The sequence below is a fragment of the Scyliorhinus torazame genome, chromosome 8 (genome assembly GCF_047496885.1).
Source record: "Scyliorhinus torazame isolate Kashiwa2021f chromosome 8, sScyTor2.1, whole genome shotgun sequence".
Classification (NCBI taxonomy): domain Eukaryota; kingdom Metazoa; phylum Chordata; class Chondrichthyes; order Carcharhiniformes; family Scyliorhinidae; genus Scyliorhinus; species Scyliorhinus torazame.
Genome location: NC_092714.1, coordinates 67,529,374 through 67,673,552, shown reverse-complemented (window position 1 = coordinate 67,673,552; position 144,179 = coordinate 67,529,374). Strand labels below are relative to the sequence as shown.

The window sequence follows — 144,179 nt, the reverse complement described above, 5'->3', positions numbered from 1 at the left end:
ATATGATCCCAACTTTTGACTATGCTTGACCTATAACATGCCCTTGGACTTGACTGTTCAAATGCAATGTCATGGGCGGCACGGTAGCACAGTGGTTAGCACTGTTGCTTCTCAGCGCAAGGGTCCCAGGTTCGATTTCCGGCTTGGGTCACAGTCTGTGCGGAGTCTGCACATTCTCCCCGTGTCTGCGTGGGTTTCCTCCGGGTGCTCCGGTTTCCTCCCACAAGTCCAGAAAGATGTGCTGTTAGGTAATTTGGACATTCTGAATTCTCCCTCTGTGCACCCGAACATGCGCCTGAATGTGGCGACTAGGGGCTTTTCACAGTAACTTAATTGCAGTGTTAATGGAAGCCTACTGGTGACAATAAAGTTTAGAGAACCGGCCGCTTGAATTCAAAATCCTCAGAGTCATCTTCCATTTCTTGCAGTCCTCCCCAAACTACTTCTGTGATATCCTCCAGCTTTAATTCTGCCCCTGCAACTTTTGGCCCTCATGCTCTGACCCTCTACACTTCCCTTCATCCACCATTCATGGCAGGGCCTTTAGCTCCCTCAAACTAAACCTCCAGAGATTCCGATTTAATCACTTTCATCTCCCGGCTTCTCTCTCTACCTCTAAAGCATTTTTAAAAAACCTATCTTTTTGATTCAGCTTTTTGTTACTTTCCCTAGCTCTTAGTGCCTATTCCTTTTTCTTTCTGTTAAATAGCTTGGGATGTTTTACAACATTAAAGGTTCTCTTAAAAAGTCAAATCAAAGTTATTAACATCTAATAACTTGGTACTTGCACTGAAAATTTACTTTGGTCATTTACAAAGAGAAACTTTCTTTGTACTTTCAGTAACAGAGAAGCCAATCTTAAATCTACCTACGTGTTGGAATAATTGCTCAACTGTTAAAGTTACCCAGCTAACGTACCCATCCTGCAGTCAATGGAATCAACCTTCATTGATAATTTTCTCCAGAGAATTCCCAGAATGAGGAAAGCTATTTCTAAGTTGTTATATTTCTACATTATTGCTCTCACCGCAGTCTGTTCAACCACCCAAAGAAATCAGTACTTTGATTTAATACACAGGGAATATTAAAATGATTCTTAAATGTTCCACACATAGGGAAATAATTTGAGTAAACACATTAATAAATATAATTTATTATCAATTACATATTGATAATTGTGGATACAATTTACATAACTAATTTGCTGTTGTAATCATGAATAAATGTGATGTCTGAGTTTTCTTTTAATAAACATTTAATTGAGGTATTTTTGGTCTAGAAAAAATAGACAATATACATGAAACCATAAACATAGTGCAAAAACCGTTTACCTTTCGTACAGATCCCACCCTTATTACCCCCTACTCTAACCTAGACTACCCCCCCCCCCCACCCCCCCCGCATCTGCTGACGATTAGTTTTCCACAAAGAAATCGACGAATGGTTGCCACCTTCGGGCGAACCCTAACATTGACCCTCTCAAGCCGAACTTAATTTTCTCTAAACAAAGAAAGCTAGCCATGTCCGATAGCCAGGTGTCCGACTTTGGGGGCTTTGAGTCCCTCCATGCCAATAGTATCCGTCTCCGGGCTACCAGGGAAGCAAAGGCCAAAACATCTGCCTCTCTCTCCTCCTGAATTCCCGGATGTTCCGACACCCCAAAAATCGCCACCTCTGGACACAGGGCGACCCTTGTTTTTAAAACCTTGGACATGACGTACGCAAACCCCTGCCAAAATCCCCGAAGCTTTGGACATGTCCAAAACATGTGGATATGGTTCGCTGGTCCTCCAGCGCATTTTGTGCACCTGTCTTCCACCCCAAAGAATCTGCTCATCCGGGCCACTGTTATGTGAGCCCGGTGCACAATCTGAAGTTGTATCAGGCTGAGCCTGGCACATGTTGCGGACGTGTTGACTCTATTCAACGCGTCTGCCCATAAACCATCCTCTATCTCACCTCCGAGCTCCTCCTCCCACTTACGCTTCAGCTCCTCGGTCTGCATCATCTCCGACCCCATAAGCTCCTTATAAATGTCCGAGACACTCCCCTCCCCTACCCACCCTCTGGAAATTACCCTGTCCTCAATCTCCCTCAGCGGTAGGAGCGAGAAGGTTGCCACCTGTTTACGAACAATTGCACCTGCAGATATCTGAATATGTTTCCCCTCGCAAGCCCAAATGTTTCCGCCAACGCCCTCATACTCGAAAGGTCCCTTCTATGAACATATCCCCCATCCTATCAATCCCCGCTCTCCGCCATACCCAGAACCTCCCATCTATACTCCCCGGGGCAAACCAGTGGTTATCACAAATTGGGGCCCAGACCGATGCTCCCACTGCTCCCACATGCCGCCTCCACTGGCCCCAAACTCTCAGGGCCGCCACCACCACGGGGCTGGTGGAGTACCGTGGGGGCGGGAGCGGCAGAGGCACAGTTACCAACGCCCCCAGACTGGTGCCCTTACAAGAAGCCGCCTCCATACGCACACACGCCACCCCCTCCCCCACCACCCACTTCCTGATCATGGCTATGTTAGCCGCCCAGTAATAGTTGCTAAAATTTGGCAGCGCCAGCCTGCCCTCTCCCCGGCTCCACTCGAGCATTACCTTTCTTACCCGCGGGGTCTTGCCCGCCCAGACGAAGCCCGTGATCACCCTGTTGACCCGCTTAAAAAGGACCGCGGAATAAAAATGGGGAGACATTGAAATACAAATAGGAACGCCCAGCTTCTGTCGCAAAACAACGGACTTCTTACAGAAACTCAGCACCCATGGACCAGTTGAACCAGGAACATTCCTCGTCACAATGGACGTCTCGGCACTCTACACCAGTATCCCCCATGATGATGGCGTTGCTGCAACAGCCTCAGTACTCAACACCGACAACTGCCAATCTCCAAATGCAATTGTGCAACTCATCCAGTTCATTCTGGATCATTTTGTCTTCACCTTCGACAACTAGTTCTTCATCCAGATACACGGAACAGCCATGGGGACCAAATTCGCACCTTAATATGCCAACATCTTCATGCACAATTTTGAACAAGTCCTCCTCACCGCACAGGACCTTGAACCGACGTTATAGACATCGATGACATATTCTTTCTTTGGGCCCACGGCGAAGAATCACTGAAATGACTACACGATGACATCAATAAGTTCCATCCCAATATCAGACTCACCATGGACTACTCTCCAGAATCGGTTGCATTCTTGGACACACTCATCTCCATCAAGGACGGTCACCTCAGCATTTTGCTTTACCGCAAGTCCACGGATAACCTCACAATGCTCCACTTCTCCAGCTTCCACCCTAAACACATTAAAGAAGCCATCCCCTATGGACAAGCCCTCCGTAAACACAGGATCCGCGCAGACGAAGAGGAGCGTAACAGACATCGACAGACGCTGAAAGATGCCATCGTACGAACTGGATATGGCACTCGACTCATCGATTGACAGTTCCAACGCACCACAGCAGAAAACCGTACCGACCTCCTCAGAAGACAAACACGGGACACAACCGACAGAGTACCCTTCGTCGTCCAGTACTTCCCCGGAGCAGAGAAACTACGACATCTTCTTCGCAGCCTTCAACACATCATCGATGAAGACGAACATCTTGCCAAGGTCATCCCCACACCCCCACTACTTGCCTTCAAACAACCGGGCAACCTCAAACAAACCATTGTTTGCAGCAAACTACCCAGTCTTCAGAACAGCGACCACGACACCACACAACCCTGCCATGGCAATCTCTGCAAGACGTGCCAAATCATCGACATGGGTACCACCATTACACGTGAGAACAACACCCAGCAGGTACGCGGTACATACTCGTGCGACTCGGCCAAAGTTGTCTACCTCATACGCTGCAGGAAAGGATGCCCCGAAGCGTGGTACATTGGCGAGACCATGCAGACGCTGCGACAACGGATGAACGGACATCGCGCGACAATCGTCAGGCAGGAATGTTCCCTTCCATTCGGGGAACACTTCAGCAGTCAAGGGCATTCAGCCTCTGATCTTCGGGTAAGCGTTCTCCAAGGCAGCCTTCAGGACGCTCGACAACGCAGAATCGCCGAGCAGAAACTTATAGCCAAGTTCCGCACACATGAGTGCGGCCTCAACCGGGACCTTGGATTCATGTCACATTGCATTCACCCCCCACCATCTGGCCTGGGCTTGCGAAATCCTGCCAACTGTCCTGCCTTGAGATAATTCACACCTCTTTAACCTGGGGTTATTCCTCTCTCTGGAGCTGTAAAGACTTATTTATCTGCAAATGCTCACATTCAAAGCATCGTCTTGCATCTTTGACTTTGTCTATATATATATAGGTTTCTGGAATCTACCTCTTCATTCACCTGAGGAAGGAGCAGTGCTCCGAAAGCTAGTGATTTAAAACAAACCTGCTGTTGCAAGACTTCTTACTTGTCCTTCTAGATGGCAGTGGTCATGGGCTGCTCGGGAATAAGGGGTGAGTTCCTGCAGTGTACCTTGCTGATGGTACACACGGCTGTTACTTTGCGCTGGTAGTGGAGGGAGTTAAAATTTGAGGACGGGATGCAGATCAAGCAGACTACTTTGTCCTGATATTATACAGTTTCCTGAGATTTGTTGGCGCATCATTCATCCAGGCCGGTTTAGCTCAGTTGGCTTCGTAGCTGCTTTGTCATGCAGAACAAGGCCAACAATGTGAGTTCAATTCCTGTATTGGCTGGGGTTATCCATGAAGGCTCCATCTTTTCAACCTTGTCCCTTACCTGAGGTGTGCTGATCCTCAGGTTAAATCACCACCACTCAGTTTGTCCCTCAAAGGGTAAAGCAGCAAATGGTCACCTAGGACTATGGCGACTTTAATTTTTTACTCATCCAGACAATTGAAGAATATTTCATCACACTCGTGACTTGATAACACTATTTATTTATTTTTTAAAATATATTTATTAAAGTTTTTTAACAAAACAATTTTTTCCTCTTACAAACAATAACCCCCCCCCCGTAACAAAATAACACAAAGTCGCCCTGAGCAAGATATATACATGGTAAGATGATATATTTACATAGCTTTATACACTGGCTCTCTCCCGCACACGCCAGTTTCCCCCACCCTCCATGTTATCCCCCACTCATCCGTCCCCTCAAACAATCTCTCGTCCCCCCCCCCCCAGGGTTGCTGCTGCTGCTGACCGACCTTCCTCTAACGCTCCGCGAGGTAGTCTAGGAACGGTTGCCACCGCCTGTAGAACCCCTGCGCAGACACCCGATGCTCTTCTCCCCCGCGGACCACCCCCCTCCATTTATTAGACTCCCTCAGTGATATGGCCAAGGGTTCGATCGCCAATGCAAACAACAGGGGGGACAGAGGGCACCCCTGCCTCGTTCCTCGGTACAGCCGAAAGTACTCCGACCTCCGCCGGTTCGTCACCACACTTGCCACTGGGGCGCTGTAAAGGAGCTTAACCCAGCTAATAAACCCTCCCCCGAACCCAAACCTGCGCAACACCTCCCAGAGGTACTCCCACTCGACTCGGTCAAAGGCCTTTTCCGCGTCCATGGCTGCCACTATCTCCGCCTCTCCCTCCTCCGATGGCATCATTATCACGTTTAAGAGCCGCCGCACATTCGTATTTAATTGCCTGCCCTTTACAAATCCCGTCTGGTCCTCATGTATCACCCCCGGGACACAGTCCTCAATCCTCGTGGCCAGTCCTTTTGCCAATAGCTTAGCGTCCACATTAAGGAGCGAAATCAGCCTGTACAATCCACACTGCAGTGGGTCCTTGTCTCGCTTCAGAATCAAGGAAATTGTCGCCTCCGACATTGTCGGGGGCAGGGACCCCTCCTCTCTTGCCTCGTTAAAGGTCCTCACTAGTAACGGGGCCAACAGGTCTACATACATTCTGTAGAACTCCACCGGGAACCCGTCCGGCCCCCGGGGCCTTCCCCGCCTGCATGCTCCCCAAACCCGAACTCAGCTCCTCCAACCCGATTGGTGCCCCCAAACCAGCCACCTCTTGCTCCTCCACCCTTGGGAACCGCAGTTGGTCCAGGAATCTTCTCATCCCCTCTTCTCCCCCTGGGGGCTGGGATCTGTACAGCTCTTCATAGAAGGCCTTGAATACCTTGTTTATTTCCGTTGCACTCTGGGCCATGGCTCCCCCACCATCTTCGACTCCCCCTATTTCCCTCGCTGCCGCCCTCTTACGGAGCTGGTGTGCCAGCATCCGACTGGCCTTTTCACCATGCTCGTAGATCGCCCCCTGCGCTTTCTTCCACTGTGCCTCCGCCTTCCCCGTGGTCAACAGGTCAAACTCCGTCTGGAGCCGTCGCCTTTCCCCAAGTAATCTTTCCTCCGGGGCCTCTGCGTATCTCCTGTCCACTCGCAAAATCTCCCCCACTAACCTCTCCCTTTCCATGCCCTCTGTCTTCTCCCTATAAGCCCTGATGGAGATTAGCTCTCCCCTGATCACCGCCTTCAACGCCTCCCATACCACCCCACTCGCACCTCCCCATTGTCATTGGCCTCCAGGTACCTTTCAATACACCCCCTTACCATCCCACACACCACCTCATCTGCCAGCAGTCCCACATCCAACCGCCACAGCGGGCGTTGGTCCCTCTCCTCTCCCAGCCCCATTTCCACCAAGTGCGGGGCATGGTCCGAAACGGCTGTGGCCGAATACTCCGTCCCCTCCACCCTCGGGATGAGCGCCCTGCCCAGCACAAAGAAGTCTATCCGGGAGTATGCCTTGTGCACGTGGGAGAAGAAAGAAAATTCCCTGGCCTGCGGTCTTGCAAACCTCCATGGGTCCACTCCCCCCATCTGGTCCATAAAACCCCTGAGCACCCTGGCCGCCGCCGGCCTCTTTCCCGTCCTTGATCTGGAGCGGTCTAGTGCTGGGTCCAGCACTGTATTAAAGTCCCCTCCCATTATCAGTCCTCCTACCTCCAGGTCTGGGATGTGCCCCAACATGCGCTTCATGAGTCCAGCATCATCCCAGTTCGGGGCGTATACATTTACCAACACCACCCACGTCCCTTGCAACCTACCACTCACCATCACGTATCTCCCTCCATTGTCCGCTACGATAGTCTTGGCCTCAAATGACACATGTTTTCCCACCAGAATTGCTACCCCTCTATTTTTCAAGTCCAGTCCCGAGTGAAATACCTGTCCTACCCATCCCCTTCTTAACCTAACCTGGTCCGCCACCTTCAGGTGTGTCTCTTGGAGCATAGCCACGTCTGCCTTCAGTCCCTTCAAGTGCGCGAACACTCGAGCCCTCTTCACCGGTCCATTCAGGCCCCTCACATTCCACGTTATCAGGCGGATTGGAGGGGCTCTCAACGCCCCCCCCCCCCACCCCCCTCCCACGTTCCTACGTTCCCCCTCCCACCTTTCTTCCCGTGCTCGGGAGAAAAACCCCGTGCTTTCCAGAGCCTGTCCCGCCCCCCCTGACGCAGTTTCTGTTGCGGCCTTGCCTCTCATCCCCAGCCCATATAACATTCCCTGCGTGTGCTTGCCCCCTATATACAACCGCCATCGTACTTCAACCCTCAAATACCCCCCACCCTCACAAACCCTCAGTTAGAGTCCAACTTTTCTGTTAGCATAAAGGTCCACGCCTTTTCGGGCGTTTCGAAGTAGTGTTGTTGGCCGTTATATGTGACCCACAGTCGCTTGATAACACTATTGATTAGCCCCTCCTTCACTTCACTGATAATCATGAGTACACTGATTGGGTTGTGAAAAAGCTGGGTTGGAGTTTTCCTGTTTTTGTGTACATTCATAATACCTCCTCATTGCCTGCCATGGTGGAAGAGCATTATTGTGGGTCATATGGGTCCTTATGAGGCACGGGGGTGGGGCAGTTCAGTGCAGGACAGGTACAAAAGACACAAACTTGATAAATTATGTTTGCTCATACTAGACAATATTATAGTGACTATGTGCTGTACCCTCTCTGCTACCTGAATATCATACCATTAGGAGCTCAAAACCATGAACAGTAGTACCCTGTCACAAATATAATCTTTGCAATTTGTTGATGTTCTCAATGATCTAATCAATCAGGATTAACTGGAACGGGCAAGGTGGGTTTATTGAGTTGAAGATGGGGCATAACACACCAATTATCCAGCAAAATATATGACTAATACAGAAAATATCAGTCTTAGTTGAGCATGATAGATGTCATACATTTTTTTAAAAAGTTTTTTTATTGCACAAATTTTCAACATTTTTACAGTTTACAACAGCCCCACAAAACCCCCAACCCACTGGACCCCCCATACCCCCTCCCTCAACAGGCAATGGTAACCATCACCCCGAAATGCATGACAAACAAACCCCAACAGTTATAGAACCCATCACTCGCCCTCCCCCTCCCCCATCGAGCAAATGTCACCTTTTCCAGGGTCAAAAACTCCAGCAGGTCCCCCCCCACCACTCCGAGGCACAGGGTGGAAAAGCTGACCTTCACCCCAACAAGACCCGCCTACGAGCGATCAGTGAGGCGAAGGCTAATACATCCATCCCCGCACCCGCCTGCAACCCCGGCCAGTCCAACACTCCGAAAATGGCTTCTAGGGGACTGGGCTCCATGTCCACCTGTAAGACCCCGGGATGATGCGGAACACTGTCTTCAAAAACCTTTCCAGCTTCTGGCAGGACCAAATCTTTTTATTCTACACATTTTCATCAAACAAACAACAGAAGAAAAAGAAACAACCCCCAAAAAACAACAGCTCCCTCAATATACAGTCCGATACCTCCATTTGTGTATTTTGTGTATTCCAGGTAAATGTTAACAACAAAACAATGAAATAGTAAACCCAATATCGCAACACCCCCCGCCCAGTGCTCAACGGCAGCAAGTTCCTGAAAGTGCATAAGAAACAATCCCCATGAATTGTAGAGCCCCTACTTCAACCTCCTTAGCTCAAATTTCACCTTCTCAAGGGTCAAAAATTCAAGTAGGTCCCCCCTCCACGCCGAGGCAGAGCATGAAGAGACTGACCTCCACCACAACAGGACCTGCCTCCGGGCAATCAGTGAGGCGAAGGCTAAAACATCTGCCCCCGCACCCGCCTGTAACTCCAAAATGAGCTCTCAAGGACGCATTCCAAGTCCACATGTAGTACCCCCGAGATGATGCTAAAGATGCCTCCAATACCTGTCCAGCTTCAGACAGGACAAAAACATATGTACATGGTTTGTGGGGCCCCTCCAGCACCGTTCACAGACATCCTCCATTCCCTTGAAAAGCCAGGTCTTCCTCGCCCTCGTGAGGTACGCCCTATATATGACCTTCAGCTGTATCAGCTCCAACCTCGCACATGAGGTTGAGGCGTTCACCCTTTGTAGCACCTCACAACACAAGCCTGCTTCCATTACTTCCCCCAACTCTTCTTCCCACTTGGCCTTAATCCCTTCCATGGATACCCTGTCCTCCATCAGAATCTTCCCATAAATCACCGACACCACCCCTTTTCCAATCCTCCTGCGATCAATACCTCTCCCAACAACGACGAGGCCGGCACTATCAGAAAGCTCGGAACCTCCTTCCTTGCAAACTTTTGGTCCTGCAGATATCGAAAATCTTGCCCCCTGCCCCAGTCCATACTTCTCCCCCAACTCTTCCAACCTCACAAATCATCCCCCCAGGAACAGGTCTCTCAATACCCTGATTTTTCATTTTTCTTCCCCTTCTCCTTCCATCTCCGAAACCTCCCATCCAGCCTTCCCGACTCAAACCTGTGACTCCCTCTAATCAGCATCTCCCCTGACCTCGCCCCCAGCTTAAAGTGCCGCCTCATCTGCCTCCAAATCTTCAGTGTTGCAACCACCACCGGACTCCTGGAGTACTTGCCCAGGGCCATGGGAAGCGGTGCCGTTACCAGCGCCCTCAACCCCGATCCCCCACACAGACCCTCCTCCATCCTAACCCACGGGAACTCCCCCCCCCCCCCCCCCCCCCCCCACCCCCACCCCCACGACCCAAATCCTCATCTTTTCAGTGTTCACCGCCCAATTGTAATATAATAAATTTGGGAGACCCAGCCACCCCCCCCGTACCAGTCGGCCTCTCTGCAGGACCACCTTCGTAACCCTGGCTACCTTTCCCATCCCAGGTGAATGAGGTGACCAATTTGTCCACTTCCTGAAAAAATGTCTTCGGTGAAAAGACCGACCGGCAGGCACTTAAACAAAAACAAAGATCGCAGCAATACATTAATTTTAATCACATGCACCTGACCTGCCAATGACAGAAGGAGATTGCCCCACCTTGCTACAAAGCCCCCTCAGTCCTGCACCACCTGCACCCCCAAATACTGAAGTGGGTTGCCGCCCTGCAAAGTAGCAGTCCCTCCACTCCTGCCTCCACTCCTGGCTGGGATTCATGAAATAACCACTCTTCTCCAAATTTCGTTTATACCCTGAAAATGACCCAGATCTTTGGAGAAGTCCCATTATGTTCCCCACCGATGCACTTGGCTCTGAAATATACAACAATAAATCGTCCGCGTACAAAGATATTCTATGTTCCACACCCCTCCTTCCCCACCCCCCACCACTATCCCCGTCCACAGTCCTGAACTCCTTAGTGTGTAGCACAGTAGCATAGTGGTTATCACGATGGCTTCACAGCGCCAGGGTCCCAGGTTCGATTCCCGGTTTGGGTGACTGTCTGTGCGGAGTCTGCACGTTCTCTCTTCTCCGGGTGCTCTGGTTTCCTCCCACAAGTCCCGAAAGACGTGCTATTAGGTCATTTGGACATTCTGAATTCTCATTCTGTGTACCCGAACAAGCGCCGGATTGTGGCGACTAGGGGTTTCTCACAGTAACTTCATTGCAGTGTTAATGTAAGCCTACTTGTGACAATAATAAAGATTATTATAATTATTGTTAAAGCGATGGCCAGTGGCTCTATCAGCAATGCAAATAGCAGGGGGGACATAGGATACCCTGCCTGATACCCCGGTGCAGAGCAAAGTACCCCGCGCTCATATTATTTGTGTGGGCACTTGCCATCGGTTCCCTATACAATAGCCGTACCCATTCCGTAAACCTCGGCCCAATCCCAAATCTCTCTAAGACCGCCATCAAGTGCCCCATCTACCTGATTGAACGCCTTTTCTGCATCGAGCGCAACCATCACCTCCGTCTCCTTTCCCTTGGCCGGTGTCATAATCAAGTTTAATAACCTTAGACATTCGAGTATAACTGACTTTCTTTAACAGGCCCTCTTTGGTGTTCCCCTATCACCTTCGGGAGGTACCCCTCCAGCCTAGCCACCAGCACCTTCGCCAGTATCTTGGCATCTACATTCAGGAACGATATGGGGTTATAAGACTCACACTCCATCAGGTCCTTGTCCTTCTTTAACAACAGATCGAAGCCTGTCCCAAAGTTTGTGGCGGGACTCCCCTCCCGATAAAGTGGGCAGCACGATCAAGGCTCCTCCCATCCGCTTACTCACTTCCAACTTCTCCCATCGGGCAGGAGATACAAAAGTCTGAGAACACACACTAACAGATTCAAAAACAGCTTCTTCCCCGCTGTTACCAGACTCCTAAATGACCCTCTTATGGACTGATGGACTTATGGAATGATCTGTTCACACATCTTCTCTACTGAGTAGTACTACACGCCTGTATGCTTCACCTGATGCCTGTGTCTATGTATTTACATTGTGTATTTTATGTTTGCCCTATTATATATTTTCTTTTCATGTACGGAATGATCTGTCTGCAAAACAATACTTTTCACTGTACCTCGGTACACGTGACATGAAAGCAATCCAATCCAAACATCTCACCATCAGCGGTGCCAATTTGTCTTTGAACTTCTTATAATACTCCATTGGGAACCCTCCTCGCCCTGCCGCCTTCCCTGATTGCATCTTCCCAATTGCCTCCTTTACCTCTTGTTCCCCCACCAACCCCTCCAACCTGGCCCCATCCTCCACCCCCAGCCTCGGATACTCCAACTCTCGTTCCTCTCCCGGTGGCTCTGACCTATGCAACTTTTCATAAAACTCCTCAAACACCCTGGGTGGGATTCTCTGATAATGGGGCTAAGTGTTGAAGCTGTCGTAAACGCTGGAGCATTTTACGACGGCGTCATTTGGCCGCTAGGTGCAGCGATCCTGCGCTGCACAACGGGCCAGTACGGCACTGGAGTGCTTCATGCAGTTCCAGCTGCCGATACATGCCTCAACACGGCCGGTGCAGGTCCGCGCATGCGCGCCAAGGCCGACGCGGGTCCACACATGTGCGTGGGTGCCATCTCTGCGCTGGCCGCCGGGCAACATGGCGGAGTCCTACAGGGGCCCGATGCGGAGGAACATAGGCCCCCACGGAATTAGCCCCTGATCGTGGGCCTGGCAACCGTGTAGGCCCCCCCCCCCCCGGAGTTGGATCCCCCTCCCACCCCCACCAGGACGGCCCCCCGCAGCCAGAAGGCCGAGGTCCCGCCTGGCAGGAACACAGGCAAACGACACCGGCGGGCCACGGCCGAACTCGGCGGGCATTCGCGCCAGCGCCATTGGCGGCGATTCTTCGGCAACCGGAGAATTGACGGCCCGGTGTTGGAGCGGCATCGCGGGATTCACGCCCTCCTGCCGATTCTCCGACCTGGCACGGGATCGGAGAATCCCGCCCCCTATTAATCTGCTCCGGAGCAACAACCAATTTCCTGGTCCTATTCCACACCTGGACTATCTCCCGCGCTGCCGCCTCCCTCTGAAGTTAACCTGACAGCATGCGCCCCGCCTTCTCCCCGTATTCATAAACCACTCACCCCGTCCGCCTCAGTTGGTGCACCACCTTCCCCACAGACAATTGGTCAAAACTAGCCTGGAGCTCCTTCCTCCTGTCCAGAAGGGTCGGATCTGCATCCCCCACGTACCTCCTGTCCACCTCCAACATCTCCTCTACCAGCCTTTGACGCTTCTCCCTCTCCTCTTTATCCATCTTGGCCTTAAACAGTATCACCTCACCCCTCATTACCGCCTTCAGGGCCTCCTATACAACTGATTGCGCTCCTTCTCCTGTACAGTTAATCCTACATACTCCTCAATCACTTTCCGATGTTCCCCAGTAACCCTGCCTCCATTCTCCACCCCAGCCTCTGAGCTATCCCCTTTTTCAGGACCACATCCATCGAGTGGTCTGAAATCATTATCACCAAATACTCTGATCCTCTAATCCCAGCCAACAAGACATTCCCTACCACGAAAACGTCGATCCTCGAATATACTTTGTGAACTGGTGAGCGAACACCCGCTCACTCGGGTGCAAGAACCTCCGCTGGCCACCCCTCCCATCTCCTCAAAAGCCCGGCCAGTGCCTTTGCCCCCTCCGACTGGGCAAGCAAGAGCAGCAGCGACCTGTCCATCTTCGGCTCTTGCATCATATTCCAATCCCCTTCTACTATTAGTTTATGTGAGTCCAAGTCCGGAATGGCCCAGCACCTACCTCACAAAGGCTGCATTATCCCAGTTCGGGTCATATACACTTGCCAGTGCCACTCTCTAACACCTCTGTTACTATTACATATCTACCCTGCTGGTCAACCACCACCTTCATATGGAACCTCACTCTATTGTCCACTGACACTACTTCCCCCACTCTCACCCCACCCCCCCTCCCCCCCCTCTCCCCCCCGCCCCCGGGGCTCTACTGTCGAACCCTAGAATGAAATACTTTGATCACCCAGCTCTTCCTAAGCCTTACCTGGTCCTCCATCCTGAGGTGTGTCTCTTGTAACATGGCTACATCGGTCTTTAAGTTTTCTAGGTGCGCCAACACCCTTGATCTCTTCACTGCCCCCCCCCCCCCCCCAAAACCCCTCACGTTCTACGTCACTATTCTGACCTCCACCCGCCCCTCCTATCCGCCATCATCAAAACTCCGGCCCTGCCCACTCGGCCTGGCCGCCCAGCCCTTTGTTGCCATCAAACCCCTCCACCCCTCCCAGAATCCCCCCCATCCACTTCCTCTCGAAAACACCTCTCCCAGTATTGATCCCATCCCCCCACATTTCACACCTCCCAGACCCATGGAAACCTATTTGACCAGGCTCCAATGAACGCGTCCCCCCCTCCCACCACACTCCCAATCATTAGCCAACTTAAGCTGGCTGGTGTGGAGGCTCCTGCCGAGGCCCCCCCTCCTCCCAATCCCCTCCCCCAAGCTCAGTCCCTAAAACACACAGAAAAGCCCCAGCCTCACACACAAAGTCGAAGCATCACCTTCCGCAGCACCTCGCACCACAGCCCCTCCTCCAGCACCACCCCCAACTCTTCCTCCCACTTTGCCTTAACCCCCTCCATGGACACCCCATCCTCCTCCAGAATCCTCCTGTCAATCGCCGAGAGGACCCTCCTCTCCAATTCCCCTCTCCAATCCCCCTCTCCAACTCCCCTGCTGACAAACAGCACTATCTCCAGTAACCAGGAGGTAGGTACTATCGGAAGGTCGGAAGACCTTCCTCACAAGTACTGCACCTACACATACCTGAAACCTTTGCCCCTTGCCAGCCCAAACTTCTCACCCAGCTCCTCCAAACTTGCAAATCGCACCCCCCCCAGAAACAGATCCTTAATTTCCTTAATATCCCTCTCTTCCTATCCCAGGAACCTTGCGTCCATCCTCTCCAGCTCAAACCTATGATTCCCCCTAATTAGCATCCCTCCTGACCCAGCTCCCAACCTAAAATGCTGCCTAAACTGCCTCCAGATTTTCAACATGGCCACCACCACTGGACTCACCGAATACTTTCCTGGGCCTTCGGGAATAGCACCGTTGCCAGCGCCCGGAACCCTGATCCCCTGTAAGAGCCCATCTCCATCTTCATCCACAAAGCCCAGCACTCTCTGCTCCATCTCGGAATCCTCTCTGCATTTGCTGCCCAATAATATCAAATTTGGGAGGGGTAGCGATAGCTATCATACATGAGCAACTTTTTTCCCCAATCTCTCATCTTCTTGGTGCCTCACATCATCCCTGACACCATCCGTCTTGGGAGATGTTGTATTGCAGCTGGGATATATGTCGCTTCTGGGTTGACCTGGTCTATTTTAGCTGTGGAGGCTGATTCATGAATGGCAATGCCTTTTGCAGCTGGGATAGATGAATAACACTGGCCTCCAGGTCAATTGATGTCCTTTATCCCCCTGGGCTCTCTTTGGTTCAGCCTGGTCATTTATTTTTTCCTTTAATTTTAATGCACCCTTCACATCTTCATGATTTCCTAAACTACTGAAGAATAGCATGGATCTACTCTTCAAAAATTTTCTCCATTGCCTACTGCACAAATGAACTCAGAAATCGCTGTATTTATACCTTTTCCCAGGGATCAGAGACAATGTATTATTGACAGAGCCTGATTTTTTTCTTGGGATGTAAGTGTTGCTGGCCATCCCTAACTGTGTGCTAGACCACTTCAGACAGTATTTAAGAGTCAACTGTATCTGGACAGGGGCAGCACGGTATCACAGTGGTTAGCACAGTTGCTTCACAGCTCCAGGGTCCCAGGTTTGATTCCTGGCTGGGTCACTGACTGTGCAGAGTCTGCACGTCCTTCCCCGTGCCTGCATGGGTTTCCTCTGGGTGCTCCGGTTTCCTCCCACAGTCCAAAGATGTGCAGGTTAGGTGGATTGGTCATGCTAAATTGCCCTTAATGTCCAAAGAGGTTAGGTGGGGTTACTGGGTTACAGGGATAGGGTGCAGGTGTAGGATTAAGTGAGGTGCTATTTTCAAGGGACGGTGCAGACTCGATAGGCCGAATGGCCTCCTTCTGCACTGTAAATTCTATGATGATCTATGATTCAAATGTCGGCCAGACCAGAATGGCAGATTTCCTTCCCAAAAATAAATGAGTGAACCAGATGGCAGATGGTTTTTACAATAACTGACAACACTAAATGTTTAATTCCAGACTCTTATTGATTTTCACCATCTGCTATAGTGGGATTCAGATCCGGGTCCCCAGTGCAATACCCTACGTCTCTGGATTACTGCCCAGTGACAATAGCATTATACTATTACCTCTTCCTATTGCAACTTTTCGATTTATTTACATACAAAATGTCCAATATCTTTGTCTAAACCATTGGGTAATAATAGTGTGCCTTAATCTTAGCCTCCTCCCATTAGCTGCTTGAACTTCCAGAAATATCTTCTAGCCTTGATCAACCAGGCCTTTACATCATCTTTCCTCTGCCTGGAGGCCATCAATGTCAGATATTCAGCAATATAACCAATCAGGAATTCAGAAAAAAGATCATCAGACAAAAGTGCAAAGAGTTTGGAACCTGTTCCCACCAGGGAATGGTTGAAGCAAATAGGATTGATTCATTTAAGGGAAAACTAGACAATAGACGAGGGTGAAGTTAATAGATGGTTAGAATGGTGGGTATAGCTGTGTAAAGTTGCGAGGAAGCCCAAGTGGAGCATGAACACTGCCATGGACTGCTGGGGCGAATGACCTGTTTCTATATTGTATATTCCATGTAACTCAACATCAATAGGCTGTTTCCATTGACTGATTTTATAACTCCCTCACATCTCATTCCTGGCCTTCACTAATAGACACAATTTTATTGTGTGGGTTACCAGCTATTTATGTTGAAAGCTCTTCACTAAGGGCTGTTAATGAGCTGTTCAGAATATCTATCCTGTTGAAGTGGGCTCACTATTGGACAAAGCTAAAAACAATGACAGTGCTGTGCAGTGTGGTTATTTGCTTTCAGTGTCTATCCAGTGCTTGGACTATTATGAAGGAATTGTCCCCTTTTCCAACTAGCAATAGTTGACATCACCTAAGAATAATTATTTTGTTGGCTTGTTTCTAGAGAGATGAAACTTTAAGCTGTTTGTAATAAAACTAAACTTCCCCAAATTGATAAAACTCCAACTAGCTCATTCTTTTTACCCTCAGACATTTAACATTCAGAGATAAATCGAAGAATTTTGTCCAGTGCAATTTGGAAATCTGAACGTACCACCTTGTATCACTTTACATAATCTTCTTGACAAATGAATACCTCGAAAAAGGTTCAGGATACTGGTCAGTCAGGATATTCCTGTTGTTTATTACATTGCAACCAACACAAATCCTCCAGTTTGGTCCTTTGATAAAAACTCCATTATTTTACTTAATATTTCCCTTGATTGGAATGTGGCGGAAACTTGTGCGAATGAAATGGAAAATCTACCATATTCGAATCTTCAAATTTGCAAAACCTTGCTGTTGAATGTGTAATACTGGTTTCGCCACAGACTTTTGGCTTGAGGTCCCCTGGCATTGGCAGAGGGTGGGGTGTAGCTGACAGCTGAAATGTGCAGCCTGCACATTAACTATTCTCCTTTCATGGATATATAGAAGTCTTCTAATTTCAGCAGGAGCTCTGTATTGACAATGCTGCAGATTGGAAATGAAACAGCTGGCAATACTGCGCAGTTCAGGGCATTTCCAGTATTGTCGGTCCATTTTCAGTTTCGTTTCTTTTTCTGTAACTGCTCAGTTTTTAATTCGCCCACTTGGGTCACAATGTATGTAAAGTAAATAATTAATTCACATATGTATTTGATTTCTGGAGCTCTAAACTAATTGAGAAAACTGGACTCACTCAGCTATGTTTATATGTGCAGTAATTTATGTCATAAAACGAATCATAAATCCAACAATTAACCGTCCCGCCCCGTACTTAACTCTTCAAGTTATTGGGATTTCCAAGTGTCTATTTTGTTAGAAACGCACTAATAGTTGCCCATTTCCGCAGTGAAATGTTGTATCGGTTCTGGTTTACAGCCGGGTGGCCTGTCACTCATATTTAAGGGGAGGTCCAACAGATTTGCAACCTGTAAAATCTCCGTCTGCCTCGACACAAGTGACGAGCTCTAAAGCTGCTCTTCCATAGGTGTTTGCATTCAATTCTGGGCACTCAGCTCCACTTTTGTGTCGCTGTTTGAGCAGAGTTGGAGGTTTCATTGTTCCGCATTAATATCGAACAGGATTGAGCGGCAATGTATGTTTTTATTCAATGTTTCTTGTAGATGCGTATATTTATAACAAACTGAATATATATGTGATCCGTGTTTATCCATCAGTCAGACTATTTGATTGCGAGTTAATAGATGGTTAGAATGGTGGGTATAGCTGTGTAAAGTTGCGAGGAAGCCCAAGTGGAGCATGGACACTGCCACGGACTGCTGGGGCGAATGACCTGTTTCTATATTGTATATTCCATGTAACTCAACACCAATAGGCTGTTTCCATTGACTGATTTTATAACTCCCTCACATCTCATTCCTGGCCTTCACTAATAGACACAATTTTATTGTGTGGGTTACCAGCTATTTATGTTGAAAGCTCTTCACTAAGGGCTGTTAATGAGCTGTTCAGAATATCTATCCTGTTGAAGTGGGCTCACTATTGGACAAAGCTAAAAACAATGACAGTGCTGTGCAGTGTGGTTATTTGCTTTCAGTGTCTATCCAGTGCTTGGACTATTATGAAGGAATTGTCCCCTTTTCCAACTAGCAATAGTTGACATCACCTAAGAATAATTATTTTGTTGGCTTGTTTCTAGAGAGATGAAACTTTAAGCTGTTTGTAATAAAACTAAACTTCCCCAAATTGATAAAACTCCAACTAGCTCATTCTTTTTACCCTCAGACATTTAACCTTCAGAGATAAATAGAAGAATTTTGTCCAGTGCAATTTGGAAATCTGAACGTACCACCTTGTATTACTTTACATAATCTTCTTGACAAATGAATACCTCGAAAAAGGTTCAGGATACTGGTCAGTCAGGATATTCCTGTTGTTTATTACATTGCAACCAACACAAATCCTCCAGTTTGGTCCTTTGATAAAAACTCCATTATTTTACTTAATATTTCCCTTGATTGGAATGTGGCGGAAACTTGTGCGAATGAAATGGAAAATCTACCATATTCGAATCTTCAAATTTGCAAAACCTTGCTGTTGAATGTGTAATACTGGTTTCGCCACAGACTTTTGGCTTGAGGTCCCCTGGCATTGGCAGAGGGTGGGGTGTAGCTGACAGCTGAAATGTGCAGCCTGCACATTAACTATTCTCCTTTCATGGATATATAGAAGTCTTCTAATTTCAGCAGGAGCTCTGTATTGACAATGCTGCAGATTGGAAATGAAACAGCTAACAACAATACTGCGCAGTTCAGGGCATTTCCAGTATTGTCGGTCCATTTTCAGTTTCGTTTCTTTTTCTGTAACTGCTCAGTTTTTAATTCGCCCACTTGGGTCACAATGTATGTAAAGTAAATAATTAATTCACATATGTATTTGATTTCTGGAGCTCTAAACTAATTGAGAAAACTGGACTCACTCAGCTATGTTTATATGTGCAGTAATTTATGTCATAAAACGAATCATAAATCCAACAATTAACCGTCCCGCCCCATACTTAACTCTTCAAGTTATTGTGATTTCCAAGTGTCTATTTTGTTAGAAACGCACTAATAGTTGCCCATTTCCGCAGTGAAATGTATCGGTTCTGGTTTACAGCCGGGTGGCCTGTCACTCATATTTAAGGGGAGGTCCAACAGATTTGCAACCTGTAAAATCTCCGTCTGCCTCGACACAAGTGATGAGCTAGTCTAAAGCTGCTCTTCCATAGGTGTTTGCATTCAATTCTGGGCACTCAGCTCCATTTTTGTGTCGCTGTTTGAGCAGAGTTGGAGGTTTCATTGTTCCGCATTAATATCGAACAGGATTGAGCGGCAATGTATGTTTTTATTCAATGTTTCTTGTAGATGTATATATTTATAACAAACTGAATATATATGTGATCCGTGTTTATCCATCAGTCAGACTATTTGATTGCGAGTGGTAACGTTATATGTAGATGTGGAACAATCGATATAGAAAATGCTCCTGAATATATTTATTAAGAAAGTATTTAACTGTGAATGTAACAATCGCTTTATAATAACCCCCCCCGGAGAAAGTTTCACGGCAGTGGAAAGAACAATGATAGAGATTACAACATGGAAACAGGCCATTCGGCCCCACCTGTGGGTGTTGGAGGGAGGTTCGGGACGGGGTGGATGGGTGGCCTGTTTATGCTCCACAGGTGGTGGCCTTTGTAATAATAATCTTTATTATTGTCACAAGTAGGCTTATATTAACACTGCAATGAAGTTACTGTGAAAAGCCCCTAGCCACCACACGCCTGTTTGGGTACACAGGGAGAATTCAGAATGTCAAATTCACCTAACAAGCATGTCTTTCGGCACTTGTGGAAGAAACCGAAGCACCGGGGAAACCCAGGCAGACACAGGGACAACGTGCAGACTCCGCACAGACAGTGGCCCAAGCCAGGAATCGAACCCGGGTCCCTGGTGCTGTGAAGCAACAGTGCTAACCACCGTACTACCAAGCCACCTAATCTGTTTTCAGCGACCCTCAGTGAGATTAAGCAGCTGTATCAAACCCCAGTGTAATAAAAGCTTTTGTTTCTTGCATTATAATAGTGGCAACATTTAAATGGCTATGCGCCCTGGGAAGGCCTGTGGTTGTGAAAGGCACAATTTAAGTGCAAGTCATTCTTTATGAAGAGCTCTCTCAGGTCACCACCCCTCAATCTTCGTTCTATAGAAATGCATCCTATACAAAGGGGGCAGCATGCTAGCACAGTGGTTAGCACTGTTGCTTCACAGCGTCAGAGACCAGGGTTCGATTCCTGGCTTGGGGTCACTGTCTGTGCGGAGTCTGCACATTCGCCCCATGTCTGCATAGGTTTCCTCCACAGAAATGTACCAAAAGACATGCTTGGTGGGTGAATTGGACATTCTGAATTCTCCCTCATTGTACCCGAACAGGCATTGTAGTGTGGCGACTAGGGGATTTTCACAGGAACTTCATTGCAGTGTTAATATAAGCCTACTTGTGAGACTAATAAAGATTATTATTATAAAATCTGTATGTTAGCGGTGGGAATAGACAGCATGGTGAGAGTGGTATGTGGGGCCCTTATGTGGGGTCGGTCAGTGCAGGACAGAGTTAGAAGGACACAGGATTTGGTAATGGTGTTATGGAATTGGGGAAGCTGCGAAATTTTACCATTTCGTTTTAAAAAAAATATTTTTATTGACGTTTTCATTTCATACATTGCACAATGAACAAAGGTATGTGGATCAGATAGAATGTACAAGAGCTCAACCTTGGTATTGGCTCCCCGTAAACCCAACCACTTTACCAAACCCGCCTCCTTTTTGTTATTTTAAGATATTTTATTGTAATATTACCCCCTCCCATCTCTGTCCGATGTAATGTAGAGCGTGGTTGGAGATTACAATCGCGGAGTACTCCGCTCTGACTATCTCTGGAAGCACCGATTTCCCCACTACAAAGAAGTTGATGCAGGTGCAGATCCTGTGTACTGGCGAAAAAAATGTGAATTCCCTCTCACCTACTGCATGAACCTCCATGAGTCCACTGCCCCGATCTGTTCCATAGATGTCCTCAGTTCTCTAACCATGCCTGCCGTTTTTCCCATTTTCGGTTTCCATCCATCCGTCACTGGGTCCTGTACACTGTTAAAGTCTCCATACGTGATCAGTCAGTGCATACCTCAATTGGAGATTTCCGCTATGGTCTTTTTTACAAACTCTGTGTCATCCCAGTTGGGCGGCTACATGTTCACCTGGACACTGGTGCCATGTCTAGAATACCGCTGACCATGGCTTTCCCTTTGTTAGGGGGCCATCCAAAATGGCCATGGTCACCGATCTCACCATGAGGCTGGGCCCTTGCGCTCTGAGGTTTCCCTTTGTCCAGGGATCACCCAACATGGCCACCAACTGTATGTACGCATTTTCTAAATAATTCATAGAATTTACAGTGCAGAAGGAGGCCATTCGGCCCATCGAGTCTGCACCGGCTCTTGGAAAGAGCACCCTACCCAAGCCCACACCGCCACCCTATCCCCATAACCCAGTAACCCCATCTAACACTAAGGGCAATTTGGACACAAAGGGCAATTTAGCATGGCCAATCCACCTAACCTGCACATCTTTGGACTGTGGGAGGAAACCGGAGCACCCGGAGGAAACCCACGCACACACGGGGAGGATGTGCAGACTCCGCACAGTCAGTGACCCAAGCCGGGAATCAAACCTGGGACCCTGGAGCTGTGAAGCATTTGTGCTAACCACTATGCTACCGTGCTGCCCTCACATGTGGGTGAGCCTCGGGGTTTCCCTTTGTCCAGGGATCACCCAACATGGCCACCAACTGTATGTACGCATGTGGGTGAGCCCCGGGGTTTCCCTTGATCAGCGACTCTCCAAAGCGGCTGCTTGTGGTGCCATCTTGTTTCACGTTTCCAAGAGTGACCTGTTGAAGCCAGTCTAGAGCCCTTCCCCCACCTCCCTGCCATTTTGTTTCCCCTGCGGATTTGTTTTCCCCTCCTTGTGCTGCCCCCTCCAGTCCCCCCATTGCCCCCCATCTTTTCCCCCCTGTTTGCCCCTCTGCTTTTCGCCCCACTTGGTGGTGTGCCCCTCCCCTCTTGCCAGTTGCTGTCCTTATTGCCCCCCCCCCTCGTTCATACCTCCTGGCATTAGCTTTCCCGTTAGTGTGGTGGCCCCCCTCTAGTGGGTCCTAACCCCCTTCAGTGACCCGCTATGTCGGTTTCTCCTCTGTCTTCTTCTCACTCTCACCTGCGCTCTGCTGTAATTGCCCCCTCTCTGCGGGCTGGTTCCCTTGTTCATAACAAGGTGATACAGTCCCGTGCAAATGGTTCATTGGTTTTCTCTGCCTCCTCTGTGTCCACTGTCTCCCTTGTCATCCAGTCTGCTCTTTTGGTCAAGGTCTGCAGGGCAATGAAATAATTCTCTCTGTTCTGGTATGTTACCCAGAGCCTGGCTGGGTACAACGTCCCAAATTTGATATTGTTGCTGGACAGGGCGAACTTTGCCCTGTTAAATCCTGCCTGGTACTTTGCCAGATCTGCCCCAATGTCCTGATAGACTGATCTTCTGCCCCTCCCAGCTGCATGCCTTCATTTGTCTGGCCCAGTGAAGGATCTTTTGCCGACACTGGTACCTTTGCAACTTGGCGAAGACCACTCTCGGCTGCTCCCTTACCTTGGCTTTTCGCCGTGGTGACCTGTGGGCCCTTAAAGTCTCCGGCGGCTAGGGGGAGCTGTCTCTCCCCATGAGGTTTTTTAACATTTAGAGTACCCAATTATTTTTTTCCAATTAAGGAGCAATTTAACGTGGCCAATCCACCTAAGCTGCACATCTTTGGGTTGTGAGGGTGAAACCCACGCAGACATGGGGAGAATGTGCAAACTACACATTGGCAGTGACCCAGGGTCAGGATTCGAACCCGGGTCCTCAGTGCCACAGTCCCAGTGCTAACCACTATGCTGCATGCCTCCCCCTCTCCCAATTAGTTGACCCAACATCTGGGCCACGTAGTTGGTCAGGTCCCTGGCCTTGAGATTTTCATGTCCTCCACCTTCCTTTTGGCCTTAAACGGCATCACCTCCCCCCTCATTACTGCCTTCAGGGCCTCCTATACAACTGATTGCGCTCCTTCCCCTGTACAGTTAAATCCTACATACTCCTCAATCACTTTCCGATCTTCCCCAGTAACCCTGCCTCCATTCTCCACCCCAGCCTCTGAGCTACCCCCTTTTTCAGGACCACATCCATCGAGTGGTCTGAAATCATTATCGCCGAATACTCTGATCCTCTAATCCCAGCCAACAAGGCATTCCCTACCACGAAAACGTCTATCCTCGAATATACTTTGTGAACTGGTGAGCGAACACCCGCTCACACGGGTGCAAGAACCTCCGTGGGCCACCCCTCCCATCTCCTCATAAGCCCGGCCAGTGCCTTTGCCCCCTCCGACTGGGCAAGCAAGAGCAGCAGCGACCTGTCCATCTTCGGCTCTTGCATCATATTCCAATCCCCTCCTACTATTAGTTTATGTGAGTCCAAGTCCGGAATGGAATGGCCCCAGCACCTACCTCACAAACGCTGTATTATCCCAGTTCGGGTCATATACACTTGCCAGTGCCACTCTTTAACACCCCTGTTACTATTACATATCTACTACGCTGGTCCACCACCACCTTCATATGGAACCTCACTCTATTGTCCACTGACACCACTTCCCCCACTCTCACCCCCCCCCCCCCGAGCTCTATTGTCGAACCCTGAATGAAATACTTGGATCACCCAGCCCTTCCTGAGCCTCACCTGGTCCATCGCCCTGAGGTGGGTCTCTTGTAACATGGTTACATCGGTCTTTACGTTTTCTAGGTGCGCCAGCCCCCTTGATCTGTTCAGTGGCCTCCCCCTAACCCCTCACGTTCTACGTAACTATTCTGACCGGGCGGCTTTCACCTCCACTCGCCCCTCCTATCCGCCATCATCATAACTCCGGGCCCTGCCCACTCGGCCTGGCCGCCCAGCCCTTTGCTGCCAACAAACCCCTCCACCCCTCCCAGAATCCCCCCCCCCCATCCACTTCCTCTCGAAAACACCTCTCCCAGTATTGGTCCCATCCCCCCAAATTTCACACCTCACAGACCCATGGAAACCTGTTTGACCAGGCTCCAATGACCGCGTCCCCCCCTCCCACCACACTCCCAATCATTAGTCAACTTAAGTTGGCTGGTGTGGAAGCTCCTGCCAGGCCCCCCCCTCCTCCCAATCCCCTCCCCCAAGCTCAGTCCCTAAAACACAAAGAAATTCCCACCAGATAAACAAACCCAAACCAGATAACACAAACCCCCGAAAACAGCCACGCGAAAAATCCCAACTACTACCCTTCCAAACAGGCACCTTGGGCAGGACCAAAACATATCAACATGGTTTGCAAGGCCCCTCCCACATCGGTCACAGACATCCTCCGCTCCCTCAAACAGCTGGATCATCCTAGGCTTTGTGAAGTGCGCCCTGTACACCACCTTCAGCTGCATCAGCCCCAGCCTCACACACAAAGTCGAAGCATCACCTCCTCCAGCACCACCCCCAACTCTTCCTCCCACTTTGCCTTAGCCCCCTCCATGGACATCCCATCCTCCTCGAAAATCCTCCTGTCAATCGCCGAGAGGACCCTCCTCTCCAATTCCCCTCTCCAATCCTCCTCTCCAACTCACCTGCTGACAAACAGCACTGCCTCCAGTAACCAGGAGGTAGGTACTATCGGGAAGGTCGGGAAGACCTTCCTCACAAGTACTGCACCTATACATACCTGAAACCTTTGCCCCTTGCCAGCCCAAACCTCTCACCCAGCTCCTCCAAACTTGCAAATCGCCCCCCCCCAGAAACAGATCCTTAATTTCCTTAATACCCCTCTCTTCCTATCACTGGAAGCTTGCGTCCATCCTCCCTGGCTCGAACCTATGATTCCCCCTAATTGGCATCCCTCCTGACCCAGCTCCCAACCTAAAATGCTGCCTAAACTGCCTCCAGATTTTCAACATGGCCACCACCACTGGACTCACCGAATACTTACCTGGGCAATCAGGAATGGCACCGTTGCCAGCGCCCGCAACCCTGATCCCCTGTAAGAGCCCATCTCCATCTTCATCCACAAAGCCCAGCACTCTCTGCTCCATCTCGGAATCCTCTCTGCATTCGCTGCCCAATAATACCAAATTTGGGAGGGGTAGCCATAGCTATCAGGCATGAGCAGCTTTTTTCCCCAATCTCTCATCTTCTTGGTGCCTCACATCTTCCTAGACACCATCTGTCTTGGGAGATGCTATATTGCACCTGGGATATATGTCGCTTCTGGGTTGACCTGGTCTATTTTAGCTGTGGAGGCTGACTCATGAATGGCAATGCCTTTTGCAGCTGGGATAGATGAATAACACTGGCCTCCAGGTCAATTGCTGTCCTTTATTCCACTGGGCTCTCTTTGGTCTCAGCCTGGTCATTTATTTTTTCCTTTAATTTTAATGCACCCTTCACATCTTCATGATTTCCAAAACTACTGAAGAATAGCATGGATCTATTCTTCAAAATTTTTCTCCACTGTCTACTGCGCCATGAACTCAGAAATCGCTGTATTTATACCTTTTCCCAGGGATCAGAGACAATATTATTGACAGAGCATGATTTTTTTTCTTGGGATGTAAGTGTTGCTGGCCATCCCTAACTGTTTGCTAGACCAGTTCAGAGAGTATTTAAGAGTCAACTGCATCTGGACAGGGGCAGCACGTTATCACAGTGGTTAGCACAGTTGCTTCACAGCTCCAGGGTCCCAGGTTCGATTCCCGGCTGGGTTACTGTCTGTGCAGTCTGCACGTCCTTCCCCGTGCCTGCATGGGTTTCCTCTGGGTGCTCCGGTTTCCTCCCACAGTCCAAAGATGCGCAGGTTAGGTGGATTGGTCATGCTAAATTGCCCTTAGTGTCCAAAGAGGTTAGGTGAGGTTACTGGGTTACAGGGATAGGGTGCAGGTGTGGGCTTAAGTGGGGTGCTACTTTCAAGGGCCGGTGCAGACTCGATGGGCCGAATGGCCTCCTTCTGCACTGTAAATTCTATGATGATCTATGATTCAAATGTCGGCCAGACCAGAATGGCAGATTTCCTTCCCAAAAATAAATGAGTGACCCAGATGGCAGATGGTTTTTACAATAACTGACAACACTAAATGTTTAATTCCAGACTCATATTGATTTTCACCATCTGCTATAGTGAGATTCAGATCCGGGTCCCCAGTGCAATACCCTACGTCTCTGGATTACTGTCAAGTGACAATAGGATTGTACTATTACCTCTCCCTATTGCAACTTTTAGATATATTTACATACAAAATGTCCAATATCTTTGTCTAAACCATTGGGTAATAATAGTGTGCCTTAATCTTAGCCTCCTCCCATTAGCGGCTTGAACTTCCAGAAATATCTTCTAGCCTTGATCAACCAGGCCTTTACATCATCTTTCCTCTGCCTGGAGGCCATCAATGTCAGATATTCAGCAATATAACCAATCAGGAATTCAGAAAAATGATTATCGGGCAAAAGTGTGAAGAGATTGGAACCTGCTCCCACCAGCGAATGGTTGAAGCGAATAGGATTGATTCATTTAAGGCAAAACTAGACAGTAGACGAGGGTGAAGTTAATAGATGGTTAGAATGGTGGGTGTAGCTGTGTAAAGTTGCGAGGAAGCCCAAGTGGAGCATGGACACTGCCACGGACTGCTGGGGCGAATGACCTGTTTCTATATTGTATATTCCATGTAACTCAACACCAATAGGCTGTTTCCATTGACTGATTTTATAACTCCCTCACATCTCATTCCTGGCCTTCACTAATAGACACAATTTTATTGTGTGGCTTATCAGCTATGTATGTTGAAAGCTCTTCACTAAGGGCTGTTAATGAGCTGTTCAGAATATCTATCCTGTTGAAGTGGGCTCACTCTCTATTGGACAAAGCTAAAAACAATGACAGTGCTGTGCAGTGTGGTTATTTGCTTTCAGTGTCTATCCAGTGCTTGGACTATTATGAAGGAATTGTCCCCTTTTCCAACTAGCAATAGTTGACATCACCTAAGAATAATTATTTTGTTGGCTTGTTTCTAGAGAAATGAAACTTTAAGCTGTTTGTAATAAAACTAAACTTCCCCAAATTGATAAAACTCCAACTAGCTCATTCTTTTTACCCTCAGCCATTTAACCTTCAGAGATAAATAGAAGAATTTTGTCCAGTGCCATTTGGAAATCTGAACGTACCACCTTGTATCACTTTACATAATCTTCTTGACAAATGAGTACCTCGAAAAAGGTTCAGGATACTGGACAGTCAGGATATTCCTGTTGTTTATTACATTGCAACCAACACAAATCCTCCAGTTTGTTCCTTTGAAAAAAACTCCATTATTTTACTTAATATTTCCCTTGATTGGAATGTGGCGGAAACTTGTGCGAATGAAATATTAGAATCTTCAAATTTGCAAAACCTTGCTGTTGAATGTGTAACACTGGTTTCGGCACAGACTTTTGGCTTGATGTCCCCTGGCATTGGCAGAGGGTGGGGTGTAGCTGACAGCTGAAATGTGCAGCCTGCACATTAACTATTCTCCTTTCATGGATATATAGAAGTCTTCTAATTTCAGCAGGAGCTCTGTATTGACAATGCTGCAGATTGGAAATGAAACAGCTAACAACAATACTGCGCAGTTCAGGGCATTTCCAGTATTGTCGGTCCATTTTCAGTTTCGTTTCTTTTTCTGTAACTGCTCAGTTTTTAATTCGCCCACTTGGGTCACAATGTATGTAAAGTAAATAATTAATTCACATATGTATTTGATTTCTGGAGCTCTAAACTCATTGAGTAAACTGGACTCACTCAGCTATGTTTATATGTGCAGTAATTTATGTCATAAAACGAATCATAAATCCAACAATTAACCGTCCCGTCCCGTCCTTAACTCTTCAAGTTAAGTTATTGTGATTTCCAAGTGTCTATTTTGTTAGAAACGCACCATTTCCGCAGTGAAATGTTGTATCGGTTCTGGTTTACAGCCGGGTGGCCTGTCACTCATATTTAAGGGGAGGTCCAACAGATTTGCAACCTGTAAAATCTCCGTCTGCCTCGACACAAGTGACGAGCTCTAAAGCTGCTCTTCCATAGGTGTTTGCATTCAATTCTGGGCACTCAGCTCCACTTTTGTGTCGCTGTTTGAGCAGAGTTGGAGGTTTCATTGTTCCGCATTAATATCGAACAGGATTGAGCGGCAATGTATGTTTTTATTCAATGTTTCTTGTAGATGCGTATATTTATAACAAACTGAATATATATCAGATCCGTGTTTATCCATCAGTCAGACTATTTGATTGCGAGTGGTAACGTTATATGTAGATGTGGAACAATCGACATAGAAAATGCTCCTGAATATATTTATTAAGAAAGTATTTAACTGTGAATGTAACAATCGTTTTATAATAACCCCCCCCCCCGAGAAAGTTTCACGGCAGTGGAAAGAACAATGATAGAGATTACAACATGGAAACAGGCCATTCGGCCCCACCTGTGGGTGTTGGAGGGAGGTTCGGGACGGGGTGGATGGGTGGACTGTTTATGCTCTACAGGCGGTGGCCTTTGTAATAATAATCTTTATTATTGTCACAAGTAGGCTTATATTAACACTGCAATTAAGTTACTGTGAAAAGCCCCTAGTCACCACACGCCTGTTTGGGTACACAGAGGGAGAATTCAGAATGTCCAATTCACCTAACAAGAACGTCTTTCGGCACTTGTGGAAGAAACCGGACCCAGCACCCTGGGGAAACCCAGGCAGACACAGGGACAACGTGCAGACTCCGCACAGACAGTGGCCCAAGCCAGGAATCGAACCCGGGTCCCTGGTGCTGTGAAGCAACAGTGCTAACCACCGTACTACCAAGCCGCTCAATCTGTTTTCAGCGACCCTCAGTGAGATTAAGCAGCTGTATCAAACCCCAGTGTAATAAAAGCTTTTGTTTCCTGCATTATAATAGTGGCAACATTTAAATGGCTATGCGCCCTGGGAAGGCCTGTGGTTGTGAAAGGCACAATTTAAGTGCAAGTCATTCTTTATGAAGAGCTCTCTCAGGTCACCACCCCTCAATCTTCGTTCTATAGAAATGCATCCTATACAAAGGGGGCAGCATGCTAGCACAGTGGTTAGCACTGTTGCTTCACAGCGTCAGAGACCAGGGTTCGATTCCTGGCTTGGGGTCACTGTCTGTGCGGAGTCTGCACATTCGCCCCATGTCTGCATAAGTTTCCTCCACAGAAATGTACCAAAAGACATGCTTGGTGGGTGAATTGGACATTCTGAATTCTCCCTCATTGTACCCGAACAGGCATTGTAGTGTGGCGACTAGGGGATTTTCACAGGAACTTCATTGCAGTGTTAATATAAGCCTACTTGTGAGACTAATAAAGATTATTATTATAAAATCTGTATGTTAGCGGTGGGAATAGACAGCATGGTGAGAGTGGTATGTGGGGCCCTTATGTGGGGTTGGTCAGTGCAGGACAGATTTAGAAGGACACAGGATTTGGTAATGGTGTTAAGGAATGGGGGAAGCTGCGAAATTTTACCATTTCGTTTTTTGAAAAATATTTTTATTGACGTTTTCATTTCATGCATTGCACAATGAACAAAGGTATGTGGATCAGATAGAATGTACAAGAGCTCAACCTTGGTATTGGCTACCCGTAAACCCAACCACTTTACCAAACCCGCCTCCTCTTTTTGTTATTTTAAGATATTTTATTGTAATATAACCCCCTCCCATCTCTGTCCGATGTAATGTAGAGCGTGGTTGGAGATTACAATCGCGGAGTACTCCGCTCTGACTATCTCTGGAAGCACCGATTTCCCCACTACAAAGAAGTTGATGCAGGTGCAGATCCTGTGTACTGGCGAAAAAAATGTGAATTCCCTCTCACCTGGCTGCATGAACCTCCATGAGTCCACTGCCCCGATCTGCTCCATAAATGTCCTCAGTTCTCTAACCATGCCTGCCGTTTTTCCCATGTTAGGTTTCCATCCGTCCGTCACTGGGTCCTGTACACTGTTAAAGTCTCCATACGTGATCAGTCAGTGCAAACCTCAATTGGAGATTTCCGCTATGGTCTTTTTTACAAACTCTGTGTCATCCCAGTTGGGCGGCTACATGTTCACCTGGACACTGGAGCCATGTCTAGAACACCGCTGACCATGGCTTTCCCTTTGTTAGGAGGACATCCAAAATGGCCATGGTCATTGATCTCATCATGAGGCTGGGCCCTTGCGCTCTGAGGTTTCCCTTTGTCCAGGGATCACCCAACATGGCCACCAACTGTATGTACGCATCTGGGTGAGCCTCGGGGTTTCCCTTTGTCCAGGGATCACCCAACTTAGCCACCAACTGTATGTACGCATGTGGGTGAGCCCCGAGGCTTCCCTTGATCAGCGACTCTCCAAAGCGACTGCTTGTGGTGTCATCCTGTTTCACGTTTCCAAGAGTGACCTGTTGAAGCCAGTCTAAGAGCCCTTCCCCGACCTCCCTGCCATTTTGTTTCCCCTGCGGATTTGTTTTCCCCTCCTTGTGCTGCCCCCTCCAGTCCCCCCATTGCCCCCCCCATCTTTTTCCCCCTGTTTGCCCCTCTGCTTTTCGCCCCACTTGGTGGTGTGCCCCTCCCCTCTTGCCAGTTGCTGTCCTTGTTGGGAGATGCGGCGTGCCCCCCCCCCCCCTCGCTCATACCTCCTGGCATTAGCTTTCCCGTTAGTGTGGCGGCCCCCCTCTAGTGGGTCCTAACCCCCTTCAGTGACCCGCTATGTCGGTTTCCCCTCTGTCTTCTTCTGACTCCTGCGCTTTGCTGTCTTTGCCCCCTCTCTGCGGGCTGGTTCCCTTGTTCATAACAAGGTGATACAGTCCCGTGCAAATTATTCATTGGTTTTCTCTGCCTCCTCTGTGTCCACCATATTACTGTCTCCCTTGTCACCCAGTCTGTTCTTTTGGTCAAGGTCTGCAGGGCAATGAAATAATTCTCTCTGTTCTGGTATGTTACCCAGAGCCTGGCTGGGTACAGCGCCCGAATTTGATATTGTTGCTGTGGAGGGCGAACTTTGCCCTGTTAAATCCTGCCTGGTACTTTGCCAGATCTGCCCCAATGTCCTGATAGACTGATCTTCTGCCCTTCCCAGCTGCATGCCTTCATTTGTCTGGCCCAGTGAAGGATCTTTTCCCGACACTGGTACCGTTGCAACTTGGCGAAGACCACTCTCGGCTGCTCCCTTACCTTGGATTTTGGCCGGAGTGACCTGTGAGCCCTGTCGGTCTCCGGCGGCTAGGGGGAGCTGTCTCTCCCCATGAGGTTTTTAAACATTTTGAGTACCCAATTATTTTTTTCCAATTAAGGAGCGATTTAACATGGCCAATCCACCTAAGCTGCACATCTTTGGGTTGTGAGGGTGAAACCCACGCAGACATGGGGAGAATGTGCAAACTACACATTGACAGTGACCCAGGGTCAGGATTCGAACCCGGGTCCTCAGCGCCACAGTCCCAGTGCTAACCACTATGCCGCATGCCGCCCCCTCTCCCCATTAGTTGACCCAACATCTGGGCCACGTAGTTGGCCAGGTCCCTGGCCTTGAGATTTTCATGTCCTCCACCTTCCTTTCAGATTCCTCGGGGTCACCACCAACCTCTATTTCGGCCTCCAGGGCGACGATTCGGTCGCTCTGGTCCATTGAGGCATTCTTTAGTTCCTTTATTGTGTTCCCCGGGGCTTCCAATCTCTTTCCCCGCATGGTGCCCAGCGCCTCTGACACTGCCACGTTGACTGGCGTCTTTATTTCTGCCTTAATGTCCTCCTTCATCTCTTTCAGTTCCCTGGTAGGACTGTCATCCATCCATCCACTGGCGGGGGTGGGGGGGTTGGGGGGGGTGGAGATAGTTTTTCGGGTCGCTGGTCTCCCTCTCGGGAGTGGCATGGAGGTCTCTCACCTCGCGGGTCCGCTGAGCCGCTTGCTCGCCACTCCTGTCTCTTGCCGCCGTTTTTGTTGTCTCTGCGGCCCCTTGAACTGCTGCATCCTGGTATCTTTGTTGTTCTTAGTGTTGGTGAGGTTGAGGGGATGTTTTAGTCCGGTTTTTACGGGCTAAATTCGTCTATAAGCACCTATTATCTTGTCTTTCGTTGAAGTGCCACCTGATGTGCGACTGCTCAGCACATCCCTGTAACTGGAAGTCAAATGTCACTGCAAAGGTGCCCAGCTGGTACTGACAGGCTGGCAGGAGTACTGCCAAGGTGCCAGGATGGAAGTGCCAGGGTGCACGCGGCGGCGGCCCCGCGCAACATGGCGGACCCACACAGCGGACCAGTCCCCAAGATATCGCGCATGCCTGCCGATCGGTGTCCCCCGATTGCGAGCCTGGAGGCGCCCCGGTGACGGACCCCCCCCCCCCCCCCAGCTGCCATCCCGAGTGCCCGCCGGGTGGAACCATGTTAGAACCACGCCGGTGGGAAGTCGGCTAGTTGGTGGCAGAGAATCGCCTCGGGGGCCTCTATCAATGGCCCCCGACCGGCGCCATGTTAACTGGAGAATCGGGGGAATGACATTGCACCGAATTCCGGCGTGAACACCCATTCTCCGCCCCAGTGCCAAGCGCGATTGCGGTGCGGAGGCTCGGAGAATCCTGCCCAGTTTCTTAAATGTGGCCTCACTAGCACCTTGTACAGTTGCAGCTTTTAACTTTTATATTCCAGCCCATTTAAAATAAAAGCCAGCATTCCATTTATCCTTCCATGTTACTTTCTGGTTTTCTGGGTTTCATGAACAAAAACTCATAAATCCCCCTGTGCTGCAGCTTTCTGCAGTCTCTCTCCATTTGAATAATAATCTAGCTTCTCATTAGTTCTTCCAAAATGAACAATCTCACATTTTCCCGCTTTGAATTCCATTTGCCAATTTTCTGCCTACTTACTTAACCTGTCAATATCTTACTGTAAACTATTCCTATTTTCCTAAACTATTCCTGACAACCTGCTTTCCCTCCACCTTTGTATCACCTGCAGATTTCGCCACAGTACACACTGCTCCTTTCCCCAAATCATTAATCTCGACTGTGAAGCGCTGTCCTCCCAGCACTGATCTCTATGGCACTGCACTGGGTACTGCCCTCCAACATGAGGAAGAACCCCTTATCGCTACTTGCTACTTCCCATTAGTAAGTCATTCCTCTACCATGATAGAAACACCATGAGTTTCTATCTTAGTAGCCTTTTATGTGGCACCTTATCAAAAATGGACCGACTGATTCTTCTCCGTTTACTCCGGCTGATACCGCCTCAAACAACTCCAGTAAATTTGTAATATTTTTCCAAGAACTGAAGTTAGGCTAACTGGCCTGCAGTTTTCTCCATTGTGTCTCCTTCCCTTTTTGAACAAGGGGACCACATTGGCAGTTTTCCAATCCTTTTGCACAGTTCCTGAATCCAAGGATTTTTGGAAAATGACTACCAACGGAATGCATCCACAATCTCTCTAGCTACCTCCTTTAAGATCCTGGGATGCAGGGATCTGGTCAGCCTTTAACCCCATTAGTTTGCCTAAAGCTAATTATTTGGTGATGGTGACTGTATGACACTATTTCATTCCTCCCCATATATGTTTCTATTTCTGGGATGCTTGTAGTCTCCTCTACAGTAAAGACTGATGCAAAAATATCAATTTAACTTCTCTGCCATCTTTGTTCCATGAAATTACTTCCACAGTTTCATTCTCTAAGGGGCCAATGCTTTCTTTTACTTTTCTCTTCCATTAAATGTACTTTAAAAAGCTCGTTGTTTGTTTTTATGTTTCTTGCTAGATTGTTCTTATAGTTTATTTTCTCCTTTCTGATTATTTTTTAGCCCAACTTTGCTGCATTCTGAATCTATCCCGCGGCATTCTGAATCTATCCCGCGGAATTCTGAATCTATCCCGCGGCATTCTGAATCTATCCCGCGGCATTCTGAATCTATCCCGCGGCATTCTAAATCTACCCTACGGCATTCTGAATCTATCCCGCAGCATTCTGAATCTATCCCGCGGCATTCTGAATCTATCCCGCCGCATTCTGAATCTATCCCGCGGCATTCTAAATCTATCCTGCGGCATTCTGAATCTATCCCACGGCATTCTGAATCTACCCCGCTGCATTCTGAATCTATCTCGCTGCATTCTGAATGTATCCCGCAGCATTCTGAATCTATCCCGCGGCATTCTGAATCTATCCCGCGGCATTCTGAATCTATCCCGCGGCATTCTGAATCTATCCCGCGGCATTCTGAATCTATCCCGCGGCATTCTGAATCTATCCCGTGGCATTCTGAATCGATCCCTTTGCATTCTGAATCGATCCCGCTGCGTTCTGAATCTATCCCGCTGCGTTGTGAATCTATCACGCTGCGTTCTGAATCTATCACGGTGCGTTCTGAATCTATCCTGCTGCGTTCTGAATCTATCCCACAGCATTCTGAATCTTTATCTCTCTACATTCTGAATCTATCCCGCCGCATTCTGAATCTATCCCGCGGCATTCTGAATCTATCCCGTGGCATTCTGAATCGATCCCTTTGCATTCTGAATCGATCCCGCTACATTCTGAAACGATCCCGCTGCGTTTTGAATCTATCACGCTGCGTTCTGAATCTATCACGCTGCATTCTGAATCTATCACGGTGCGTTCTGAATCTATCCCGCTGCATTCTGAACCTATCCCGCTGCATTCTGAATCTATCCCGCTGCATTCTGAATCTATCCCGCTGCATTCTGAATCTATCCCTCTGCATTCTGAATCTATCCCTCTGCATTCTGAATCTATCCCTCTGCATTCTGAATCTATCCCTCTGCATTCTGAATCTATCCCTCTGCATTCTGAATCTATCCCTCTATATTCTGAATCTATCCAGCTGCATTCTGAATCTATCCCTCTGCATTCTGAATCTATCCCTCGGCATTCTGAATCTATCCCGCCGCATTCTGAATCTATCCCGCCGCATTCTGAATCTATCCCGCCGCATTCTGAATCTATCCCGCCGCATTCTGAATCTATCCCTCTGCATTCTGAATCTATCCCTCTGCATTCTGAATCTCTCCCTCTGCATTCTGAATCTATCCCACTGCATTCTGAATCTCTCCCTCTGCATTCTGAATCTATCCCTCTGCATTCTGAATCTCTCCCTCTGCATTCTGAATCTATCCCACTGCATTCTGAATCTCTCCCTCTGCATTCTGGAACTATCCCTCTGCATTCTGGAGCTATCCCTCTGCATTCTGAATCTGTCCATCTGCATTCTGAATCTATCCCACTGCATTCTGAATCTCTCCTGCTCCAACATAACATCCCAAATGTACTCTACAAATTAATTTCCTTGGCTGCTATTTCCAATTTAATTAGCCCGATCAATATGAAGATTAAAGTCGCCCATGATCAATGCAGTGCTGTTTTTACATGCATTTGTTAATTCTTGATTTCCTAGTGACTACTTTTCAGCGGCCTATACAATACTCCTACCATTCTATTCCTTTCCACCCAAATCAACTCCACATTCTGAGCCTAGATCATCCCCAGAAATGTACTTCTTTCCTCTCAGTTACCCCACCACCTGTTCCTGCTTTTCATTCCTCAGAGTGACATAACACTGAATATTGACTTTCTCCTTACAACCCCATGTAATGGCGAACAAATCATTTTATTTGTGGTGCAGGTAATTTATGTTACTTTTTATGCAACGTGCATTACGATACTGAACTCGTAATTTTGTTTTTCTACCACGTTTCCTTACACTAAGCCCATCTCTAGGGACAATAGAGTCATTCTTAGTTTTTTGCCTTTGATTCCAATGACTTCCTCTTTTGCTTTGACTTTTCTGCCATTTGTTTCTAACCCAGTTTTCATCTCCCCTTACTCCCTGCCCAGGTACCTACCCCCTACCAAACTAGTTTAAAGCCTCACCAATAGCACTAGCAAAAACCCCTGCAACGATATTGGTCCCGGTCCTGTTGGCGTTTAACCCATCCAGTCTGTACATGCCCCATCATCACCAGAACCTGTCCTAATTCCTCAGGCATCTGAAACCCATCCTCCTACACCACCCCTCAAGCCACACATTCATTTTACCCGTCCTCCTATGTACACTCTCGCCAGCAAGTGGCACGAGGAGTAATCCTGAGATTCCTACCTCGGAGGTTTCTGCTTCTGAAGTAAAAAACTCACCACTATTCTTAGAATTCCCCCTATACCAAAAAGAGCCAATAAGACATTCTCAATGGTGAACAGGGATTCTCACTCCCTGCCTCCTATGCAAAGGGTGCTATTCGGGTCAATCTATATTTTCAAGTTATCCCCCGATATAATCCATATCTTCATAGAAGAATTTTATGTACTTACCACTTAGTAGCATCGATCCTGGCTCCCACGTTGCTAAGTAAAGTAGACTTTGTAATAACCACTGTTTCAGGTTAAAACTTTAAAGTTATTTTGTTATTATATTTTTTCTTTTAAAAGATGCAATCACTGTCTTTACAGAAAAGCAAAAAGATCTTGCTTCTGGATTCGCCTGGTTGGTTGAAAAGACCTTCAGGTCCACCTTGACAATCTCTCTTCTTTAGCTTTTGTTCTTCCTCAGATGGATTCGCTGTTCTGCTCGGTTTCTGTGCTCTATCCTTCCCATGACCAAGGGCAGCTATGAGAACTGACTCTGCTGGCTGTCCCCGATTTAGGGTTTATATTCCCCTTCTAGCAGTTATTAAGTTTATATGATATTATCGTAAAGTAACTTTATTTTACTCTTGATTGTACAAGGTACCTTTAATCTGAATTATTTCTAACCCGACTATGTATTCATATTGAGCATGACTTCAGCTCATCGAACTCTGATTACATTGTTTCCCTTGTGATGTTCAAAGTGCTTTGATCCCAGAGGGGCGTTACATCTGGTTTCTGTCACTTCTGAAGTTGCTTTATTACCAAATAGTGCCCTGAGCTTGTCAGAACCCTGGGCGGGATTCTCCACGCCCACGTCGAAGTGGCCGCGCCGTCGTGAACGCTGTCGAGGTTCACGACGGCGCGGAACGGCCCCGGTCCCGACCAATTCAGGCCCTGACAATGGGCCAGGATTGGGGCCGCGTCATCTACACGCGCCAGGCCTTGTCGCCCGCGTAAAAGCGGCGCCGCATAGATGACGCGGCCGGCAACGCATAACGGGCGTTATCCGCGCATGCGCGGGTTGGCCGGCGCCAACCCGCGCATGCGTGGTTGTCGTCCTCTCTAAATCCACCCCGCAAGAAGATGGAGGACGGATCTTGCGGGGCCGCGGAAGGAAGGAGGTCCTCCTTCAGAGAGGACGGCCCAACGATCAGTGGGCACTGATCGCAGGCCACCCCACATACCAGGTGAAGCCCGGTGCAGGATCCCCCCTCGCCCCCCCACAGGCCACCCCCCCCCCCCCCCCCCAGCGTTCACGCACCGCCCACAACTGCAGCGACCAGGTGTGGACGGCGCCGGGGGGAACCCGCCGTTTTGACCTGGCCGCTCGGCCCATCTGGGCCTCAGAATAGCGGGGGTGCCGGAGAATTGCCATTTTGGGTGTCTCCGGCGATTCTCCGGCCTGCGGCCCGCGAAATTCGACCGGGACATTCCCGCCGCTTGGGAGAATCGCGGGAGGGTATCGGACCGGCGTCCCCGGAAATTTTGGCGGCCCAGGCGATTCTCCCAACCGGCGTGGGAGTGGAGAATCGCGCCCCCTGACTCCCATTTGGGGCTAACGTGAGTTCCTGTGGACACGTTGTCTTCAGCTTCCCATATTCACCTGGTGTCAGCAGAATTTCATACCTAAACATTTGTCACCCAATTCAACTGAAGATCCTAGCAATTCTTTTTTAGCTGCTTACTAAAATAATTAACTTCAAAGAAGGTGCGAAATATTGCTTTTTTCCATATAACTAAAAGTTCAATCTGGTGTGTCTTAAAAGACATGCATCAGTTTTACAGCTTGAATAGTCACAAGCTGTTTTCGTAACGCCTGTTTGACAAAGGCTATCTGCATTTCAAAACCTTCTTTTGCAGCTGCTGTTAACCCTTCGTGGGAATTTTCCCTACATTTTCTCATGTACTCTTAGGTCAGGTTTGTCAGACTTCCATGTTTCAAATTACATATTTTCCCATTTTTACTTTTACACTTCTTTTTTTTTATATAAATGTTTTATTGAAAATGTTTTCCCAAACAACAATTTTTCCCCTCTTACAAAGCAAACGCAACAATAACAATACAGAAATTTTAAACAATACACAAGTAACAAAACCCCTTTATCTTTGACCTAAACTAAACCCCCCCCCCCCTCCCCCCCACCCCTCCCCCTGGGTTGCTGCTGCTGGTCACCTGTCTTCCCTCTAACGTTCCCCTAGGTAGTCGAGAAATGGCTGCCACCGCCTGGTGAACCCTTGAGCCGATCCTCTCAGGGCAAACTTTATCTGCTCCAGTTTAATGAACCCCGCCATATCATTTACCCAGGCCTCCAGTCCGGGGGGTTTCGCCTCCTTCCACATGAGTAGGATCCTGCGCCGGGCTACTAGGGACGCAAAGGCCACAACGTCGGCCTCTTTCGCCTCCTGCACTCCCGGCTCTTCCGCAACTCCAAATAGAGCTAACCCTCAGCCTGGTTTGACCCGGGCCTTCACCACCCGCAAAATCACTCCCGTCACTCCCTTCCAATACCCTTCCAGTGCCGGGCATGCCCAAAACATATACTTTTACACTTCTTAACTTACCACCTAACCCCTGTATTCCACTTTCAGGATCTCATCCCTATTTTACCTATGTCATTTGTATCAATGTGTACCAAGAACGCTAGCTCTTCGCTCTCCCTCCCGTAAAATGTTCTGCAGCCACTCAGTGACATCCTGGATCCTAGCACCTGGGAGGTAACATACCATCCTGGAAATAATTTTATGGCCACAGAAACAGCAATATGTTCCATTTTCAATTGAATCCTCTATCACTATAGCTCTACCCCTCTTTTCCTCTCTGTCTGCACCGTTGAGCCACCCCTGACGTCATGGACTTGGCTTTTACTGCATTCCCCTGAGAAGTAATGACCACTTCTCTAAATGAGCTATCCACAAAGATATCAACTTCATGGCTGCTTCAGAGTTATTCTAGCCACCATCCAGCTCCGATGCAAGGATTTCCAGTAGCTGCAGCTGGAGACACTTCTGGCACACATGTTCATCCTGGACCCTGGGAGTGTCCTTGGTTTCCCACATAGCACATGAGGAGCATTCCATGTCGCCAAGCTGTCCTGCCATGGCTTGCATTGAGATCACTTCCCTTACTACTTCCAAGATCAAGAATATTAATAACACTAAGGACTTTCTTCTACTCCAGATGCTGACTCTCTAACATCAGATGTACCCATATTCTTACTGTACTATCAAATGGTAGAATAGATACTCACCAGTTCCTACTTCTAATCAGCGTATTTCCAGACTGCTCACTGTGACGCTGGCTGTCATCCAGTTCTTATTGCTTGTGTTTCTTTCTTAAATGTATGTAGACCCTCTTTAAAAAAAATGTGTTTTTCTAATTCTCAGCAGTTTGATAACCCGCCCGACAGCAGCGACTCACCAACCAATTCACTTACATTTCTCCTGTGACGTGATGTTAAGCACTAGGTGATGCTGACTCTTTTCTAGACAGATATATGAACGGGCGGGGAACAGAGGGAAGTAGATCCTTGGAAAATACGCGACAGGTTTAGATAAAGGATCTGGATCAGCATAAGCTGGGAGGGCCGAAAGGCCTGTTCCTGTGATGTAATTTTCTTTGTTCTATGTTCTTTGTTCTTTTCCCAGCGTCCTCTTCTCGCACTCTCCTCTGGGTGCTGCTCACTGCCAGTCTGAGCATAATCCTCCCGCAGTCTCCCCTAGCCACGTCCCCACTTCACTCCAAACACCTGGTCCTCTTCACTCCATCTCTCAACCTCTCTTACACCCCATTCCCCTCCTCTTCACCCCATCTCTCTCCTGTTGCACCCCACCTCCCTCCTCTTCACCTCCCCCCTCCCCCACTTCACCCTATATACATCCCCCCTCTTCACACCATCCCCCCTTCACCCCATCCCCCCCTTCACCCCATCCCCCCTTCACCCTATCCCCCCCTTCACCCCATCCCCCCCTTCACACCATCCCCCTCTTCACACTACCCCCCTCTTCATACCATCCCCCTCTTCAAACCACCCCCCTCTTCACACCATCCCCCTCTTCACACCATCACCCCTCTTCACACCATCCCCCTCTTCACACCATCTCTCTCCTGTTTCACCCCACCTCCCTCCTCTTCTTCACCTCCCCCTCCCCCACTTCACCCTATACTCATCCCCCCTCTTCACACCATCCCCCCTCTTCACACCACCCCCCCTCTTCACACCATCCCCCCTCTTCACACCATCCCCCCTCTTCAAACCATCACCCCACTTCACACCATCATCCCTCTTCACACCATCACCCCTCTTCACACCATCACCCCTCTTCACACCATCACCCCTCTTCACACCATCACCCCTCTTCACACCATCACCCCTCTTCACAACATCACCCCCCTTCACACCATCCCCCCTTCACACCATCCTCCCTTCACAACATCCCCCTTCCTCACACCATCCCCCTCTTCACACCATCCTCCCTCCTCACACCATCACCCCTCTTCACACCACCCCCCCTCTTCACACCATCCCCCTCTTCACACCATCACCCCTCTTCACACCATCCCCCTCTTCACACCATCTCTCTCCTGTTTCACCCCACCTCCCTCCTCTTCTTCACCTCCCCCTCCCCCACTTCACCCTATACTCATCCCCCTCTTCACGCCATCCCCCCTTCACACCATCCCCCCGTCTTCACGCCATCGCCCCCCCTTCACACTATCCCCCCCCTTCACACTATCCCCCCTCTTCACACCATCCCCCCTCTTCACGCCATCCCCCCTCTTCACACCATCCCCCCCTTCACACCATCCCCCCCTTCACACCATCCCCCCCTTCACACCATCCCCCCCTTCACACCATCCCCCCCTCTTCACACCATCCCCCCTCTTCACACCATCCCCCCTCTTCACACCATCCCCCCTCTTCACACCATCCCCCCTCTTCACACCATCCCACCCCCTCTTCACCCCATCCCCTCTCCTTCACCCTATCCTCCATCCTTTTCGTCACCCCATCCCCCCTCTTCACACCATCCCCTCTTCTTCACCCCATCCTCCATCCTTCTCTTCATCACCCCTTTTCATACCATCCCCTCTTCACACCATCCCAAGCTTCTATTCTCCACATTCTCATCCTCTGCTTCGCCCCCTCCTCCTCTTCCCAGATACTGCTTCTCTTTGCCCCCTACTCCTCTCTTCCCCCTACTCCTCCTCTTCGCCCCCACCCATCCTCTTCGCCCCCTACCCCTCCTCTTTGCCCCCTACTCCTCCTCTTTACCCCATACTCCTCCTATTCGCCCCTTACTCCTCCTCTTTACCCCCTACTCCTCCTCTTTACCCCCTACTCCTCCTCTTTACCCCCTACTCCTCCTCTTCACCCCCTACGCCTCCTCTTTACCCCCTACTCCTCCTCTTTGCCCCCTACACCTCCTCTTTGCCCCCTACTCCTCTTTACCCCCTACTCCTCCTCTTTGCCCCCTACTCCTCTTCGCCCCCTACTCCTCTTTACCCCCTACTCCTCCTCTTCGCCCCCTACTCCTCCTCTTTGCCCCCTACACCTCCTCTTCGCCCCCTACTCCTCCTCTTTGCCCCCTACTCCTCTTTACCCCCTACTCCTCCTCTTCGCCCCCTACTCCTCTTCGCCCCCTACGCCTCCTTTTTACCCCCTACTCCACCTCTTCGCCCCCTACTCCTCCTCTTCGCCCCCTACTCCTCCTCTTTGCCCCCTACTCCTCCTCTTCGCCCCCTACTCCTCTTTACCCCTGTAGAGGGTTCCATCTCTGCTACTCCACTACTGGGCCGATATCTGGGATTTGAGTATCTGTGTGTGTCTCTCTCCAGCTGGCACTGAAACTTCAGAGGCCAGGGGATGCCGCACTGGGACACCTCCGCGGGAGAGAGCACTGAATCAAGCCTGCCGTTTATCCCTAAACGGAAGCCTGAGGCTTATATCACACAGATATCCAGACCCCCACCAATGCCCAGGTGATTCTCTCTTGCCGGTGGTGCAACACCCACCCGGTTCCTACTTCGCTGGAGTAGCTTTCCCAAGAGAGAGAATAGGACACTGCTGTTTATTACCTAACCAGCAGCCTGTCCTGAGTGAACGGGTTCGAATCGTTCAAGATGACCCTAGATTCTCGACCCCGGAATTAAGGTGAGGAATATCTTAACAATGACTTGGTCAGAGATCGCTGGTGAGAGATTGAAGAATTTAAACGACTCCAATTATCAGCAAATCGAGGTTTATTGCAAAACCCAGGTCAAAATCATCAAACAGAAGAAATTATAATAAAATCTTAAACTCTAACACAAACTAAGTCTATTCAGAAAGTACTATAACGGACACAACGTAAAATCTTATTGTTACACAATTTTAGCAAGGGCACAAAACACAAATCAAGCCCCCTTCCCCAAAGCCTCAACCACTATCAAAGTCAAGGGAGTTTTGCACGCTGCTGCAGGGTACTTACGGTCACAGTCTGCGAGAGGTCAAGTCGAAGGTGGAGAGGTCAAGCCAAGAGACCCTCAATCGCAACCACAGCCCCTTTTACATCCGTTTTACCTGGCTTTTTCCTGTTTTCGGCCAGCCCCTTTTGCATTGAATTGGTAAGGTTTAAAGTTCCCACTGGCCTCACCCCCTTTGAGCCGGTCAGACCTGTCGACTTCCGGGTTTTCCTCCCCTTTGCGTTGTATCGGATCAAGTTTAAAGTTCCCGCTGGTCCCGCCCCCTTTGAGCCGGTCAGACCTGTTAACTTCCGGGTTCTCCTCGCAGGTCCGCTCCTTCCAGCCAGGCAGACCTGCCGCGATTTGAATTTGGCGCCGACTCCGCCCCCTCCACCCAGTGAGTTCCTGCCGGTGGCTTCTGTCAGGATTGGAGTACCTCCCCCAGGTCCGCCTCCAACTTGTTTTTTTTCTACCGTTTATCTTCAAGGGGCTTTTCCAGCGCAATATACTGAGCCCAGACTCTCTGCTTTTTGGGATAACAAGGTTAAGCTCTCTTGTGAAGATTTTCAAAGTCTTCCATCTGCTCCGGAGATCGCTGCTATTCTCACCTTGCTATGTTGATGGGGTGTTGATTGGATTCTGCTCTGGTGGAGGCCAAGTCATTTACATCTGCATGGGGCTATGACCATCCCATTGTCCTGCTTGCAGGCAGCCCCCCTGTGTATTCCCGTGCCCCTTTGTCTGTGTTTTAATCTTATCTAGTTGTCTGGCTCCTTCTTCCTTGTAGCTCCTGGGGGGGGGGGGGGGGGGGGGGGGGGGGTTGTAAATACCTATGCCCCTACTTGGCTCAGCGGACCAAGCCTGCTGGGAAATCTGGTTACGTTCTTTTGGCTGACAAGTGTCCAGTTTACAGTCTCTGGGTTTTATTCCTGGGCAGTCCAAAAAGGGCCGGATTGCCCGAAAACCTTACACCCCCTACTCCTCCTCTTCGCCCCTACTCCTCTTTACCCCCTACTCCTCCTCTTCACCCCCTACTCCTCCTCTTTACCCCTACTCCTCCTCTTTGCCCCCTACTCCTCCGCTTTGCCCCTACTCCTCCTTTGCCCCTACTCCTCTTTACCCCCTACACCTCCTCTTTGCCCCCTACTCCTCCTCTTTGCCCCCTACTCCTCCTCTTTGCCCTCTACTCCTCCTCTTCGCCCCCTACTCCTCCTCTTCGCCCCCTACTCCTCCTCTTCGCCCCCTACTCCTCCTCTTCGCCCCCTACTCCTCCTCTTTGCCCCCTACTCCTCTTCGCCCCCTACTCCTCCTCTTCGCCCCCTACTCCTCCTCTTTGCCCCCTACTCCTCCTCTTTGCCCCCTACTCCTCTTTACCCCCTACACCTCCTCTTTGCCCCCTACTCCTCCTCTTTGCCCCCTACTCCTCCTCTTTGCCCTCTACTCCTCCTCTTCACCCCCTACTCCTCCTCTTTACCCCCTACTCCTCCTCTTTGCCCCCTACTCCTCCGCTTTGCCCCTACTCCTCCTTTGCCCCTACTCCTCTTTACCCCCTACACCTCCTCTTTGCCCCCTACTCCTCCTCTTTGCCCCCTACTCCTCCTCTTTGCCCTCTACTCCTCCTCTTCGCCCCCTACTCCTCCTCTTCGCCCCCTACTCCTCCTCTTCGCCCCCTACTCCTCCTCTTTGCCCCCTACTCCTCTTCGCCCCCTACTCCTCCTCTTCGCCCCCTACTCCTCCTCTTTGCCCCCTACTCCTCCTCTTTGCCCCCTACTCCTCTTTGCCCCCTACTACTCCTCTTTGCCCCCTACTCCTCCTCTTTGCCCCCTACTCCTCCTCTTTGCCCACTACTCCTCCTCTTTGCCCCTACTCCTCCTCTTTGCCCCCTACTCCTCCTCTTTGCCCCCTACTCCTCCTCTTTGCCCCCTACTCCTCCTCTTTGCCCCTACTCCTCCTCTTTGCCCCTACTCCTCCTCTTTGCCCCCTACTCCTCCTCTTTGCCCCCTACTCCTCCTCTTTGCCCCCTACTACTCCTTTTCGCCCCCTACTCCTCCTCTTCGCCCCCTACTCCTCCTCTTCGCCCCCTACTCCTCCTCTTCGCCCCCTACTCCTCCTCTTTGCCCACTACTCCTCCTCTTTGCCCACTACTCCTCCTCTTTGCCCCCTACTCCTCCTCTTTGCCCCCTACTCCTCCTCTTTGCCCCTACTCCTCCTCTTTGCCCCCTACTCCTCCTCTTTGCCCCCTACTCCTCTTTGCCCCCTACTCCTCCTCTTTGCCCCCTACTCCTCCTCTTTGCCCCCTACTCCTCCTCTTTGCCCCCTACTCCTCCTCTTTGCCCCTACTCCTCCTCTTTGCCCCCTACTCCTCCTCTTTGCCCCCTACTCCTCCTCTTTGCCCCCTACTCCTCCTCTTTGCCCCCTACTCCTCCTCTTTGCCCCCTACTCCTCCTCTTTGCCCCCTACTACTCTTTTCGCCCCCTACTCCTCCTCTTTGCCCCCTACTCCTCTTTGCCCACTACTCCTCCTCTTTGCCCACTACTCCTCCTCTTTGCCCCCTACTCCTCCTCTTTGCCCCCTACTCCTCCTCTTTGCCCCATCTCCTCCTCTTTGCCCCCTACTCCTCCTCTTTGCCCCCTACTCCTCCTCTTTGCCCCCTACTCCTCCTCTTTGCCCCCTACTCCTCCTCTTTGCCCCCTACTCCTCCTCTTTGCCCCCTACTACTCCTTTTCGCCCCCTACTCCTCCTCTTCGCCCCCTACTCCTCCTCTTCGCCCCCTACTCCTCCTCTTCGCCCACTACTCCTCTTCCACTTTAACTCTGACCCTTCCTCCTCTTCACCCCATCCTCATATTCTTCCCCACCCTCCATCCTTCTCTTCACACCAACCTCCCTCCTCTACATCCCATAACCTCTCCTCCACTTCACACCATCTTCCCTCCCCCTCTGCAGCCCATACCCTCTCCTCCGCTTCACACCATCTTCCCTCCTCCTCGCCCCATTCCCCTCCAACCCATCTCCCCTCCTTTTCAGCCCATCGCACCTCTTCTTCACACTATCCTTCCTCTTCACCCCATTGCACCTCCTCTTCTTTGCCCCATCCCCCTCCATTTCACCCCACCCCTTCTCCTCCTTGCCATCCCCCTCCTCCTCCTTGCCCATCCCCTTCCTCCTCCATCCCATCCCCCTCCTCCTCCACCCATCCCCTCCTCTTCCACCCCATCCCCTCCTCTTCCACCCCATCCCCCTCCTCTTCCACCCCATCCCCCTCCTCTTCCACCCCATCCCCCTCCTCTTCCACCCCTTCCCCTCTCCTCCTCCCCATCCCCCCCTCCTCCTCCCCATCCCCCTCCTCCTCCCCATCCCCTCCTCCTCCACCCCATCCCCTCCTCCTCTTCACCCCATTCCCTCCTTCCCTTCACCCGATCTCCCTCCCCCTCTTCGTCCCAACTCCCTCCTCCTCTTCAGCCCACCCCCTTCTCCTCTTTGCTCATTCCTCTCTCCTCTTTGCCATTCCACTCATCCTCTTCAGCTCATCCCCCTTCTCCTCTTCTCCCCATCCCCAACTCCTCTTCATTCCATCTCTCATTCTTTTTCTGCCCATCCCATTCCTCCTCTTTACCTCATCCACCACCTCCTCTTTACTCCATCCCTCTTTCTCTTCATGCTACCCCACTCCTTTTCACGCTATCCCACTCTTCACACTACACCCTCTTCATGTTACCTCTCATCTTCTCCCCACTTCACATCATTCCACCCTCTTCTTCACACCATCTCCCTCCTATTCTTCATCTCCATTGTGGTCCTCATCAACCTCAACACATGCCCCTCCTCATCACCGTCGCTCTCATTACCCTCCTCATCACCCTCTCTGCCTTAACATTCCTTATCACATTCACCCTCATAACTTCCTCCTCACTCTTATCCACATCTCCCACCTTACTCACCTCACGCCATCCTCACCTTCATTCACCTTACCCTAATCCCCTTCCTCATCACTCTCACCCATCCTATCCTCATCCTCACCCCATCCTCATTCATTCACCTCACCCCATCCCCCTCCTCATCACCCTCACCTCTCCCCCTCCTCATCACTGCCATCCAACCCCTATCACCCTCACTCCAACACCTCTTCATACCCTCACCTCATCGCCTTCTCATCACTCCCTTCCCATCCCCCTCCTCATCAGGCCCATTCCCACCTCCTCCTCCTTACCCAATTCTGACTGCAGCATCATTTGGAAAACCATCCAGTGACAATCAGCTTCTATCAGGAATGAAAGGATGTTGCCTAAAATGTAGCCGTGACGATATGAGCAGCGCCATCTTTGCTCCTGGCTGTTGCTGACTCTTTATCACTCTTCTGACCATGGATCCTTTTCCAACAGCCAATAATATCCCCAAGAGTCATTATTTCCTTGCTTTATTTCCAAATAAATGAAACCTTATGTTTATTTGAGTAAAACTTAATTTACAGCTCAAACTCTTTTACCTATTTCAGGCTTACTGTAAAATATATTCGAAGCATATTTCCATTCTGTTGTACACAATTGTTGTCTTTTCAAGGTTTTGTATAGATTCACGATTGAACTTGATCTCTCTATGTCTGCAACTAGTGACAGAAAGCCCAGTAACCATTAACCATTCTGTGGCCACATTCACTTGAGGAAAGCAGATGCTTTTGATATCTTGCAAACCTGAACAGTAAAACCACATCAACCAGACCATCTCATTTCATCTTATATTATTATTTTTCATTTTGAACATGTATCCCTTCACATTTGGTGACACAGAATTCCAAGTACTTTTTTGCCCATATTCTTTTCAATATATAAGACCATTAGACGAAGAAGCAGAAGGAGGCCATTCAGCCCACCCTGTCTTCCCTACCATTCAATGAGATCATGACTGAACTGAATTGGATGTTCCTCAACTCCACTTTCCCGCCTTATCCCCAGGACCCTTGTTTCTCTTACTGATTAAAAACCTGTCTATCTCAGCCTTGAACATACTTAATTAGGCAACCTCTGCAGCCCTCTGTGGTAAAACATTCCACAGGTTCACTACCCTTTGAGAGAATAAATTCCTCCTCTTTGTCTTAATAAGATTATGCTCTCTGGTCCTAGACTTTCCCACAAAGTGAACCAACCTCTCAGCATCTATCTTGTCAAGTCCCCTGAGAATTCTATATGTCTCAATAAGATTGCCTTTCATTCTTTTAAACTCTAATGCGTACAGGCTCAACCTACTCAACCTCTCATGAGAAAATCCCTCCATATCTGGAATCAACCCAGTGAACCATCACTGCACTGCCTCCAATGGGAGCATACCTTTCTTTAGATAAAGGGACCAAAACTGTATTAGAGTTGTGGTCTAACTAGTGCCTTGTAGGGGCTGGTTTAGCACACTGGGCTAAATCGCTGGCTTTTAAATGCAGACAAAGGCAGGCCAGCAACACCAGTTCAATTCCCGTACCAGCTTACCCGGACAGGTGCCGGAATGTGGCGACTAGGGGCTTTTCACAGTAACTTCATTTGAAGCCTACTTGTGACAATAAGCAATTTTCATTGTATAATTTTAGCAAGACTTCCCTACTTTTATACCCAATTCCTATGAAATAAAGATTCTGTTGTGAGATCCTGCCCAGTAGGTACACTGCCAATTTGAATCTCTGGCTATTTCTTACCTTTAAGAAAACAATCCATCTTTACAGTCGTCTTGCCAGCAGCTGGAAGGTGGAAGCAACTCTGCTCCGTGATTTGGTGCGAGGGTGCGACCCATCAGGTCCATGGGACATATTGGCCCGTGGATGCATATTTTTTGTAGCTCCCTCTAGTCTTCAGAAATACTTGTGTCTCCTACGTTAATATTTCCTGGAAATGTAGACACAACTCTCTCTAGTTTTATTCAATTAGTTGATGTGCACAAATTAACTGAAGTAGTTACAGAGCTGTACCCTGAGGGATAACATTACCACAGCATATCCACTTAGAAACAGCCCTTAATTCTTATTGTCACGTTCCACCCTTCTAACCAGTCAATAATTATTTTTCAGGATGCTGTCACTGTGCCCTCTACTGCTTTGTTTGCTGTTCAGTCACATTGGTAAGTTTTTTTTTCTTTTTTTGAAAGGACATGAATAAACCTACATAAAGATGCAAATCTGAATGCGGCATTTATTAGATATATCTGGCAAATCGTGTTAAACTAATTTGATTGTTTTTTTTGGTGAAGCAACTGAGGATTGATGAGGGGAATGTAGTTGATGTGGTGTATGTGAACATCCAAAGGGTCTTTGGTTAAGTATCACATCAGGCTTGTCAGCAAAGTTTAAGATAATGGATTAAAAGTGATATTGGTGGCATGGAAGCGAAGTTGACTTATTGACAGGAAACAGAGGGTCAAATCTTCTAGTCTTTGGATTGTTGGCGACTGGACATACAGCTAAAGATGCGTGGCAGGACTCTACAGAAAACCTGACACATGAATCTATGTGGGAATTGTCCAGGAAGTTTAAATTTCCCTGAGATCCTCTGCAAATCCGACTCTGAACTAGTTCCTGATACTTGCCTGACTAGCAATGTAGGAAGTGTTAGACAGGTTAAACCTCGTCTAACAGCTGACTACACAACTGACCCTCCCCTCCGCAACTATGCCACCTGACCCTCTGACCTGACTGCCCCTCAACCCTGCAACACGACTAACCCCCAACTTTACACAACCACTCCCTGACCCTACCTGACTATGCCCAACCACTGTGCTAACCCCCTAACCTGGCTACCCACTACTGCCTCCACCTTGCCCCTTCACCCAGCTCATCCACTTATCAGCCTACCCATTTACCCACCTCATCTATCCACTTATCGACCATACCCACCTCATCCTCTTACCTGCATATCCACCCTACCCATTCACTCATGAATCCACGTAACCATTCATCCTTTCACCCATTCATTAACATTCAAAGATTGCCCCTTTATTTTTTTTTGCAAATGTATTTTATTACAAACATGGATCAAAACAGTTTACAGTGAATAAACACCCCGGAAAACATGCTTCCCAACAATCAACTATTCAGGATGTACATATTTTTCCCCCTTTTCACCCCCCCCCTCCCCCACGATGAACAGCCCCTCAAACACAGTCACAAACATCCCCCACCTTTCCTCAAACCTCTTGAAGAGCCCCTTAATTCATACTTTATCTTCTCTGATCGCAGGAAATCGTACAGATCACCCAACCAAGCCACTACCCCCGGTGGAAGATTGCCCCTTAAAACTTAAACGGCTGCTCTTGCCATAAAAAGGGGACATGTTTTCTGTGCTGACCCTCTTCACAGGCCCATGTGCTGAATACGTTCTTCAGGAATCTACAACGGGGGCGAAATTCTCCGTTATCGGTGGAAAGTCCGCCGATCGGCGCAAAAAACGGCGCAAATCCGACTTGCGTCACGTCGGAAAAGTGGGTCGAAAGTCTCCGGCCCGAAATGGGCTAGCAGCGACGTAACGGGATCCGCTCTTGCGCAGTGGTTCACGCCGTGCAGCGTCATACGCGCCGCATGGCGTGACGGCTCATAAGGCCGCACTGCTCCCCCCCACCCGACCGGAACACCCGACCGGAACACCCGACTGGATGGCTGGCCGCCGCTCAGCCCCGAGGTTCGAGTCACGGGATGTGGAGGCGCTCCTGGACGCGGTGGAGCAGAGGAAGGACGCCCTGTATCCCGGGCACGGCCGCAGAGTTGCCCCACGCCACAGCCGGCGTCTGTGGAGGGAAGTGACAGAGGCCGTCACCGCTGCGGCCCTGACACCACGGACAGGCACCCAGTGCCACAAGAAGGTGAACGACCTCGTCAGAGCAGGCAGGGTGAGCCTCCCCATATCCCCCCCTCCCCCATATCCCCCCCTCCCCCATATCCCCCCATCCCCCATATCCCCCCTCCCCATATCCCCCCTCCCCCATATCCCCCCATCCCCCATATCCGCCATATCCCCCCTCCCCCATATCCCCCCTCCCCATATCCCCCTCCCCATATCCCCCTCCCCATATCCCCCTCCCCATATCCCCCCTCCCCCAAATCCCCCTCCCCCATATCCCCCCTCCACATATCCCCCCTCCCCATATCCCCCCTCCCCCATATCCCCCCTCCCCCATATCCCCCTCCCCCATATCCCCCCTCCCCCATATCCCCCTCCCCCATATCCCTCCTCCCCCATATCCCTCCTCCCCATATCCCCCCTCCCCCATATCCCCCCTCCCCCATATCCCCCATATACCCCCCTCCCCCATATCCCTCCTCCCCATATCCCTCCTCCCCCATATCCCCCCTCCCCCATATCCCCCCTCCCCCATATCCCCCCTCCCCCATATCCCCCCTCCACCATATCCCCCATATCCCTCCTCCCCCATATCCCCCCTCCCCCATATCCCCCTCCCCATATCCCCCCTCCCCATATCCCCCCTCCCCTATGTCCCCCATATCCCCCCTTCCCCCATATCCCCCCTCCCCATATCCCCCATATCCCCCCCGCCCCCATATCCCCCCTCCCCATATCCCCCCTCCCCCATATCCCCCCTTCCCCCATATCCCCTACCCCATATCCCCCTCCCCCATATCCCCCTCCCCCATATCCCCCTTCCCCCATATCCCCCCTCCCCCATATCCCCTTCCCCCATTTCCCCCCTCCCCCATATCCCCCCTTCCCCCCTATCCCCCTCCCCCATATCCCCCCTCCCCCATATCCCCCCTCCCCATATCCCCCCTCCCCCATATCCCCCCTTCCCCCATATCCCCCCTCCCCCATATCCCCCCTTCCCCCCCTCCCCCATATCCCCCCTCCCCCATATCCCCCCTCCCCCATATCCCCAAGTGAATCCAGCCCTAACCTTAACCTCTGCAAAGCACGCGCAACCGATGGCGTGCATTCATATACCTGCCTAACAGTGTTGCCTTTTACCCCTGCCCCCCCCCCCCAACAGGATAAGCGCGCACACAACAATAGGGAGCATGTGAGGACTGGAGGAGGCCCCGCTGATGAGAGGCCACTGACCGAACACGAGGAAAGGGCCCTGGAACTGGCTGGCGGACCTGACGACCGGGAGGTTGCTGATGCAGAGGTCGGGGGCGTAGTAGCAAGTGAGCCACTGACAGCCCGTCCCCATATCCCCCCTCCCCTATATCCCCCTCCCCCATATCACCTGATCACTGCCTGATGTCTAACCATGCATGCTTCATTGTGTATCGCAGGACCAAACGTCCAGGCACCCATCCCCGCAGATGCATACCGCCCGCAGGATGCCCCTCGGAGGCCACGGGAGACGGAGACACACGAACCCTCCAGCATGCGACGCCCGCAGGATGCCCCTCGGAGGCCACGGGAGACGGAGAGACCTGAACCCTCCAGCATGCGACGCCCGCAGGATGCCCCTCGGAGGCCACGGGAGACGGAGAGACCCGGACCCTCCAGCATGCGACGCCCGCAGGATGCCCCTCGCACACCACGGGAGACGGAGAGACCCGCAACCTCCAGCATGCGACGCCCGCAGGATGCCCCTCGCACGCCACGGGAGACGGAGAGACCCGCACCCTCCAGCATGCGACGCCCGCAGGATGCCCCTCGCACACCACGGGAGACGGAGAGACCCGCACCCTCCAGCATGCGACGCCCGCAGGATGCCCCTCGCACACCACGGGAGACGGAGAGACCTGGAGCAACAGGGAGACGACACCCCCGTCACGTGCGGGAGCGACCACCCAGCGACGAGGGGGGCAGCCACAGGCCCCCGTCACATCCGAGCCAGGACACCACTACCCAGGACACCACTACCCAGGACACCACTACCCAGGACACCACTACCCAGGACACCACTACCCGGGACACCACTACCCGGGACACCACTACCCGGGACACCACTACCCGGGACAGCACTACCCAGGAAGACAAAATAGTGGATGGGTGGAGACGAACCCCCACCCCAAAGTGCCATGGACTCCTCAGAGTGGGACGAAGAGCACGACACAACGCCACTGCTGTCACCAACACCCTCCACCATCGCAGAAACACTCACCTCGGTTGGGCACTTCAGTGATGAGGCGTCTGGCACACTCACTGGTGAGCACAACACAGCCGTCCCGGTACAGCAGGTGGAGGTAGGAGCAGCAGAGGGGCCGGGCGGTCGGAGGGCAGCCCAGCCCAAGCGAACATCTGCCGCCCAGATGGATCCCGGGTTCCTGGAGTTACCACACCCACACATAGATCCGATGCAACCACCGACCCGGAGACAAGCGAAGAGGGTGACGGGCGGCTTGCGGTGGCTGCAGTCGCAGGTGGAGGAGTCCACCCGCGTCCAGGAGCTGGGAGTGGTGCCGGTCATGCGTGCCACCCAAGCCGACACCGCACGGGTGGCGTCCGCGGTGGAGGCAATGGGTGCGACGGTGTCAGACATGGGGAACGGTTTGCGAGGCCTGGGGCTTTCCGTGCAGGCGGCGTCTGTGGCCCAGGAAATGGCTGCCCTCTCACAGGAGGCCATGAGCCCGTGCCAGCGCCAGATGGCAGAGGCGCTCAACGCCATAGCCCAGTCTCTGCAGGCCATGGCCCAGTCTCAGCAGGCCATGGCCCAGTCTCAGCAGGCCATGGCCCAGTCTCTGCAGGCCATCGCTGAGGGCATCGGCGCCAGTGGCCATGTGCGAGCCGGCGTCGCACTGTCACAGACAGGGTTTGCCAACACCCTGGGCTCCATGGTTGCAAACCTGCAGACCCCTGTCGATACCAGCACGGGCCTCCAGGACTGGCAGCGCCAGATGTCGGGGGGGGGGGGGCGTCGGATGGCCAGTCCGTTCGCATCCCCCACCCATGTAGAGGCCTGGGGGCCATCGGGCACCCCGAGGGAGGAGGAGGTGGTGTTGTCCGTCCCGGCTCCCCCTGTAGGGGAGGTCCCGGTACACCGTGACACCTCGGACTCCCCCCCTTCCGTCCCAGGTGCATTGGGTGGGCAACGGGCAGGACAGGCTGGCAGCTCGCCATCCCAGTCACCCGGGCCGCAGCCTGGCCCATCTAGGCCAGGACGCCCCAGGAAACGGCCGCCAAAGGGATCCAGTGTCAGAGGGCAGGAATCACAGGAGTCCACCTCCAGTTCTGCTGTACCGTCTGGGGAACCACGTAGACGTAGTCAAAGGGCCCGTAAGGCCAAACAATTAGACACTGAGTAAGTTGGCACGGGTGCAGAGCACAGATGAGTTTTCGGGGCTAGGGCACGTGCATGAACTCCTTTGGTTATTAAAGTCAATGTTACATCTACAGAAGCTGCCTTTGTGCTCTGTCCAAAGCGTGCGGGGGTGTCATGTACGTTGAGCGCAAGTGTGTGTGTGAGGGGTGGTCTTACCTCAGCCCCAGGTGAGTCTGCCCCGTTCCCCCTGGGCCGCCATCAACATCCCCCCGGGCAGAGGACCGGACCGTGCGCTGCAGTGTCACAGCCGCATGCAGGGATGGTCCGGGTGGATGGTGGTACTGTGGCCATGGGTCAGACATAGTCCAACGATGTGGAGCCAGGAGCTCACCGCAGGGCGGGTTGTCATCATCCTCCATGGCCTGCAATAGACACGCGTCCACCCGCAACTGTGTGAGCCCGGCCCGTTGTGCCGCAGGTGGGTCGGCAATGGGGGGGTGGTGTGCATGCGGGTGGGGTGGGTGGGGTTGGGGAGGGGGGTGAGGGTGCTGGGTGGGTGGATGGGTGGGGGGTGTGGGTGGTCGGCTGTTGCCATGGTGTGCGGTCTGAGGCCATCCTACCCGATTCCCACGCCCATCAATCAGTGAAGCGGGCGTCTATCAGTCTGTCCCGTGCCCGCTGGGCCAGCCGGTAACGGTGGACAGCCACCCGCCTGTGTCTACCCCGTCTGCCCTGACCATTACCCCCATCCCCCTCATCTGGGGAGGACTGGGCCTCTTCCTGCTGCTCCTCCACTCCGCCCTCCTCTGCCTGCGGCACATCGCCCCTCTGCTGGGCTATGTTGTGCAGGACGCAGCACACCACAATGATGCGGCCGACCCTATCTGACCGATACTGGAGGGCGCCCCCAGAGAGGTCCAGGCACCTGAAACGCATCTTCAGCACGCCAAAGCACCTCTCTATCACTCCCCTTGTCGCTACATGGGCATAATTGTAGCGGTTCTCCGCCTCATTGCGTGGCCTCCGTATAGGCTTCATCAGCCACGATCGCAATGGGTAGCCCCTGTCGCCCAGCAACCAGCCTCTCAGCCGGGGATGGCGTCCCTCGTACATGCCGGGGATGGATGACCGCGACAACACGTATGAGTCGTGTACACTGCCTGGGTAACGGGCGCAGACGTGCAGGATCATCATGCGGTGGTCGCAGACCACCTGTATGTTCATCGAATAGGTCCCCTTCCCATTGGTGAACACGGCCCTGTCATCTGCAGGTGGCCGCACGGCGACGTGCATCCCATCAATCGCGCCCTGGACCATGGGGAACCCGGCCACGGCAGAGAAGCCCACGGCCCGGGCATCTTGGCTGGCCCGGTCCACGGGGAAGCGGATGTAGCGGTGCGCCATGGCATATAGGGCATCTGTCACTGCCCGGATGCACCGATGCACCGATGTCTGCGATATGCCGGACAGGTCCCCACTCGGTGCCTGGAATGACCCCGTTGCATGAAAGTTCAGGGCCACCGTAACATTGACGGACACGGGGAGAGGGTGTCCCCCGCCAGTGCCACGCGGTGACAGGTGTGCCAGCAGGTGGCAGATGTGTGCCACGGTTTCCCACCTCATCCGGAGTCTCCGCCTGCATCCCCGGTCCGTGAGATCCTGGTATGACTGCCGGAGCCGATACACACGGGGCGCCCTCGGGTGCCTCCGTTGCCGTGGGGCTGCGACGTCCTCCTCCCCCTCCTCGTCCTGTCGGTCAGGTGTCCCTCCAGTCTGGGCGGCTGCCTCCTGTCCCTCTGCGGCAGCCTGCGCCACCTCTCTGGCACGCTCCTCCTCCTCCTCCTCCTCATCCAGGGCAACATAGACATGAGAGGCTGCCGCCATGGCGGCCAACATCGCTGGATGATCGGAAAATGTGACGGCCTGGTGGGGGGAGGGGAACGACGACATGTCATCATTGCCCAGATCCCCATCTCCCCCCAGCCAGGTGGCATGGACCGCATGGGTCCAACTGTTGGAGGCTGGCACCTGGCCAGGTGGACCAACTCACTTCCCCTCGCATCCCCCTCCCCGGCACGGACCCCCCCCACCTTCACCCCGGCACGGACCCCCCCCCCAACCTCCACCCTGGCACGGACCCCCCCCCCAACCTCCACCCGGGCACGGCCCCCCCCCCCCAACCTCCACCCCGGCACGGACCCCCCATCCCCCTCCCCGGCACGGACCCGCCCCCCAACCTCCAGCCGGCACAGACCCCCCCCCCCCACCTCCACCCCGGCACGGACCCCCCCCCAACCTCCACCCCGGCATGGACCCCCCCCCCAACCTCCACCCCGGCACGGACCCCCCATCCCCCTCCGCGGCACGGACCCCCCCCCCAACTTCCACCCCGGCACGGACCCCCCCCCAACCTCCACCCCGGCACGGACCCCCCCCCAACCTCCACCCCGGCACGGACCCCCCCCAACCTCCACCCCGGCACGGACCTCCCCATCCCCCTCCCCGGCACGGACCCCCCCCAACCTCCACCCCGGCACGGACCCCCCATCCCCCTGCCCGGCACGGACCCCCTCCCGGCACTCCCCCGGAGCCCAGCCTACTCTAACCACCACCCCTCCCCCCGCCGCACACACACACACACAACCCGAGACACACCTCTCCTCACGCATTCAGACTGCGGCCACGCCATCGCCTGCCCAGAGCCAACCCCCCAGGCCGTCACTCACCTCCATGCTGGTCGGCGTGAACCTGGAGCACAGGGTCACGCCGATGAAAAGGAGGTTTAATTTACGTCGACGTGAACGGTCATCACGTCGACGGGACTTCGGCCCATCTGGAAGGGAGAATATCGGCAGGCCGAAAATCGGCTGCCTTGCGCAGGCCCGTGACATTCTCCGCGGCAGCGGTGACATTAACGCCCCGCCGACTTTTCTCCCTTCGGAGACTTCGGCAACCGGCGGGGGCGGGATTCACGACGGCCAACGGCCATTCTCCGACCCTCTGGGGGGTCGGAGAATGACGCCCCTGAAGTCAGACTATGCAGCAGATCTGAAACAGATCAGACGATTTCAGCCAGGGTGGACTGTTGAACAGTTGGTTTTCGGTATATCATGGGTTCCCTGACGGTGACTATCAGGACCATTGTTTTTCTTGATATATAGTAATGACCGATACTTTGGTGCCCAGGGCACAATTTAAACTTGTGAACTGTGAGGAGAATATAGATAGATATCAAGAGGACATAGGTTGTATGACAGACACGTGGCAGTCAGATTTAATGTCGAGCAATGTGAAGTGATTCATTTTGTTATGAAGAATGTGGAAAGACAATATAAATGAAAGGATATATTTTTACAGGGGATAAGGGAGCAGAGAAGCTTGGGGATTTTTTGTACAGAACACTGAGCATAACTATGCATATGGGGTCCTAGGCTTTATAAATAGAGGCACAGAGTACAAAGAAAGCAAGTTATGGGGAACCTTTACAAAACACTGTTTCAGCCTTAATTGGAGTATTGTGTCCAACTCTGGGGCTCACAATTTAGGAAGGATCTGAAGGTTTTGGAGAGGATGCAGAAAAATTTATGAGAACGGCTTCGGGGATGAGGCACTATGGTTATGTGATTAGACTGTCAAATCTGGGGCTGGGACTACTGCGAGAAGCTTCAGCGGAGATTTGCAAGTGGTCAGCAAAATAATGAAGTGTCTTGACAGAGGGGAGGAAGTGGTGTAGTGGTACTAATAATCCAGCGACTCAGACATTCTCTAGGGACCCAGGTTCAAATCCCGACATGCAGATGGTGAAAGATGAATTCAATTAAAAATATCTGGAATTAAAAGCCTAAAGATGACCATGAAACCATCTGGTTCACTAATGTCCTTTAGGGAAGGAAATCTGCTGTCCTTACTTGGTCTGGCCTACATGTGACTCCAGACGCACAGCAGTTGATTCTTAGTGAGCAAAAATGCTGGCATTGACACTGATGCTTACATTCCATGTATTCCCATGAATGAATACAAAAAAGGGTAAATTATTCGCTCCTATAGGCGGAAGGATCAAGAACCAGACAACATTGATTTAAGGTTAGATAGGAGGTTTCGGAGGTGGCAGGGAGCAGGTATTGAGAAACTGGGAGTTCTGTTTATTGATGGAAGCTTTCCTTGTTTGGAGGATTTGGAAGAGGAGTTTGAATTGCCGGGAGGGAATGGGTTTCGTTATCTGCAGGTGAGGGATTTTGTGCGAAGGCAGGTTTTGACCTTTCCGCTCCTACCACCACAGCGGATACAGGATAAGGTAGTTTCTAGAACAGAGCTAGGGGAGGGGTAGGTATCGGAAACCTATAAAGAACTTATGGAATGGGAGGGAATGCAGATAGGGGAGTTAAAGCGTAAATGGGAGGATGAGTTGGAAAAGGAGTTAGAGGCGGGTCTGTGGGAGGATGCCCTAAGCAGAGTCATCACGTCTTCATCAGGCTCAGCCTGATACAATTCAAGGTGGTTCACCGGGCATACATGACGGTGGTCTGGATGAGCAGGTTTTTTTGGGTAGAAGACAGGTGTGTGAGGTGTGCAGGAGGCCTGCAAATCATGTCACATGTTTTGGACATGTCCGAAGCTTAAGGGATTCTGGCAAGGATTTGCGGATGTCATGTCCACAGTGCTAAAATCGAGGGTGGCACTGAGTCCAGAGGTACGATTTTTGGAGTGTTGGGAATCCAGGGGGCGAGAGAGGCTGACGTTTTAGCATTTGCCTCCTTGGTAGCCCGGAGAGGGATCTTATTGGCATGGAGGGACTCGGAGCCCCAAAATCGGCGGCATGGGTGAGCGACATGGCTGGGTTTCTCAGGCTTGAGAAAATCAAGTGCGGCCTAACGGGATCAGTTTTAGGGTTCATACGGAGGTGGCAGCCGTTACCGACTTCTTCGGGGAAAACTAAACTGTTAGCAGGTACAATAAAGTGGGGGGCGTTAGGGAATAAGGGGGGTAGGGGGAGTTAGTTTAGTTTAGGCGGGAACAGCGAGAAGAGATAGAAGGACTTGGGGAGTGTGTGTATAGGCCAGGTTGGCGGGGTATGGTTGTTGGTTGGGGGGGTGTTACACACTGAATTATGTTTACATTTGTATTTATATCTTTCGTTGTTATAAAACCATAAATGCCTTAATCAAATGTTTGTTTAAAAAAAGCATTGATTTAAGGTGATGTGTAAAGTGGCGTGAAGAATTTATCTTTACGCAGTAAGTGGTGAGGATCTGGATTGCACCACCTGACCGTGTGGTGGGCTCAACCATTTAAAAAAAAATTTAGAGTACCCAATTCATTTTTTCCAATTAAGGGTCAATTTAGCGTGGCCAATCCACCTACCCTGCACATCTTTGGGTTGTGGGGGCGAAACCCACAAAAATACAGGGAGAATGTGCAAACTCCACACGGACAGTGACCCAGAACCGGGATCGCCGCCGTAAGGCAGCAGTGCTAACCACTGCGCCACCATGCTGCCCTGCGATGGGCTCAATCATGGATTTTAAAGGAGAATTGGATAATTATCTGCAGATGAGAAATTTTCAGGGCTGCAGGGAAAAGGAAGGAGAGTGGGATTAGCTAAAGCAGGAGAGTGGGATTAGCTAAAGCAGGAGAGTGGGATTAGCTAAGTAACTCAGGTTGTGAAATCATGTTAATGATTATCTGTTTGTTTTGGATTGAAAATGTGTGGTAGTATGTATTAGGGGTCATGTGGGACTGGAAGCCCTAATGTCATTGGCTGACAGATCCCGGGTCCTGGTTGGCCGTTGACCTCTAGCTCCGCCCTGAAGGCGTAGTATAAGAAGCCGGAGTCCTCCCCCGCAGGCCATTCTACTATCGAGCTGCGGGGGAACAGACACGCTTAATAAAGCCTCATCGACTTCACTCTATTCGTCTCACGGAGTCTTTGTGCGCTACAATTTATTAAGCGTGCCTAAAAAGGACTATGGAGCTCAGGATCATCCCGGAATGCCTGAGGATCAGCCCCCACGCAGTGAACGCGGCAGCAGCCTTCAAGCACTGGCAGACTTGTTTCGAGGCCTACCTCAGAACGGCCACCGGCCGGGTCACAGAAGACCAAAAACTACAGGTCCTGCACTCGAGGGTGAGCACGGAGATTTTCTCCCTCATCGAAGACGCGGAGGATTTCCAGACGGCGTTCGCAGCACTGAAAAGTCTCTATGTCCACCCAGTTAACCAAATCTACGCTCGCTACCAGCTCGCGACGAGACGGCAAGGTCCCGGAGAATCGATGGACGAATTCTACGCCGCGCTGCTGATTTTGGGACGAGCCTGCAGCTGCCCTTCGGTGAACGCAAATGAACACACGGACATGTTAATGCGCGATGCTTTTGTGGCAGGTATGAATTCCTCCCAAATCCGCCAAAGACTTCTAGAAAGAGAGTCGCTAGGACTCTCAGAGGCCCGGGCCCTAGCAGCCTCCCTAGACGTGGCCGCGCGTAATACCTGCGCCTACCGCCCCGACCGCGCGGCAGCCCATTGGGCTCCGTACGTACCCGTCGCGACAAACCCCCCCCCCCCCCCCGGACACCCCACAGGCTTGCGCGGTCCAAACGCCAAGTCGCACCGGGGGCGCCCGCACGCCACTTACGCTCCCCAACCCCCCCCCCCCCCCCCGCGCCCCATGTATGACCCGCCGGCGCTACCACTTTGGGTCCCGACCACCGCTCTCCCCGGAGAAGAGGGAGGTCTGCGCGTCTCTAACGCCCCCCAAGCCCCCCCCCCGCGCCCCACGTCTGACCCGCCGGCGCTACCAACTTGGGTCCCGACCACCGTTGTCCCCAGAGATGAGGGAGCCCCACGCGGTCCTAACGCTCCCCAACCCCCCCAGCACCCCATGTGCGACCCGCAGACGCCGCCATTTTGGGTCCCGGCCACCACGAGGGGAGGAAGGGCGCCGCCATCTTGGACCACCCCATACCTGTACGACGCGTGGGGGCGGCCATTTTGTCCACCCCCGCCGCCATCTTGTGACCCCCCAGCCATGTGCGATGTATGGGGACAGCCATTTTGTTCATCCCCGACGCCATCTTGGACGGCAACAACGGACCCCACTCCACTACTACAACCACGTCTCGCTTCAATTACGCTCGATCAAGCTCGGCCCCGGACACTCCAGACGACGACGACAACGGTGCTAATAAACGGCCACGAGACACCCTGCCTAGTCGACTCCGGGAGCACGGAGAGCTTTATCCACCCCGACACGGTAAGACGCTGTTCCTTGACCACCTATCCCAGCGCACAAAAGATTTCCCTAGCTGCAGGATCCCACTCCGTACAGATCCAAGGTTTCTGCATAGTTACCCTAACGGTGCAGGGGAGGGAGTTCAAAAACTACAAACTACACGTCCTTCTGGGGCAGCACGGTAGCATTGTGGATAGCACAATTGCTTCACAGCTCCAGGGTCCCAGGTTCGATTCCGGCTTGGGTCACTGTCTGTGCGGAGTCTGCACATCCTCCCCGTGTGTGCGTGGGTTTCCTCCGGGTGCTCCGGTTTCCTCCCACAGTCCAAAGATGTGCAGTTTAGGTGGATTGGCCATGCTAAATTGCCCTTCGTGTTGGGTGGGGTTACTGGGTTATGGGGATAGGGTGGAGGTGTTGACCTTGGGTAGGGTGCTCTTTCCAAGAGCCGGTGCAGACTCGATGGGCCGAATGGCCTCCTTCTGCACTGTAAATTCTATGAATTCCCCAACTCTGCGCCCCCACTTTACTGGGATTAGATTTCCAGTGCAATCTACAGAGCCTTACGTTCAAATTCGGCGGCCCAATACCCCCACTCACTATCTGCGGCCTCGCAACCCTCAAGGTGCAACCCCCGTCCTTGTTTGCGAACCTCACCCCGGATTGCAAACCCGTCGCCACTAGGAGCAGACGGTACAGCGCCCAGGACCGGACCTTCATTCGGTCCGAAGTCCTGCGGCTACTAAAGGAAGGCATAATCCAGGCCAGCAATAATCCCTGGAGAGCACAGGTGGTAGTAGTGAAGACAGGGGAGAAACAAAGGATGGTCATAGACTATAGCCAGACCATCAACAGGTACACACAACTAGACGCGTACCCTCTCCCCCGCATATCCGACATGTTCAATCGGATTGCCCAATATAAAGTCTTCTCCACCGTGGACCTCAAGTCCGCCTACCATCAGCTCCCCATCCGCCCAAGTGACCGCAAGTACACAGCCTTCGAGGCAGACGGGCGATTATACCATTTCCTAAGGGTCCCATTTGGCGTCACAAATGGGGTCTCGGTCTTCCAACGGGAGATGGACCGAATGGTTGATCAACATGGGTTGCGGGCCACGTTCCCGTATCTCGACAATGTAACCATCTGCGGCCACGACCAGCAGGACCACGACGCCAACCTCCAAAAATTCCTCCAGACCGCCAAAGCCTTGAACCTCACGTACAACGAGGACAAGTGCGTTTTTAGCACCAACCGGCTAGCCATTCTGGGCTACGTAGTGCGCAATGGGATAATAGGCCCCGACCCCGAACGTATGCGCGCCCCCATGGAATTTCCCCTCCCGCACTGCTCAAAAGCCCTGAAACGCTGCCTGGGTTTTTTTTCATACTACGCCCAGTGGGTCCCCCAGTACGCAGACAAGGCCCGCCCCCTAATACAGACCACGACCTTCCCTCTGTCGACAGAGGCTTGCCAGGCCTTCAGCCGCATCAAAGCGGATATCGCAAAGGCCACGATGCGCGCCATCGACGAGTCCCTCCCCTTCCAGGTCGAGAGCGACGCCTCCGACGTAGCTCTAGCGGCCACCCTTAACCAAGCGGGCAATCCCGTGGCCTTTTTCTCCCGAACCCTCCACGCTTCAGAAATCCGCCACTCCTCAGTGGAAAAGGAAGCCCAAGCCATAGTGGAAACTGTGCGACATTGGAGGCATTACCTGGCCGGCAGGAGATTCACTCTCCTCACGGACCAACGGTCGGTAGCCTTCACGTTCGATAATGCACAGCGGGGCAAAATTAAAAACGACAAGATCTTAAGGTGGAGGATCGAGCTCTCCACCTTCAACTACGAGATTTTGTATCGTCCCGGAAAGCTGAATGAGCCGTCCGATGCCCTATCCCGCGGCACATGTGCCAACGCACAAATTAACCGCCTCCAAACCCTCCACGAGGACCTCTGCCACCCGGGGGTCACTCGGTTTTTCCACTTTATCAAGTCCCGTAATCTCCCATACTCTTTAGAGGAGGTCCGTACAGTCACAAGGGACTGCCACATCTGCGCGGAATGCAAGCCGCATTTTTTCAGGCCGGATGGTGCGCACCTGATTAAGGCTTCCCGCCCCTTTGAACGCCTTAGTCTCGATTTCAAAGGGCCCCTCCCCTCCACCGACCGCAACACATACTTTCTTAATGTGGTGATGAATACTCCCGCTTCCCATTCGCCATTCCCTGCTCTGACATGACTGCGGCCACAGTCATTAAAGCCCTGAACACCATCTTCACACTGTTCGGTTGCCCCGCATACGTCCACAGCGACAGGGGGTCCTCTTTCATGAGTGACGAGCTGCGCCAGTTCCTGCTCAGCAAGGGCATAGCCTCAAGCAGGACGACCAGCTACAACCCCCGGGGGAACGGGCAAGTAGAGAGGGAGAACGGCACGGTCTGGAAGGCCGTCCTACTGGCCCTACGGTCCAGGGACCTCCCAGTTTCACGGTGGCAGGAGGTCCTCCCGGACGCTCTCCATTCCATCCGGTCGCTATTATGTACGAGCACTAATCAAACGCCACATGAGCGTCTCATTGTCTTCCCTAGGAGGTCCTCCTCTGGAACGTCGCTGCCGACCTGGCTGGCGGTCCCAGGACCCATCTTGCTCCGAAAGCATGTGCGGGCACACAAGGCGGACTCGTTGGTCGAAAGGGTTCACCTCCTCCACGTGAACCCGCAGTACGCTTACGTGGAGTACCCCGACGGTCGACAGGACACGGTCTCCCTGTGGGATCTGGCGCCCGCCGGCAACACACACACCCCCCCCCCCCCGACACCATTCACCCAACCCCCCCCTTCCTGCCACCGCCGCACCCCGTGACCGCCCCCTACCCAGGAGGATCGGTTCCCCTCCCCTCAGGCCCGACCAAGAATAAAGCCCAAGCTGAAACCGTAAGGCTCCCGGAGACGACAACACCGGTACAAGCACCACCACCACCACCGGGGCCGAGGCGATCGACACGGACGACCAGACCGCCCGACCGACTCGTGGCGTCGATCTAAATCAATATATGGACTTTTCACAAGAACATTTTGCTTTTCTCCCGATACCTTCTGTAAATAGTTGAAACAGGACAAAATTGTACATACTGTATTGCCATGTGAATGTTTTCCTCCCAGGACCAGCCCTGTAAACCCTTTCCACCATGCGAAGCATCACCCCGCCGGGTTCATTTTTGACAAGGGGTGAATATGGTAGTATGTATTAGGGGTCATGTGGCACTGGAAGCCCCAATGTCATTGGCTGACAGATCCCGGGTCCTGGTTGGCCGTTGACCTCTAGCTCCGCCCTGAAGGCGGAGTATAAGAAGCCGGAGTCCTCCCCCGCAGGCCATTCTACTATCGAGCTGCGGGGGAACAGACACGCTTAATAAAGCCTCATCGACTTCACTCTATTCGTCTCACGGAGTCTTTGTGCGCTACAAAATGTATGGACGATTTTCATTTTATGTACCAGGAGCCTGCAATCTGAACATCTATAACCTGAGCAGGCACATTTCCAGTCACCCTCACCAATAATACTTTGGCTAGGGTAACTAATGAATAAGGAAAATCTTTGAAACAGAATAGTGAAAAATTTCTGTCTGACTGAACTATATTTCTGTTATAATTAATCAAAAAAAGGTCTAAAGTCAGTGAAATCCTCTGATTTAAATACTTTGGCTATTAGTATGGCACTTGACAGAATAAATCTTAGATAGTTGCTAACCGTCTGTTATTGTTTTAAGCCTTGGTTTAGGCTCAGGCCTTTACTGTCACACAGGAGTGTTCATGCTGTACTCTAGAATGTAGAACACACATTCTAGCTGCCACTTAATTGGAGAAGGGGCCTTATCCACTCTGTTCTCACATTCTCACCACTATCGTTGTAAATGATGAGTGGCAAGGATTGCCTCTCCAAGCAGCGGCTTCTTTCTAAACAGGAAAATTGGATATGATGATAATGCCAGGGCTGAAAGCTGCTATATTTTATCTGAAGCCTGAAGGACGGCAGTGGTGTTTTTCCCACCTGGTGAAATCTGTCATGAGTAGAGACACAGGCTAGACAAGACATGTGCTGTGAATTGTCTTTCACGTGGACTGTTGTGCCTGGATGTAAATCTCTCGGGTGTAAGTTCAAGTGAAACACTGGTGTCATAGAGACATTAGAGAAGGAGGTCAATCAATCCTTCAAGCACATTATAGCTCTGGAAAACAACAGTTAGACATGGTCATGTCAGACCTTTATATTTGTATGAATAATTATTGAAAGCTTTGTTTGTAACTATTCTTTTCATCCAAAAGGGACAGAGGCATTCATTGTTTCCACTGATCAGCTCACTGATGCAGAGGTTGGCAAACAGGTCGTTCTCAGGTGTGTGTTTGACACCAATGGTGACAGTAATCCTACAGTGGTCTGGGAGAAGGTAGGTGTAGAGCAAACTGTGCACACATACAGGAAAAATTTGAATGATCTACAGGAACAACACAAAAACTACACCAAGAGAACTGGACTTCATGCAATCTCGGCCAACAAAGGAGACGCATCTCTTACACTGAAGAATGTTAATATCTGGGATGAAGGAACGTACAGGTGCAGTGTCAATAATGGCTATGGTTTTGGCACAGCATCAGTGGATCTGGCTGTTTGGGGTATGTCAGCTTTGCTGTTCTCTGTCTGAAATCAGAATCACTCTGTTGTGTTTCATTGCTTTAATTATTACATTTGTCTCCAATGATGCCACAGGAAAAGACAGGTTTCATTTCATTCAGTTATCAAGAAACTTTGTTACAGAATGACAGTAATAGTTTCTAACATAGATTTCTAGGCAAAACAATAATGAAAATATACCAGATTCTCCTGATCTCTCAGGTAGGGTCAGTGCTCATTGAAGTTTTTCGATGAATGAGAGGTGATCGTATTGAAACATATACGATTCTGAAGGGGCTTGACAAGGTAGATGCTATGAGGATATTTCCCCTGAAGGGGGAATCTAGAACTATGGGCCACAGTTTAAAAATAAGAGGTCTCCCATTTGAGATGGAGATGAGGAGGAATTTATTCTGAGTGCCATTAGTCTTGTGAATTTTCATCGACAAGAGAACAATGGAGGTTGAGTCATTGAATGTAATCAAGGATGATTTTTGATCAAGGGAGTCAAGAATTATGGGAGACATGCAGGAAAATGGAGTTAAGGGCACAGTCAGATCAACCATGATCTTATAAATGGTGGCGCAGTCGCAATGGGCCACATAGACAATTCTTGCTCCTATTTTTCTTGTCTTATCATCCTGTTTCATCAATATCAGTGATTATGTCATTTTTCTAGGGTATCCACCGATGCTGCAGTGGGAGATCAGGAGACCTTGGTCAAAATGTTGCCACATTGTGATTGGATGATGCAATTATCAAACTTTATCCTTCTTTGTCCTTCAGACATGGGTTCGAACAAAATTACAAATCTGGGGTGTCATTCTCCGACCCCCCGCTGGGTCAGAGAATGGCCGTTGGCCGCCGTGAATCCCGCCCCCGCCGAAGTCTCCGGTACCGGAGATTGGGCGGGGGCGGGAATCGGGCCGCGCCGGTTGGCAGGCCCCCCCGCTCAATTCTCCGGCCCGGATGGGCCGAAGTCCCGCCAAGAAATTGCCTGTCCCGCCGGCGTAAATTAAAGTAGGTATTTACCGGCAGGACAAGGCGACGTGGGCGGGCTCCGGGGTCCTGGGGGGGGGAGCGGGGCAATCTGACCCCGGGGGGTGCCCCCACAGTGGCCTGGCCCGCGATCGGGGCCCACCGATCCGCGGGCGGGCCTGTGCCATGGGGGCACTCTTTCCCTTCCGCCTCCGCCACGGCCTCCACCATGGCGGAGGCGGAAGTGACTCTCCCCACTGCGCATGGGCGGGAAACTGTCAGCGGCCGCTGACGCTCCCGCGCATGCGCCGCCCCGAATGTCATTTCCACGCCAGCTGGCGGGGCAACAAACGCCATTTCCGCCAGCTGGCGGGGCGGAAATCCCTCCGGCGTCGGCCTAGCCCCTCAATGTTGGGGCTCGGCCCCCAAAGATGCGGAGCATTCCGCACCTTTGGGGCGGCGCGATGCCCGTCTCATTGGCGCCGTTTTGGGAGAATTTCTGGGACATCGCGCCGTTGGGGGAGAATTTCGCCCTTGAAATCCCAATTAATTTGTATCCATGATTCTATTTCCAGCAGTATTGTAAATAAAGGCTAATAATTTTCATTAATAAGCAAGAGGGCTGATAACATATAAAAGATCATTATAGGCAGGCAATAGGTCAAAAACTATTGATGCAACGAGATTACTTGGCTAGCTCAGGCACCCATAGAGGAAAATGAGAAAGTGGAAGAGATGGGCAAATTAAAAAGCCAGCAGGTCAGACCTGAAGTGAAAACAAAAGTGCCGTCAAAATATTATGGGTGTTGATTTATAATTTCCACCCAGCGGATGTTCGAATTTTTTGAATAAAATGAATCTAAAAACATTACTGGGCCTTTTCTGGAGTGGCCTTCAGCAATCCCTTGAAGGTCAGTTAGTTAGACAATTCACTGTCTGGTACTGAATGTGTACAGGATCTATTTATGAAAATTGTAAACAGAGTCCTACTAACGCTGCAAGGACCTGATCTCCAGATTGTAAAATGGCCACCTCCTGTGTAGGTAGCCATGCTGTGTTCCTATTTGTGGGTTAGCTTGTAAACTAAATCAGGTGGGTCTTGGATGTTCAATATGAGGTCGAAGTCCAATACCCCACATTCTAAATTTTCAACTAGGTTGACCTTCTTTTGGAGGAAAACCAATAAGTGGAAGTTGAAAATCAATTTGTCGAACTCCACTTTATTGAGCTAGAGAATAGAAAGCAGAGTATATATAGTTCAGTTGTTGAGCACTTGTCATTTTAAACTGATACCAGTCTGCTGGTATTAATTGGTGAAGATCATCCTATTTCTCTGCCGAACTGTATTGGATCATCTCGTACTTCATGGAGAGGAAGGTGGAGTGGTGAGGATCACCAATCTGTCAAGGCACTTATCCAACTTTCAGTCCATTTTCTTTTCCACACTGTGGCCTGGGGGCTGATAAGTGCTCAAGTTCTGATACAGTTCATCTTAGGGTCTTAAAAGAAGTGGGAAGTGAGTTACAATAATAGAATCTGCAGTGCAGAAGGAGGCCATTTGGCCCATCGAGTCTGCACCGGCCCTTGGAAAGAACACCCTACTTAAGCCCACACCTCCACTGTATCCCCGTAACCCATTATCCCCACCTAACCTTTTTGGACACGAAGGGCAATGTAGCATGGCCAATCCACCTATCCTGCACATCTTTGGACTGTGGGAAGAAAACGGAGCACCCAGAGGAAACCTTTTTAAAAAAATATATATATTTATTAAAGTTTTTAACACAGTTTTTCTCCCTGACAAACAATAAACCCCCCCCCCCCCACCGGGTAACAAAAAAAAAAGAAACGAGAAATCGCGCGGAGCAAGATATATACCTGGCAAAATAGTATATTTACATAGCTTTGTACACTGGCTCTCTCCCGTACGTGCCAGTTTCCCCGACTCTTCATGTTACCTCTTGCTCAGCCACCCCCCCAGGCAGCTGAATATTGCTAGCCCCCAGCTTGGCTTGACCCGGACTTTCACCACCTGAGATATTGCTCCCGCCACTCCTCTCCAGAACCCCTCCAGTGCCGGGCATGACCAAAACATATGGACATGGTTCACCGGGCTCCCTGAGCACCTTCCACATCTGTCCTCTACCCCAAAGAACCTGCTCAACCTCGCCCCCGTCAAGTGAGCTCTGTGGATCACCTTAAATTGTATCAGGCTGAGCCTGGCACACGAGGAGGAGGAATTAACCCTACCCAGGGCATCAGCCCACAGACCTTCCTCGATCTCCTCCCCCAGCTCCTCCTCCCATTTACCCTCCAACTCTTCTACCAGCACTTCCCCCTCTTTCATCTCCTGGTGTATTGCCGACACCTTGCCCTCCCCGACCCATGCACCCGAGATCACCCTGTCTTGAATTTCTTGTGCCGGGAGCAACGGGAATTCCCTCACCTGTCTCGTCACAAAAGCCCTCACCTGCATATATCTAAAGGCATTTCCCGGGGGTAACTCGAACTTCTCCTCCAGTGCCCCTAAGCTCGCAAACTTCCCGTCAATGAACAGGTCCCCCATTCTTCTAATCCCCGCCCGATGCCAGCTCTGGAACCCCCCGTCCATCTTCCCCGGAACAAATCGGTGGTTACCTATGATCGGGGACCATACCGATGCTCCCATTGCGCCGTCTCCAATGGCCCCAGATCCTTAAAGTTGCCGCCACCACCGGGCTCGTGGTATACTTTGTCGGCGAGAGCGGCAGTGGTGGCGTCACCAACGCCCCCAGGCTCGTTCCTTTGCAGGACACCATCTCCATCCTCTTCCATGCCGCCCCCTCTCCCTCCATAACCCACTTGCGGATCGTCGCCACATTTGCTGCCCAGTAGTAGCTCCCTAGGTTTGGCAGCGCCAGCCCTCCTCGGTCCCTACTGCGTTCCAGGAACCCTCTCCTTACTCTCGGGGTCTTATTCGCCCACACAAACCCCATAATACTCCTACCTACTCTCTTAAAAAAGGCCTTGGTGATCACGATGGGGAGGCACTGAAACACAAACAGAAACCTTGGAAGGACCACCATTTTGACCGATTGCACTCTACCCACCAGCGAGAGCGGTAACATGTCCCATCTTTTGAAGCCCCCCTCCATTTGGTCCATCAATCTCGTCAGGTTCAGTTTATGTAGGGCCCCCCAACTCCTGGCTATCTGGATCCCCAGGTACCAAAAGCCCCCCTCCGCCCTCCTCAGCGGTAGGTCCCCTATCCCTCTTTCCTGGTCCCTTGCCTGTAATACGAAGAGCTCACTCTTCCCTATACTGAGCTTATAGCCCAAAAACTCCCCAAACTCCCTCAGAGTCTGCATGACCTCCACCATCCCCTTCATTGGGTCCGCCACGTACAGCAACAGGTCATCCGCATATAGCGACACCCGATGCACTTCTCCCTCTCGGACCATCCCCCTCCATTTATTAGACTCCCTCAATGACATGGCCAATGGTTCGATCGCCAATGCGAACAGCAGGGGGGACAGGGGGCACCCCTGCCTCGTCCCTCGGTACAGTCGAAAGTACTCCGACCTCCGCCGGTTCGTCACTACACTCGCCACCGGGGCTGGGGCTCTGTAAAGGAGCTTAACCCAACTAATAAACCCTCCCACGAACCCAAACCTACGCAGCGCCTCCCAGAGGCCTTCTCCACGTCCATAGCTGCCACTATCTCCGCCTCTCCCTCCTCCGATGGCACCATCATCACGTTTAAAAGCCGCCGCACGTTTGTGTTTAATTGCCTGCCCTTTACAAATCCCGTCTGGTCTTCATGGATCACCCCCGGGACACAGTCCTTGATCCTCGTGGCCAGCACTTTTGCCAGCAACTTTGCATCCACATTGAGGAGCGAGATCGACCTGTACGATCCACATTGCAGTGGGTCCTTGTCCCGCTTTAAGATCAACAAAATTGTCGCTTCCGACATTGTCGGGGGCAGGGTCCCCTCCTCTCTTGCCTCGTTAAAGGTCCTCACTAGTAACGGGGCCAACAGGTCTACATACTTCCTGTAGAACTCCACCGGGAACCCGTCCGGTCCCGGGGCCTTCCCCGCCTGCATACTCCCAAACCCTTGCTCAGCTCCTCCAACCTAATTGGTGCCCCGAAGCCAGCCACCTCCTGCTGTTCCACCTTCGGGAATCTCAGTTGGTCTAGGAATCGTCTCATCCCCTCTTCCCCCGCTGGGGGCTGGGATCTGTACAGCTCTTCATAGAAGGCCTTAAATACCTAGTTTATTTTCATCGCACTCCGAAGCGTGGCTCCCCTTCCATCCTTGACTCCCCCTATTTCCCTCGCTGCCATCCTCTTACGGAGCTGGTGTGCCAGCATCCGACTAGCCTTTTCCCCATGCTCGTAGATCGCCCGCTGCGCTTTCCTCCACTGTGCCTCCGCCTTCCCTGTGGTCAACAGGCCAAACTCCATCTGGAGCCGTCGTCTTTCCCCAAGTAATCTTTCCTCCGGGGCCTCTGCGTATCTCCTGTCCACTCGCAAAATCTCCCCCACTAACCGCTCCCTTTCCATGCCCTCTGTCTTCTCCCTATGAGCCCAAATGGAGATTAGTTCTCCCCTGATCACTGCCTTCAACGCCTCCCATACCACCCCCACTCGCACCTCCCCGTTGTCATTGGCCTCCAAGTACCTTTCGATACACCCCCTCACCTTCCCACACACCACCTCGTCCGCCAGCAGTCCCACATCCAGCCGCCACAGCGGGCGTTGGTCCCTCTCCTCTCCCAGCGCCAGTTCCACCCAGTGCGGGGCATGGCCCGAAACGGCTATGGCCGAATACTCCGTCCCCTCCACCCTCGGGATGAGCGCCCTGCCCAGAACAAAAAAATCTATCCGGGAGTAGGCTTTGTGTACATGGGAGAAGAAAGAAAATTCCTTGGCCTGCGGCCTTGCAAACCGCCATGGGTCCACTCCCCCCATCTGATCCATAAACCCCCTGAGCACCTTGGCCGCCGCCGGCCTCTTTCCAGTCCTTGATTTGGAGAGGTCCAGTGCTGGATCCAACACTGGATCCGACATGAAGTCCCCTCCCATTATCAGGCCTCCTATCTCCAGGTCCGGAATGCGCCCCAACGCGCTTCATGAATCCTGTATCATACCAGTTCGGGGCGTATACGTTTACCAACACCACCCGCGTCCCTTGCAACCTACCACTCACCATCACATATCGCCCTCCATTGTCCACTACAATAGTCTTGGCCTCAAATAACACCCGTTTTCCCACCAATATTGCCACCCCTCTATTCTTCGCGTCCAGTCCCGAGTGGAATATCTGTCCTACCCATCCCTTTCTTAACCTGACCTGGTCCGCCACCTTCAGGTGTGTCTCTTGGAGCATGACCACGTCTCCCTTCAGTCCCTTTAAGTGCGCGAACACTCGAGCCCTCATCACCGGCCCATTCAGGCCCCTCACGTTCCACGTTATCAGCAGGATTGGAGGGGCACTCACCCCCCCCCCCCCCCCCCTCTGCCGACTAGCCATCTCCTTTTCTGGGCCAGTCCTGTGTCCACGCCTCCCTCACCCTCCAGTCCCCCAGACGGGGGACCCCCGCCCCGACCACCTCTTCTATGTCCCATTCCCTTTCGGCCAGTGCAGCAGCAACCCTCCCCCACCCCCACCCCCTCCCCCTTTCCCTCCCCCCGCTAGATCCCTGTCTAGCTTTTTTGCTCCCCCCCATGTCACTCCCGTAAGTCAGCTGACACCTGCTGACCCCGGCTACCCCCACTATCGCATTGACCTCCCCGTGTGGGAGTTCCCCCTCCCACCTTTCTTCCCGCGCGTGGGAAAAACAAGACACCCCACGCTTTCGAAAGCCCGCTCCGCCCCCTCTGGCACAGCTCCTGTCGTGGCCTTGTCTCTCTCCCCCAGCCCATGTAACATTTCCTGCACGTGATTGTGATTGACCCCCTATATACAACAACCCTCACACACCAAACCTCAAATACCCCCCCACCCTCACAAACCCTCAGTTCGAGTCCAACTTTTCGGTTTGTATAAATGTCCACGCCTCTTCAGACGTTTCAAAGTAGTAGTGTTGGCCCTTGTATGTGACCCACAGTCGCGCTGGCTTCAGCATTCCGAATTTCACTTCTTTCCGGTGCAACACCGCTTTGGCCCGGTTGAAACCCGCTCTCCGCTTTGCAACCTCCGTGCTCCAGTCCGGGTATATTTGGATCTTTGCATTGTCCCACTTACTGCTCCGCTCCTTCTTGGCCCATTTCAGGACCCACTCTCTGTCCGTGAACCGGTGGAACCTCACCACCATCACCCTTGGCGGCTCATTTGCCCGGGGCCTCCTCGCCAGCACCCGGTGTGCCCCGTCCAACTCCAGCGGCCTCGAAGGGGCCTCCTTGCCCATCATCGCCCCGGCATCGGCCCCCTCCACTCCTTCAGGGAGACCCAGGATCCGCAGATTCTTTCTCCTCGACCTGTTCTCCAGGTCTTCGAGTCTTCCCGCCCACCTCCTGTGTAGCGCCTCGTTCTGCTCCACTCTCGCCACCAGGCCCGAGATCCCGTCCTCGTTCTGACCAACTCTTTTTTTGTACCTCCTGGATCTGAACCTCGTGGGCCTTCTGGGTGATCCCTAGTCCTTCGATTGCCGAAAGCATAGGCGCCAGCATTTCCTTACGCATCTCCTCGCGCTGCTCCTCGAAGCAGTGCTTGATAAACTCCTGCAGCTCCACTTTGTCTCTGGCCGCTGCCATTTTGTCTTTTTTCCCCGATTTTTCCCGTTGCTCCAATGCCACTTTTGTTACGGGAATTGAACCTGCGCTGTTGGCCTCTCTCTGCATCATGAACCAACTGTCCAGACAATTGAGCTAAACCAGCTCTCAGATGACTGGATGAAGGGGTGGTTGCCAAATGTGCTGATGACACAATTACAGGCAGGGAAGTAAGGTGTGAAGGGGACATAAGAAAACTATTAAAGATATAGATAGGTTAAGTGAGTGGGAAAAGATCTAGAAAATTGAGTATAATGTGGCAAAATATGAAATTATCCATTTGACTGGAAGAATAAAAGAGAAAGACAACATCTAATTGTGTGAGAGACGGCAGAGTTTTGAGATGCAGAGAGATCTGGATGTCTTAGTGCATGAATCACAAAACTTAGTATGCAGTTACATCAAGTAATTAGGAAAGGGAATAGAATATTATCAATTATTGCGATGGGAACTGAAGACAAAAGTAGTGAGGAATACTGCATACAGTATAGGTCATCTTTCCAACGTGAGTGCCCAAGCAGCTTTTACACCTGCAGGATTCCCCATTGTCATTTACTGCCACCCACCAATATTGTAATGGGACTCCTGCCATGAAATGTCGGGAACCCCATTACCATACGTTTCAATATCATTAGCGATCTTCCCTGCTGTATTATTCTGCCACATAAGGAATTCTCCCCCTGCCAACAAAATGTTGGCGGCGTTTTTACAGCAGGTCTGGACAAATAGGGACCTGGCGAATGGTCCCTGCTGGAGGCGCACAGGTAAGTATGACCCCCAGGGAGAGAGAGTCTGCTGGCGGCTTCTATTGGGAAGGATCGGGGTGGGGCAGGTTTCCTGCGGAAGGTGGGGGGTTGGATCGCGGTGGGGGGGGGGTTTGTGTGTCGGTGGGTGAGGGATCCCATTGAGGGCGGTGCCTGGAGAAGGGAGGCCCTGAGTCTGTGGGGGGAGTCTGTGGGGTAAATGTGTTTCTTTTTATTGTTTTCAAAAGGTCCCCTGATCTCTCAGGGATTGTGTTCCTGGCAATGAGTCCATCCCGCCAGCGTGACATTGTGGGACCTGCCTCCAGGATGTTTTTGACAATGTCTCAGTATAGACTAGATAGGGAGAGTGGAAAATCAGAGATGGTGGACATGTTGTTGCTGATGATATAGAAAGAATGAAGGATGAGGTCTAGCATCAAGAATTCATGGTGCTAGGCAGCAGATTAAAAAACAGGACTTCAAAGGTTGTACTCTTTGGATTACTCCTGATACCACGTACTAGCGAGTACAGAGAGGGCAGATGAATGTGTGGCTCATGAGTTGGTGCTGGAGGGAGGGTTTTCAATTCCTGGATCACTGTGACCGTTACTGTACAAACGGGATGGAGTGCATCTGAATCCGAATGGGACCAACATCCTTGAGGTTGGGTTTGCAAGTGCTGTTGGGTGGAGTTTAAATTGGTCCTGCAGTGGAAAGGGACACCGAGTGTTCGTACAATAGGGACACCACATACTGTAGTAAAGAAACATAGAGGGAGTTCAACCATGTTGAGTTCCAAGAGAGTAAAGTGAAGCTGGATTGCTTCTACTTTAATGCTGGGAGCATTGGAAGTAAGACGGATGAGTTATGGGCATAGATACATAGTTACATAGAAGATAGGAGCAGGAGGAGGCCTTTTGGCCCTTCGAGCCTGCTCCGCCATTCGTCACAATCATGGCTGATCATCCAACTCAATAGCCTAATCCTGCTTTCTCCCTATAGCCTTTGATCCCATTCTCCCCAAGTGCTATATCTAGCCGCCTCTTTAATATATTCAATGTTTTAGCATCAACTATTTCCTGTGGTAATGAATTCCACAGGCTCACCACTCTTTGGGTGAAGAAATGTCTCCTCATCTCTGGTTTACCCTGAATCCTCAGACTGTGACCCCTGGTTCTGAATACACCCATCATTGGGAACATCTTCCCTGCATCTACCCTGTCTAGTCCTGTTAGAATTTTATAAGTCTCTATGAGATCCCCCTCATTCTTCTGAACTCCAGTGAGAACAATCCTAACTCGGTCAATCTCTCCTCATTTGACAGTCCTTGGAATCAGTCAGGTAAACCTTCGCTGCACTCCCTCGAGAGCGAGAACATCCTTCCTCAGAAAGGGAGACCAAAACTGCACACAATATTTTAGGTGTGGCCTCACCAAGGCTCTGTATAATTGCAGCAACACATCCCTGCTTCTGTACTTGAACATGGAATAACATGTGGAATTGTAATATTGTTGCCATCACTGAGGTGGTTGAGGGAGGTCAGAACTGGCAACTCAACATTCCGGGGTATAGGATCTTCATATGAAATGGGTGTCATGGATTTGCCTGGTAACAGCAGTAACACAAATTTAACAAGACGATTAGGATACAATCGGCCCAGTAATAGGTAGAAATCTGCCTAATGACCAGGGTAGCTGGTATTCAAAAGGCCGGATGAAATGTGTCTTTCCCGGTAACGAGATTAGCAGGCATTTAGATAGAATCAGGTGTGAATCACATATTAGTAGAAACAGCTAACCTAGATGATTGGGGGATCAATGTAAGATACACATGCTAATTTCCAGAGTTAAGGAATTTGATAGAGGCTGACAGCCAAATTCACAGAATGCAGGATCAAAGTAGAGAAATGGTATAATTGCCAGCACTCTCAGAATCAGGGAGGTCAGTTTACATCTAGTCGCCTGGTGGGCAGTTTTGCAACGAACAGCCGAGAGGGCCAGTTTTATATCGAACATCCTCTTAAGTCTTAGAGCCAAGGCAGTGCAGAAGACCTTTGTAACGGCAGTTTACATAGCTTCGCTGGATCAGGACACGACATTTCCCAGACTTGATTATCCTCTCTGTATTGTGTGATAACTATAAGTTGGTTTTGACTCGTAGATCTATTTAATTTGGATGTTGTTTGGGGAAATGGGAAGTCTTAAGGAATTCAAGAATCGTAGATATATTTTGGAAGAAGGGGTACATTTTACATAAACTCTGTGTTTAATAATTCAAAAACGTAATTGTCTTAGCGTAGCATAGTCCTGTTCATGTCTATATATATTTTCTTTAATTTAATAAATAGTATTTAATAATTGTTACATGATGGCTGGGCTGCTTATTCTCACTGAGGCTTCACTTCACTCCCCACACCATTCCAAAAGCAAAACGAACTGGTGTCCCAAGTTGGGATACCCTCGCAGATAATATCAGCATGGTTCGTGACACAGGGGAAGGTGTAAAAGAGGAGATAGTGTTGCATTATTAATTAACAAGCCAATTACTCCAGTAAGAAGGGATGATATCTTGGAAGGGTTTTCAAATGAGCCTTTGTGGGTAGAGCTGAGGAATAACAAATGGGTAGTCCCATTCTTGGGAGTGTACTATCGATTCGTAAACAGTCAGCGGGCAATAGAGGAGCAGATATGTAGACAATTCACAGAGGTGTGTAAAAGTAATAATAGGATAATAAAAAGGAGATTTCAACTTCCCTAACTTTAATTGGGATGGGGCGGCATGCTGGCACAGTTGTCAGCACTGTTGGTTCACAGTCGCCAGGGTCCTAGGTTCGATTCCCGGCTTGGGTCACTGTCTGTGCGGAGTCTGCACGTTCTCCCTGTGACTGCGTGGGTTTCTTCCGGGTGCTCCGGTTTCCCCTCTCAAGTCCCGAAAGACATGCTTATTAGGTGAATTGGACATTCTGAATTCTGAATATGGCGACTAGGGACTTTTCACAGTAACTTCATTGCAGTGTTAATGTAAGCCTACTTGTGACAATAAAGATTATTATTATTTATAGTCATAGTGTAAAGGGTTTAAAGGCGGATTTCTTGAAATGTATTCGGGAGAGCTTTTTATGTCAACGCGTATAAGGGATGACGAAGTACTGGATTTACTTCTGGTGAATGGAGAGGTGGCAGAGGGGGAACATTTCAGTAATAGTGACCACAGTAAGTTTATTACTGAAAAGGAGACAGATGGGCTGTAAAAATACTTTGGATTGGGGGAATGGAGATGTTACTAAAATAAGGCAGAATCTTCCCAAAATAGGCAGGGAACAGTTTCTTGTGGGAAGATCTACAGCCGAGTAGTGGGGGGTGTGGGGGGGGGGGGCGCGTTCAAAAAGGAAATGGGGAGATTACCGCCCAACATATTCCCTTTTGGGTGAAATGTGGGAACAACAAGCCTGAGAACCCTGGATATTGTGGAATATTCAGGACTGGATCCGAATGAAAAGAGAGGTTTTTAGCAGGTACAAAGGAAGCAAATTAATGGAGGTATTAGTAGAGTACAGAATGTGCAAGGGGGGAGCTTAAGAAAGCAATGATGAGAACAAAGAGGAGGCATGAATAAGCACTGCTGGGTAGGATTAGGGAGAATCCCAAGATATTCTATAAGTATATTAAGGGGAAGAGTTTAACCAGGGAAAGAGTAGGGTCCATTCGGGACCAAGGGGCAATCTGTGCGTGGAACCAGAGGACATTGGTAGGGTGTTAAATGAGTACTTCACATCTGTCTTCACTTGGGAGAAGGGGAATGTAGGTACAGAATTCGGGGAGCGGGTCTGTGAGGTTCTTGATCAGTTTGATGTAGCGAGTGAGGACGTTTTGGCGGGCTTAAAAGTAAACAAATCCCTAGGTGCGAATTAGTTATATCCAAGGCTGCTATGGGGGACGAGGGAGGAAATTGCAGGTGCTCTGACCCAAATTCTTAGTTCCTCTCTGGCCATAGGGGAGGTACCAGATGATTGATAGGCAGCTAATGTGGTTCTACTTTTTAAGAAGGGTGGTAGAGATAAACCAGGCGATTACAGACCAGTGAGTTTCATATCAGTGGTAGGGAAACTAGAGAAAATTCTGAAGGAGAAATTGTATCTCCACTTGGAGAGGCAAGGTGTGACCAGGAATAGACAGTGTGCCTTTGATAGAGGGAGGCCATACCTAACAAATTTGATTCAATTTTTTGAGGAGATGATTGGCTGTGTAGATGAGGGTAGTGCAGTTGATGTAGTTTATATGGATTTCAGCATAGCCTTTGACAAGGTTCCACATCGCAGACCGATAAAGAAGATGAAAGTACATGGGATCCAGGGTAACTTGGCAAGTTGGATCTAAAACCTGCCTCTTGGGAAGAGACACAGGGTGGTGGTAGAAGAAGCTGTTTGTGACTGGAGCCTGGTGTTCAGTGGCGCTCCACATGGATCAATGCGAGGACCCTTATTGTTCATGATACATTTAAACCATATACATAGAAACATACATAGAAAATCGAAACAGGAGGAAATCATTTGACCCTTCAGGCCTGCTCCACCATTCATTATGATTATGGCTGACATTCAAGTTCAATACCCTGATCCCGCCTTCCTCCCATATATCTTAATCCCTTTAATCCCAAGAGTTATATCTGATTCCTTCTTGAAATTACACAACATTTTGGCCTCAACTACGTTCTGTGTAGTGAATTCCACAGATTCACCACTCTCTGGGTGAAGAAATTTCTCCTCACAGTGCTAAAATGTTTACCCCTTATCCTCAAACTATGACCCCTAGTCCTGGACTCCTGCACTATCGAGAGCATTCTTTCTGAATCTACCATGGTTAATCAAGTTTTTATGGGATCCTGTCTCACTCTTCTCAACTCCAATTTATATAATCCTAACCGACTTAGTCTCTCCTCATATGACAGTCCCACCAATCCAACAATCAGCCTGGTAAACCTTCGCTGCATTCCCCCCTTGGCAAGAACATCCTCCCTCAGGTAGACACCAGAACTGCACACAATACTCCAGGTGTGGCCTCACCAATGCCCTATACAATTGCAGTCAAACATCTTTACTCCTATACTCAAATCCTTTCGCTATGAAGGCCAACATACCATTTGCTGCCTTTATTGCCTGTTGTGCGTGCACGCTTTCAGCGACTGATGCACGAGGTCAACAAGGTCTCGCTGTGTATCCAACTCTCTCAATTTACACCATTGAAATAATAATCTGCCTTCCTATTTGTGCTTGTCCAAATCCTGCTGAAGCATCTCTGCATCCTCCTCACAGCTCACCCTCCCACCCAACTTTGGCTCATTTGCAGATTTGGAGATAATACATTTAGTTTCCTTGTCCAAATCATTCATATATAATGTAAACAGTTGGGGTCCTAGCACAGACCCCAACGGTACCCCACTAGTCACTGCTTGCCAATCGAAAATGACTAATTTATTCCAACTTTTTGCTTCCTGTCAGCTAACCAGCTTTCTATCCATCTCAGGACACTACCACATCCCATGTGCTTTAACTTTAGGTAGTATTCTGCTATGTGAGACCTTATTGAAATCCTTCTGAAAGTCTAAATAAACCACATCCACTGGTTCTCCCTGGTCAACTCTACTGGTTACATTTATGAATCATGTCATATATTTTTAAAGCATGGAGGTTATATTGGAGCTTTGGTTAGGTGCGGCTGGAGTACTGTGTTCAGTTCTGTTCGACTCTTTATAGGAAGGATGTGATTGTGGAGGATGCAGAGGAGCTAACCAGCATGTTGCCTGGGATGGGCTATTTGAGCTTTGAAGAGAGGCTGGTTAGGCTCTGCTTGTTTTCTTCAGAGCAGAAAAGGCTGAGAGGGGACCTGATTGAGGTGCATAAGAGGTGTATGGACAGGGTGGACAGGACGCAGCTGTTCCCCTGAGTTGAAGGGTCAATAACGAATGTCAATAATTTTAATGTGAGGGCAGGAGGTTTAGAAAGGATTTGAGAAAAAAAGATTTTCACCCAGAGGGTGGTGGGAGCCTGGAGTGCACAGCCTTCGAGGGTAGTAGAACGGGAAAACTCACAACCTTTTAAAAGTACTTGAGTCAGCACTTAAATATAACATTCAAGGCCAGGGTCAAGTGCTGGAAAATGGGATTAGTGTAGATTTAGTGTAGTTTTGTCGGTGCAGACTCGATGGGCCGGTGGGTCGCTTCTGTACTGTATGACTCTGACTCGATAAGTTGCAGTCCATTCCCATTAAAATTTTTACAAATGGCTTAACATTGGGGATAGGAAACAGCATTATAAAGTTTAAAGATGGCTTGAAATTTGTCAGTAGATAGTTCAGCTATCAGGATGATATAGAAAGGTTGGTAAAATAGGCAGAAACATGGCAGATAAAGTTCACTGTGGTAAAGTGGGGCAAGTTGTGGGGGACCAATGTAGAAAAACCACATGCAATAAATGACATGAATTTGAAAAATGCAGATGAGCATAAAAACAAGTCATTAAAGGTAGCACAGTAAGTCGATAAGGTGGTTACAAAAAGCATATAGTTGCTTGGGTTTTAAATAGAGGAATATGATATAAAAGGAGGCAGATGATGTTGGAAAATTATCAATTGCTGATTAGGTCTCACTGGAATATTGTGGTCAATTCTTGGCCTTGTAAAGACCTTACAAGGGATAGAGAGTACAGTGGAGGTTTATCAGATATTACCAGGGATGAGGGATTTTAATGATAAGGAGAGATTGGAAAAGTTAGCACTATTCTCTTTGGAACAGGGAAGATAAAGAGCTGACTTAATCGAGGTTTTCATAGGGTAGTCAGAAAAACTGGCTCCTTCAGAGAGGGTGTCAATAACGTAGAACATTCAGTGCAGAAGGAGGTCATTCAGCCCATCGAGTCTGCACCGACCCACTTAAGCCCTCACTTCCACCCTCTCCCCATAACCCAATAACCCCTCCTAACCGTTTTTGGACACTTAAGGGCAATTTAGCATGTCCAATCCACCTAACCTGCACGTCTTTGGACTGTGGGAGGAAAGCGGAGCACCCGGAGGAAACCCACGCAGACACGAGGAGAACGTGCAGACTCCGCACAGACAGTGACCCACTGGCGAATTGAACCTGGGACCCTGGCACTGTGAAGCCACAGTGCTAGCCACTTGTGCTACCGTGCTGCCCACAAACCTGAAATTATAGATTTAAAATCATTGGCAATGTATGTGAAGGTGAGCTGATGATTTTCTTTTCACTCGGTTGCTGCGATCTGGAATGCTGGTGGTTGTTGATTCCATAAGTAATGTTCAAAGGGAGTTGGACAGGTTGTTGAGGATGGTGAACCTACAGGATTATATGGGACTGAGCATGATGATTCTTCCAAACATCCAGCACAAGGGTAATTAGCTGAGTGGCCCCATTCTGTTCTGTAATTTTCTATGATACTTTATTTAACCCTGGGCCCCTAAGAATCCCATCATAAAACATTCAAATTCCTTATAGCTCCATATTTTTTTAGCAATTGGTCTTTTGTATTTATTGCCACAGAATACGGAATCTCTTAAATACATGTTCCTAGCCGTTGTGAAAATTGTAAAGTTCTGTAAAGGGTCACAGGAACGTTCTTATCGATGTGCTTCTTTATTTAATGGGATGTTGAAGGTCAATAACCATAATTCATATTTTTTTTTCTTAGCAATAAATGCTGAAGGTATGCGTATCTTATGGAAAGTGGATGGAAGTGGCCATGAGTTTCTATCTTGCCAATCTTCAGGCTGGTACCCAAAACCCAAAGTTAGCTGGAAAGATAAATATGGTAATGATTTGAATGCTGTTTCTGAACAAAATATTACCCCAGATAACAATGGATTTTTCCATGTTGAGCATGACCTGAAACAACAGCATGACTCGAGCAATGAGTACATCTGCTCCGTGAAGCATGAGTGGATGACAGCACCTCAGCGTATTCGAGCAGTATTTACAGGTGAGTTTATTTGTGAGATTTCTGCTCATGTTAAAGATAGGGTGGCACAGTGAAAAATAAGTATATCTGTTGGGTGGAGAAGAAACACACCAATAATGTGTTTAAGGACAAAAAAAATCTGTTTCTTTTGTTATTTAAAGACACAGGAAATACGTGCCACAAAATTGTGCTGCATGAAAATCTATTGAACACTTAACACAATTATTGAAATGCCTTTGTCTGATACTTTGATAGAGGTGAAAACCTGACGAGGAGCATTCATGAAATGTGTATTTGCAGACCGAAAATTAAAAGAAACATCGATACTTTTAGAGATAAATTGGGTAAAATTGTTACCACATATTAGGAATTAATTGCTATGTTAGAATTCTTGGCATCAAAAATTGGATTACACTTGTGTTAAAATATCAATAAAAATAAAGAATAATGTTATTAATTTAAATGCATTCATCAAATGTAATAGTATGGGAACGATGCATTGAGTGATTTCACCTACATTCTAATTTTGTAAAGCTATTAGTCGCTAAATGTGAAGAATCTTTTCTTTGAATGTGACCTTTCTTAATCTGCCAGTTTCCTTGGGTTGAAAGCCTGAGTGAGAAACATACACAACATCCAATATAGATTCATATTTGTTTCAGTGAAGAACACACAGAATTCATACAGTGCAGAAGGAGGCTATTCAGCCCGTCGAGTCTCCACAGACTCTCTGAAAGAGCATCCAACTTAGGCCCACAGCCCCACCCTATCCCTGTAGCCCCATAACCCACCTAATCTGCACATCTGTAGACACTAAGGGGCAATTTAACAGGGCAAATCCACCTAACCTGCACATTGTTAGACTGTGAGAGGAAACTGGAGCACCATCCCCATCCTCATCCCACTCAGATCCCCTAACCCACCCACCCAAGTCCAAACACAACGGGCTGGCTTCTCCGTCCCTTCACGACAGTGGGATTCTCCGAACCCACTGCAATGAATGAGTGATTTAGCTGAGTGCCAAATTCTCCGTCATCGCTAGTGGCGGTAGTAAGGTAGTATCGCAGTGGAGAATCCCGGCCAACGTCCCAAACCATCCACTCTCCAACAATTTCAACCTAACTCCACCAGGCCATACATAGGCAAAAAACACACATGGTTGGAATGAATGATGATCCCACCCCCCAAAACATCCCAACTGCACCCCCCGCAGCCACGGAATCTGGACACTTTAAACCAGATTCCCTAAAAACACACTGCAACAGATATATACACCCAAACAAAGGTCCTTAAAGACACACTGCAACAGATATATACACCCAAACCCAGGTCCCTAAAAACACACTGCAACAGATATATACACCCAAACCCAGGTTCCTAAAAACACACGGCAACAGATATATACACCCAAACCCAGGTCCCTAAAAACACACTGCAACAGATATATACACCCAAACCCAGGTTCCTAAAAACACACTGCATCAGATATATACACCCAAACCCAGGTCCCTAAAAACACACTGCAACAGATATATACACCCAAACCCAGGTTCCTAAAAACACACTGCAACAGATATATACACCCAAACCCAGGTCACTAGAAACGCACTGCAACAGGTATATACACCCAAACCCAGGCCACTAGAAACGCACTGCAACAGATATATACAGCTAAACCCAGGTCCCTAAAAACAAACTGCAACAGATATATACACTCAAACCCAGGTCCCTAAAAACACACTGCAACAGATATATACCCCCAAGCCCAGGTCCCTAAAAACACACTGCAACAGTTATATACAGCCAAACCCAGGTCCCTAAAAACGCACTGCAACTGATATATACGCCCAAACCCAGATTCCCTAAAAACACACTGCAACAGATATATACACCCAGACCCAGGTCCCTAAAAACACACTGCAACAGATATATACACCCAAACCCAGGTCCCTAAAAACACACTGCAACAGATATATACCCCCAAACGCAGGTCCCTAAAAACACACTGCCACAGATATATACACCCAAACCCAGGTCCCTAAAAACACACTGCAACAGATATATACACCCAAACCCAGGTCCCTAAAAACACACTGCCACAGATATATACACCCAAACCCAGGTCCCTAAAAACACACTGCATCAGATATATACACCCAAACCCAGGTCCCTAAAAACACACTGCATCAGATATATACACCCAAACCCAGGTCCCTAAAAACACACTGCAACAGATATATACACCCAAACCCAGGTCCCTAAAAACACACTGCAACAGATATATACCCCCAAACCCAGGTCCCTAAAAACACACTGCCACAGATATATACACCCAAACCCAGGTCCCTAAAAACACACTGCATCAGATATATACACCCAAACCCAGGTCCCTAAAAACACACGGCAACAGATATATACCCCCAAACCCAGGTCACTAGAAACGCACACTGCAACAGATATATACACCCAAACCCAGGTCCCTAAAAACACACTGCAACAGATATATACACCCAAACCCAGGTCCCTAAAAACACACTGCAACAGATATATACACCCAAACCCAGGTTCCTAAAAACACACTGCAACAGATATATACACCCAAACCCAGGTCCCTAAAAACACACTGCAACAGATATAAAATCCAATATATATACCAACCTCTCATATTTAGCACAACATTTAGAACCTTGTGGGTAAATCAAAGTGTTTTCACTTTTAAAAATCTAGGGCGGGATTCTCCGACCCCCCGCCGGCTCGGAGAATCGCCGGGGGGCGGCGTGCATCCTGCCCCCGCCGGCTGCCGAATTCTCCAGCGCCGGAGAATTGACGGTGGCGGGAATTGCGCCGCGCCGGTCGGCGCCCGCTGGCAGCGCCCCCCCACCCCCGGCGATTCTCCAGCCCGCGATGGGCCGAAGTCCGGCCCGTTCTATGCAGGTCCCGCCAGCGTAAATTGGAATAGGTCGCTTACCGGCGGGACCTGGCGGCGCGGGCGGGCTCGGGGGTCCTCGGCGGGTGCGCGGGGTGATCTGGCCCCGGGGGGTGCCCCCACGGTGGCCTGGCCCGCGATCGGGGCCCACCGATCCGCGGGCGGGCCTGTGCCGTGGGAGCACTCTATTCCTCCGCGCCGGCTGTGTAAGCCTCCACGATGGCCGGCGCGAAGGTGAACCCCCCCCTCCCCCCCGCTCCTGCGTGGGGATGACGTCAGCAGCCGCTGACACTCCCGCGCATGCATGGACCTGCGCCGGCCGGCGGAGTCCCATCGGCCCCGGCTGGCGTGGCGCCAAAGACCTTCCACGCCGGCCGGCGGGGCGCAAACCACTCTGGCGCCGGCCTAGACCCTGAAGGTGCGGAGTGGTTGACGCCACTCCGTCCCGCCGGGACCCCCCGCCCTGCCGGGTACGGGAGAATCCCGCCCCTAATCTTCCATAAATATTACCATCTGTTCTGCTGAAGTAACTAACTTTTGGACTTTTATATTTGCCATAAGAAGCTTTGAAGGAGCACAGACCTTTTTCTGCTATCAACACATTCTTACCTTTATGTCACCATCGGCATCTTCTTTAGTCTTTAACACTACCATTAACCCACCCTTTGCCTTCTGTCCATGACATCTTTGTCAATCTATCCTGAACTCCCGTCTATCCCTGACATTTTGTTTTGCTCCACACTCTCCATCCCCTCTCCAAGTACATAATCCTTCACATTAAAAAGACTGAGGATGAGGGGTGACTTGATAAAGGTCTTCAAGATTATGAGGGGCATGGATAGAGTGGATTGGCAGGCACTCTTTCTCAGGGTGGATAGTCACCAGGAGGCATAGGTTTAAGATCCGTGGGCTTTAGAGGAGATGTGTGAGGCAGGTTTTTTACGCAGAGGGTGGTGAGTGCCTGGAACGCGTTGCCAGGGGAGGTTGTGGAAGCAGATACATTAACGGTGTTCAAAAGGCATCATGACAAATACATGAATAGGATGGGTATAGAGGGAATGGCACAAGGAAGTGCTGAGGGTTTTGGCTAAGGCCGGCATCATGACCAGTACAGGCTTGGAGGGCTGAAGGGTCTGTTCCTGTACTGTATCTCCAGCATCTGCAGTTTTTTTTTCTTTTATTTAAAGATTGTTATTGGCGGGCAGCACGGTAGTGCAGTGGTTAGCACTGCTGTCTCACAGTGTCGAGGACCCGGGTTCGATCCCTGCCCCGGGTCACTGTTCGTGTGGAGTTTGCACATTCTCCCCATGTCTGTCTCACCAAAGATATGCAGGATAGGTCAATTGGCCGCGTTAAATTGCCCTTAATTGGAAAAAAATTGGGTACTCTATATTTATAAAAAATGATTGTAATTGGCTGTCAAGGACTGTTAGTCATGTTTTAATATTCCTGTGAATAAAATCACATTTTGATGAAGCGTATTGTTCCAGTTAAAACTTCAGTGAAGGAAAAATGGACACTTGTTATTTGAACTGAAGATGAAATAGTCTATTGTTACATAGACAGCAGTGTTTTCAGTATTTGAAACCATTTTACGATATCTTTGAAATTGTAAACCTCTCATGTGATGGGACTGGTTTTACACATCTCGACCTCAGCACCAGCTGAAGAAATAATGCCACATCTTTCCATTTCCTTTATTTTCAGATGGGTTAAAAATGATTCGTCTGGATGATGGAAATCCTTCTCTGGATTTATAAGCCAAAAGCTGTTTTACCATTGAAGCCCTGAAATAACTTCGCTGGATAATTCTTCAATGCTCACTATGGATTGCAAAGTTTTTCCAGACAATAACCTGCACATGTTGTATCCATTAAAAAATTGTAATGTTTCTTGTGATAGATCACTGAATAATTAAGGAATACATTTGTCTTTGGAGAAACTTCACTGGGTGACTGGGGGAGAAATTCAATCTTGTTCGTCTATTTTGCACCTGAATTAGCATTGGAAAATCAGTAATTGGGGACGGGGAAGCTTATTCAATCCATTGATGTATGGATGTCAGGCTGCTTAAATGTGTAATTGGGGACTAGCTCCACATTCAGGTACAAATTCTCAGCGTTTGCACCGTTCAGTTTTCCAGGTCCTGCAGTTTTTAGAGCCCACTAACAGTAATGGCAATATCACCATCTCATCAGGAGACTAACTTTATTAAAAGTCATGAGATTTGGTAATAGTGTTATTATTCAGTTGCTGGTTTTCCAAACTTAAGCCAATATAGATTGCCAGCTGGATTATGAACCTCATTAGTCGCTTTTCACTATCACAGTGAAAAGCAACTAGTGAGGTTCATTATCCAGCTGTGTTTTTCCCAGTAACTATGGACAGAATCATCTGCTCCAACAGGAGGTAAGGAAGGAGGTAGGAGGGCCTCAAAATTTGGTAGGTTGGCATTGGACTGATATCCAACGCATTCCTGCCTTCTCCAGAAATTCATTCTGGTTGGAAAGACCTATGGTTGACCTTCCCGCCTCACTTCCACTTGAGTCCCTTATGTGGCCAATTAATCACCTCTTGAGGACCTTTTCATCCCTCTGCAAACTATGGGCAGCATGGTAGTACAAGTGGTTAGCACTGTGGCTTCACAGCACCAGGGTCCCAGGTTCGATTCCCCGCTGGTCACTGGCTGTGTGAAGTCTGCACGTTTTCCTCGTTCTGCGTGGATTTCCTCCGGGTGCTCCGGTTTCCTCCCACAGTCCAAAGACGTGCAGGTTAGGTGGATTGGCCATGCTAAATTGCCCTTTGTGTCCAAAAAGGATAGGAGGGGTTATTGGGTTACGGGGGTAGGGTGGAAGTGAGGGCTTAAGTGGGCAACTCGATGGACCAAATGGCCTCCTTCTGCACTGTATGTTCTATGTTCCCTGGTCCAGGGCCCACATGCATGACTTGTTAATCTGTGTGGGCTGGATGTCGTCTGGGAGTGGGGGTCAGGGGGGAGGGTTTTTTGATCTGCACTGAACTTTACATGATTGAGGTCATAGACCTGAGCCAAGGATTGTCTGCTAACTGCCACCTGTTGCCAACTCTCATGACCTCGCCTCTCCCAGGGTATATAGATATTTACATGTCAAGAAATGATTCACAAAAAACGTCCTAAAATCCTACCTAATACCAGCTGTGCATCCAGTTTCTAAATCAGAGGGCTATGTTTACCGGCCTAGTGTATCTCGGGTTTGTGGAGAGGGTGAAGGCAGATTTCTGGAGGCTATTCCATTTTGATTGGCAGTTCTGTCAGCGAACAAAGTTCTAAAGTTGGCCAATACTCACTCCTGTTAATTTAAATAAATAGGATGGCTTTTTCTCCGTAATGTTTTTGCACTTTGTCTCTAAGAAGAATATTTACAGATTTCCTGAAGTCTCAGTAGACCCGGACAAGTCTCTGGACCCCAGATTGCGAACTACTGCCCAAGCACATCTCAATCATTTGGTTGGAGGACCTCTTTTGATATAGATTAGTAATCACTGACCCACATCTAAATTACAATACTAGTTATGAATTAAAATTTACTGATAGGGGACTTCTGAAATATTTAGTGGAAAAACATTTAAAACCTTCACCATTTTAAGCAGAAAAAGAAATTTGGCATTTAAGCTGAAGTGACCATAGTGCCACTGACACACTAAAAAGATGGCCTGTGATGTGAAATATTCAAGTAATGAAGCCCAGCCATTCATATAAATTAACAGATATGAAAATCAGCAGAGTGGTTATGAAAACAGGGCATCTGGGTTCAGGAGGACTTCATTCATGAATATTTTACATAGCCCTAGAATATCGGCTCCCACAAGGCATTAGGCAGCCCTCGAGATAAGTACAAAGATAATGGAGGCTGATGTGTGAACCAGCAGTTGGACTAAGTGATTACCCCAAGAAACCTGTGACTTTTCCAGAGACAAAGGAATGAGTATAGTTGACTTTCGAAGCAACGTTAGAACTCTCTGTTTCAATAATGTGCCTTGGGAAATATTTGAGCTTTGCTTTTGATGAGTGGCATTTGTATAGATTTATAAACTATCAGTTTGATTTATATTGATATTAATATGTGTGGTGGGTATACTGTTATAGTTTGTGGTTGACCGATGATCCCATACAACTCACAAGTTTGTGATAGTGATTATTAGTGTCTCAACCTGTGATAACAGAGAACTAGACCAGGATATTCTGGCCCTATTGCAAAATGTTCCTCCACAGCAGTTGTTGTGGACCATTCAACTGATTTCAGCAGAACTGGAATATCCTGTTGGAAGGAGAGGCTGGAAAATCTCACCAACTAGAAACTGATATGAAATAATTCTTCCAGATTTGGCCATTGATAATACTACACCTCTCCCTCCTGCACAATTGGGATCCTAAGGCATCAGTAGAAAGATTAAATGTATAATCTTCCACATTTTCCAGTAATGCCCAACTATATAGTTAGTCAAAGTCAATTCATTGAACCCAGTGAACATGAACTCAAAGCAGACTCTGTTACAGTGTGTGGACATTCCGGTTCTTCTAAAGTTCTTGTGTGGGATTCTCCATCCCGCCAGCCATGTTTTCCGGCACATCGCACCCCCGCCGGCAGCGGGATTCACTGTTCCCGCAGACGGCCAATGGGGTTTCCCAATGTGGCCATCCCATGTCGCCGGGAATGCTGTCGAAGCGGAGGATCCCAATGACGGAGAATCCCGCAGCTTGTTCTTACTAAAGCAGCATGGTGTTGTCAATTCTGGGAAGGATTTATTTTTTGTACTTTTTATGCTGAATAAAATGCAAGAGTGACAACAGACTATTAGCATGGAAAATGCCGAGGCACAGTTTGCATAAATTACTCCGAAAGCAGAGTTTTGTGTGTCAGAAAATCCTGTGGAATTCCCTGATCTCTATTGGACATTCCCTGCTTGACGCTCTATTCACATAAAACTCTGCACTTTAATATCTTACACTTATCAGAGTATTTGGAGATCTTCTGCTGTAATTGTGCTACCTTTATTTGTGCACAATCTTTTTAACTTGCTTGAAATTAAATTTTAAATGCCTAAGAAAGTTATGAAATGAATAGTTTTCTTTTACTAAATCTTCTTTCGTACCTGATTATTTGTTTTCTTCTCCCTCCCCAATTTGTGTTATTTTCTAATCTCTCTGTAGTCTCCCGGACACATTCTATTTCCCAGTACTTCCATTTAGGATAAACTCGGCTTTAGGCACAGTTGAAGTTCAAATTTAATTGTCTTGGAAATCAGAAGCTGGACATTGCAGACACTAGCTTTTATCTTGATGCTTGATTAGATACATGTTTCGGAGAGCGTTACAAATAGAAGGGGGATTAATTTAAACAGCCCTGTTTTCTTCTCTTGCTACCCATCCGAAGCAGAAAATAGTGGGGTATTTTACAAAACCTTTCAGTTTTGAGTGATCCAATCGTCTATTAATAACCCCACAGCAAACATAAGATAAGGTAAAATAAGAGGGTTGGTTTAGTTTACACACACAAAAACAAATGCAAAAAGGGGTTTTACAATATCTGCCCTTTTGCACTTGTACAATAAAAGGGATAACTGAGAGACAGGTGGGCGAAATTCTCCCGAAACGGCGCAATGTCCGCCGACTGGCGTCCAAAACGGCGGCAATCAGACGGGCATCGCGCCGCCCCAAAGGTGTGGAATGCTCCGCATCTTTGGGGGCCGAGCCCCAACATTGAGGGGCTAGGCCGACGGCGGAGGAATTTTCGCCCCGCCAGCTGGCGGAAACGGCCTTTGTTGCCCCGCCAGCTGGCGTGGAAATGACATCTCGGGGCGGCGCATGCGCGGGAGCATCAGCGGCCGCTGACAGTTTCCCACGCATGCGCAGTGGAGGGAGTCTCTTCCGCCTCCGCCATGGTGGAGACCGTGGCGGAGGCGGAAGGGAAAGAGTGCCCCCATGGCACAGGCCTGCCCGCGGATCGGTGGGCCCCGGAGTCCGCCCGCGCCACCTTGTCCCGCCGGTAAGGTAGGTGATTTAATTTACGCCGGCGGGACAGGCAATTTATCGGCGGGACTTCGGCCCATCCGGGCCGGAGAATCGAGCGGGGGGGGGGGGCCCGCCAACCGGCGCAGCGCGATTCCCGCCCCCGCCGAATATCCGGTGTGAGAGACTTCGGCAACCGGCGGGGGCGGGATTCACGGCAGCCCCCGGGGATTCTCCGACATGGCGGGGGGGTCGGAGAATGTCGCCCCTGGTTTGTGATGCAGAGCGATACCAACAGCGTGGGTTCAATTACTGTACGAGCTGGGATTATTCACGAAGGCCCCACCTACTCAACCTTGCCCCTTGCCTGAGGTGTGGTGATCCTCAGGTTAAATCAGGCATTGTCAAACTCGAGGGCGCGACCTGCAGGTGGGTCACGGGCGGGTGTCGGGAGGGTTGCAGAGCCGTCCATCGCGGCGCTCCCAATCGTGCAAATCTGCGCGCAGCAGCCGGCTGTTAACGCCGGCTGCAAGCGGCCTTCAAAATGGTAGCGAATATGTAAAAATAATGCGGCTGCACTGCACATGCGTGCCAGATCATATGCGCAAAACTATCCGCGCCGATGATCGGGTAGGCATGCGCAGTGCGGCCGCTTTTTTTTAAAACGGTCGCAGCTTTTTGTTTTACAAGTTCATGGGAGTTTACTCATTTTATTCATTTTATTTTATTTTTTTCATTTATTTTATTCATTTTTTTTTTACAAGTTCAGGGGGGTTTTATTTGATAAAATTTTACAGGAAAACAAAATGCAGAACTTTGGGCAGATGGAGACTCTATACTTTCCGACTCCGGAAGACTTCATCCAACAGGTTCCATTGGAGGAGCGTGTATGAGGGCCAAAGGGACCCAAAACCATTTCCTCCATTTTTGTCAGCAGCAAACAAGGTAAGAGAAAATGGTGAGTCACGCAGGTCGGCCGGCGTGGGTCGCGAAGGTTGGCCAGTTGGTAAAAATGGGCCCCGGAAAAAAAGTTTGAAAAACACTGGGTGAAATCACCACCAGTCAGCTCTCCGCCTCAAAAGGGGAAAGCAATCTATGGTCATCTGTGACTATCGCAGCTTTACACAGTTTAGATAATGGCCAGTCAATTTACCTTTACTTTTCCTGTTGCTACCCGTTAGGTGGTAAAATGATGGATTGCCTCAGTTCAGTTTCACATGGCAATATTACAGGTTCTAGCAGCTTTAAGAGGTCATGTAACATACCACCACTTTTCCTGGGTTTTGGACAAAGGATTTATTTTTCCAGATCTGGAACCTTGAATGATTTTACAGAAGATTCAGGGTCCTTTTTGTCCTTGCAGACATACTGGATGCAATCTTCCCAAAATTGCAGAGTGTTGGATCAGGCTCGAGAAGCTAAATTGCCTACTCTTGCTCCTAGTTCTTTTTTTTTATACACTAAGAAGGAACTATTCTATGTACTGCCACCTTCCAGCTCTTGGTCTATCGCCATGAATGTAATAGCACCACAAGCACAATCTGGGGTCCTTGGTTAAAAAGGGGATTTCTTGATTAACAAGGGGATCAGGAATTATGGGGAGAAGGTAGGAGATTGGGGATGAGCAACATATCAACTATGATCTAATGGCGGAGAATACTTGATGGGCCTAATGGCCTAATTCTGCTCCTATATGTTATGTTCTTATGAAACAGGTTAAAACTGATTTAAAGCTCCAAGACATTCACTAGCTTCACAGACTCTTGCGTTTGCCTCATTTAACGGCACTCTGAGCAATTTCAGAGCTCTGGCGGGGATCACACAGTCAGCTGGATGGGTGGAGCATAAACACGCTGGGAGTCAGGGATAAGGGTGCCCCAATCTCAAAGTTAAATTTAAGGCCCTCTCCCATGGAAATGGGCACCCCCCCCCAATGGAAAGCAGGACGCCACACCACGGACATTATGCTCCCCTGGCAGATAAGGGGCAGCTCCAACCCCCACATGCAGAAGAGGACCCCCCCATATGCCCCACCAATGGATAAGTGGAACCACCCCACCCGCAGAAGGGGAACTCCTCCCCAATGGAGGACAGTAACTTTCTTAGCATTACTCCCTGCCAGTGCCTGCTGGAAGATCCAAGGAGCAATTCCAGAGGGTAATGCCAGGGGAAACTGTTAGGGTGTCAGGAGTAATGGTCAGGCATGTCCCTCAACTCCGAAGGGTGACAGGTACCTTCCCCCCCCCCCCCCCCCCCCCCACCTCCAGAGTGATCATCAAGATTGGTTTTGGCTTTAGAAAACCAGAAATGATTTGATGTGGTTGGGAACTGTTGCTCTTTTTAACCTGAGTCTATTTGCTCTGATTACGTCACCTTTGCTCACGAGTCGCCAGGTATCTTTATGATACCGCCACGTGGTTCAAGTGCAGGTTATGATTAATAATACAGCACACCGTTTCGTAAGGATTAAAACAACGGTCATTTATTATATACAACGAGCAATATTAATACACGAATACTACTATCTATATAATAAACCTATCACTACTGGCCAATACTTAACTTAGGAAGAGCCCACCAGGTCAGGGAAACGAATGGCTTGTCCAATCAGATCTGGCCCGCGGGATTCAAAAGGCTGCTACAGGTCGGTGGCTAGGTGTCTCTACCGGATAGCGATCGCTGGATTCAAACTTACAGTTGCCGGTTGCTGTTCTTGCGAAGGTCTCAAGCAGGCGAAGAGGAGAGAGAGAGAGATGTGAACTTGGACCCTCACTTTTATAGGGCCCAGGGGCTTCCCGCCTCCCGGGGCGGCCCTTGACCCTGAGTCCCAAGTGATTGGATCTGTCCCCAATCTCTGGGGTCGATGTGTCCAATGGTGAGGCGATCCCTCGATCGGGGGGTGGTCGCTCACCTGTCTTTGTTTCGGCCACTGCAGGCACCGACAGGTCTGGCCCGGTATTCAATTGCTAATATGTTGCAATTGTTCCCTGGGATAGCCGATTTAACTGTGGATGTCTGAGTAGATTAGGTGCAAACAGTCCTGAATGCAACTGCAAATACCTGGGTTGATGGGCTGTTGATAGCCCTGAGTATCGATCTGGGCTAACTTCCCAGAGCCGAATATGCAAAACTGTCTGCAGCTGCCTGCTTGTGTCTTTTTAGCTGCTTTTCCCAGCAGTCTTTTGGGTTACCCATTTTAAACTGGGTTTTGGCCAAATTAATCGGAACGCAGCCATTTTACGTGGCTACAGAACAAATGTGGGCGAATGTTACAGCGTTAAGCCCAGTAATTAAATGTAAATTGATTAAAATGTATCAGGGCATGAACTTGATCATGTCACCAGCAGGGACGATCTCAAACTAAGACCTCAAAAGCGCAAAACACGTTTTTGCCACTCATGAGATTTAGCGGCCATTACTGGATTTGTTTTGCACACAGCTAACCGGGCCGCTAGATTGTGTCCACCCTCTGCGATGACCAGAGAATACTTAGCTCTGTCAAATTTTCCTCTAACGCATCCACTGTGTTTCTGTGCAATTCTCCTGTTAAAATCAGTTTTAACCTGCAAGCAGCATCCGGCCGCCAACTGGTAAAATACAACAGATTAGTCAACCATCATCTGAAAATGTCTGGGGCTGGATTCTTCGTTTCAGAGGCTAAGTGCCAGTACCAGTGGAGCATGCGTGGTCTTTAACGACTGAAAATTGGGCGCGAACCCCTCATCGATTCCAGCATCGGTGAGGGGCTAGTACAGGCTACGACTGAAACACCCATCTCTTGCGCCAGAAACGGTCGGAGAATGGCCAGGTCCCAGGCCGAGCAAGCGCACAGATGATGACCTGCAGAGGTTGCGCCGTACAACATGCGCATATTTAACCCGTTATCCATGACCCCACAGCCCACTTGCTCCCCCCCACCCCCCCCCCCCCCCACCCCCACCAGTCCCCCCAGAGGTTGCCCAGCAGCATGGATCCCAGGCGAGTGTGGCGTCACAGGACACAGTCCGCAGCCGGTACGCCGGGTTCACGATTTGTTGGACAACACGTGGTCCATGCCATCGGGAACTCGGCCCATCGGGGGCGGAGCATCGCGGGTGGGCTTGCCGATTAGGTGCCAACGACATTGTGAATACACACGACTCGCATCAAGATGACGCCATTTCAGAGGGGACGGAGCATGGCTGACCGGCATCAAACCGGCACCGTCCCCGATTTTGGCGGTGGAGCGCATTCTCCACCTGATCGGCGAACATGATTTTGGCGTCGGGCTATGGAGAATCCCGCCCCACGATCTGCTTTTTTCCCCAGTAACTGAAATCTCTTTTTGCCTAAAATAAGGATTTGAATAAAATGAATAATTTACCCTTCTTCAGTTCAAATTTAAAAGAATACTTCACGATGACATGATTATATTTATCCATTGGATTGTCTGTCAATGTTTTCAATGTGTTCAGTTTCTTACCAAATTTTGGACTTGGCGATTTTTGATAATTGAGGCTAATTGTACAAATGTGTGATTAACCTGTATCTGTTGAGTCAAAGGCCAGCAGCATACCAACGTCATGCTTCCTGATCAGTGCAATGATTTCTGCATGCAGCCAGCACTTAGCGTGTGATGCACGATCAATTGTACAAAGACTCAGGTCAGATACAACTGTGGCTTTATTGCATTAAGGTGTGTGGCCTCCCACAGCAGCTGGCGAAATGGCTGCTCCATAGAGGACACGCATATTTATACTCCTCCTACCGGGCGGAGCCAGCAGGCAGGGGCTACCGGCGAACCTGTAGTACAGGTCCTACCTTACATCACCTAATACAGGTGCAACAGTGGTTTACCACATTCACCCCCTGTTAAAAATGAGTCCGGCGGGGGTGGTGGAGAACTATATACAGTAGTGAATTTATTTACACTGTTTTATTAGGAGAGAAAAAAAATGTCTTTTGAAAGTCCGGTGCCAGTTAGAGATTGAACCGGTCTGGTGCCTTGACGTTCCGCTGGGAGCGACATAACAGTGGCGGCGATGTCGATGCTGGCGAAGTCGGTGCTGGCCTGATGTCGGGTGACCCCGGGAGCGTGCCAAAATCCTCTTGCGTGGGCAGGGGAAGGAGGGATGGTCCTGGTGGGGTTAATGCTGGGAGCGCGGGGGAGGGGAGGGTGGCGCCGGGCCGGAGGGGTGTGTGTGTGTGGAACCTGCTGGTGTCAGGTCCCTGAGGGAGACAGTATCTTGGCGGCCGTCGGGGTATGCCACATAGGCATACTGGGGGTTGGCATGGAGCAAGTGCACCCTATCCACCAACGGGTCCGCCTTGTGGAGTCGGACGTGCCTACGGAGCAGGAACGGCCCTGGAGCTGCGAGCCAAGTCGGGAGCGACACCCCGGAAGTGGACTTCCTGGGGAAGGCAAAAGGACATTCATGGGGTGTGTTATTCGTAGCGGTGCACAGTAGCGACCAGATGGTGTGTAGTGCATCAGGGAGGACCCCCTGCCAGCGAGAGGCTGGGAGGTTCCTGGACCGTAGGGCCAGTTGGACGGCCCTCCAAACCGTCCCGTTCTCCCTCTCTACCTCCCCGTTTCCCCGGGGGTTATAGCTGGTCGTCCTGCTGGAGGCGATACCCATGCTGAGCAGGAACTGACGCAGCTCATCACTCATGAATGAGGATCCCCTGTCACTGTGGATGTAGGCGGGGAAGCCGAACAGAGCGAAGATTGTGTTGAGGGCCTTGGTGGCAGACGTCATATCGGGCCAGGGGATGGCGAAGGGGAACCTGGAGTACTCATCGACCACACTGAGAATATACGTGTTACGGTCGTTGGAAGGGAGGGGCCCATTGAAGTCCATGCTGAGGCGTTCAAAGGGGCGGGAGGCTTTCACCAGGCGCGCACGGTCCGGCCGGTAGAAGTGCGGCTTGCACGCACAGACCTGGCAGTCCCTGGTGATTGTCTGTACTTCCTTGACGGAGTAGGGCAGATTGCGAGCCTTGACAAGATGGTACAACCATATGACCCCCTGGTGACAAAGGCTGTCGTGTAGGGCCCAAAGTCGATCTACTTGTGCGCTGGCACATGTACCTCGGGATAGGGCGTCTGGGGGCTCATTGAGTTTGCTGGGGCGATACAGAATCTCGTAATTATAGCTGGAGAGCTCGATTCTCCACCACAAGATTTTATCATTTTTGATCTTGCCCCGCTGTGTGTTATTTTAAAAAATATATATATTTTATTGAAAATTTTTTCTAAACAACATTTTTCCCTCTTACAAAACAAATGGAACGATAACAAAATAGAAATTTTTAACAATACACAAGTAACAAAACCCCATTATCTATTGACCTATACTAAACTAAACTAATTGAATCAGGCTAAGCCTGGCGCATGAGGAAGAGGAGTTTACCCTGCTTAGGGCATCAGCCCACATACCCTCTTCTATCTCCTCCCCTAATTCTTCTTCCCACTTTCCCTTTAGTTCTCCCACCAACTCCTCCCCCTCTTCCCTCATCTCTCTGTAAATCTCTGACACCTTGCCCTCTCCGACCCACACCCCTGAAAGCACCCTGTCCTGTATCCCCTGTGTCGGGAGCAACGGAAATTCCCTCACCTGTTGTCTAGTAAACGCCCTCACCTGCATATATCTCAAGAAATTTCCCCGGGGTAACTCATACTTTTCCTCCAATGCTCCCAAGCTCGCAAAAGTCCCATCTATGAATAAATCTCCCACCTTCCTAATTCCCAACTGGTACCAGCTCTGAAATCCTCCATCCATTCTTCCTGGGGCGAACCTATGGTTGTTCCTGATAGGGGACCCCACCAGGGCTCCCCGCACCCCTCTCTGTCGCCTCCACTGTCCCCATATGTTCAGTGTTGCCGCCACCACCGGGTTCGTGGTATACTTTTTAGGTGAGAGCGGTAGCGGTGCCGTCACCAGCGCCTCTAAACTCGTCCCTTTACAGGACTTTCTCTCCAGTCTTTTCCACGCCGCTCCCTCACCCTCCATCATCCATCTATGTATCATTGCCACATTGGCGGCCCAATAATAATCTCCCAAGTTCGGTAGTGCCAGTCCTCCTCTATCCCTACTACGCTGAAGGAACCCCCTCCTTACTCTCGGAACTTTCCCTGCCCACACAAAGCTTGTGATGCTCCTATCTATTTTATTAAAAAAGGTCCTGGTGATTAATATAGGGAGACATTGAAATACAAATAAGAACCTCGGGAGGACCATCATATTAATTGCTTACACCCTGCCCGCCAGCGATAAAGGCTGCATGTCCCACCTCTTGAAGTCCTCCTCCATTTGTTCTACCAGCCGTGTCAGATTAAGTCTGTGCAAGGTTCCCCAGCTCCTAGCGATCTGAATCCCCAGGTATCGGAAGTTTCTTTCCACTTTCCTTAGCGGTAAGCCTTCTATCTCTCTACACTGGTCCCCTGGGTGTATCACAAATAATTCACTCTTCCCCATGTTTAGCCTATACCCCGAGAATTCCCCGAACCTCCTCAAAATTTGTATAACCTCTATCATCCCCCCCGCTGGGTCCGACACGTATAACAATAGGTCATCCGCGTATAACGAGACTCGATGTTCTTCTCCCCCTCTAATCACCCCTCTCCATTTCCTGGAGTCTCTCAACGCCATGGCCAGAGGTTCAATTGCCAACGCAAACAACAATGGAGACAGCGGGCATCCCTGTCTTGTTCCCCTATATAATCGGAAATACTCCGATCTATGTCTACCTGTAACTACGCTTGCCGTTGGTGCCCCATAAAGAAGTCTAACCCAGCGAATAAACCCGTTCCCAAACCCAAACCTCCTTAACACTTCCCATAAATACTCCCACTCCACCCTATCAAATGCCTTCTCTGCGTCCATTGCCGCCACTATCTTTGCCTCCCCATCCACTGGGGGCATCATTATCACCCCTAATAGTCGTCGCACGTTAACATTCAGTTGTCTCCCTTTTACGAACCCTGTCTGGTCTTCATGCACCACCCCTGGGACACAGTCCTCTATCCTCGATGCCAGTACCTTTGCCAGCAACTTGGCGTCCACGTTCAATAGTGAAATAGGTCTATAGGACCCGCACTGTAACGGATCTTTGTCTCTCTTCAAAATTAGCGATATCGTCGCCTCCAACATCGTCGGGGGTAGAGTCCCCCCTTCCCTGGCCTCATTGAACGTCCTCGCCATCAACGGGGCCAACAAGTCCACATATTTTCTGTAGTATTCCACCGGGAACCCGTCCGGCCCCGGAGCCTTCCCTGCTTGCATGCTTCCCAGTTCCTTAATAACCTCGTCCACCTCAATCGGCACCCCCAGGCCTGCCACCTCCTGCTCCTCCACTTTCGGGAACCTCAATTGGTCCAGGAACTGCCGCATCCCCTCCTCTCCCTCTGGGGGTTGAGACCTATACAGTTCCTCATAAAAGGTCTTAAACACCTCATTTATCTTTCCTGCCCTTCGCACAGTGTCTCCCCTTTCATCCCTAATTCCTCCTATCTCCCTCGCTGCTGCCCTCTTTCGCAGTTGGTGCGCCAACAGGCGACTAGCCTTTTCCCCATATTCGTACCTCCTCCCCTGTGCCTTCCTCCACAGTACCTCCGCCTTTCTGGTGGTCAGAAAGTCAAACTCGGTCTGGAGTCGTCTCCTCTCCCTGTACAGCTCCTCCTCCGGGGTCTCTGCAAATTCCCTGTCCACCCTTAAAATTTCCCCCAGTAATCTATCCCTTTCCTTGGCCTCTGTTTTCCTTTTGTGGGCCCCAATAGAAATCAGCTCTCCTCTGACCACCGCTTTTAGTGCTTCCCAGACCACTCCCACAGGGACCTCGCCGTCGTCATTGACCTCCAGGTATCTCTCAATACACCCCCTCACTCTTCCACACACTCCCTCATCCGCCATCAGTCCCACATCTAATCGCCAGAGTGTTCTCTGCTCCCTGTCCTCTCCTACTTCCAGGTCCATCCAATGTGGGGCATGATCCGAAACCGCTATGGCTGAGTATTCAGTTTCTTCCACCCTAGAGATCAACGACCTTCCTAAAACAAAAAAATCTATCCGGGAGTACACTTTATGGATATGGGAGAAGAAGGAATACTCCCTAGCCCTAGGTTTAAGAAATCGCCATGGATCCACTCCTCCCATTTGGTCCATAAACCCCTTACGTACCTTGGCCGCTGCCGGCCTTCTTCCGGTCCTTGAGCTGGATCTATCTAGCCCCGGGTCCAGCACCGTATTGAAGTCCCCTCCTAAAATCAAATTTCCTGCCTCCAGGTCCGGTATACGCCCCAGCATCCGTCTCATGAATCCCGCATCGTCCCAATTTGGGGCATACACATTAACCAACACGACCTCCATTCCCTCCAGCCTACCACTCACCATTACATATCTACCTCCGCTATCTGCTACGATGCTCTTTGCTTCAAATGCTACCCGTTTCCCCACCAAAATGGCCACCCCTCTGTTCTTTGCGTCCAGTCCTGAGTGGAACATCTGTCCCACCCATCCTTTCCTTAGCCTAACTTGGTCCGCCACCTTTAGGTGCGTCTCTTGGAGCATAGCCACGTCTGCCCTTAGTCCTTTCAAATGCGCGAGCGCTCGGGCCCTTTTTATCGGTCCATTCAGGCCTCTCACGTTCCACGTGATCAGCCTCACTAGGGGGCTACCTGCCCCCCTCCCGTGTCGACTAGCCATTACCTTCTCTAGGCCAGTCCCATATCCCGCTTCCGCGCTCCCGCTCGCTCCCCCAGCGTCGCACACCGTCCCGACCACCCACTCTTTAGCCATTCCCTTTTGGATTTCCGCAGCAGCAACCCAGTTGTTCCCCCCCCCCCCCACCCCCCCTCCCCCCCCCACCCACCCCGCTAGATCCCTATCTAGCTTGATTGCTCCCCCCATATCACTTCCGTAAGTCAGCTGACTTCAACTGACCCCGGCTACTCCTGCTCACTCCTCGACCCCCCCGGTGTGAGGGAACCCCCATCCGCCTTGCGCCTGTTTTCCCGCCTTATTCTTTCTGGCGCGGGAACATCCCTTTACCTGACCCGCCTCTTATGGCGCAGCTCCCTTTCCCCTCCCCCTCCCCTTCCCCATTCTCCGACTATGTCCCGTCTTTCCCCCCTCACCGGCGCCCACATTTCCCCAGTGTCTCCCCCCTTCCCTGTTTACTTCTCGATTAACTTTCACCATAACATTAACAAAAACAATAACAATAACAATTCCCTGCAGCATCAGTCCCTCAGTTCCGGTCCAGTTTCTCTTCTTTAATGAAGGACCATGCTTCCTCCGCCGTCTCAAAGTAATAGTGTCTCTCCTGATACGTGACCCATAGTCTTGCCGGCTGCAGCATCCCAAACTTCACCTTCCTTTTGTGCAAAACCTCTTTGGCTCGGTTGAAGCTCGCCCTCCTTCTCGCCACCTCCGCACTCCAATCCTGGTATATCCGTACCACCGCATTCTCCCATCAGCTACTCCGCACCTTTTTAGCCCATCTCAGGACCTCTTCTCTGTCCTTAAGGCGGTAGAATCGCACGATTATCGCCCTCGGTGGTTCTCCCGCTTTTGGTCTTGTCGCCGGGATCCGATTTGCCCACTCCACCTCCATGGGGCCCGCAGGGGCCTCAGCACCCATCAGTGAGCTCAGCATCTTACTTCCGTACGCTCCACAGTCCACTCCTTCCACACCCTCAGGGAGACCTAGTATCCTAAGGTTCTTCCTTCGCGCTCCGTTTTCAAGGGCCTCGATCCTTTCAGCACACTTTTTATGAAGTGCCTCGTGCGTCTGAGTCTGAACCGCCAGGCCCAGGACCTCGTCCTCAATATCTGACACCTTCTGCTCCACCACGCGGAGCTCAGTCTCCTGGGTCTTTAAAGTCTCCTTAAGCCCCTCAATTGCCTGTAGCATCGGGGTCAGTACCTCCTTCTTCAGCAGGTCCACGCACCGTCTCACGACCTCGTCCTGCTCAGGCCCCCATGTCGCTTGCGATTTCTCCGCCGCCATTTTGTTTTCCTCTCCCTCTGACCTTATGGTCGAAGATTCTTCAGGCTGCAGCCACCGCTGCCGGTTTTTTCTTCCGTCGTTAGGGGGGGACTCCCTTCCCATACACCCCACACCGGGTTACTCGGCCGAAAAAATCCCCGTTGGGGCTCTTAAAAGAGCCCGAAGGTCCGTCGGAGCTGGAGCCGCCGAAACGTGCGGCTAGCTCATCCTCACCGCAACCGGAAGTCTCCCCACTGTGTGTTATTGAATATGAAGGCTACCGACCGTTGGTCAGTGAGGAGAGTGAATCTCCTGCCGGCAGGTAATGCCTCCAATGCCCGCACAGCTTCAACGATAGCTTGGGCCTCTTTTTCGACAGCCGAGTGCTGAATTTCTGAGGCATGAAGGGTGTGGGAAAAGAATGCCACGGGTCTGCCTGCCTGGTTGAGGGTGGCGGCAAGTGCGACGTCTGATGCGTCGCTTTCTACTTGGATGGGCAGTGTCTCGTCTACTGCGTGCAACCCGGCCTTGGCTATATCAGCTCTGATACGGGCGAAGGCCTGTTGTGCCTCGGCCGTGAGGGGAAAGTGGGTGGACTGAATGAGTGGGCGGGCCTTGTCCACGTAGTTTGGGACCCACTGGGCAGAGTAGGAGAAGAACACCAGACAGCGTTTGAGGGCCTTGGGACAGTGGGGGAGGGGAAGCTCCATGAAAGGGCGCATGCGGTTGGGATCGGGCCCCAAAACTCTGTTCTGGACCAGATAGCCGAGGATGGCTAGGCGGGTCGTGCTGAACACGCACTTCTCCTTGTTGTAGGTGAGGTTGAGGAGAGTGGCGGTGCGGAGGAATTTAGCAAGGTTGGCATTGTGGTCCTGTTGATCATGGCCGCAGATGGTGACGTTGTCTAGGTACGAAAGGTGGTCCGCAAACTGTACCGGTCGGCCTTTCGGTCCATCTCCTTTTGGAAGACCGAGGCCCCGTTAGTGACTCCAAAGGGAACCCTGAGGAAGTGATAGAGACGACCGTCCACCTCGAACGCAATGTATGGACGGTCTGATTTACGAATGGGGAGCTGATGGCCATCGGATTTTAGGTCTATCGTTGAGAAGACCCAATACTGTGCAATCTGATTGACCATGTCAGATATGCGTGGGAGGGGGTACGCGTCGAGCTGCGTGTACCGATTGATGGTCTGGCTGTAGTCCGTGACCATTCTGTGCTTCTCCCCAGTATTTACGACGACCACATGAGCTCTCCAGGGGCTGTTGCTGGCCTCGATGATGCCCTCCCGAAGCAGCCGCTGGACGTCGGACCCGATGAAGGCCTTGTCCTGGGTGCTGTACCGTCTGCTCCTGGTGGCAACAGGTTTGCAATTCGAATTTAGATTGGCAAAGAGGGAGGATGGGTTGACCTTTAGGGTCGCGAGGCCGCTCACAGTGAGGGATGGTAGGGGCCCGCCGAATTTGAGGGTGAGGCTCTGGAGATTACACTGGAAGTCCAGGCCTAGTCGTGCAGCGCAGAGATTAAGAACATAGAACATTACAGCGCAGTACAGGCCCTTCAGCCCTCAATGTTGCGCCGACCTGTGAAACCACTCTAAAGCCCATCTACACTATTCCCTTATCGTCCATATTAGGAAGGACGTAGAGGCGGAAGCCGCTGAATTCTATGCCCTGGACCGTGAGAGTGACCGTGCAGAACCCCTGGATCGGGACAGAATGGCATCCGAAGGCCAGGGAGATTCTTTGATTGGCGGGATGGACCGCGAGGGAGCAGCACCTTACCGTATCCGGGTGGATGAAGCTTTCGGTGCTCCCGGAGTCCAGCAGGCAAGAGGTCATGTGGCCGTTGATTTTCACCGCAGTCGAGGCGGTGGCCAGGTTGTGTGGACGAGACTGGTCGAGCGTCATTGAGGCGAGCTGCAGTTGGTCGTCGCTGGCGTCCGAAGATGGAGAGCATGGGGGGGGCTCAGGTCGTGGAATGTTGTCGGCGTCCATGCCCCATGGGGAAGACAAGATGGCGGCGCCTGAAATCCTGCGGGGGACAAAATGGCGGCGACCTTGGGCCACACGTTGCGGGAGCTGGACAAGATGGCGGCGCCCATGGACCGCACGTGGACTGCGGGGAGGAGATGGCGGCGCCCACTGGCCGCTCGCGGCCCTGGGAGGTGAAGATGGCGGCCCCCATGGGCCGCACGTGTCCGGGGCTGGACAAGATGGCGGCGCCCATGGGCCGCACATGGACTGCGGGGAGGAGATGGCGGCGCCCACTGGCCGCTCGCGGCCCTGGGAGGTGAAGATGGCGGCCCCCATGGGCCGCACGTGTCCGGGGCTGGACAAGATGGCGGCGCCCATGGGTCGCACGTGGACTGCAGGGGGGAAGATGGCGGCACCCACTGTGTGTGGGTCAGGAAGGAGGGGACGATAGCGGCGACTGAGCGGGCCCGCGTTGGGCCACACGTTGCGGGAGCTGGACAAGATGGCGGCGCCCATGGGCCGCACGTGGACTGCAGGGGGGAAGATGGCGGCACCCACTGTGTGTACGTCAGGAAGGAGGGGACGATAGCGGCGACTGAGCGGGCCCGGCACACCGCGGCGATATGGCCCTTTTTGCTGCAAGCCTTGCAATGGCAGCGCGGGCTGGGCAGCGTTGGCGAGGGTGCTTCGGTTGGCAGCAAAAGTAACATCGGGGAACCCTGGGGTGGGCGGATTGGCGTGTGGCGCAGGTGTATTGGCTGGGTAAAGCCCCGGCTGAGGCGGCCGTTTGGTCCACGAGGGATAGGAGGGGTGGGCCGCGCGGCCGGAGGAGTAGGCCTGAGTATTACGTGAGGCGACCGCCATGGAGAGTGCTAGCTTCTTAGTCCCCGCTAGGTCGAGCGTGGCCCCTTCAAGCAACCTTTGGCGAATGAGGTCCGACCCAATCCCCATTACAAAAGCATCGCGCATAAGAAGGTTAGAATGTTCGGTGGACGTAACGGCCTGACAGCCACAGTCCCGGACAAGTGGGATTAGGGCCCGCCAGAAGTCTTTTATGGACTCACCAGGGAGTTGAGAGTGAGTGGCGAGTACATGCCTGGCTAAGAGTGTGTTCGCTTTCTGTGCGTAGTTTTCTTTGAGGCGCGCCATGGCGTCCGCGTAGTTCGGGGCGTCCTGGATCAGCGGAAACACGCTGGAGCTCAACCTTGAGTACAGGATCTGTATCTTCTGAGCCTCCGTCAGAAGGGTGGTCGCTGAGTTGATATAGGCCTCGAAGCAAGCTAGCCAGTGATTAAAGTCCTTTCTGGTGTTGCTAGACTGCGGATCCAACTGCAGGCGATCCGGTTTGATTCGGAGGTCCATCTTCTAGAAAATCTTACTGCAATAAATTGATGCATGATCAATTGTACAAAGACTCAGGTTGGATACAACTGTGGCTTTATTGCAGTAAGATGTGTGGCCTCCCACAGCAGCTGGCGAAATGGCTGCTGAATAGAGGACACGCATATTTATACTCCTCCTATTGGGCGGAGCCAGCAGGCAGGGGCTACCAGCGAACCTGTAGTACAGGTCCTACCTTACATCACCTAATACAGGTGCAACAGTGGTTTACCACAGCGTGCTAATTGTTGGCTCTACACATCAAATTAATTATTATTAATTTACACTACATAAAGGGGAAGGGCACTGTGGTTGGAGCATAAGAACATAAGAACATAAGAACTAGGAGCAGGAGTAGGCCATCTGGCCCTTTGAGCCTGCTCCACCATTCAATGAGATCATGGCTGATCTTTTGTGGACTCAGCTCCACTTTCCGGTCCGAACACCATAACCCTTAATCCCTTTATTCTTCAAAAAACTATCTATCTTTATCTTAAAAACATTTAATGAAGGAGCCTCTACAGCTTCACTGGGCAAGGAATTCCATAGATTCACAACCCTTTGGGTGAAGAAGTTTCTCCTAAACTCTGTCCTAAATCTACTTCCCCTTATTTTGAGGCTATGCCCCCTAGTTCTGCTTTCACCCGCCAGTGGAAACAACCTGCCCGCATCTATCCTATCTATTCCCTTCATAATTTTATATGTTTCTATAAGTTCCCCCCCTCATCCTTCTAAATTCCAATGAGTACAGTCCCAGTCTACTCAACCTCTCCTCATAATCCAACCCCTTCAGCTCTGGGATTAACCGAGTGAATCTCCTCTGCACACCCTCCAGTGCCAGTACGTCCTTTACCAAGTAAGCAGACCAAAACTGAACACAATACTCCAGGTGTGGCCTCACTAACACCTTATACAATTGCAGCATAACCTCACTAGTCTTAAACTCCATCCCTCTAGCAATGAAGGACAAAATTCCATTTGCCTTCTTAATCACCTGCTGCACCTGTAAACCAACTTTTTGCGACTCATGCACTAGCACACCCAGGTCTCTCTGTACAGCAGCATGTTTTAATATTTTATCATTTAAATAATAATCCCTTTTGCTGTTATTCCTACCAAAATGGATAACCTCACATTTGTCAACATTGTATTCCATCTGCCAGACCCGAGCCCATTCACTTAACCTATCCAAATCCCTCTGCAGACTTCCAGTATCCTCTTCACTTTTTGCTTTACGACTCATCTTAGTGTCGCCTGCAAACTTGGGCACATTGCCCTTGGTCCCCAACTCCAAATCATCTGTGTAAATTGTGAACAATTGTGGGCCCAACACTGATCCCTGAGGGACACCACTAGCTACTGATTGCCAACCAGAGAAACACCCATTAATCCCCACTCTTTGCTTTCTATTAATTAACCAATCCTCTATCCCTGCTAATACTTTCCCCTTAATGCCATGCACCTTTATCTTATGCAGCAACCTTTTGTGTGGCACCTTGTCAAAGGCTTTCTGGAAATGCAGATATACCACATCCATTGGCTCCCCATTATCTACCGCACTGGTAATGTCGTCAAAAAATTCCACTAAATTAGTTAGGCACGACATGCCTTTTATGAACCCATGCTGTGTCTGCCCAATGGGACAATTTCCATCCAGATGCCTCGCTATTTCTTCCTTGATGATAGATTCCAGCATCTTCCCTACTACCGAAGTTAAGCTCACTGGCCTATAATTACCCGCTTTCTGCCTACCTCCTTTTTTAAACAGTGGTGTCACGTTTGCTAATTTCCAATCCGCCGGAACCACCCCAGAGTCTAGTGAATTTTGGTAAATTATCACTAGTGCATTTGCAATCTCCCTAGCCATCTCTTTTAGCACTCTGGTGTTGCTCTTATTAGCCTTAGTTTTATTCGCTCTAATTCTGTCACCATTGCTCACGAGTCGCCAGGTATCTTTCTGATACCGCCACGTGGTTCAAGCTCAAGTAATGATTAATAATGCAGCACACCGCTTAGTAAGAGTTAAATCAACGATCCTTTATTATATACAGCAATAAATACTTATACAATAATCCTACTTCTAGACTAATACCTACAACAAACAGGCCAATACTTAACTTTGGAAATGGCCCACCAGGTCAGGGAAACGAACGGTCTTTCGAATTGGTCCTGAGCCTGCGGGATTCAAAGGCTGATACAGGTCGATGGTTAGGAGTGTCTATCTGGTAGCGATTGCTGGAGTCAAACTTACAGTTTTCTTTGTCGAAGGTTCTTGCGAAGGTTGCGAGCAGGAAGAGAAGGGTCGATCTGAACTTGGACCCTATTCTGATAGTTCCCAGGGGGTTCCCGCCTCTCGGGGCGGATCTTGACCCTGGTTCCAAGTGATTGAACTTGGTCCCAATCACTTGGTTCGATATGCTCCAATAATGGGGTGATTCCTTGATCGGGGGGTGGTCGTCCACCTTTCTTTGTCTCAGCACCTGCTGGCGCCGAAAGGTCTGGATCGGCTTTGTGTTGCTAACGTGTCGCAATTGTTCCCGGGGATGGCTGTTTAATATGCAGATGGCTGAGCTGTTGTGATGTTGATGGCTGCAGGAATCGGTCTGGGCCGATTTCCCCAGAGGCAAATACACTGTTTTACCTGCAGCTGTCTGTTTGAGTCCTGTTGGTTGATGTTCCCATCAGCCTCTTTCGTTCGCCATTTTAAATCGGGGTTTTGACCATTCTAATCGGGAATCAGCCATTTCAGGTGGCTATAGACCCTCCTTGTGATCCTAACGTGAAGCGTGAAGGATCACATAAATTTTGTTCTTTCCATTCCCTGACCGGGGGGGACACCTCCTCCATGGCCTCTGCTCTGACCCTAGCTATGCACAAAAGTTTTTACCTATCAATTCTAAGGGCGCTATGTCAGGCAGGGACATGCATTTGCAAAATAACAAACTTGGAACCTCTATTTTAACCTTAATACACTATACTCACTAAACATTGCATTATCCTATCTTCCTAAAACATACAACAACAATCACAACATTTAATATACTCTTTCCTGGCTTGGCAGTCAAGCTCAGGATCATACATTTTTTTTGTTCATGAAAAGTTATGTACATCTCTTTATTTACAGTAATAACGCAAGTGAATGCTCTTTATTATTTTGTTATAGATTGCGGAGATCGGGGGTTTGGTCATAACCGAATATAGGGGATCTGATCCGATATACCGGGGTTCGAGCACAGTACGCTCTCCTTCTCCATTTGCGGAGGCGCATAGTCTGCACTACACAGCAGAGTATCGCCAACGCTAACAGTGCTTCGATCACGTAGGACAGGGAGTACCAGGTTATGAACCTGGCACACCAGGAAGATGCAGTGTCGCTGGTGACTGGGCTCTGGGTACTGCAGGGCAGTGAAACATTAACGGCAGGGAGGTTTGAAGTAATGGGGTTCGCGTTCACGCGCAACCAAATGTCCATAAAAGAAATGTAAATGTTGAGCACGATGAAGGGAGTCCTCATGGCTGTCCTGGCTGTCCTCTTTCTTTTTCTTTCTTTTGTTCTTTGTTTTCTCCGGTCCTGGAGCTTCTGGAGTTCTGTAAAAACAAGCATAGTATCGGTAACTACCTCGGTTTAATATCCGGTATGTTAGTGTGTCTGTCCTTTGGGGCCAATTATTCCCTTTATAATTGGTCACCATGTGTGACTCCCTCATTTTTTCTTTCCAAAAACAAAGGTTTTAGGACATGGCACACTTCCCAATCATGAACCAGTGCTGAGTTATCATCCAAATGTTCCTGGATGTAAATAGCAGGTGGCAGCAACCTAAAGGTCGCCTAACCAAATAAAAACTTATTTTGAAATAAATGAAAGAATGTCAAATGAGGGGCGTATGGGCCGCTACGGGTAAGATTTGGATGGAGTCCCTGGGTAGCACGGCTACCAATGCCGTATCTCCCCTACCCGAGCGTGTTTGACCAACGGGGGGGTCCCCAGGCAGGGCGGGTCTCACGCCGTTTCTCCACTGCCTGAGCGACCGACAAGAACGGGCAAAAATGTAGTCATCGTGGTGGGGCTGCTACCGTGATTCTATCCTTGAATCAGAAGAGCAGTTATGATCGGGCGTCTGGTACCCGGAAAAGTATCAGCTGAAAAGCTAGTTCCGCTGAACAAGCGTGTGGTCTGTTGACCAGATATCTGTAGATAAGTTGGTACCGCTGAACAAGCGGGTGGAAAAAAAATTCTCCTGTCAGACGAACAACACTTAAACAAACGTACGAACAACACAAAACATCCTGCAGGTTCCATCAGGAAGGACAACACTTTTCCCAAGTGTCTCCTTTAAATCAGCATGTGGACACCTCCGTTCTCTGTTGCGAACAGGGTCGCAAAGGGGTTGGCGGATTGGGGGTCAGACCCGAGGTCGTCACCTTCTCCCGGGTGCCAAACTCTGGAGTGGATTAAGGTTGAAAGGGCTGCTTGGTGTGAGTTGGGGTTTCTCTCGTAGTTGCGGACGAGTCTGTAGGAGTTGTCGCGGTGCCAATGCGTTGTGTCGAGTTGTGTGGGGACAAAATCGGGGTCGTCCGTGTGGTTCGGTGGTCGGTGGTGGGATTTATTTAGAAAAGTGATCAGGAAGGGATCACTTGGATCGTAGTCGGAGTGGCTGGGTGTGGGTCCGGTTGTATGGGGATAGTAGGGGGGCGTGCTGTGGCTATCGTCCGAGTCACAGTCGCTGTCTCTGCTGCTGCAGTCTGTGGGCGTTCCGGGGTGGAATGTAGATTTTGGGGGTGGAGTCGAGGTCGAGTCCGTGGCTTGACTGGACGTGGTGGGGGTTGGTTGGGTTACGTTGACTGTGGGCGGGGTGTGGTCTGCTGCGTCAATCATGACGTGGTGGGCATGGTTTGACTGTGTTCCATAAACATTTAACTGGTTAATATGAAACCACGCAGTCTTACCATTTAGGTATTTTATTTTGTAGACTGATGGGCTTACTTTATCCGCAATGGAATACGGACCCGAGTATTTTGGAGACAGGAATGTGCTGGGGTTATATACAGACAACATCACTTGCTGTCCTATATCATACTCCGTTGCATGCACTGCCTTATCGAAACAGGCCTTGCTCTGTTTCTTTTTGGTGCCCAATTTAACTGCGGCTGCTAATTGAGCCGTTTTTACATTAGCAACTAATTGCTCCACGGCTTTCTCGTGAGTGAGGGCCGTTACTTCAGGGCTGGTCAGGTCTAGACCTAACAAGTATTCTGTCCCTTTCATGGGGTGTCCGGTCACAAGAGTGTGTGGGTGTAACCTGTGGAGGTGGAAACAGTGTTACGCAAAAACATCAGCGCAAAAGGGAGGACTGAGTCCCAAGTGGTGTTGTTCTGCTGGACCATTTTTCTGAGGGTAGTTTTTAGGGTCCGATTCATGCGCTCCTCTATACCACTCGACTGTGGGTGGTACGCAATGTGGAATTTTTGGGTGATGCCAAATATTGTGAGGACGTTCTGCATGACCCGTCCCGTAAAATGAGAACCTTGGTCCGATTCAATACTGCGGGGGAGTCCCCATCTTGTAAAGATGTGGTGGGTTAGGATCTTGGCTGTGGTTTTTGCGGTGTTGGTGTGGGCTGGAAATGCTTCCACCCACTTTGTAAAAGTGTCTATGACCACCAGAACATATTTGTAGCCATTCATGCAAGGGGGCAATGGACCTATAAAATCAATCTGGAGGTTAGTCCAGCGGCTGTTAATGGGTCGGGTGCGGCTGAGTTGGGCCTTTTTGGCATATCTGTCGGGGTTGTTCTGCGCACAGATAAGGCAATTCTCAATGTAATGGGATACATCTTCCTTGAGATTTGGCCACCAACAAAGCTGTTTGAGGTGGGCTGTAGTGGGATCGATTCCCTGGTGTCTATGACTATCATGGAATAAACAAATTAATTGGTTCCTATCCTGCTCAGGAACTACATAAAGGGTGTCCTTTAACACCACACCGTCACGTGTGGTTATTGTATTTCTGTACCTCTCGTAGGAGGCTGGAAACTTCCCTTTTACAATCTCTGTGAGAGTGCTATCCTGCTTCTGGGCCTCTACTAGGTCCTCGATCCTAGTCTGCGTGACCTGAACTGCACTCACTGGCGCGCTTTCGGGGGTTTTCCAAAAGTACCCATGCCTGGATCCTGCCTTAGCCAGTGCATCGGCTTTTACATTTCCGGGGGGGAGGAACGATGGTGGCTGCGGACTTTTACGATGCCAAAAGTCCTGTTCTGGGCTTTTTGTAAAATATGGCGGAGTAATGGGGCTGAGGAGAGTGGTTTCCCATCCGCGGAAACAAATCCTATTGTTTCCCACAAGGGCAGAAATTCTGTAAGGCTGTTACAGACATAGAGGCTGCCTGAGTATATATCTGCTGGGCTGGGGAAGGAATCTGGGTGGTCGACTCTGTACGCGATGGCCGCAAGCTCTGCTGCCTGCGCGCCTAAGTGCCCGGGGAGTTTTAATGCTATTTCCTCGAGGGCGCGTCCCTGCGCGTCCTCAACATAAATCCCGCAACCTGTTGTGCGTTGCCCATCTAAGACTGTGGAAGATCCATCCACATAAATCCTAATGGGTTCACACGTGTCCGGGTGAGGGGGGCTCTGAGATGAATTTCCTATTTTTCTGGGGGGTGTTTTTGCTATAAAGGGGCCTGTATTGTGGAGTGGAGAGATGATTTCACACTCATGGGGGGTTCCGGGGTACTGCAAATTGTCGGCTATGTACGTGTGCGTCTTTGTCCGTTTTACTGTGATGTCCCGACCCTGCAAGAGAAGGGTCCACCTAGCTGCGCGTATTTGGCTGAAGGTACCGTCCTTGAGTCGTCCGTCCAGTAAAAGTTGGGTGGGGGTGTGCTCGGTCAGAATGGTGATGGGGTTCAGTCCGGTAATATATGAAAAGTACTGGACTGCCCAGAAAGCTGCGAGCAGGTGCCTCTCACAGGCTGAAAATCCCTGCTCCACAGCATCTAAAATTCGGGATGCATAAGCCACGGGTCTTAACTGGTCATGCCGTTCCTGCAGGAGCACGGCTGAAAGGGTGCGGTCTGTGGTCACTACCTCTATTGCGTAAGGGGAAAGCGGGTCTGGAACGTGTACTGCTGCGCTTTAAAAGTGAAGGCAAATTTATACTGGCACGCCTTTGCCAATGGAATGGACCAGAATCCATTACTGATGTTCAAAACTGTGAAATAGTGGGAATTGAGTCCCTGCTTGAGCATGGTCTCGGGACTTGTTGCTACGGTGGGGGCTGCTGCGGGGGTGACTTTATTGAGTTCCCGATAATCAATGGTCAGGCGCCATGATCCGTCGGGTTTTCTTACTGGCCAAATCGGGGCATTATTAGCTGAGGCTACCGATCTTAGTACGCCCTGCTCTAATAAGATTTCTGTAACTTTTAGGATTTCTCCCTTTGCTTCTAGGGTGAATCCGTACTGTTTTTGGGGTCTAGGGTCCAGTCCTGTTACTTGTACGGAGTCAGTCATCTGTCCACAGTCGTGCTTGTGGGTCGCGAATGCTGCCCTGGTCTTTTGCAGGACTGCCCTAACCTGCTTGTCCGTGCTAAGCGTGGTGGGGTTGAACCAAAACTCGCCTACTGCGCTAATTTTGTTCATGTAGTCCCCTATGTTGAGCGTTGCGGGGGTTCTAGCGGATTTCACCATCTTCCAGACATACTGGTTGACTGGATCGAAGGATAGGTGGTGGGAATTCATAAAATCAATCCCCAGGATGTGTTCTGCTGTGTGGGGCAGGTCTACTAAAACTACGGGGTGTTTTGTAGTTATGGTTCCGATTTGGATGGATACAGGGGCTGTGCTGTGTCCCTGCTGTGAGTGGCCTGTAAAGCCGCTGAGGGTGATAGTGGCTGTAGTGGGCCACGTGTCCTTTTGAAAAAGGGTGGAGGAATTTATGGTGGTACGGGACCCTCCTGTGTCCCAAAGAAACTCGATGGGCTGTCCCCGAATTTTCGCTGCGACTACGGGTCGTCCTGACCTATCCCAAAGGGTGTCACAGACTCAACTGGGGGAGCCTGTACACCGTCAGTCCGTTTTGGTCAAGACCGTCTGATCCGAACGGGAGCTAACGCTGTGGATGGGCTCTGCCTTTTTCTTAGTCAGAGTGCCTGTCTGTTGGGCTCTCTGTGGCTTTTTGGGGCCATTGCACTCTTTTGAAAACTGTCCGCAGTTGTAACATTCTTGTGATTTGGGTGGGGGCTGTTCTTTCCTTCATTTACCCAGGCGGGGTTGTGATGTGTGGCTTTTACTGCCTGCATGTCTGCGGCGGCTTGCTTTTCCTCGGTGGTTTTAGCGGCGGGTTTATCGTGAACAGACTGCTCCCAAACGCGGGACAATCTTTTAACCACCCACTTCTCGTTATGAGCCTCCTCCGAGGGATCATAGCTATTACAGCCATTCTGTCCTGCCTCTGTGGCATGGGAGATAAGGGTGCGGGTCCATTTGGCCATATTGTCTGGGGACAAATGGGCACGGTCTACGTCTCCAAAATCGGCTTTGAAGCGAATCCACAAGTGTCTTGCAAACGCTGTGGGGTGCTCAGACTTCTTCTGCCTACACTTATTTAGGCCATCTACGGGGTCACTGTTGCTCTTTTTAGCCTGAGTTTATTAGCTCTGATTGCGTCACCTTTGCTCATGAGTCGCCAGGTATCTTTCTGATACCGCCACGTGGTTCAAGTTCAAGTTATGATTAATAAGTCAGCACACCGCTTAGTAAGATTGAAATCAACGGTCATTTATTATATACAACAAGTAATGTTTACACAATAATCTTACTATCTATATAATAAACCTATCACTACTGGCCAATACTTAACTTTAGGAAGAGCCCACCAGGTCAGGGAAACGAATGGCTTATCCAATCGGATCTGGCCCGCGGGATTCAAAAGGCTGATACAGGTCGATGGCTAGGAGTCTTTATCGGATAGCGATCGCTGGATTCAAACTTACGGTTGCCAGTTGCTGTTCTTGCGAAGGTCTCAAGCAGGCGAAGAAGGGAGAGAGAGAGCGATCTGAACTTGGCCCCTCACTTTATAGGGCCCAGGGGCTTCCCGCCTCTCGGGGCGGCCCTTGACCCTGACTCCCAAGTGATTGGACTTGTTCCCAATCACTGGGTTCGATACGTCCAATTGCGAGGCGATTCCCCGATCGGGGGGTGGTCGTTCACCTGCCTTTGTTTCGGCCACTGCAGGCGCCGACAGGTCTGGCCCGGTATTCAATTGCTAATATGTTGCAATTGTTCCTGGGGATAGCCGATTAAACTGCAGATGTCTGGGTGGATGGGCTGTTAAGAGTCCTGAGTATACCTGCAAATGTCTGGGTTGATGGGCTGTTAATAGCCCTGAGTATCAATCTGGGCCGACTTGCCCAGAGCCGAATATGATATTCTGCCTGCAGCTGTTCGTTTGTGTCTTGTTACCTGCTTTTCCCATCAGCCTTTCTGGTTAGCCATTTTAAATCGGGTTTTGGCCAAATTAATCGGGAAGCAGCCATTTTACATGGCTACATTCCCGCCTTGTGATCCTAATGCGAAGTGTGAAGGATCACATAAATGTTGTCCTTTTCGTCCCCTGACCGGGGGGGGGGGGGGGGGGGGGGGCACCTCCTACATGGCCACTACTCTGACCCTAGCTATGCACAAAAATCTACCTAAACAATTCTTGAGGGTGCTATGTCAGGCAGGGGCATGTATCTAAAAAAAAATAAACTGGGAACCTCTAACTTTACCTAAACAACTCAGCAAGCATTGCATAATCCTATCTCTCTAAACATACAACAACAATCACAACATTTAGTATACTCTTTCCTGGCTTGGCAGTCAAGCTCAGGATCATACTTTTTTTTTTCATGAAACGTTTTGTACATCTCTTTATTTACAGGAAAACGCAAGTGCATGTTTCATTATTCATAGCTCGCAGGGGTCTGGGGTCTGGTCATAGCCGAGTATCGGGGATCGGATCCGATATACCGGGGTTCGAGCGCGGTACGCTCTCCTTTTCCACTTGCGGAGGCGCATGGTCTGTACTGCACAGCAGAGTATGGCCAATGCTAACAGTGCCTCAATGACGTATGATAAGGAGTACCAAGTTATGAACTTGGCACACCAGAATAATGCAGCATGGCTGGTGACTGGGCCCTCGGTACTACGGGGCAGTGAAGCGTTAACGGCAAGGGGGTTTGGAGTAATGGGGTCCGCGTTCCCCAAATGTTCAGAACAAAAATGTTGAGCACGATGAAAGGAGTCCTCATGGCTGTCCTCTTTCTTTTCTTTCTCTGTGTTCTCTGTTTTTCTCCGGTCCTGGAGCTTCTGAAGTTCTGTAAAACAAGCATAGTGTCTGTAACTACCTTGGTTTAACATAGAACATAGAACGATACAGCGCAGTACAGGCCCTTCGGCCCACGATGTTGCACCGACATGGGAAGTCAAAAAACAAAAGCCGTCTAACCGACACTATGCCATTATCATCCATATGCTTATCCAATAAACTTTTAAATGCCCTCAATGTTGGTGAGTTCACTACTATTGCAGGTAGGGCATTCCACGGCCTCACCACTCTTTGCGTAAAGAACCTACCTCTGACCTCTGTCCTATATCTATTACCCCTCAGTTTAAGGCTATGTCCCCTCGTGCTAGCCATTTCCATCCGCGGGAGAAGGGTCTCACTGTCCACCCTATCTAACCCTCTGATCATTTTGTATGCCTCTATTAAGTCTCCTCTTAACCTTCTTCTCTCTAACGAAAACAACCTCAAGTCCATCAGCCTTTCCTCATAAGATTTTCCCTCCATACCAGGCAACATCCTGGTAAATCTCCTCTGCACCCGTTCCAAAGCTTCCACGTCCTTCCTCCAATGAGGTGACCAGAACTGTACGCAATACTCCAAATGCGGCCGTACCAGAGTTTTGTACAGCTGCAACATGACCTCATGACTCCGGAACTCAATCCCTCTACCAATAAAGGCCAACACACCATAGGCCTTCTTCACAACCCTATCAACCTGGGTGGCAACTTTCTGGGATCTATGTACATGGACACCGAGATCCCTCTGCTCATCCACACCTCCAAGAATTTTACCATTAGCCAAATATTCCGCATTCCTGTTATTCCTTCCAAAGTGAATCACCTCACACTTCTCTACATTAAACTCCATTTGCCACCTCTCAGCCCAGCTCTGCAGCTTATCTATGTCCCTCTGTAACCTGCAACATCCTTCCGCACTGTCGACAACACCACCGACTTTAGTGTCGTCTGCAAATTTACTCACCCACCCTTCTGCGCCCTCCTCTAGGTCATTTATAAAAATGACAAACAGCAACGGCCCCAGAACAGATCCTTGTGGTACGCCACTTGTAACTGAACTCCATTCTGAACATTTCCCATCAACCACCACCCTCTGCCTTCTTTCAGCTAGCCAATTTCTGATCCACATCTCTAAATCACCCTCAATCCCCAGACTCCGTATTTTCTGCAATAGCCTACCGTGGGGAACCTTATCAAACGCTTTACTGAAATCCATATACACCACATCAACTGCTCTACCCTCATCTACCTGTTCAGTCACCTTCTCAAAGAACTCGATAAGGTTTGTGAGGCATGACCTACCCTTCACAAAGCCATGCTGACTATCCCTAATCATATTATTCCTATCTAGATGATTATAAATCTTGTCTCTTATAATCCCCTCCAAGACTTTACCCACAACAGACGTGAGGCTCACCGGTCTATAGTTGCCGGGGTTATCTCTACTCCCCTTCTTGAACAAGGGGACAATATTTGCTGTCCTCCAGTCTTCTGGCACTATTCCTGTAGACAAAGATGACTTAAAGATCAAGGCCAACGGCTCAGCAATCTCTTCCCTGGCTTCCCAGAGAATCCTCGGATAAATCCCATCAGGCCCCGGGGACTTATCTATTTTCAGCCTGTCCAGAATTGCCAACACCTCTTCCCTACGTACCTCAATGCCATCTATTCTAATAGCCTGGGTCTCAGCATTCTCCTCCACAACATTATCTTTTTCTGAGTGAATACTGACAAAAAATATTCATTTAGTATCTCGCCTATCTCTTCAGACTCCACACACAACTTCCCATCCCTGTCCTTGACTGGCCCTACTCTTACCCTAGTCATTCTTTTATTCCTGACATACCTATAGAAAGCTTTTGGGTTTTCCTTGATCCTACCTGCCAAATACTTCTCATGTCCCCTCCTTGCTTGTCTTAGCTCTCTCTTTAGATCCTTCCTCACTACCTTGTAACTATCAAGCGCCCCAACTGAAACTTCACACCTCATCTTCACATAGGCCTCCCTCTTCCTCTTAACAAGAGATTCCACTTCTTTGGTAAACCACGGTTCCCTCGCTCGATGCCTTCCACCCTGCCTGACCGGTACGTACTTATCAAGAACACGCAGTAGCTGTTCCTTGAACAAGCTCCACATATCCAGTGTGCCCAACACTTGCAGCCTACTTCTCCAACCTATCCCCCCCAAGTCATGTCTAATGGCATCATAATTGCCCTTCCCCCAGCTATAACTCTTGCCCTGCGGGGTATACTTATCCCTTTCCATCACCAACGTAAACGTCACCGAATTGTGGTCACTGTCCCCAAAGTGCTCACCTACCTCCAAATCTAACACCTGGCCTGGTTCATTACCCAAAACCAAATCCAATGTGGCCTCGCCTCTTGTTGGCCTGTCAACATATTGTGTCAGGAAACCCTCCTGCACACATTGTACAAAAAATGACCCATCTAATGTACTCGAACTATATCTTTTCCAGTCAATATTTGGAAAGTTAAAGTCTCCCATAATAACTACCCTGTTACTTTCGCTCTTATCCAGAATCATCTTCGCCATCCTTTCCTCTACATCCCTAGAACTATTTGGAGGCCTAGAGAAAACTCCCAACAGGGGGACCTCTCCTTTCCTGTTTCTAACCTCAGCCCATACTACCTCGGAAGAAGATCTAGCATCCTCTCCGCCACCGTAATACTGTTCTTGACTAGCAGCGCCACACCTCCCCCTCTTTTGCCTCTTTCTCTGAGCTTACTAAAACACCTAAACCCCGGAACCTGCAACAACCATTCCTGTCCCCGCTCTATCCATGTCTCCGAAATGGCCACAACATCGAAGTCCCAGGTACCAACCCATGCTGCCAGTTCCCCTACCTTATTTCGTATAGTACGAAGTCTTACAACACCAGGTTAAAGTCCAACAGGTTTGTTTCGATGTCACAAGCTTTCGGAGCGCTGCTCCTTCCTCAGGTGAATGAAGAGGTCTGTTCCAGAAACACATATATAGACAAATTCAAAGATGCCAAACAATGCTAGGAATGCGAGCATTAGCAGGTGATTAAATCTTTACAGATCCAGAGATGGGGTAACCCCAGGTTAAAGAGGTGTGAATTGTCTCAAGCCAGGACAGTTGGTAGGATTTCGCAGGCCAGATGGTGGGGGATGAATGTAATGTGACATGAATCCCAGGTCCCGGTTGAGGCCGCACTCATGTGTGCGGAACTTGGCTATAAGTTTCTGCTCGGCGATTCTGCGTTGTCGCGGGTCCTGAAGGCCGCCTTGGAGAACGCTTACCCGGAGATCAGAGGCTGAATGCCCTTGACTGCTGAAGTGTTCCCCGACTGGAAGGGAACATTCCTGCCTGGTGATTGTTGCGCGATGAACGGACATCGCGCAACAATCACCAGGCAGGAATGTTCCCTTCCAGTCGGGGAACACTTCAGCAGTCAAGGGCATTCAGCCTCTGATCTCCGGGTAAGCGTTCTCCAAGGCGGCCTTCAGGACCCGCGACAACGCAGAATCGCCGAGCAGAAACTTATAGCCAAGTTCCGCACACATGAGTGCAGCCTCAACCGGGACCTGGGATTCATGTCACATTACATTCATCCCCCACCATCTGGCCTGCGAAATCCTACCAACTGTCCTGGCTTGAGACAATTCACACCTCTTTAACCTGGGGTTACCCCATCTCTGGATCTGTAAAGATTTAATCACCTGCTAATGCTCGCATTCCTAGCATTGTTTGGCATCTTTGAATTTGTCTATATATGTGTTTCTGGAACAGACCTCTTCATTCACCTGAGGAAGGAGCAGCGCTCCGAAAGCTAGTGACATCGAAACAAACCTGTTGGACTTTAACCTGGTGTTGTAAGACTTCGTACTGTGCTCACCCCAGTCCAACGCCGGCATCTCCACATCATTATTTCGTATATTCCTGGCATTGAAGTAGACACACTTCAAACCGCCTACCTGAACACTGGCCCCCTCCTGCGAAGTCAAATCTGTGCTCCTGACCTCTATACTCTCAATCTCCCGTACCCTGAAACCACAATCCAGGTTCCCATGCCCCTGCTGCATTAGTTTAAACCCCCCCCAAAGAGCACTAACAAATCTCCCCCCCAGGATATTTGTGCCCGTCAGGTTCAGATGTAGACCATCCTGTCTGTAGAGGTCCCACCATCCCCAGAAAGAGCCCCAGTTATCCAGAAATCTGAATCCCTCCCGCCTGCACCATCCCTGTAGCCACGTGTTTAATTGCTCTCTCTCCCTCTTCCTCATCACATTATCACGTGGCACGGGCAACAACCCAGAGATAACAACTCTGTTTGTTCTCGTTCTGAGCTTCCATCCTACCTCCCTGAAAGCCTGCCTGACATCCTTGTCCCCTTTCCTACCTATGTCGTTAGTGCCAATGTGGACCACGACTTGGGGCTACTCCCCCTCCCCCTTAAGGACCCGGAAAACACGATCCGAGACATCACGTACCCTTGGACCTGGGAGGCAACATACCAAACGTGAGTCTCTCTCGCTCCCACAAAATCTCCTATCTGTGCACTGACTATCGAGTCCCCAATTATTAATGCTCTGCTCCTCTCCCCCTTCCCTTCTGAGCAACAGGGACAGACTCCATGCCCGAGGCCCGTACTCCATGGCTTACCCCTGGTAAGTCCCCCCCCCACAAGTATCCAAAGCGGTATACTTGTTACTCAGGGGAATGACCGCAGGGGATCCCTGCACTGACTGCTTCTTCCCAGTCCCTCTTACAGTTACCCATCTATCTCCAATCTTTGGTGTAACTAATTCCCTGAAGATGCTATCTACGACCCCCTCTGCCTCCCGAATGATCCGAAGTTCATCCAACTCCATCTCCCGTTCCCTAACTCGGTCTTGGAGGAGCTGGAGATGGCTGCACTTCCTGCAGGTAAAATCAGCAGGGAAACTAACGGCATCCTTCACCTCAAACATCCTGCAGGAGGAACATTGCACTACCTTCCCTGCCATCCCTCTAACTTCCAACCAAGTTCTGATTAATGAATAAATAGATAAAAAATAATAATATAATATGGCACTTACCTCACACCAATGGGTCTTATTATTAGGTTAGAGGAGGAGGGCGGGTGGGAGACACTACATGTGTAGTGTCTCGGGTTTCCTATCCACCAGAATTTATTGGTTGGGGAGGGGGGGGCGGGGGCGGGGGGAGGGAATCTTCCCAGAAGTCTGCGGGTCAAACTTCCGGTTCCCGCCTTATATTAAAAAAATAAAACAGAAAACAGAACAGAAGAACAGAATCGGAACCAGGTAAGTGTTTTAAAATCAAAAACTTACCTCCCAACAGGCCCCTGCACTCTGCTCCCGCCGAAATTCTGAGGACTGCTCCTGTAAGGTAAGTGTTTTTAAATCAAAAACCTACCTCCCGACAGGCCCCTGCACTCTGCTGCCGCCGAAATTCTGAGGACTACTCCTGGAAGGTAAGTGTTTTTAAATCAAAAACGTTCCTCCCGACAGGCCCCTGCACTCTGCTGCCGCTGAAAATCTGAGGACTGCTCCTGTCAGGTAAGTGTTTTTAAATCAAAAACTTACCTCCCGACAGGCCCCTGCACTCTGCTCCCGCCGAAATTCTCCAATATCTGGTGTGTTAGTGTGTCTGTCCTTCTTGGGGCCAATTAAACCCTTATAATTGGTCGCCATATGTGACTTCTCCCCCATTTTTTTTCTCCAAAACAAATGTTAGGACACGGCACGCTTCCCAATGGTGGACCAGTGCTAAGTTTATCATCCAAATGTTCTAGGATGTAAATAGCATTTGGCGGCAACCCAAAGGTTGCCTAAATAAATAAAACTGTTTTTGAAAGGAAAAGGTCGAATGAGGTGTGTATGGGCCGCGACGGGTAAGATTTGGATGGAGTCCCCGGGTAGGACGGCTACCAATACCGTATGTCCCCTACCTGAGCGTTTTTGACCAACGGGGGGGGGTCCCCAGGCAGGGCGGGTCTCACGCCGTTTCTCCACTGCCTGAGCAACCAAAGAACGGGCACAAATGTAGTCATCAAGGTGGGGTTACTGTTCTGATTCTATCATCGAATCCGAAGAGCAGTTACGATCGTGGCGGTGGGTGTCTGAGGCAAGTCCTCAGAGGTATCAGCCGAATGGGCGTGTGGTCGCGGTGGGTGTCAGTGGGAAAAGTTAAAAAGTTCAGGTGAATGGGTGTGTGGCGGTGAGAACATTCTCCTGTTGGACGAACAACATTAAACAAACATACAAACAACGTAAACATCCTGCAGGTTCCATCAGGAAGGACAACACTTTTCACCAAGTGTCTCCTTTAAATCAGCATGTGGACACCTCAGTTCTCTGTTGCGAACAGGGTCGCAAAGGGGTTGGCGGCTTGGGAGTCAGACCCGAGGTCGTCACCTTCTCCCGGGTGCCAAACTCTGGAGTGAATTAGGGCGGAAAGGGCTGCGTGGTGTGAGTTGGGGTCGTCCTCATCGTTGCGGACGAGTCTGCAGGAGTTGTCGCGGAGCCAATGAGTAGGGTCGAGTTGGGTGGGAACAAAGTCGGGGTCGTCCGTGTGGTTCGGTGGTCGGTGGTGTGGTTTATTTAAGTAAGTGATGCGGAAGGGGTCACTGGAGTCGAAGTCGGAATTGCTGGGTGTGGGACCAGGATAGTAGGGAGGCGTGCTGTGGCTGTCGTCAGAGTCACAGTCGCTGTCTGTGCTGCTGCGTTCCGGGGCGGAGCGTAAAGTTCGTGGGTAGAGTCGGGGGCGCGTCCGTGTCTGGGCTGGACGTGGAAGGGGTGGGTGTGGTTACGTTGGCTGTGGGCGGGGTTTGGTCTGCTGCGTCAAGCATGACGTGGTGGGAGTGGTTTGACTGTGGTCCATAAACCTTGAGCTGGTTTATGTGAAACCACGCAGTCTTACCATTTTGGTATTTGATTTTATATACCGATGGGCTTATTTTATCCGTAATGGAGTACGGACCCGAGTATTTCGGAGACAGAAATGTGCTGGGGTTATACACGGACAACATCACTTGCAGTCCTATATTATACTCCGTCGCATGCACTGCCTTATCAAAACAGGCTTTGCTCTGTTTTCTTTTAGTGCCCAGTTTAACAGCGGCTGCTAAGTGAGACGTTTTTACATTTGCGAGTAATTTTTCAACGGCTTTCTCATGGGTGAGGGCCGTAACTTCAGGGCTGGTCAGGTCTAAACCTAACAAGTATTCTGTCCCTTTCATGGGGCGTCTGGTCATGAGGGTGTGTGGGGTGTAACCTGTGGAGGTGGAAACAGTGTTACGCAAAAACATCAGCTCAAAGGGGAGGACCGAATCCCAAGTGGTGTTGTTTTGCTGGACCATTTTTCTAAGGGTGGTTTTTAGGGTCCGATTCATGCGCTCCCCTCTACCACTCGACTGAGGGTGGTACGCAATGTGAAATTTTTGGGTTATGCCAAATATCGTGAGGACGTTCTGCATGACCCGTCCCGTAAAGTGAGAACCTTGGTCCGATTCAATGCTGCGGGGGTGTCCCCATCTTGTAAAAATGTGGTGGGTTAGGATCTTGGCTGTGTTTTCGCGGTGTTGGTGCGGGCTGGAAATGCTTCCACCCACTTTGCAAAAGTGTCTATGACCACCAGAACATATTCATAGCCATTCCTGCAAGGGGGCAATGGACCGATAAAATCGATCTGGAAGTTAGTCCAGGGGCCGTTAACGGGTCGGGTGTGGCTGAGATGTGCCTTTTTGGCATATCTATCTGGGTTGTTCTGAGCGCAGATGAGGCAATTCTCAATGTAATGGCATACATAATCTTTGAGATTAGGCCACCAACAAAGCTGTTTGAGGTGGGCTGTGGTGGGTTTGATTCCCTGGTGTCCATGACCATCATGGAATCAACAGATCATTTGATTCCTATCCTGCTCAGGAACTAGGTAAAGGGTGTCCTTTAGCACCACACCATCATGTGTGGTTATTGTATTTCTGTACCTCTCGTATGAGGCTGGAAACCTCCCTTTCACGATTTCAGTGAGAGCGCTATCCTGCTTCTGGGCCTCTACTAGATCTTCGATCCTAGTCTGCGCGACCTGAACTGCACACACTGGCGCACTCACTGGGGCACTCTCGGGGGGCTTCCAAAAATACCCATGCCTGGATCCTGCCTTAACCAGTGCGTCGGCTTTTACATTTCCAGGGGGGGAGGAACGATGGTGGCTGCGGACTTTTATAATGCCAAAAGTCCTGTTCTGGGCTTTTTCCAGAATATGGCGGAGTAATGGGGCTGAGGGGAGGGGTTTCCCATCCGCGGAAACAAATCATCTTGTTTCCCAGAGGGGCAGAAATTCAGTGAGGCTGTTGCAGACGTATAGACTGTCTGAATATATGTCTGCTGAGCTGGGGAAGGAATCTGGGTGCTCTACAATGTAAGCGATGGCCGCAAGCTCTGCTGTCTGCGTGCCTAAGTGTCCGGGTAATTTTAATGCGATTTCCTCGAGGGCGCGTCTCTGCGCGTCCTCCACATAAATCCCACAACCTGTTATGCGTTGCCCATCCAGGATCGTGGAAGATCCATCCACGTAAATCCTAATGGGGTCACACGTGTCCGGGGGAGGGGGGTTCTGAGATGGAGTGGCTAGTTTTCTGGAGGGTGTTTTTGCTATAAAGGGGCCTGTATTATGGTGGGGCGAGATGATTTCACACTCGTGGGGGGTTCCGGGGTACTGTAGATTGTCCGCTAAGTATGTGTGAGTTTTTGCCCGTTTTACTGTGATGTCCCGTCCTTGTAAGAGAAGGGTCCACCTAGCAGCGCGGATTTGGCTGACGGTACCGTCTTTAAGTCGTCCGTCTAGTAAAAGTTGGGTGGGGGTGTGCTCGGTCAAAATGGTGATGGGGTTCAGTCCGGTAATGTATGAGAAGTACTGGACTGCCCAGAAAACTGCGAGCCGGTGCCTCTCACAGACTGAAAATCCCTGCTCCACAGCATCTAAAATCCGGGAGGCATAAGCTACGGGTCTTAGCTGGTCGTGCCGTTCCTGCAGGAGCACGGCTGAAAGGGTGCGGTCTGTGGTCGCCACCTCTATGGCGTAAGGGGAAAGTGGGTCGGGAACTTGTGGTGCGGGGGCTGCTATGAGTGCCTGTTTTAATGATTCCACAGCATCCGTATGCTGCGGAAGCCACTCCCAGGGGGCTCCTTTCTTTAGGAGGTCTGAGAGGGGCGCCGCCTTGCTGGCGAAACCGTCAATGTGGTTTCGGCAGTAGCCAACCAGTCCTAAAAACGACCGGAGGGCTGAAACGTGTTGGGGAAGGGGCAATTTAGCGATCGAGTCAATTCTTTTATGCTCGATCTCGCGTTTGCCGTGTGTGATGATAGTACCCAAATATATCACCTTTTCTTCCAATATTTGGGCCAATTTGGGGTTTACTTTACAGCCAATGGAGTGTAGTAATTCCAGGAGTTCGGACAGAAGCTCAATGTGCTCTTCCTTTGTGTCTGTCTGCAGTAGTAGGTCGTCTACATACTGTACTGGACATTCGGGGCGAGAAAACTTTGCTAGTCCATTTGCCAGCTGTCGGTGGAAAATGGAGGGGGAGTTGTGGAAGCCTTGTGGCAGGCATGTCCACGTGTACTGCTGAGCTCGGAAAGTGAAGGCAAATTTATACTGGCACGCCTTTGCCAATGGAATGGACCAGAACCCATTACTGACGTCCAAAACCGTGAAATATCGGGCATGGAGTCCCTGTTTGAGCATGGTCTCGGGACTTGTTGCAACGGTGGGGGCTGCTGCGGGGGTGACTTTATTGAGTTCCCGATAATCAATGGTCAAACGCCATGATCCGTCAGGTTTCCTTACTGGCCAAATCGGGGCATTATTAGTTGAGGCTACCGATCTTAGGACGCCCTGCTCTAATAAGCTTTCTATGACCTTTAGGATTTCTCCCTCTGCTTCACGGGGAAATCCGTACTGTTTTTGGGGTCTTGGGTCAGGTCCGGTTATCTGTACGGATCCGGTCATCCGTCCACAGTCGTGTTTGTGGGTTGCAAATGCTGCCCTGTTCTTTTGCAGGACTGCCCTAACCTGTCGGTCCGTGCTGAGTGTGGTGGGTTTGAACCAAAACTCGCCTACTGCGCTAATTTCGTTCCTATAATCCCCTATATTGAGTGTTGCGGGGGCTCTAGCGGATTTCGCCATCTTCCAGACACACTGGTTGACTGGATCGAAAGAGAGGTGGTGAGAGTTCATAAAGTCGATCCCTAAAATGTGCTCTGCTGTTGGGGGCAGGTCGACTAACACTACGGGGTGCTTTGTATTAATAGTTCCGATCTGGATGGGTACAGGGGCTGTGATGTGTCCCTGTTGTGAGTGGCCTGTGAAGCCGCTGAGGGTGATAGTGGCTGTGGTGGGCCACGTGTCCTTACCAAGGGTGGAGGAATTTAAGGTTGTGCGGGACCCTCCTGTGTCCCAGAGAAGCTCGATTGGCTGTCCCCTAACCTTTGCTGCGACTACGGGTCGTCCTGACCTATCCCAAAGGGTATCGCAGACCCAGCTGGGGGAGCCTGTACACCGTCAGTCCGTTCCGGTCAAGTCTGTCTGATCGGACTGGGCGCTAACGCTATGTGTGGGCTCTGCCTTTTTCTTATTGAGAGTGCCTGTCTGTTGGGCTCTCTGTGGTTTTTTAGGGGCCTTGCATTCTTTGGCAAAATGTCCCAACTGTCCGCAATTGTAGCATTCTTGCGGTTTTGCTGGGGGGCTGCTCTTTCCCTCGTTTACCCAGGCGGGGTTGTGGAGAGTGGTTCTTACTGCCTGCACGTCTGCGGCGGCTTGGTTTTCCTCGGGGGTTCTAGCTGCTGGTTTACCGTGAGCCGCTTGTTCCCAAACGCGGGACAATCTTTTGACCATCCACTTCTCATTATGAGCCTCCTCCGAGGGGTCATAATTACTACAGGCATTCTGTCCTGCTTCCGTGGCATGGGAGATAAGGGTGCGGGTCCATTTGGCCATATTGTCTGCGGACAAATGGGCACGGTCTACATTTCCGAAAACGGCTTCAAAGTGAATCCACAAGCGTCCTGCGAACGCTGTGGGATGTTCAGACTTTTTCTGTCTGCATTTATTTAGATCATCTACGAGGTCGCCCGAACGCATCCAGGATCGCGGTATGCATTTCTGCAAGGGTGCCTCCTCCTACATTCTGTGGGTCGGGAAGGGCTGCTGCGACCGATGGGTCTAAGCTGAGGACCGTGAGCTTTACCTGCTCTTTCTCATCCAGGCCGTACATGGTCGCCTGGTGTTTGACGGTGGCAAAGAAATGGTGTGGGTCTGAAGCGGGGAGAAACGGTGTGATTTTAGCACACGCGTCCCGTAATTGGGTCACTGTGAGGGGGGTGGAATATAAGACTTCCGCCTCGTTTGTTGTGGCGGTGCGGTGGGTGGTTACAGGGTTCATGGGAGCCTGTATTCCCTGCTGTATGGGGGGTGGGGGTGCTCTCCTCCTTTGGGGTTTACTTTGCGCACATGCTCCCTGAACATATCTCTGCGCTGTCTCTTGCAGTTCTTCCCAATCAGGGCCGTCTTCCTGGTCTAAACTTTCCCCAAGGGTGTCTTGGAATCCTTTTTGGACAGAAAGCATTGCCTGCAGATCTGCAATTTGCTTTCGGCACTTTGCATGGTCTAAGGTACTCTGCCTTTGTTCCGTGGTTGCAGCGTGGGGCGCTCTCAAGACTGCCTTGAGATCACTACATTGCTTCTGTAGTGTCTCCACCTGCTTCTCCGTCTCTTTCTTACTCAGGATGGCACGCTGCGTGTCCTGATAAGCTTTCTCATACTGGGATTGAAAACTGCTTAAATGCGCCAGACAAGACTGGTGACCCCGTTTGGTGTCAGCCACCTCTTCGTCCTTGGCTTCTAACTGCCTTTTCAATTCCAGGTTCTCTTTTTCCATCTCGCATGCATCGATTTTACTCAGACGATGTATGCCCTCTATTTCTTTTCGGAGCGTCCTGACGACCTCCTCTGTGCCTCGCAATTGTGCCATGCAGGACACGATTGCCATCGGCTTGCGCGCTTTTGCTAAACTTTTCTTATGGATTTCACTCATGTTCTCCCACCAAGTATGCCCTATACGTCCGGGACCTGAGTCGTCATTATTACAGAAACCGCTCCACACGGGCCATCCTTTGCCCTGCAGAAATTTACGAACTTCTACTTCCCAAACGGGACACTGTCCCACTCTCACGCTGCTGATCGGTGCGACAGCAAATTCTTCGGGGTGCATGAGGCATTGCATTGCCTGCATTGCCTGCATGGCCATCTCGCTTATCTGCTCGTTACGTTCAAATTTGGAACAGGGGGCTAAGGTGGTGTCGTCGATGCGGGTACGGCTTGCGCTAATTTCCGAAAATACAGACTTCCGACAGTTTTGACGCAACAAAAATCGATCAGTTTTACCTTATAACCTTGTTAGTTACGCATGCATACACACACTTCCGAATTGCGAATTTTTAACCAGAACCGCTTGAACACTTGTGGGTTTTTTTTGTTTGTTTCCGATTGGATTCTAATTCAAATTGTTGGGGCTCTCCTGGAGTGGGTTTCCACTTCTATGTCGGGTCCCGGCGGAGTCGCCAATTATGTTGCTCTTTTTAGCCTTAGTTTATTAGCTCTGATTACATCACCTTTGCTCACGAGTCGCCAGGTATCTTTCTGATACCGCCACGTGGTTCAAGTTCAAGTTATGATTAATAAGTCAGCACACCGCTTAGTAAGATTGAAATCAACGGTCATTTATTATATACAACAAGTAATGTTTACACAATAATCCTACTATCTATATAATAAACCTATCACTACTGGCCAATACTTAACTTTAGGAAGAGCCCACCAGGTCAGGGAAACGAATGGCTTATCCAATCGGATCTGGCCAACGGGATTCAAAAGGCCGATACAGGTCGATGGCTAGGAGTCTTTATCGGATAGCGATCGCTGGATTCAAACTTACGGTTGCCAGTTGCTGTTCTTGCAAAGGTCTCAAGTAGGCGAAGAAGGGAGAGAGAGAGCGATCTGAACTTGGCCCCTCACTTTATAGGGCCCAGGGGCTTCCTGCCTCTCGGGGCGGCCCTTGACCCTGAGTCCTAGTGATTGGACTTGTTCCCAATCACTGGGTTCGATACGTCCAATTGCGAGGCGATTCCCCGATCGGGGGGTGGTCGTTCACCTGCCTTTGTTTCGGCCACTGCAGGCGCCGACAGGTCTGGCCCGGTATTCAATTGCTAATATGTTGCAATTGTTCCTGGGGATAGCCGATTAAACTGCAGATGTCTGGGTGGGTGGGCTGTTAAGAGTCCTGAGTATACCCGCAAATGTCTGGGTTGATGGGCTGTTAATAGCCCTGAGTATCGATCTGGGCCGACTTCCCCAGAGCCGAATATGATATTCTGTCTGCAGCTGTCCGTTTGTGTCTTGTTACCTGCTTTTCCCATCAGCCTTTCCGGTTAGCCATTTTAAATCGGGTTTTGGCCAAATTAATCGGGAAGCAGCCATTTTACGTGGCTACATCACCCCGGTTATACCCGATCGCATCCAGGATCGCGGTATGCATTTCTGCAAGGGTGCCTCCTCCTACATTCTGTGGGTCGGGAAGGGCTGCTGCTACCGATGGATCTAAGCTTAGAACCATGAGCTTTACATGCTCTCTCTCATCCAGGCCGTACATGGTCTCCTGATGTTTGACGGTGGCAAAGAAATGGTGTGGGTCTGAAGCTGGGAGGAACGGTGTGATTTTTGCACACGCGTCCCGTAATTGGGTCACTGTGAGGGGGGTGGAATATAGGAATTCCGCCTCGTCTGATGTGGCTGTGCAGTGGGTTGTTACAGGGTTCATTGGAGCCTGAACTATTTGCTGTGTGGGGGGTGGGGGTGCTTTTCTCCTTTGGGGTTTTCCCTGCGCACATGGTCCCTGAACATATCTCTGCGCTGTTTCTTGTAATTCTTCCCAATCAGGGCCGTCTTCCTGGTCTAACTTTTCTCCAAAGGTTTCCTGAAATCCTTTCTGGACAGAAAGCAGTGACTGCAGGTCTGCAATCTGCTTCCGGCACTTTGCATGGTCTATGGTGCTCTGTCTTTGTTCTGTAGTTGCAGCGTGGAGCGCTCTCAAGGCTGCCTTGAGATCATTACATTGCTTCTGTAGCGTTTCCACCTGCTTCTCTGTTTCTTTCCTTACCAGGACTGCACGCTGCGTGTCCTGATAAGCCTTTTCATACTGGGACTGGAAACTACTCAAATGCGCCAGACAAGACTGGTGACCCCGTTTGGCGTCAGCCACCTCGTCATCCTTTGCTGCTAATTTCCTCCTTAATTCCAGATTCTCTTTCTCAACCTCGCATACATCGACTTTACTCATACGATGTATGCCCTCTACTTCTTTGCGGAGCGTCCTGATGACCACCTCTGAGCCTTGCAATTGTGCCAGACAGGACACAATTGCCATCGGCTTGCGAGCTTTTGCTAAGCTCTTTTTATGGATCTCACTCATGTTCTCCCACCAAGTATGCCCTATACTTCCGGGACCTGAATCGTCATTATTGCAGAAATCATTCCACATGGGCCATCCTTTGCCCTTGAGATATTTCCGAATTTCCTCTTCCCAAATGGGACACTGTCCCACTCTACTGCTGCTGGTCGCTGCGACAGCAAATTCCTTGGGGTTCATGAGGCATTGCATTGCCTGCATGGCCATCTTTCCTATTCGCTTGCTTCGTTTAAATTTGGAACAGGGGGCTAAGGTGGTGTCGTAGATGCGGGTACGGCTTGCGCTAATCAGTTTTACCTTATAGCCCTGTTAGTTACGCATGCATACACACACTTCTGAATTATGACTTATTAATCAGAACTGCTTGAACACTTGTGGTTTTTTGTTTCCAATTGGATTCTAATTCAAAATTTCTTGGGTTCTCCCGGAGTGGTTTTCCACTTCTAGATCGGGTCCCGTCAGGATGTCGCCAAAATGTTGCTCTTATTAGCCTTAGTTTTATTAGCTCTAATTCTGTCACCTTTGCTCACGAGTCGGCAGGTATCTTTCTGATACCGCCACGTGGTTCAAGCTCAAGTAATGATTAATAATGCAGCACACCGCTTAGTAAGAGTTAAATCAACGATCATTTATTATATACAGCAATAAATACTTATACAATAATCCTACTTCTAGACTAATACCTACAACAAACAGGCCAATATTTAACTTTGGAAATGGCCCACCAGGTCAGGGAAACGAATGGTCTTTCGAATTGGTCCTGAGCCTGCGGGATTCAAAGGCTGATACAGGTCGATGGTTAGGAGTGTCTATCTGGTAGCGATTGCTGGAGTCAAACTTACAGTTTTCTTTGTCGAAGGTTCTTGCGAAGGTTGCGAGCAGGAAGAGAAGGGTCGATCTGAACATGGCCCCTATTCTTATAGTTACTAGGGGCTTCTTGCCTCTCGGGGTGGACCTTGACCCTGGTTCCAAGTGATTGGACTTGGTCCCAATCACTTGGTTCAATATGCTCCAATAATGGGGTGATTCCTTGATCGGGGGGTGGTCGTCCACCTTTCTTTGTCTCAGCCCCTGCTGGCGCCGAAAAGTCTGGATCGGCTTTATGTTGCTAATGTGTAGCAATTGTTCCCGGGGATGGCTGTTTAATATGCAGATGGCTGAGCTGTTGTGATGTTGATGGCTGCAGGAATCGGTCTGGGCCAATTTCCCCAGAGGCAAATACACTGTTTTACCTGCAGCTGTCCGTATGAGTCCTGTTGGCTGATTTTCCCATCAGCCTCTTTTGGTCGCCATTTTAAATCGGGGTTTTGACCATTCTAATCGGGAATCAGCCATTTTAGGTGGCTACACTGGGATGCATTCCATCAGGGCCAGGAGACTTGTCTACCTTTAGCCCCATTAGCGTGCCTATCACTACCTCCTTAGTGATAACAATCCTCTCAAGGTCCTCACTTGTCATATCCTCATTTCCATCAGTCACTGGCATGTTATTTGTGTCTTCTACTGTGAAGACCGACCCAAAAAACCTGTTCAGTTCCTCAGCCATTTCCTCATCTCCCATTATTAAATCTCCCTTCTCATCCTCTAAAGGACCAATATTTACCTTAGCCACTCTTTTTTGTTTTATATATTTGTAGAAACCTTTACTATCTGTTTTTATATTCTGAGCAAGTTTACTCTCGTAATCTATCTTGCTCTTCTTTATAGCTTTTTTAGTAGCTTTCTGTTGCCCCCTAAAGATTTCCCAGTCCTCTAGTCTCCCACTAATCTTTGCTACTTTGTATGCTTTTTCCTTCAATTTGATACTCTCCCTTATTTCCTTAGATATCCAGGGTCGATTTTCCCTCTTTCTACCATCCTTCCTTTTTGTTGGTGTAAACCTTTGCTGAGCACTGTGAAAAATCGCTTGGAAGGTTCTCCACTGTTCCTCAACTGTTTCACCATAAAGTCTTTGTTCCCAGTCTACCTTAGCTAGTTCTTCTCTCATCCCATTGTAATCTCATTTGTTTAAGCACAAAACACTAGTGTTTGATTTTACCTTCTCACCCTCCATCTATATTTTAAATTCCACCATATTGTGATCGCTCCTTCCGAGAGGATCCCTAATTATGAGATCCTGAATCAATCCTGTCTCATTACACAGGACCAGATCTAGGACCGCTTGTTCCCTCATAGGTTCCATTACATACTGTTCTCGGAAACTATCGTGGATACATTCTATAAACTCCTCCTCAAGGCTGCCTTGACCGACCTGGTTAAACCAATCGACATGTAGATTAAAATCCCCCATGATAACTGCTGTACCATTTCTTTTTAAAAAAATATATATTTTATTCAAATTGTTTGGCCAAACAAAGCCATACAAAGGTTTTTCCTTTTTACAACCATAAAACAATATAAATAACAGTGACCATTTTTTAACAAATAGATAAATAATATATAAACTAAATGGCAACTGCCATAGCAAAAATAATAACTCTCCCAAATAGTAAAATCAAACAATCCAATATACATAAACAAGTACAAATATCTATACAAAAACACCCCTGAGGACCCACCTGAGCCCCCCCCCCACTCCCCCCACCCCCCTCCCCCCTGGGTTGCTGCTGCTGCCTTCCCATTTCCTTTATCGTTCTGCGAGGTAGTTAATGAACGGTTGCCACCGCCTGGTGAGCCCCTGAGCCGAACCCCTTTGTACAAACTTTATCCGTTCTAGTTTTATAAACCCTGCCATGTCGTTTATCCAGGCCTCCACACCCAGGGGTTTGGCTTCCTTCCACATAAGCAAAATCCTTCGCCGGGCTACTAGGGACGCAAAGGCCAAAACATCAGCCTCTCTCGCCTCCTGCACTCCCGGCTCTTCTGCAACCCCAAATATAGCCAATCCCCAGCTTGGCTCGACCCGAACCCCCACCACCTTCGAAAGCACATTCGCTACCTCCACCCAGAACCCCTGCAGTGCCGGGCATGACCAAAACATGTGGGTGTGGTTTGCTGGGCTCCTCGAGCATCTCCCACACCTATCCTCTACCCCGAAAAATTTACTGAGCCTTGCTCCGGTCATATGCGCCTGTGCAAAACCTTGAATTGTCTCAGGCTAAGCCTGGCGCACGAGGACGAAGAGTTTACCCTACGTAGGGCATCTGCCCACAGCCACTCTTCAATCTCTTCCCCCAGCTCTTCTTCCCATTTTCCCTTCCGCTCATCCACCATGATATCCCCCTCATCTCTCATTTCCCTGTATATATCCGACACCCTACCATCCCCCACCCATGTCCCCGAGATCACTCTATCCTGAATCTCCTGCGTCGGGAGCTGCGGGAATTCCCTCACCTGTTGCCTTGCAAAAGCCCTCAGTTGCATGTACCGAAATGCATTCCCTTGGGGCAACCCATATTTTTCCGTCAGCGCTCCCAGACTCGCAAACGTCCCGTCTAAGAACAGATCCCTCAGTTTTACAATCCCAGCTCTCTGCCAAGCTCTAAATCCCCCATCTATTCTCCCCGGGACAAACCTATGATTATTTCTTATCGGGGACCGCACCGAGGCTCCCGTCCTTCCCCTATGCCGTCTCCACTGCCCCCAAATTTTCAGCGTTGCCACCACCACTGGACTTGTGGTGTGTTTCTTCGGGGAGAACGGCAACGGCGCCGTCGCCAGTGCTTGTAGGCTGGTTCCTTTGCAGGACGCCATCTCCAATCTCTTCCACGCCGCTCCCTCCCCTTCTCCCATCCACTTACACACCATTGAGATATTGGCGGCCCAATAGTACTCCCTTAAGCTCGGTATAGCCAGTATATAGTCGGGGGCAACTTCCCCCTTTCCCTGGCCTCATTAAAGGTTCTCGTCAAGAGCGGGGCCAGTAGGTCCATATATTTCCTATAAAATTCCACCGGGAACCCATCCGGTCCCAGGGCCTTCCCCGCCTGCATGCTCCCAATCCACTTTAACACCTCCTCCATCTCAATCTGTGCTCCCAGTCCCGCCCTCTTGTGCTCCTCCACCTTCGGGAATTCCAGCTGATCCAGGAAACACATCATTCCCTCCTTCCCTTCCGGGGGCTGAGCTTTATATAACCTCTCATAGAATGCCTTGAACACCCCGTTTACACTCTCCGCTCCCCGTTCTATCATCCCTCCTCGTCTCTCACCCCACCTACCTCCTTCGCCTCTCCCCTCTTCCTCAATTGGTGGGCCAGTAGCTGACTCACCTTCTCTCCATACTCATACTGTACACCCTGTGCCCTCCTCCACTGTGCCTCTGCCTTACCCGTGGTCAGCAGGTCAAATTCCACATGTAACCTTTGTCTTTCCCTGTACAGTCCCTCCTCCGGTGCCTCTGCATATTGCCTGTCCACCCTCAGAAGTTCTCTCAACAATCGCTCCCTTTCTTTACCCTCTTGCTTCCCTTTATGTGCCCTTATGGATATCAGTTCCCCTCTGACCACTGCCTTCAACGCCTCCCAGACCACTCCCACCTGAACCTCTCCGTTGTCATTAAGCTCCAAGTACCTTTTGATACACCCCCTCACCCTTAGACATACCCCCTCATCCGCCAATAAGCCCATATCCATTCTCCAGAGTGGGTGCTGTTCTTTTTCCTCTCCTACCTCCAGATCTACCCAATGCGGAGCGTGGTCCGAAATGGCTATGGCCGTATACTCCGTCCATGTCACCTTCGCAATCAGTGCCCTTCCCAAGACAAAAACGTCTATCCGTTATTATACCTTGTGAACATGGGAGAAAAATGAGAACTCTTTACTCCTAGGCCTAATAAATCTCCAGGGGTCTACTCCTCCCATCTGCTCCATGAAGTCCTTGAGCACCCTGGCCGCTGCTGGCCTCCTCCCGGTCCTGGACCTCGACCGGTCCAGCCCTGGATCAAGCACCGTATTGAAGTCTCCCCCCATTACCAACTTTCCCGCCTCCAGGTCCGGGATACGCCCCAACATACGCCTCATAAAGTTTGCATCATCCCAGTTCGGGGTGTATACGTTCACCAGAACCACCACCTCCCCTTGCAATCTGCCACTCACCATCACATATCTACCCCCACTGTCCGCCACTATGGTCTTTGCCTCAAACAGTACCCATTTCCCCACTAGGATAGCCACCCCCTATTCTTTGCATCTAAACCCAAATGAAACACCTGCCCCACCCATCCTTTACGTAGTCTGACCTGGTCTATCAATTTCAAGTGCGTTTCCTGCAACATAACCACATCTGCCTTTAATTTCTTTAGGTGTGCGAGTACCCGTGCCCTTTTAATCGGCCCGTTCAGCCCTCTCACGTTCCACGTGATCAGCCGGGTTGGGGGGCTCTTTACCCCCCCCTTGTCGACTAGCCATCCCCTTTTTTAACCCAGCTCCTCACCCAGTTCCCACGTACCTGTATATCCCACCGACGGTGCCCCCCCATCTCGACCATCCCGTCCCATAACAGCTCTCCCTTCTCCTTAACAGCAGCAACCTAGTTAACTCCCCCCCCATCCGCTAGATCCCCCTCTAGCGTAGTTGCACCCCCCATGTTGCTCCCAGAAGTCAGCGAACTCTGGCTGACCTCGGCTTCCCCCTTTGCCCTCGGCCCCTCACTGTGCGAGGCCCCCTCCTTCCTGCGTCCCTGTTCCCGCCACAATTATCATAGCGCGGGAGCAAAGCCCGCGTTTCCCACTCAGCCCCGCCCCTAATGGCGCATTTCCCTTCTCCTTCCCCTTTCCTTCCCACCGGCGCCCACAGTTCCTCATGCTCCCCCCTCTTCCCCAACGAGGGGAAGAGAGAAAAATTACAGGGTCGAAGGGTTAACAAATTGAAAAAATCATCCCCTCCCCCTTCCCCTTCCTCGTCCCACATAATCACCCCACCACTTTATCCCAGAAGCTCTTTCTCTCGCCAGACTATTCCAGCTTCTCGTCCACAATGAATGTCCACGCCTCTTCTGCCGTCTCAAAGTAGTGGTGCTTCCCTTGGTGTGTGACCCACAGTCTCGCCGGTTGCAACATTCCAAATTGAACCTTCTTTTTGTGAAGCACCGCCTTAGCCCGATTGAAACTTGCCCTCCTTCTCGCCACCTCCGCACTCCAATCCTGGTATACGCGGATCACTGCGTTCTCCCACCTACAGCTCCGAGTTTTCTTCGCCCATCTGAGGACCGTTCTCTGTCGTTGTAGTGGAGAAACCTCACCACTATAGCTCGAGGTATTTCTCCAGCCTTTGGTCTTCGCGCCAGAACTCGATAAGCACCCTCCACCTCCAAGGGGCCCGTCGGGGCCTCCGATCCCATTAGCGAGTGAAGCATCGTGCTTACATATGCCCCGACGTCCACCCACTCTGCGCCTTCGGGAAGACCCAGGACTCTTAAATACTTCCTCCTCGAATTATTCTCCAGTGCTTCCAACCTCTCCACACACCTTTTGTGCTGTGCCTCGTGCATCTCTGTCTTCACCACCAGGCCCTGTATTTCATCTTCGTTTTCAGCAGTCTTTGCCTTCACGATCCGAAGCTCCAGCTCCTGGGTCCTCGGCTCCGCCTTTAGCCCTTCAATCGCCTGTAATATCGGGGCCAACAGCTCCTTCTTCAGCTCCTTCTTCAGCTCTTCCACACAGCGCCGCAGGAACTCTTGTTGCTCTGGGCCCCATAACAAACGGCCACCTTCCGACGCCATCTTGCTTCGAGTTTCCCTTCCTTGCCGCTGCTCCAGAGGATCTTCTGCAATCTGGCCGCTATCCTCTCCTTTTTCCATGTGTATCCGGGGGGATTCCCTTCTAGTTTACCGCACAGTAATTCTGGCCGTTTAAATTGCCGTTGGGGCTCCTATCAAGAGCCCAAAAGTCCGTTCCAACGGGAGGTGCCGAAACGTGCGACTCAGCTGGTCATTGCCGCACCCGGAAGTCTGCTGTACCATTTCTATATGCATCAGTTATTTCTTTGTTTATTGCCTGCCCCACCATAATGTTACTATTTGGTGGCCTATAGACTACTCCTATCAGTGACTTTTTCGCCTTACTCTTCCTGATTTCCACCCAAATGGATTCAACCTTATCCTCCATAGCACCAATGTCATCCCTTACTATTGCCCGGATGTCATCCTTAAATAACAGAGCTACACCACCTCCCTTACCATCCACTCTGTCCTTCCGAATAGTTTGATACCCTCGGATATTTAACTCCCAGTTGTGACCATCTTTTAACCATGTTTCAGTAATGGCCACTAAATCATAGTCATTCACAATGATTTGCGCCATCAACTCATTTACCTTATTCTGAATACTACGAGCATTCAGGTAAAGTACACTTATGTTGGCTTTATTACCTCTGTTCTGAATCTTAACACCTCGATCAGTAACCTCTCCTAAGTTATATTACCTCTTAACTTTTCTCCTTATTTTCCTTGTCGTTGAAACCATATCGTCATGTTACAACCTGCCGCGTCGCTTACCATTAATGTTTTTACTTCCCGTTTTATTCCTTTTAGTATTCCTGGTCCTATTCACTGAGCTCCCCTCAGTCACTGTACCTTGTACTGTCGCCTTTTTTGATTTTTGACTACGGCTTCTCTGCCTTACACTTTCCCCCTTACTGCCTTTTATTTCTGTCCCTGTTTTACTACCTTCCAACTTCCTTCATCGGTTCCCATCCCCCTGCCACATTAGTTTAAACTCTCCCGAACAGCTCTAGCAAACACCCCCCCAGGACATCGGTTCCAGTCCTGCCCAGGTGCAGACCGTCTGGTTTGTACTGGTCCCACCTCCCCCAGAACTGGTTCCAATGCCCCAGGAATTTGAATCCCTCCCTCTTGCACCATCTCTCGAGCCATAAATTCATCCTATCTATCCTGACATTCCTACTCTGACTAGCTCGTGGCACTGGTAGCAGTCCTGAGATTACTACCTTTGAGGTCCTACTTTTTAGTTTAACTCCTAACTCCCTGAATTCAGCTTGCCGGACCTCGTCCCATTTTTTACCTATATCGTTGGTGTCTATGTGCACCATGACAGCTGGCTGTTCACCCTCCCCCCCCAGAATGTCCTGCAGCTGCTCCGAGACATCCTTGAACCTTGCACCAGGGAGGCAACATACCATCCTGGAGTCTCGATTGCGTCCGCAGAACCGCCTGTCTATTCCCCTTACAATTGAGTCCCCTATCACTATAGCCCTGCCGTTCTTCTTCCTGCCCAGCTGCGCAGCAGAGCCAGCCACGGTGCCATGAACCTGGCTGCTGCTGCCTTCCCCTGGTGAGCCATCTCCCTCAACAGTATCCAAAGCGATATATCTGTTTTTCAGGGAGATGACCGCAGTGGACACCTGCACTGCCTTCCTACTCTTGCTGTCTTTTGGTCATCCATTTTCTATCTCCCTCAGTACCTTTCACCTGCGGTGTGAGCAACTCACTAAACGTGCTATCCACGATGTCCTCAGCATCGCGGACGCTCCAAAGTGAGTCCATCTGCAGCTCCAGAGCCGTCAAGCGGTCTAACAGGAGCTGCAACTGGACACACTTCTTGCATGTGAAGGAGCCAGGGACAGTGGATGTGTCCCTGAGCTCCCACATCGCACACGAGGAGCATGACATGGGATTGGGACTCATTCTACAGGTGAATCTGAGCAGGGTTAGAGTAAAGAGGGCCTGACCCTGGAAGGGGGGTATCCAGGTTTTCTGATGCTGCACTGGAGATGGAGCTAGTGGCTCTATTCCTGTACATTTAGAGGAGCAGGAAACCTTCCAGATATTTGCTGAGAAGACAGCAGAAACAGCCGGAGAAGCCAACACCAGGAGTCTAACCCCAAGAACCTGGATGCTGCGCTCAAAAATGTTTAATGATCTGACAAGAGTGTTCAAGGTCAGTGAATTCATATCCTAACAACTGCATCTGTACAACTACCCACACCCGCATCAACAAACACTACGGTATCCCAAACCTTCCCGCCAACTCCTCTAAACTCACAAACCGCAAGTACTTCATTTCTATCACCCCCCATTCCTCCCATCTCCGAAACCTAGCATCAAACCTCACCGGCTCAAACCCACGGGGTTGGATTCTCCGTTCCTGCGTCTAAGTGCTGACGCCAATGGAGGATCCGAGGTGTTCCACGATGGAAAAACGGCGGCACACCCGCACCTACCGGTGAGGGGCTGGCACCGGCGCCACGTGAAACACCTGCGGAATACGCAAAAACTGGTGGAAGAATTGCCGGGTCTGTGCTGGAAACACGCAGGACTGACAAACTGAAGCTGCGCGGATGCCTACACCCCCACAAATGCACCGATAGCACCCGATAAGATGGCATTGGTTGTGTTGGACCGTGTACCCGTCCACCCTGACCCAACAACCCACCTCCTAGTCACCCCCCACTACGGCCCCCAACCCTGGCAGAAGCCCCCCTGCCAGCGGCATGGCTCTCGGTGGAGTATGGCAGTGCTATACACTGTCTGCATCCCCTCTCCCTCCACAGCCGCCATGCCAGTCTCATGACCGCTGAGACCACATGTGGCTGCGCCATCGGGAATTCAGCCCATCGGAGGCGGCGCATTGTGGGCGGGCCCGATAAGGATATTTGTTGTACCATCAATTCACTGCAAGACAATGAGAACGAGTGAAAGGAGGCTTTATTATCCGAGAACTTGCCTGCCTGCGAGTTCAATAACATTGAGTGCTGCCCACTGGTGGCCAGGTCTATATACAGCCCTGGGGGGGGTGGCGGAGCCAGAGGCAGAGCCCACCGGGGCTCTTGTACAATACATGGTGGTAGATCGTATTACTATTTCCTGGTCATAGGCCACAGTACTATTGATGCACAATCAATTACACAAAGACGAGAGTGTCATGATATTCAAACATACATCATAACACATACATAATGATAGACAGACCAACGGACCAATTAGCACACATAACACGACAGCCAATCACAGACAAGAGCAGACACGGTATAAAACAAGAAACACAACACTTCCTGGGCAGTCCATCTGGAGACGGCACAGGGCCAGGACCTCATAGCAAGACACTCACACAGTCACAACATGGTGAGTACCAAGTCTGATGAATAAATAGTTTAATGGAATAAAACTGTGTTGTACCAATCGCAACCGTGTTGGTTCGTCTGTACCTCAGAGCACCCAACACTTCAGAGAGTAGGATGTAATCGAGGCTTTATTACACTGAGATGTGTGGCCTTCTACAGCAGCTGACGAAATGGCTGCTGTACTGGGAACACACATATTTATACTCCGCCTACTGGGCAGAAACAGCAGGCAGGGATCTACCCCCGTACTTGTAGTACAGGGGCCTTACCGTAAAGCACCTATATCAACATCCTATATATACAATATATACATCAGTGGTGACACCCTGTTAAAAAAAATGAGTCCGGTGGGGGTGGTGGAGAACTATATACAGAAAGTTGTGTTTTAAAAGTACAGATAATATTACAAATTCAGGCGGTCCGGTGCCTTGATCTGTCGTTGGGAGCGCCGCAGTGCTGGTGGTGACTCCGGCGGCGGCTTAGTCTTCGGTGACTCCGGGAGCGTGGCGAAATCCTCTTCATCACCGGGCGTGAGCAAGGGGAGGACAGATTGTCCTGGAGCAGGGGCTGCGATGGGGTGCGCCGGGGGAGGGGAGGGTGGCGCCGGGTCGGAGGGGTGTGTGTGTGGAACCAGCTGGTGCCAGGTTCCTGAGGGAGACTGTGTCTTGGCGGCTGTCAGGGTACGATACGTAGGCGTACCACGGGTTGGCGTCAAGTAGCGGTACCCTCTCAACCAACGGGTCCATCTTGTGGAGTAGAACGTGTCTACGGAGGAGAACGGGTCATGGGGCTGCCAGCCACGTTGGGAGCGAAACCCCAGAGGTGGACTTCCTAGGGAAGGCAAAGAGACGTTCATGGAGGGTTTCATTAGTCGCGGTGCACAGGAGTGACCGAATGTAGTGAAGTGTGTCGGGGGGACCTCCTGCCAGAGGGAGGCCGGGAGATTTCTGGACTGTAGGGCCAGCTGAACGGCCCTTCACACCGTCCCAATCTCGCTCTCCACCTGCCCGTTTCCCCTGGGGTTGTAGCTGGTCATCCAGCTCGAGGCAATGCCCCTGTTGAGCAGGTACTGGCGCAGCTCATCGCTGATGAATGAGGATCCCCGGTCGCTGTGGACGTAGGAGGAGAAGCCGAACAGAGCAAAGGTGGTGTTGAGGGCTTTGATGACGGTGGCAGTCGTCATTTCGGGGCATGGGACGGCAAAGGGGAATGGTGAATATTCATCGACCACATTGAGAAAATACGTGTTGCGGTCGGTGGAGGGGAGGGGCCCTTTGAAGTCCACGCTGAGGCGTTCAAAGGGGCGGGAGGCCTTCACCAGGCACGCATGGTCTGGCCGGTCGAAGTGCGGTTTACACTCTGCGCAGACCTGGCAGTCTCTGGTGATCGTCCTGACGTCCTCGATGGAGTAGGGCAGGTTGCGGGCCTTGATGAAATGGTAAAAACCTGTGACCCCCTGGGTGACAGAAGTTGTCGTGCAGGGTCCGGAGTCGGTCCACTTGTGCGCTGGCACATGTACCTCGGGATAGGGCATCGGGGGGCTCGTTGAGCTTACCGGGGCGATACAAAATCTCGTAATTGTAGGCGGAGAGCTCGATCCTCCACCTCAAGATTTTATCTTTTTTGAGGGCTTCCCGAGGGAATCCCGCTATCGCACCACCATTTGGAGCGGGTGGGCCGATAGCAATGTCCCGTGGCCACCCGCACCGCAGATCGCCCTCGCCCCTCGGATTGCCTCGGTGCCCCCCTTCCCCTTCGGCGAAGTATAAGGGTGACCTGACCCGCCCCACCCATAGACCCCTGTAATAGGGAAAGCCCCCCGGGGCCCCTGTATTAGGGAAGTCACTCCAGGTACCCCTTAACTACAGTGACCCCCCCCCAAGGGCTCCCAGACTAAGGGGAACCCCCAGGGTCCACCTGAGAAAAGTAAGTCCCCCCCCCCCAGCCACAGACCCCCCACAAAAAGAGACCCTTGTCTGAATGCAAGAGAGCATTTCAGACAGGGGCAGTGAAACAAAATACAGCTGTAAGACATACCTGGAAGATTCATGTGTCCATTCCAGGAAGGTGATCTGTGTCTATATCCCTCCAATCCATTAGCTGCAAGCCATTCATTACTTTCTAGTTGTGGGCTGTGAAGGACAGCTTCCACAAACCATCCGAAGCCCCAATGTTTACAAACATCAACCACATCAAGGAGAGGTAAGTGTATTCCAATCACTAAGTGCATTCCTAGTGCACTCAAGCGGGTGATTCACCATTCCCCCAATTCTTCCACAGCCCTCTTTCCACATTGTGACATGTGATCCGAGACCGTGAGACCAGCTCGGCATGGAGATGGAGGCAGGAACTGGTCTGCCCTGGCAGAGTGGTGAATACCACATTAGGAGCAGTGCAGAACTATGGCAGAAAGGCTTTGTTGCACTCACCTCAAAGTCTCTTGCGAACTGAGGACTGGCTTGTTCATGCCATTCATTAGCATTCGGGTTTTAGACTGACATAATTTCATGCTGGCGTTACGTAGGATTTGAAGGCCTGAGGGGATGCTGGCAAGCAGCTGATTAATGAGCATTCATGAGATGCAAATAGAGTTCACGCCACCGGCCAGTTGGAAGACCGACCCATCATTAACCTGCCATTTGGAAATCTGCCACATGGTTTTATGCTGGGGGGTTTCCGACCTCTGGGCTAAATTCTCCTGCCGTGAGCAGGATGGTAGAATTCCGCCCATAGACTTTTTCCAAATAGATCAACAGTTTGGTTTATTATTCATCGTATGTTGTGTTGAAAAATATAGTGGGGGGAGGGCGGGGGATTCATGGCCATTGGCTGCTGATAGTGGAGTTCCCAATGCTGTGGAGAATCCCATGTCAGGGAAAAAAACAGGATTGGCGCTGATTACAATCTGTGTGTGATGTTCCAGTCCCCTCTGACTGCAACATCAATGTTAGCGCCACGCGCTGGCGGAGGATGAAAATGGGTCATTTGAACCCATTTCCATCCTATTAACGGGCTGGACCATGGATTCTCCATGTCTCCGTGATTCTCTGGCCCTCTCAGTTGGGATTCGTGCAGGCGTGAATTGGGCAAATATTTGTCTGCAAAGCTCTGATTAGACCTTGCGGTGGGCTAAAGTGGTAGGTATTTAAAATAGGTGCTCCAAAAGCCCATTAGAGGGCCCCCTCCCCACACAATGCAAATCCTCCCCACCCCACCCCCAGTTCCTCATAAGACCCCACCCACCAGAGACCCCATTAGACCACCCCCAACCAGAGGCCCCCACTAGAGATCTCCACCAGAGATGCCCATCAGACTCCCCCACCAGGGACCCCCACTAGGAACCCCCACTAGACCCCACAAG

The 144,179-nt window shown here is 50.4% G+C and overlaps 1 protein-coding gene across 1 annotated transcript; it reads left to right on the top strand.

Moving 5' to 3' along the window:
* The first annotated feature begins 28,645 nt into the window (after nucleotides 1-28,645).
* Nucleotides 28,646-90,722, top strand: vtcn1 (V-set domain containing T cell activation inhibitor 1). The gene is made up of 5 exons (XM_072513776.1): nucleotides 28,646-28,773; nucleotides 49,252-49,301; nucleotides 65,913-66,260; nucleotides 82,441-82,728; nucleotides 87,341-90,722. Coding segments are annotated over exons 1-5 (741 nt in total). The 5' UTR covers nucleotides 28,646-28,771; the 3' UTR covers nucleotides 87,394-90,722.
* Nucleotides 90,723-144,179: the final 53,457 nt, after the last annotated feature.

What these genes read in the sequence shown, in the direction of transcription:
- vtcn1 (XM_072513776.1), top strand. An exon ending in AGTGGATCTGGCTGTTTGGG is followed by an intron (nt 66,261 to 82,440) that starts GTATGTCAGCTT and finishes TTTTTTTCTTAG; the next exon opens with CAATAAATGCTGAAGGTATG. An exon ending in TATTCGAGCAGTATTTACAG is followed by an intron (nt 82,729 to 87,340) that starts GTGAGTTTATTT and finishes CTTTATTTTCAG; the next exon opens with ATGGGTTAAAAATGATTCGT.